Raw genomic sequence first — 144,179 nt, 5'->3', positions numbered from 1 at the left:
CAGCACAACAGCACTGAAGGTTGCCGAGAGAGAGACTTGGGTCCACTCGTCCCACTGCAAGAAGGTCGCTGACCCGGAGAAAATTCGTGAGAATGAGAAAGGGGAAAAAAACCTCATATCACTAGAGAATCTGTTCCAGGAAGGCTGAAAGTCAGGACTGTTGAACAGCACCTGAGCGAGGTGAAAAGCAAAATCAAGGACAGTTGTCTTAAAAAAAATTCTCTCTTCAAACACCCCCCTTCATTTTTTTCCATCCCCTCCCTTTTTCCCTACTGAAATGGATCCACATCAAGAGACTGTATTCTGGATTTTTCTTGTGACTGTTTTTGATCAGGACAATTTGTTTTTGTGAGGGCCCCCGAGAAGTCAATCAGGGAACTACAGGCCTACAAGAAGGAACTGGTCCAACACAGGATGGTTTTGAATTATGTCACGGCCGTGACAGGTGGGTATTGTGTTACTTTGGCAACTCAATATGGTGTGAAGTGCTACAAGCATATTACGTACAGTGCCGAGGATCCATCGGAGATCATTGATCAAAAGATGGACGAGATCTTGCAGTTGAAGTGGGAATTCAGAAGGAAACACAATCTCACTTTAGCGGCTGTGGGTAATGAATTGACCGGATGGGCCTCATGGTTGAACCCACTCAAATAGTTCTCAGGGATAGGAGAGTGGGCACAAGGTGTGATTGCAAGTGTGGGAAAGTTTCTCCTCTGTATCCTGGGTGTCGTCATAATTATCAGCCTGATATTTCGATGTGTTCGGATTTTGACACGGCAAAAAAGGCATAATAAAATTTTGATGAGTCTAAGGAGCGGGTGCGTTGTAAATGCTGCAGATTTGGTATACGATCCAATGATAGAGACAGTGCTGTGATAGGAATGTAAATGAATTTCATGGCCTGTTTCTTTCACCATCTCTTTGTGTTCTTTCCCTCTACCCAGCGAAACTTCCACCGAAGCCGGACATCAGTGTGCAATGACATAGGTACATGTATGTATGCAACGTTCATCCAAAACAGACATCTTAGGACATAACTCTGTCCCAGCATACTCTATAGGTTGAATGTTGTCCCACACCCAACCAGTGGTCTCTTGACCGCCGAGTGCATATAGAGGATGCCTCGTCCTCCTCCCAGTCTCTTCCCTCATCTTAGTCAATGTCTGATTTGCGAAATAATCATCATTAATTTATGGCAGTTATTGTTTACTGCCAAAGGGTGGACTGTCGAAGTCAAAAATATTACACCTACACTGACCACGTGCAAACACCACACAGAGTTGCCTCTGTGCAGGCGCGTTCTCGCCGTGTGTACGCATACACGCATGCTACATACAAATGGTTCACGAGCCATGCGTATTGGCGCATGGTAAGAGTATATACGGTAGCATACGCATTCGCACAGAAACGCTACAAAGACATATTCAATATTAAATTCACATAGTGCACAATGTACACACAGTCTACACACACCACACCAGCAAGTTACATTTACTTAGGAAATAGAACAACAGAGATATTCAGCTTTACAGAATGTGAGGGGACAGAACTAGGTTAGGACATAGTGTTTGATATCCAGATGTACAGTATTTCAAGGGCTACATTCCAATCACAGTTTGCAGATTATAGCATGCTCCTGCGCATAGATATGCGCAGGAAATACAATATTCAAAACCTACTGTAATTACTGTACTTGTGATATTCGGCGGTAAACCAGTGGCGGACCTCTGCAAGTACACCTGGACCAAGCATCGCCCACCAACTCAAACCAACCTATGACCCTCATGTACTGTAAATGACCTGCCCCTTGACCTATGGAAGAAGAGCTTACAGTTCTTACTTTGTATTGTGTTTTAGACCATTGTATAGAAGAAGGGCCTCCTGGCCAGCCTCAGTCTATTCTCTGAAGGTCATCTTGCTAAGACTGACTGAGGACCGGATCCGGGAGGCGCTGGCGAACAAACGTATGTACTATTGGTTGTAGGTCTTCTCCGTGATATTGTTGTATTTTATGTGTATACCTTTTGAGTAAATATATTGTTGCTGCGTTGGACCACAACATAACATATACTACTGGTGTCGCATTCCATAATTGTTTGGGCATAGAGGAGTATTCAGCCACACGTGTCACTGTATCGCGCGCATAACGTGTCGGCGTGTAAACGCAATGTGCATACACATTGCAGGGGTTATTGTTTGCATTCAGCGGCCGCAGCAGCCCGAACCATAATATTTTAAGGTATTGCATTACCCTGAAAGTTAAACAAACTTAACAGACCACATTTGTGGCCAAAGTCAGTGTGACTCAGAAGAGACTGAATCATAATCCAGCGCAATTGCCGGTGAGGTAAAACAGAGATTTTCTGCCAGAGCATTAGAGAGAGGTTCTTCTCAATTATTTCATGTTAGGGACTCACTCAAATGAATGGCTCCAATTAGTCAACCTTAAATTTGATTTATTATTGATGTTCCACATTTTTTAATTATTTATTTGAAAGATGCGCATTTGTTGTACATGGATCTTCTTTTCCTAAGGGCTGTGTAGGGTTATCGCAAGACCTCATGGTGTTAGAAGAACAGAGTTTCAGTGATCTTGCATTGCATCAGCTTTCCATTGCACTGCAGCACTAGATGGGCCAGGAGCAGGGCCGGTTCAGGGGCGCTCTGCGCCCCGGGCAGGAAATGGGGCGTGGCCTAATACAGGGGGCGTGGTCAATTACGCCCCCTGTACATTAAAAGCGCCGCTTGAATGCTGAGCGGTGCGCGATGACGTCATTGCGCACCGCACAGCAAAAGGTCCTCTCCACGAAGGGAAACTAGACGCTATGCGTCTAGTTCCCTTCGTAGACAGGACCTTTGCTGTGCGGTGCGCGATGACGTCATCGCGCACCGCTCAGCAAAGTTACTCTCCAGGAAGGGAAACTAGACGCATAGCGTCTAGTTCCCTTCAGGAGGCGGACGGGGACGGGGATGGGGACGGCAGCGGGCAGCGGAGGCGGACGGGGACACAGCGGGCAGCAGTGGCGGATCTTGCCACGGTGCGGCGCCCTCTGGATGGCGCCAGCGCCCTCCAGAAGGCGGCGCCCCGGGCAAAAGTCCTGCTTGCCCGTGGCAAGATCCGCCACTGGCCAGGAGCTCCTGTGAGGCACAAGCAGTTACTGAATAAGGCCCAGTATGGAGTCTCATGGTGGCTTACAGCCACAAAGATGTCTGGCTTGCCAGGCTGAGGCATGCTGTGGGCATAGAGGTTAGCATTACTTCCTCCCACATTCCTAATTATAGTAGTATGACATGATTTTCGACTGTAGAGTGGTAAGATACACTAGGGCAGTGGCTCAATAACAAAAAATTCACTGCACCGTCCTGCTTAGTACTTTACCGAATCCACCCGAACTAAACTTACCCCATCCAGGGCTGCTGTGGGGGCTCAGGAGGGGCTGCTAAAACATCTAAGGGGCTGCTTTTTAAAAAAATGAAATATGAAAAAAATAAACAAGACACACAGGTATGCTCACATGCATGTAACTGGGACATGTTTCAAAAGGAAAGGGGAGAAGGGAATGGTTAGTTGCACAGGAAAATTGGAAGATACCCCAAATTGAAATATAGTATCAATTATTAATAATGTCTGTAGGGGGTGCTACCACAGATCATGTCACGGTTGAGGATAAGGAAGAAAAAGAAAGGAAAGGGATCTGTCTTCGGTGCACAAATTTTAAAATGTAACTTTTAATTAGTTGCTTAAAATATGACACGCTTGAACTTTAACGTGTTTGGCTGATCAATATGATGTTATAATCAGATCCCGGCAACCTACATATATTTTATGAGCGGCTCGTACTACCTGACTATGGAGTATTATCATAATAGAATATGACTACAGCTTTGCCGGTACTAGCACGCCCAGATTAATGTCTGCAGGTAATCTGCATATACTATATGAGTGGTCCCCATTACCCGATCACGGAGCTACCATATTAGAATTTGTTTATAGGACTGCCGGCACTAGCACTCACAGGCAACCTGCACATATTGTAGGAGTGGTTACCACTATTTGAGTACGGAGCTATCATATTAGAATTTGATTAAAGGTTGACGGGTACTAGTATGCCCAGAATGATACATATAGGCAATATATGAGAGGAGAATGGATAATGAAGTGTAATGCCATCCGATTCCTCCTTTCTGTCTTCTGGTTCAGTCACAGTACATGTCCAAATAGAATAATTTGAACCAACCATACGATCCTGAGGTGTTATGAATAACTGAAATGGGGCAGTTCATGTACACCCCTATTCTGCACTAATTGATTATAAAGTGAATATTCTTAAACTCAGGATTAGGGACAATAGTGCCAGTACATTTGGGCATAAGACCACGTTAGCCTGACTAGCCGATAAACGACCTCCCAAAATTTGACCATAGCAGACACAACTGGTTTATGAATAGGATCTAGTAAATGCCATTCCACTCATGTCAACATTCATAACAAAGCGGTTGTGTATAGCACACACCTACAGAGATTCATACCATCCGGCTGTGCAGATAGTGATTTAGTCTAGATAAGGTATACAGTCCTAGTTCATTTTAACGACTCTTTGACCAGGTATAATAAACAATATATTATTATCGGTTGAAATCTAAATCCTCTATATCCCTTGTGTCTCGCACACTTTTTGAAAGGGAAATATTGTGTCACTGTATTATCTTAAACCTTGCATGAATTAATAAAACACAATATATATTCAGATCTATCGTTTTCTTCTCTTTTTCCCCTGTCACGGGCATAAGATCTAATACATCAGTAACAGAGACACAGGACACGAGAAGTGATAGCTGGATAAAAATCACATTAAAAATTCATATCTGAGTTTGCGAACATGAGACACTAGAGACTTACCCCCTTTATTAATTAGAGACCTGACACGATAAGTGAGAGGTGAATTAACAACATATACTATATTGAATACTGGGGAGATACAAAGATCTAGCCACATACTGTAGTATATGTGGATAACAATACAGCAACATATTCGCAACAATATATGTGAGATATATTCTAAGGTATTAGACTAACACCTGACACTAGAGGTGAGAGGTGGACCGACGATATATCTGCTCTTGCTTGGCACCTGACATTATAAGTGAGAGGTGTGACATCTGACAGTGTGTTTAAGAAAGACACCACATCACTACATTATTGAGAGGGGAACTATATAAGAAGTATTTGAACACTGATTGTGCAAGGCACTGTGAAATTCCATATCTTCAGACTGATATAGGATGAGATATTTATCTGAGCAACACAGCTCATCCTAGCTGACTAGCATATTGTGAGACACAAGGAACACTGGGGGTAATTCCAAGTTGATCGCAGCAGGATTTTTTATAGCAATTGGGCAAAACCATGTGCACTGCAGGGGAGGCAGATATAACATGTGCAGAGAGAGATAGATTTGGGTGGGGTGTGTTCAAACTGAAATCTAAATTGCAGTGTAAAAATAAAGCAGCCAGTATTTACCTTGCATAGAAACAAAATAACCCACCCAAATCTAACTCTTTCTGCAAATGTTATATCTGCCTCCCCTGCAGTGCACATGGTTTTGCCCAACTGCTAAAAAATTTCCTGCTGCGATCAACTTGGAATTACCCCCACTGTATCATTATCAAATATCACAACATCTCATTTGTATCAAAACCCCAAGAAGTCTGGGCATCCTGCCAAAGGCATCCAGAGAAACATCAAAGTAACATCTCCGACACGATTGTGCTAATGTGCAACAAAAATTATAAATAAACACAGGACAGCAGTGATTGATTTATATATTAAAACAGTGATTTAATAGGACAGACATAAAACAGACGCTCAGTTTTTAAACAAATTTTGGTTTATGTGATTTTTTCTTTTCTTTTGTTTTTGATTCACAAGTGTTGTCTTATTTTCACATATGTGTTATTTGTGTGTTTTGTAATATTTTGCATATCAGTTGATCAGCCAAACACGTTAAAGTTCAAGCGTGTCATATTTTAAGCAACTAATTAAAAGTTACATTTTAAACCTTTGTGCACCGTGTAACTGGGACACACAGGTATGCTTACATGCGTGTAACTGGGAGCTGTGAAAAACAAAAATAAGGCATCTGCCACAAAATATGTAAATAGAAATGCAATAAAAAAAATAGAAAAAAGAAACCCACGAGATTTTTACAAAATAAGTCTCCAGACTCCGTGGAGGGGAAAATATCCAATCTTGATCCTGTGATATACATCGGTTTATTTGCATCCCAGCATTAAATCTGAGATTATCTCAATCCCTGAACATGGAGAAGGGGGTACAAATTCGGAGGCTTTGGCCCCAAGTTTTTCAGTTTGTCCAGTAATGTGGTAATTAATAATTATATATTTGCTTGGTTGAACTCCTTTCCATTCCACACCAAGAAAGGAGTGGAGGTGAAAGCCTGCGTGTTGTTCCTGATTGCGTGTGTCTCTCTCATTTTTAATCACCTTCTTGACACTGTCCTCTTCCTCTTGCCTATTCTCATAATGTGAAAAGTCATCAAAGAAGAAGATGGTATATTTGAAGCAGCGGCAGAGCCAGAACTTTGTGGGCCCCATAGCAACATTTTGAAGGGGCTACTGTTCCAATGCTTATAGAGACACATATCCACAGCAATTGTTCACTTTAAACCTCATATTAGTGCCCTAGTTCATTTTATGAAATATAGTAGTGCCCTAGTTTATTGTAAGGTCACCAGTACACATTATCCAACATGGTCACCCCAATTCACATTATGACATGCAGTGTGCCCAGTTCATATTATGCCACATTACACCATCCCCAGTTCATATTATGCCACACTATAGTGCCTCCAATTCATAGTGTGCCAAATGACAGATTCCCAGTTCAGATTATGAAACATTATAATGCCCTCTAATTCATTTTATACCACATTACAATGTGCATGTAAAGGAATATAACTAGATATAATGAAGGCCCCAAGGCAAAGATTTGTAAGGGCCCCTGCATATCATCCAAAGTGGGCCCCTCTCAGCTCTGGGTCCCATAGCAGCTGCACTCCCTGCACCTATGGTAGCTTCGCCCTTGATTTGTAGCTAGCTGTGATTCAAAGAACTTGACAAGCTTTTTCCAGGGGGACCACCTGTCGCTGAAATGATGGGTTTATTAAACTGTGCATGTCCTGTTTAAACAATATAAGGGTGGGTGGGAGGGCCGAAGACCATTCCATCTTTCACCTTTATTTTTTATTTGCATTATGTGCAAAGGCTCTTTGGGGCCTAGTTTTTAAAACTGCCATCCTATCTGACACTGCAGTGCCACTCCTAGATGGGCCAGGTGTTTGTGCTGCCCACTTGCGTCGCTTAGCATAGTCATCCAGCTACCTTGGTGCAACCTTTTGGCCTAAAAACAATATTGTGAGGTGTGAGGTGTTCAGAATAGACTGGAAATGAGTGGAAATAAATGTTATTGAGGTTAATAATATCACAGGATCAAAATTACACCCAAATTATGTGATTTTAGCTGTTCTTAATTTTTTTTAAAAATCATCCAGATCCAAAACCAAATCCCGAAAGGGTGGTTTTGGCAAAACCAATCCAGATCCAAAACACAAGCAGAAATCCAGATCCAAAACCAAAACACAAAACCCGAAAAGTGTCCGCCGCACATCTCTAATTTTTCCACCCATTTTCTTCCAGTGTGATCTTCCTCCCACCTGATATTTTTACAAATATTCTTTTCAGTGATGGATTTTCATCAATTGTAAATGAAAGTGTAATCTCCATAATTTCCCATATGATATATCACATTTTGGGACAAAGTAATGTTCACTCCTGGTCTGGATAACACTCACTTCCTTTCCGAGAGATTTCAAGGCTTGGCAGCTATCAGATGTCCAACTTGGGAGGTAAACTGGTTTCATATGCAGAGCTAAAGTCAAAATTTTATCTTAGTAATGCAAATTTCTATATGTACCACCAAATACACCATTATATAAAACATTGAGAGCCACCATGCCTTCTTCCTCTGAGAAAGAAGATTTGTTATCCCTGCTGACATATTTGATATGTATTGTGTGTATAGAACTCATTTATTGTTTGCCTCGGTTACAACTGACGAGATACTGTATTGAGATGTGTATTATCATCTTGTCGAGGATCATACCTGCTATGGATTCCCCTAAACCACTTCTGAAATACTATGACCCTTTAATGTGAATCCTCCAATCAGCAATGTTGCAAGAAGTACATTGTAAAGTGATAAACACGGCTTACTTATCTCAAAGTCAAAGGTATCACATGATCAATGAAGAGTCAGGTGTATGTCTCCAATGTTAATCCTTTAGAGTCACCTTCTTCCATAATTTTTGGGAGTGGGGAAAAATGTGAAAGTTCTAGGATAAACTTCTTTCCTGCTTTAACAATATTTTCTTCCTGCATCTAACTATAGAACCTCTTGCATTGTTATGCTCCAATTTCAATAACTGGGACTTTGATTTGCGTAAGAATGAGATAGTTCCAATTCTCACTATCATAGTGGCAAAAAAAAAGAGTGATTCTGTTGGGGGCTGGATTAAGGCTAGTGGGGGCCCCGGGCAACAAAAGTGTGGGGGCCCCCTCCAATTAAATTCTCTGCACCCTGGTGATGTCTTTACTATGACACTTAGCAGAGTAGGAGAGAAAGTGAGGGAGAAAAGAGGTGTCAGGGAGAGAGAGAGAGAGAGAGAGAGAGAGAGAGGAGTAAGGGAGACAGAGAGGGAGAAGGAACAAGAGAGAGAGGGGGTCAGGGAGAGAGAAAGGGTGTAAGAGAAAGAGAGGGAATGAGAGAAAGAGAGGATGTCAGGGAGAGCGAGAAAGGGGGAGAGAGAGGGCAAGATGGTGTCAGGAAGAGAAAGAGACAGAGAGATATAAGACAGCGGGAGAGAGAAAGAGGGTGTTGGTGAAGGAGAGAAAGACAGAGATACAGAGAGGGGGAGCAAAAGAGAGAAGGACAGAGAGAGGGTGTCAGGGAGTAAGAGAGGGGAGCAAGGGAAAGAGGGTATTAGGGAGGGAGACAGAGCAAGAGGGGGTAACAAGAGAGAGAGATAGGGAGAGAGAAAGAGTGTCAGGGAGTGAGAGAGATAGGGGAGTAAGAGAGAGAGAGAGAGAGGAAGAGAATGGGTGTCAAGGAGAGAGTAATACAGCAGGAGAAACACTGCCTGTTGGGCAGCAGTAGAATCAGGTCACTGAAGCGGGTGGGCACTTCATGGCTTTAAAAACCACCCCCTTCCTCATACATAGAAACATAGAAACATAGAAACATAGAATTTGTCGGCAGATAAGAACCACTTGGCCCATCTAGTCTGCCCCTTTTTTTTTTATTATTTTTATCTCTAACCTTATTTGATCCTTATTTCTTTGTAAGGATATCCTTATGTCTAACCCATGCATGTTTAAATTGCTCTACTGTCTTAGCCTCTACCACCTCTGATGGGAGGCTATTCCACTTGTCCACTACCCTTTCTGTGAAATAATTTTTCCGCAAATTTCCCCTGAATCTCCCCCCCTCCAGTCTCAGTGCATGTCCTCGTGTCCTATTGCTTCTCTTCATTTGGAGAATGTTTCCCTCCTGGACTTTGTTAAAACCCTTCATATATTTGAAAGTTTCTATCATGTCTCCCCTTTCCCTTCTCTGCTCCAAACTATACATATTGAGATTTCTTAGTCTTTCTGGGTATGTTTTGTGATGTAGGCCATGCACCATTTTAGTTGCCCTCCTTTGTACAGTTTCTAATGTATTAATATCCTTTTGAAGATATGGCCTCCAGAACTGAATACAGTATTCTAGATGAGGCCGTACCAATGACCTATACAGTGGCATTATTACTTCTTTCTTTCTGCTGCTGATTCCTCTCCCAATGCAGCCAAGCATCTGACTAGCCTTCCTCATTGCCTTGTTACATTGCTTACCTGCTTTTAAGTCATCTGAAATAGTGACTCCTAGAGCCCTTTCACATGCACAAATTGCAGCATTAAGTCTGCGAGGCGGCGGGACTCACTATAGAGATGGAAAAGCTGTCTCCATCACACAGATAAGAGTAATACTGCTGTGCTGCCGGGACTCGGAGCTGGCCAGGAAACATATAGGGGGGCCCGACCGGGGTAGTGTTTGCCGGAGTGTGGGGGTCCCCAATTGTGTGGGGGCCCCTGGATGACTGCCCCATCTGCCCCGCCTATAATTCGGCTCTGATTCTGTTTAATTGGACTGTTCGCACTCCACAGTTTCTTAGTACTGTCAAATGTATCCTTTTACAGATTTTATACTTTGATCATGAATCTACACTCCCAGACTTTAAATGGGGTATGCTCTGCTTTTGTGTATGGTGGGGACTTTAGAATTGCACGATTAGATGACTCAACTCAAGCCATATCATTAAACTATTTGAGTCTACTTCTTGGACTCTGTTTTGGCAATTAAATGCTTCCACGACTTGAGGCGGGCAAGTTTTTTAAACCTTTTATAGGCCCTACACACTTGGCAATATTCTGAAAGATATGAACGATCTCATTCATAAATGAACGAGAACTCGTTCATATCTTTCAGTGTGGAGACTTAAGCGATGAACGATGCGCGGCCCCGCGCTCGTTCATCGCTGGTCCCCCATCGGCTGTACATGCAGGCCAATATGGACGATCTCGTCCATATTTGCCTGCACTTCAATGCAGCCGGGTGACGGGGGGAGTGAAGAAACTTCACTCCCCCCGTCACTGCCCCCCCGCCGCCAGGTTGCTCGTCGGCCGTATCGGCCGTCGGGCACCTCGGCGGCACATCGGCAAGTGAGTAGGGCCCCTTAGACACTCCAACAGATTTAGAACTCTTTACCATGGTATATTATTCTAAGACACTGTCTTAAGTATTTTTATACTTTGCCAATGTAACTTGCTATTGAACACTCCCGCTGTATCCCTTTATTCCCTCCTTCCCTTTCTGCTTCTTAATGTCTGATGTGTGTCTTTACCCCTTTTGACATTCTATTTTATTTTATTCTAAATTGTACTCAGTTTGTTTCTGTTTCATATGTGCTGTACATGTTTTTTTTATGTGTAAGTTGCTATCTGCTTTTAAATTATTTATATATACAGGGATATATAGGTGCCAGCTGGTCCTTAATGCCCCACATGCTGGAACTTGTGGTTCTCCAAGTACTGACATACATGCCTTGTAGTCCTCCTGTAAAAGACAACATTAATTCTACTTTTCACACAAAAAGAAAAATTACTCTAAATATCCTTTAGTACTGTACATTTAGGGGATAATAAAATAAAGTGAAAAGGGTGTGTACCACTTAAGTTGTAAAGAAGAATAGCTTTCTTCTCACCACCATTACATTATATCTTCCCACATTTAAATTAGAGGGTCAACATTGTTTTACTAGCCCCTACTTTATTGATAGTAGAGATGTGTGGTTCATAGTCCCATCTCGGAAATTCCTGCCCCACTCAGATCTCAAATAAAAGCATGTTCCCAGTGTCGTATCTCATGTGTTTTGGATTTCCCCAGGGTCTAATCTGGAGTGTTTTAGATTCTATATAAGTCCCTTACTTGTGATTGTATGTGCCATTTTGCACTGGACAGCGGAGGGAGAGGGTATGGAATGGGGCTGGAACCTTAAAGAAAGTGTTATTTTGTTTTTACTTTAAAACACATTTAGCAGTATTTACGAGCACACCATCAGAGCACCATTATGGTGCTATTACAGTAAGAGGAGTAGGAAGACTGTTAAACATACAGTATCATACACTGTATCTTCATATAAATTTTATTAACTCAATGTTATTGTTCAAATGTATAATAACAATTATCATAACGTAAAATCACATACAGTATATTACAGCAAAAAGTATTGTGCCACTTTATTATTACAGGTTGAGTATCCCGTATCCAAAATGCTTGGGACGAGAGATATTTTGGATATCAGATTTTTCCGTATTTTGGAACAAGTGCATACCATAGTGAGATATCATGGTGATGGGACCTAAATCTAAGCACAGAATGCATTTATGTTACATATACACCTTATACACACAGCCTGAAGGTCATTTAATACAATATTTTTAATAATTTTGTGTATTAAACAAAGTTTCTATACATTGAGCCATCAAAAAACAAAGGTTTCACTATTTCACTCTCACTCAAAAAAGTCCGTATTTCGGAATATTCCGTATTTCGGAATATTTGTATATGGGATACTCAACCTGTACTAACACTATAATCCAGTGATTTTCAACCTTTTTTTACTCGCGGCACACCAAACAATATTTTAAAATTCCCAAGGCACACCATCAGTTCACCACAGGGAGAAAAAAAACACACCTTGGCCATCACAGTAAAAAAAAAAAAAATCCACACATACATTGGCCTACACAGAAAAAACAATCACATTGCTCTCCACATAAATCATGTTGCTCGCTACATAGGCCCTCATTCCGAGTTGTTTGCTCGCAAGCTGCTTTAAGCAGATTTGCACACGCTAAGCCGCCGCCTACTGGGAGTGAATCTTAGCTTCTCAAAATTGCGAACGAAAGATTAGCAGAATTGCGTCTACACACCTCTTAGCAGTTTCTGAGTAGCTCGAGACTTACTCGGCATCTGCGATCAGTTCAGTGCCTGTCGTTCCTGGTTTGACGTCACAAACACACCCAGCGTTCGCCCAGACACTCCTCTGTTTCTCCAGCCACTCCCGCATTTTTCCCAGAAACGGTAGCGTTTTTTCGCACACACCCATAAAACGGCCAGTTTCCGCCCAGAAACACCCACTTCCTGTCAATCACATTACGATCACCAGAACGAAGAAAAAACATCGTAATGCCGTGAGTAAAATACCTAACTGCATAGCAAATTTACTTGGCGCAGTCGCACTGCGGACATTGCGCATGCGCATTAGCGACTAATCGCTCCATTGCGAAAGAAAAATAACGAACGAACAACTCGGAATGACCACCATAAATCCTATTGCTCCCCATATAAATCAATCACATTGCTCCCACATTAATCCTATTGCTCCCCACATGAATTATTCACATTGTTCCACCCATAAATCCATAAATCCTTATTCTCCCCTCATAAATCATATTGAAATCCTATTGTTCCCCAGAGGAGAAATAAAATAACAAATGTTAGCCCCTACTGGTCAGCTGTCCTCCTCCCTGTTCCTCAGTGGCGGGGGTTGTTCATAGTGGAGTGCTGCGAATACTGAGCAGCGGGAGGTCAGGCAGGTGTGGATGTGGGTGGGCAAGGAAAGCTGTGTATGCAGGCGGGAACTGAAAGATGTGTATGCAGGCGGGTGGGCTGGCTGGGTGGTGATACGCGGCGGCCGTGACCTATGATATCACACCGCCGCGTCTTCAAGGCATAGGTCATGGCCAGAGCATGACTGATCCTCTAAGAAGAGCCTGGGCCAACAGTTCACTCTGAAGGTGCAGGAAGCTGCTCTGGATCTGCAGCACACCTTGCAACTGGTCGCTGCACATTAGTGTGCCATGGCACACTGGTTAAAAAAGCCTGCTATAATCAGTGCTGTTGGTGCATTCATGTATACAGGGATACCCACAGAAGAATTTTATTAAATACTGTATTGCTGAACCACAATATTGGTGCTATGGTAAAGAAGATCAGAATGTTTCCGGTATGCTTCCAGCAATCGTACTTTGTCAACATAATTAACAATCCTCATAATGACTGGTCAGGGGCCTATCTTTTGCAGCTTTTCTATCAGGGCCAATACGGTGGATCCGTTCCACCAGCATGCATTCTGAAGCAGATACACAGCTTAAGTCATGAGGCAGCCGTTGAGTAGCCGATTGCATGAGATCTTGAGGTTTTACAGATTCTGGGAAATCAATGATTCTTACATTATTTCTCTTATTTCTGTTTTCAAGATCTTCTAGAATGTCTTGAACAGAGGTCAAGGCCTTTACATTTTCAGCGGTCGTCTTCTGTATCAGAAATACATTGTTCAGCTTCTGAAAGGCATTGTTCATGGAGATTAAGCTGAGTGAGGGCTGAGTCCAAATAATTCTTCAAAGGTGCTAGCTTCTGATCCAGCAACGAAGATAATATATCTGCAATCTCAGCAGTTGTGAAAGACTGAGAATATCCAAGGCTGGGAGGGCAGAAGACTGGCTTCAGGAGCTATTACCCTACCCTGATGTAAGAGAAGAAGGGCCCTCGGCTTAAGAAGCATCACGGCCTCGTTCCTCAACAGTCAGGTTACTCCTGTGGCCTCGAGGTGGTTATGCCTCAAACTTATCCACAGGAGAACAATGTACTCCAAAATATAAGATGAAAAATACAGATACAGTGGCTAATTCAGGTTGGATCGCAAATGGGCGCATGAACAGCGCCCATCCTACGCATGCACCCACTCTTTCTGCAGGGGGCTACAGAAAATGTGATTGCCTATGCTTTTCAATCAGGCAGAGGCAGTTGCGGGGTGGGGGGAAGCAATTCTCTGTTTCCAGGTTGGAGATGGATCATTGCGGGGGCGAAACCAGCCAAACGGGAGATGGTGCGGCGCGAATGGGGGCATGGTGGGGGCGTGATTTCAGCGTCTGCATGATGTCACAAGCAGCTGCAGCTAAGCTGCACCGGCAGGAGGCATCCCTAATTGCTACGTTAAAGCAGAAATTGCTATTGCATTGCAATTTCTGCTTCAACGTAGCAATTAGGGATGCCTCTTGCCGGTGCAGCTTAGCTGCAGCTGCTTGTGACATCATTGTAATCACAAATTCTGCTCTTCAAAGGGGGGAGGCTGTGATCAGCATGCTGGGTGGCCTTGCCCAGCGATGGGCAGCCCCCAGCATGCTTGCAAAAGGATTGCAAATTCTGCTAATTAGCAGAATTTGCAATCCTTACTGAATTAGGCCCACTGTGTGAAAAATAGAAAATGTAAAGGCTCCAGTAGGCCAGTAGATGGTACATCATAAAAGGCAGCTGTAAATCTGTGTAAAATAAAAGGCAATGTCCATTACACTGTTAGAGCCATATCTGGATAATAGAAATGTAGACATCCAAAATAGCCCCGCAGCAGGCGTTTGTGTCCAACAATGTAAGTTCTAGAAATGGGGAGCAACCAGACACACGTATTAAAAAGGAAAGGGTAAACCTGCAGCTTTACCTCTAATGTCCCCTGCTTGAAAATTAGGGGCTCCCACCACGGAGCAGCCAGTGGCAGCAGCCTTTAATACACAATGGGGGTCACCGCCAGCAGGTAAGGTCCACTCCAGAGCAGGACTGTATTAAGATGGCGTGGCAGCCTGCTGCTATAACACGGCATGTTTCCAGCCCCCAGCAGTGGTAAAAATTACTGGCCGAGTGGTGGTAGTAGGGTGTGTCCCCGTGGCACCTGGAGCGGGTCAGTGAGCTCTGGACAGGTAGTGGGCAGTGCCCACGGCTGCATTTTGGATGTCTCCAATGGCAGCGCAGCCCAAGCGAGAGCCCGGCTTGTAGAGGGAGGGAAGGCCTCTGTGCAGTAGCAGCTGAAGCACGGTCACCAGCCCAGGTGACGAATACCTTCCAGTGGAAGCAATGTGAAAGGGTGACAGGGTACAGGAAATGGGCACCCACAGGCTAAAGAAGGGGGAAGAAAACTATATTATTGCTGATGCCAGGCAGGAGCTCTCTAGGGACATGTCCATCTACCTGGCTTGTTTGGTCACGCCCCCAGGTATTTTAATGTTCAACTTTTAATATTGCAACTTCTTTATGCTCTTAGCCTAAAGAACTGTACTTTTATTTCAAATTAACCATGTACCACAAATTGATTTTCTTCATTGCATGCCATAGTTTTTTTTTTTTCAAAAACAATAACATCCTTCAGTCTTCCTGCAACTCATCCCTCTGTACATATTGCCACCTCAATTATCCACTCCCCTCTCATCATCACTTCTGCGCTTTTTACTTATCTTTCTACTTTGACGAAAAAAAATCCACAACCGGTCACCATAAAAACATTCACAAACCTCCTACTACTGTATTTATTTCTCTCTCTCTCCTGCTTCTGTTAGCTACTGACATTTCACTGAATCCACAGGGACGTGCGGTGAGCTAAATGGCTCAGAAGGCACTGGCTAGTTCCAGAGCCAGATTTACACACACTGTATGAGCCCAAGGGTTCATGTGGACATTATACAAAGTTGCAGCAGTATATACATGTGAGCATTATATATAGGTGCAGTGGTATATACATGTGGGCATTATACACAGGTGCAGCAGTATTTGCTGCCGGAAATTTGCTGAGTTTTGGTCAGAGATGTGCAGAAAAGATAGGCCTGTCATAGACTTTTTACTCCAGAGTTTTGACTATAAAAATTATTAGAATAATACAAAGAAGATATTTATAATACATTCTTTGTATTTTTCATATACCTTATATTGCCAAAACTCTGGCACATACTGGAGCATGACAGGAAAGGATCTCCCTCACCTCACTGCATGTCACTGCGAATCCAGGACCCAGCCACTTCCCGCACTCAGATTCACCTGATTCGTAGCAATATAGAAATCCTGCCAACCACATAAAGATCACATGTCTCCCTGCCCCCTTAAAATCACTAAAATGTGCCTTATGGAATGCATGGTCTTTTTGTAACTAATGAACGTCCATACATGACCTCTTCATATCTAACAACTTCAATCTGCTTGCTAGAACAGAAAAACATGACTCACACATCATACATGGCCTCTCCTGCAGCACTATTACATGGTGGGCACCATTTCACACACACCTCCAGGCCTGGTAACAGTACAGGCGGTGTGGTTGGATTATTACTTTCTCAATCTGTCACATACACAGTTCTACCACAGGTTCCATCACTCACATTGACATAATTTGAAGTACATTCCACCAGGATTTACACTCCTTTCTCTCTGTGTGTTACAGCTATCTATCGCCCACTTGGGCTACACAAACAATTTCTGGAAGATTTTTCTTTATGGCTCCCTCCCTTCCTATCCTCTGACATCTCCACCATCATCATGGGTGATTTCAATATTGCTGTTAATTGTCCGAAATCTGCTGCTCATGTCTCTCTCTAACCTCCTCTCTCGGCCTCTCCCAATTGACTGACTCCTCTACTCATCAGGAGGGCCTCTGCCTTGATTTAGTATTCACCAGACTATGCTCAGTTTCTGAATTTACTAACACTACTTTACCTCTCTCAGATCACAACCTTATCATCTGCATGCTCTCCACCATTTCTTCAAACTCAGAGTCATTGAAGACTTCCAATTCTCCTCAAACCCACAGAAATATTAATGCAATTAATTTTTAAGAACTGTCCACCTCTCTGCAACAACTGCTCTCACCTATTTCTGCATTTACTTCTCCTAAGACAGCTATATCACACCTGAGCCAGACTCAAGAAATAGCCCTTGACGAAGTGGCTCCAGCTACCCATCACACTCCACGTAGGCCTAGATGTCAACCATGGCACTCTAAATTAATGAGACACCTACAAAAACTCTCACAGAAAGCGGAACATCAGCGGCGTAAATCACGTTTTTCAAGCGACTTCCTCACATATTAGACTGTCTACCACTCTTATCGTAATGCCCTGTACACTGCCAAACAAACATATTTCCAAACTCTCATGTCTGCTCAGGCCTCTAACCCCAAGCAACATTTTAATACATTTAAATCATTTCTGAACCCTCCCTCGCCCAACCCACCAGCCACTATCAAGGCACAAGATCTTACTTCCTACTTCAAGGACAAGAATGATTAGATCCGAGATGAAATGGTATGCTCTTCCTTAGCCAGTGACCTGCTCAATTATCTACCAGAACCCCCACAAATGAAGACAAAGTGTCAACACTCTACTACCTCTCCTCTTGAGCCTATAACCTCATAAGTAAGTATATCTTTTTCTCCTGTGCATATCACAACCTTAATTAACATCTGTAATTTCTCTCTCTAATGGTACAGTAGATTTCCTTCACTGTTCAAGCATGCAGTGATTACTCCCATTCTGAAAAAAAACACAATTCTGACCCTAACCCTAACTCTCTCTCAAACTCTCTTTCAAGCTACCATCATATCTCTCAGCTTTCATGCCTCTGTACGCTTCTTGAGAGACTTGTCTACACTTACCTCACGCACTTTCTTAATTCACACAAATTATTGGACCCATTTCAGTCAGACTTTCGTTCCCAACACTGCACAGAGACAGCACTGACTAAATTATTGAATGATGTAGTCACTGCATAGTCTAAAGGCCATTAATAACTTATTCTTCTAGATATCTCTGCTGCTTTTAACATTATTGACCACTCTCTTTTCATACAAACACTACAATCCCTTGGTCTTTAAGACACAGCGCCCTTTCTTGGTTCCTATCCTACATATCGCTCCTTCAGTGGCAGCTTTTCTAAATCCACCTCCTCTTCACTACCTCTTTCAGTTGGATTACCGCAAGGCTCAGTCTTAGGTCCTCTGCTTTTCTCAATCTATACCTCATCTCTTGGTAAACTAATCAGCTCTTTTGTATTTCAGTATCATCTGTACGCAGATCATACTCAAATATACCTATCCTCCCCTGCTTTGTCTCTATATGTATTGGGCCGGGTCACTGAATGCCTCTCTGTTGTTTCATTTTGGATAAAATCTCACCACCTCAAACTTAATATTTCCAAAACAGAGTTAATTATATTTCCACTGGCCAATAGTAGTTACCAATCTGATTTCTCCATCACTGTTGAGAATTTGACTAACAATCCTACCCCACAAGCTCGCTGTCTAGGGATCCCGGCCTAAAATTGGCCAGGATTCAATCCCAGGATTGGAGCCTCCAATCCTAGGGATTCGGGATTGGCCAGCAGCCTATTTTTGGATATGTCGGGCAGCGCTGAGCGTCTTCAGGATGCTCAGATGCTGCCCGGCTCCTTCTGCTCACCTCCCTCGGCTCCGGCAGTGAGATTTGGCAGCTGCCCAGTGTGACCTCTGAGTTTACGTCACACTGCGCAGCTGCAGGACCTCACCGCTGCACTGCCCGCCCAGACGCAGGAAGGCTTTCGGAAGTGTCCCACCCACCCGGTGAGATTATTGTGCTTTATCTGACCTGGGCAGGGCGGGGGAGGGAGTGGGCCACCTAAAATGCAGCCAATCCCGGGTATCCTGGGAATCCTGGGATTGAACATTTTTCAATCCCGATTCCCTGGATTGAAAAAAAGGCCCGGGATAGGCCACCCTACTCTGAACTGTCCTTTGTTCCCCACATTCAATCTGTCCCAAAATCATGTTATATGCATCTAAAAACCACATCCAAAATACGACCATACCTTACAGAAGACACTGCAAAAACTCTTGTTATTGCAATGGTCTTCTTACTGGTCTTACCAAAAAGAGATTCTCACCACTACAATCCATTCTGAATGCAGCTGTGAAACCAATTATTCGTATTGGCATGATATACAGGCCACCAGGTCAGGAAGAGGAACTGGCCAAGAACTTATTGCAGGACATAACTAAAATGGCATTAAAAGGAGAGGTAATAATCATGGGAGACTTTACTCTTCCTGATGTAAACCGGGAGGTGACTGTTGCTAGTTCCACTAGAAGTAGGGACATTTTAAATTCCCTTCAGGGAGCATCCGTCCACCAATTGGTGAGGGAGCCCACTCGGTAAGACACAATATTAGACCTAATACTTACAATTGGGGACAGGATATCGGACGTAAAATTGGGTGAAAACCTGGGATCCAGTGATCATCAAGCAGTATGGTTCAGCATAAAGTCAGAGACTGACTCATCCCATACAAAAATAAAGGTGTTGGATTTTACGAAGGCTGATTTTGTAGGGATGAAAAAAAAAGTGCAAGCGATTCTTTGGCAGAGTGGAGGAACTTAGAAGCATTGCAGGAGAGGTGGGAAACATTAAATAAGTGCAATATTAAAGGCAACAGACCTTTGTATCAAAAGTGTTAGGAAAAACACAAGGAAAACAAAGCCAGTGTGGTTTGCAAAAGAAGTAGCAAATATTGTGAAAGCAAAAAAAGATGGCTTTTAGGAAATATAAGCAGACACAAAATAATGACGACAAAGAGATATACTGTATCTTGTTAGACAGAAGGAGACTAAGAAGGTAATCAGATGTGCAAAAGCACAAGCTGAGGAGAAATTGGCCCAGTCAGTGGGAAAAGGAAGCAAAACTTTTTTTTAGGTATATAAGAGACTGGAGAAAAACAAAAGTCGGAATAATAAAACTAAAGACAGAGACTGGGAGTCTTGTTGAGGGAGACAATGTAATAGCAGATCATCTTAATAATTATTTTTGCTCAGTATTCACTACTGAAAGAGAGGGGAAGGGGCCACAGTTAAGTTGCAGGGATATTCAGGAAAATGAAACAAGTGTATTTACAGGGGAGAAGGTCCTAACAGAACTCTCAAAGCTGAACGTGGACAAATCTATGGGGCCAGATGGGATACATCCAAGGAAGCTAAAATAACTTAAAGAGGTACTGGTGGCACCATTGACATAATTATTCAACCAGTAATTAGCTACAGGAGTAATTCCAGGGGACTGGAAAAGAGATAATGTAGTCCCACTGCGCAAAAGTGGAAGCAAGGAAGAGACAAACACCTACAGACCAGTGAGTCTTACATCAGTAGTAGGGAAATTGATGGAAATACTTTTAAAAGAAAGAGTTGTAGACTATCTCAAATCCATCAATTTACAGGATCCCAAACAGCATGAATTCACTGGGGGGAGATCATGCCAACAAATCTTATTGACTTTTTTGACTGTGTGACTAAAGTGATGGATAAAGGTGGAGTTGTGGATATAGCTTATCTAGACTTTATGAAGGCTTTTGGCACTGTTTCACATTGCAGACTGCTAAATAAACTTGAAATCTTGGGATTGGATACTAGGATTATTAAATGGATAAGATCTTGGTCGCAGGATCGAAAACAGAGAGTTGTGGTAAATGGAGTGCATTCACAGGAGGGAAATGTTATCAGTGAAGTACCCCAGAGATCTGTACTTGGACCAGTGCTTTTTAATATCTTTATTGGTGACAAGGCAAATGGCATTAAAGGGAAAGTATGCCTTTTTGCAAATGACACAAAGGTATGTAACAGGGTAGACACACCAGGTGGGATAAATCAAATGATTGAGGATCTGGGTAGACTAGAGGAATGGTCAATAGTGTGGCAATTACAGTTTAATGCCAAAAAACGCAAAATCATGCACTTGGGTCTCAAAAATCCAAAGGCTAAATATAGTATTAATAGCACTATACTGGAAACTGCTGAGGAAGAAAGGGATCTAAGAGTCACTATTTCAGGTGACTTAAAGGCAGGAAAGCAATGTAACAAGGCAATGAGGAAGGCTAGTCAGATGCTTGGCTGCATTGGGAGAGGAATCAGCAGCAGAAAGAAAGAAGTTATAATGCCACTGTATAGGTCATTGGTACGACCTCATCTAGAATACTGTGTTCAATTCTGGAGGCCATATCTTCAAAAGGATATTAATACATTAGAGACTGCACAAGAAGGGCAACTAAAATGGTGCATGGCCTACATCACAAAACATACCCAGAAAGACTAAAAATCTCAATATGTATATGTATGTTTGGAGCAGAGAAGGGAAAGGGGGGACATGATAGAAACTTTCAAATATATCAAGGGTTTTAACAAATTCCAGGAGGGAAACATTCTCCAAATGAAGAAAAGCAATAGGACACGAGGACATGCACTGAGACTGGAGTGGGGAAAATTTGCAGAAAAATTACTTCACAGAAAGGGTAGTGGACAAGTAGATTAGCCTCCCATCAGAGGTAGTAGAGGCTAAGACAGTAGATAAATTTAAACATGCATGGGATAGACATAAGGATATAATTACAAAGAAATAAGGATCAAATAAAGTTTGAGATAAAAATATGGTAAAAAAAAAGGGGCAGACTAGATGGGCCAAGTGGTTCTTATCTGCTGTCAAATTCTACGTTTCTATGTTTATGAATAAATAAATAGTGCCTTTCCTAATATTTTCCAAGATCCCATTTTTGCATTATGCTAGAGATTGCTGTATGCTAGATTGCAGAGTTCATTCTAAATATTCTGATTAGCAGTGGTTGGTACAGGATGCAGTTATGTGACCGGCTGTTGGGACTCCGCCAGTTACTATACCGATGCTGGAATCCCGAGCGCTGGACGGCCCGACAGTCGGCATGCCGACTAACAGGGACTATTCCCACTCATGGGTATCCACGACACCCATAGAGTGGGAATAGAACCTGTGGCGTGCCACCAAGCACGAGGGGTCTTCATTGGGTTCCCCCATCCCCACCGGCATTCTGGAGACCGGGATCCTGGGGTCGGCATGGTGACTTTCGGGATCCAATACGCCGGTCTCCCAATACCAACCCCTTGGTTACTATAATGTGCATCGGCATTGTATTTTCTCTTTCTATGTCTCAGCGTGATAGCAACTCTCATTATATTTATAATTAGGGTGTGCAGTCCAAGATCTCCCCCATAAACATAATACATACTGGGTCCCTGGCCTGTGTGATACAGTGTGTACCGTCTGTCTACTAAAAAAGAATTCTTATTATTGAAGTTGACCAACTGTTCCTGCTTTTTAAAATATATAGAAGAGTTTGTTGTTGAGTTATTCTCATTTGAGAGTAAATAATAATTAGCAGTTATGGAGCAGTGAAGTTCTGTGGCTGCTGATGTCATAGCACTTCTTTCCCCTTGACCAGCTTCAGTAGATGATGAAGAAGGTGTACATACAGATACTAAACAGAGCTACTTCAGTGATTGACTATCTGGGACATTATTTCTTTACGCAGGCTTATTATAATCATACCGTATATGCTGGGACTATGTTTTCCAACTACCTAAATATCAGCAGGGTATTTATCTGATCATAGAAAAAAATATTTATACAGCACTATCATGTATATTTTAGACTGTTTTCTCATTGTTTATTTTTTTTTTAAATTTAGGTGCTCTAAGAACCACTTTGTATACAGGGCAAAAGAAAGGCACTCACTACGTCAATAAAATAAATGTCACTTTTTAATTACAAACCACTAATGTTCAAGAATATTGAGTTATAGACGTTTTGGTCCTTGTGTGGGATCTTTGTCACTGTTTACATCCCACCAGTGGCGGTTCTAGGGGTGGGAAAGTAGGGCGGTTTCCCCGTGGTGCTGAAGTTTGAGGATGCTGCCAAAATCACCCTGCTGGCACCATCTGATTTGATGGTGCCAGCCCGCCGCTAACAGCCTCTACTATTGGATGGCACACTGCCACCTAAGGCAGTTCCTACATCTGCACGCCAGCTGGAAATGACATGTTGGGTACCGCTGCGACCGGAAGTACCCAGGCCATCCATGTGAGAAACAGATGGGAGCCATGGACTCACTACCTCTACTGCACCTGAAGGAAAACAGACAGAGTGGAACACCTCCATCACACTAGGGAGGACAGAAGAACAAATAGGGTCAGCTAGGGATAGTTCAACCACTCAGCAATCTGTGTGTGCTAGTGTGCCCCTGGTCCTGGTGCAATCTGTGTATGTGTATAAGTAGCTCGACTGTGTTGTCACAGGTATAAGCAGCCCTACTGTGGTGTAATGTGTATAAGTGGCTCTACTGTGGTGTAACGTGTATTAGAGATGAGCGGGTTCGGTTTCTCTGAATCCGAACCCGCCAGAACTTCATGTTTTTTTTCACGGGTCCGAGCGACTCGGATCTTCCCGCCTTGCTCGGTTAACCCGAGCGCGCCCGAACGTCATCATGACGCTGTCGGATTCTCGCGAGGCTCGGATTCTATCGCGAGACTCGGATTCTATATAAGGAGCCGCGCGTCGCCGCCATTTTCACACGTGCATTGAGATTGATAGGGAGAGGACGTGGCTGGCGTCCTCTCCGTTTAGAATAGATTAGAGAGACACTTGATTTACTAATTTTGGGGAGCATTAGGAGTACTCAGTACAGTGCAGAGTTTTGCTGATAGTGACCAGTGACCACCAGTTTTATTTATAATCCGTTCTCTGCCTGAAAAAAGCGATACACAGCACACAGTGACTCAGTCACATACCATATCTGTGTGCACTGCTCAGGCTCAGGCCAGTGTGCTGCATCATCTATTATCTATATATAATATTATATATATCTGTCTGACTGCTCAGCTCACACAGCTTATAATTGTGGGGGAGACTGGGGAGCACTACTGCAGTGCCAGTTATAGGTTATAGCAGGAGCCAGGAGTACATAATATATTATATAGTGAGTGACCACCAGACACACAGTGCAGTTTATTTAATATATCCGTTCTCTGCCTGAAAAAAGCGATACACACAGTGACTCAGTCAGTCACATACCATATCTGTGTGCACTGCTCAGGCTCAGGCCAGTGTGCTGCATCATCTATATATATTATATATCTGTCTGACTGCTCAGCTCACACAGCTTATAATTGTGGGGGAGACTGGGGAGCACTACTGCAGTGCCAGTTATAGGTTATAGCAGGAGCCAGGAGTACATAATATTATATTAAAATTAAACAGTGCACACTTTTGCTGCAGGAGTGCCACTGCCAGTGTGACTAGTGACCAGTGACCTGACCACCAGTATATATAATATTAGTAGTATACTATCTCTTTATCAACCAGTCTATATATTAGCAGCAGACACAGTACAGTGCGGTAGTTCACGGCTGTGGCTACCTCTGTGTCGGCACTCGGCAGCCCGTCCATAATTGTATATACCACCTAACCGTGGTTTTTTTTTCTTTCTTTATACATACATACTAGTTACGAGTATACTATCTCTTTATCAACCAGTCTATATTAGCAGCAGACACAGTACAGTGCGGTAGTTCACGGCTGTGGCTACCTCTGTGTCGGCACTCGGCAGCCCGTCCATAATTGTATATACCACCTAACCGTGGTTTTTTTTTCTTTCTTTATACATACATACTAGTTACGAGTATACTATCTCTTTATCAACCAGTCTATATATTAGCAGCAGACACAGTACAGTGCGGTAGTTCACGGCTGTGGCTACCTCTGTGTCGGCACTCGGCAGCCCGTCCATAATTGTATATACCACCTAACCGTGGTTTTTTTTTCTTTCTTTATACATACATACTAGTTACGAGTATACTATCTCTTTATCAACCAGTCTATATTAGCAGCAGACACAGTACAGTGCGGTAGTTCACGGCTGTGGCTACCTCTGTGTCGGCACTCGGCAGCCCGTCCATAATTGTATATACCACCTAACCGTGGTTTTTTTTTCTTTCTTTATACATACATACTAGTTACGAGTATACTATCTCTTTATCAACCAGTCTATATTAGCAGCAGACACAGTACAGTGCGGTAGTTCACGGCTGTGGCTACCTCTGTGTCGGCACTCGGCAGCCCGTCCATAATTGTATATACCACCTAACCGTGGTTTTTTTTTCTTTCTTTATACATACATACTAGTTACGAGTATACTATCTCTTTATCAACCAGTCTATATATTAGCAGCAGACACAGTACAGTGCGGTTGTTCACGGCTGTGGCTACCTCTGTGTCGGCACTCGGCAGCCCGTCCATAATTGTATATACCACCTAACCGTGGTTTTTTTTTCTTTCTTTATACATACATACTAGTTACGAGTATACTATCTCTTTATCAACCAGTCTATATTAGCAGCAGACACAGTACAGTGCGGTAGTTCACGGCTGTGGCTACCTCTGTGTCGGCACTCGGCAGCCCGTCCATAATTGTATATACCACCTAACCGTGGTTTTTTTTTTCTTTCTTTATACATACATACTAGTTACGAGTATACTATCTCTTTATCAACCAGTCTATATATTAGCAGCAGACACAGTACAGTGCGGTAGTTCACGGCTGTGGCTACCTCTGTGTCGGCACTCGGCAGCCCGTCCATAATTGTATATACCACCTAACCGTGGTTTTTTTTTCTTTCTTTATACATACATACTAGTTACGAGTATACTATCTCTTTATCAACCAGTCTATATATTAGCAGCAGACACAGTACAGTGCGGTAGTTCACGGCTGTGGCTACCTCTGTGTCGGCACTCGGCAGCCCGTCCATAATTGTATATACCACCTAACCGTGGTTTTTTTTTCTTTCTTTATACATACATACTAGTTACGAGTATACTATCTCTTTATCAACCAGTCTATATATTAGCAGCAGACACAGTACAGTGCGGTAGTTCACGGCTGTGGCTACCTCTGTGTCGGCACTCGGCAGCCCGTCCATAATTGTATATACCACCTAACCGTGGTTTTTTTTTCTTTCTTTATACATACATACTAGTTACGAGTATACTATCTCTTTATCAACCAGTCTATATATTAGCAGCAGACACAGTACAGTGCGGTAGTTCACGGCTGTGGCTACCTCTGTGTCGGCACTCGGCAGCCCGTCCATAATTGTATATACCACCTAACCGTGGTTTTTTTTTCTTTCTTTATACATACATACTAGTTACGAGTATACTATCTCTTTATCAACCAGTCTATATTAGCAGCAGACACAGTACAGTGCGGTAGTTCACGGCTGTGGCTACCTCTGTGTCGGCACTCGGCAGCCCGCCCATAATTGTATATACCACCTAACCGTGGTTTTTTTTTCTTTCTTTATACATACATACTAGTTACGAGTATACTATCTCTTTATCAACCAGTCTATATATTAGCAGCAGACACAGTACAGTGCGGTAGTTCACGGCTGTGGCTACCTCTGTGTCGGCACTCGGCAGCCCGTCCATAATTGTATATACCACCTAACCGTGGTTTTTTTTTCTTTCTTTATACATACATACTAGTTACGAGTATACTATCTCTTTATCAACCAGTCTATATTAGCAGCAGACACAGTACAGTGCGGTAGTTCACGGCTGTGGCTACCTCTGTGTCGGCACTCGGCAGCCCGTCCATAATTGTATATACCACCTAACCGTGGTTTTTTTTTTCTTTCTTTATACATACATACTAGTTACGAGTATACTATCTCTTTATCAACCAGTCTATATATTAGCAGCAGACACAGTACAGTGCGGTAGTTCACGGCTGTGGCTACCTCTGTGTCGGCACTCGGCAGCCCGTCCATAATTGTATATACCACCTAACCGTGGTTTTTTTTTCTTTCTTTATACATACATACTAGTTACGAGTATACTATCTCTTTATCAACCAGTCTATATATTAGCAGCAGACACAGTACAGTGCGGTAGTTCACGGCTGTGGCTACCTCTGTGTCGGCACTCGGCAGCCCGTCCATAATTGTATACTAGTATCCAATCCATCCATCTCCATTGTTTACCTGAGGTGCCTTTTAGTTGTGCCTATTAAAATATGGAGAACAAAAATGTTGAGGTTCCAAAATTAGGGAAAGATCAAGATCCACTTCCACCTCGTGCTGAAGCTGCTGCCACTAGTCATGGCCGAGACGATGAAATGCCAGCAACGTCGTCTGCCAAGGCCGATGCCCAATGTCATAGTACAGAGCATGTCAAATCCAAAACACCAAATATCAGTAAAAAAAGGACTCCAAAACCTAAAATAAAATTGTCGGAGGAGAAGCGTAAACTTGCCAATATGCCATTTACCACACGGAGTGGCAAGGAACGGCTGAGGCCCTGGCCTATGTTCATGGCTAGTGGTTCAGCTTCACATGAGGATGGAAGCACTCAGCCTCTCGCTAGAAAAATGAAAAGACTCAAGCTGGCAAAAGCAGCACAGCAAAGAACTGTGCATTCTTCGAAATCCCAAATCCACAAGGAGAGTCCAATTGTGTCGGTTGCGATGCCTGACCTTCCCAACACTGGACGTGAAGAGCATGCGCCTTCCACCATTTGCACGCCCCCTGCAAGTGCTGGAAGGAGCACCCGCAGTCCAGTTCCTGATAGTCAGATTGAAGATGTCAGTGTTGAAGTACACCAGGATGAGGAGGATATGGGTGTTGCTGGCGCTGGGGAGGAAATTGACCAGGAGGATTCTGATGGTGAGGTGGTTTGTTTAAGTCAGGCACCCGGGGAGACACCTGTTGTCCGTGGGAGGAATATGGCCGTTGACATGCCAGGTGAAAATACCAAAAAAATCAGCTCTTCGGTGTGGAGGTATTTCACCAGAAATGCGGACAACAGGTGTCAAGCCGTGTGTTCCCTTTGTCAAGCTGTAATAAGTAGGGGTAAGGACGTTAACCACCTCGGAACATCCTCCCTTATACGTCACCTGCAGCGCATTCATAATAAGTCAGTGACAAGTTCAAAAACTTTGGGTGACAGCGGAAGCAGTCCACTGACCAGTAAATCCCTTCCTCTTGTAACCAAGCTCACGCAAACCACCCCACCAACTCCCTCAGTGTCAATTTCCTCCTTCCCCAGGAATGCCAATAGTCCTGCAGGCCATGTCACTGGCAATTCTGACGAGTCCTCTCCTGCCTGGGATTCCTCCGATGCATCCTTGCGTGTAACGCCTACTGCTGCTGGCGCTGCTGTTGTTGCCGCTGGGAGTCGATGGTCATCCCAGAGGGGAAGTCGTAAGCCCACTTGTACTACTTCCAGTAAGCAATTGACTGTTCAACAGTCCTTTGCAAGGAAGATGAAATATCACAGCAGTCATCCTACTGCAAAGCGGATAACTGAGTCCTTGACAACTATGTTGGTGTTAGACGTGCGTCCGGTATCCGCCGTTAGTTCACAGGGAACTAGACAATTTATTGAGGCAGTGTGCCCCCGTTACCAAATACCATCTAGGTTCCACTTCTCTAGGCAGGCGATACCGAGAATGTACACGGACGTCAGAAAAAGACTCACCAGTGTCCTAAAAAATGCAGTTGTACCCAATGTCCACTTAACCACGGACATGTGGACAAGTGGAGCAGGGCAGGGTCAGGACTATATGACTGTGACAGCCCACTGGGTAGATGTATGGACTCCCGCCGCAAGAACAGCAGCGGCGGCACCAGTAGCAGCATCTCGCAAACGCCAACTCTTTCCTAGGCAGGCTACGCTTTGTATCACCGCTTTCCAGAATACGCACACAGCTGAAAACCTCTTACGGCAACTGAGGAAGATCATCGCGGAATGGCTTACCCCAATTGGACTCTCCTGTGGATTTGTGGCATCGGACAACGCCAGCAATATTGTGTGTGCATTAAATATGGGCAAATTCCAGCACGTCCCATGTTTTGCACATACCTTGAATTTGGTGGTGCAGAATTTTTTAAAAAACGACAGGGGCGTGCAAGAGATGCTGTCGGTGGCCAGAAGAATTGCGGGACACTTTCGGCGTACAGGCACCACGTACAGAAGACTGGAGCACCACCAAAAACTACTGAACCTGCCCTGCCATCATCTGAAGCAAGAAGTGGTAACGAGGTGGAATTCAACCATCTATATGCTTCAGAGGTTGGAGGAGCAGCAAAAGGCCATTCAAGCCTATACAATTGAGCACGATATAGTAGGTGGAATGCACCTGTCTCAGGCGCAGTGGAGAATGATTTCAACGTTGTGCAAGGTTCTGATGCCCTTTGAACTTGCCACACGTGAAGTCAGTTCAGACACTGCCAGCCTGAGTCAGGTCATTCCCCTCATCAGGCTTTTGCAGAAGAAGCTGGAGGCATTGAAGAAGGAGCTAAAAGGGAGCGATTCCGCTAGGCATGTGGGACTTGTGGATGCAGCCCTTAATTCGCTTAACAAGGATTCACGGGTGGTCAATCTGTTGAAATCAGAGCACTACATTTTGGCCACCGTGCTCGATCCTAGATTTAAAGCCTACCTTGGATCTCTCTTTCCGGCAGACACAGGTCTGCTGGGGTTGAAAGACCTGCTGGTGACAAAATTGTCAAGTCAAGCGGAACGCGACCTGTCAACATCTCCTCCTTCACATTCTCCCGCAACTGGGGGTGCGAGGAAAAGGCTCAGAATTCCGAGCCCACCCGCTGGCGGTGATGCAGGGCAGTCTGGAGCGACTGCTGATGCTGACATCTGGTCCGGACTGAAGGACCTGACAACGATTACGGACATGTCGTCTACTGTCACTGCATATGATTCTCTCAACATTGATAGAATGGTGGAGGATTATATGAGTGACCGCATCCAAGTAGGCACGTCACACAGTCCGTACTTATACTGGCAGGAAAAAGAGGCAATTTGGAGGCCCTTGCACAAACTGGCTTTATTCTACCTAAGTTGCCCTCCCACAAGTGTGTACTCCGAAAGAGTGTTTAGTGCCGCCGCTCACCTTGTCAGCAATCGGCGTACGAGGTTACATCCATAAAATGTGGAGAAGATGATGTTCATTAAAATGAATTATAATCAATTCCTCCGCGGAGACATTGACCAGCAGCAATTGCCTCCACAAAGTACACAGGGAGCTGAGATGGTGGATTCCAGTGGGGACGAATTGATAATCTGTGAGGAGGGGGATGTACACGGTGATATATCGGAGGGTGAAGATGAGGTGGACATCTTGCCTCTGTAGAGCCAGTTTGTGCAAGGAGAGATTAATTGCTTCTTTTTTGGGGGGGGTCCAAACCAACCCGTCATATCAGTCACAGTCGTGTGGCAGACCCTGTCACTGAAATGATGGGTTGGTTAAAGTGTGCATGTCCTGTTTTGTTTATACAACATAAGGGTGGGTGGGAGGGCCCAAGGACAATTCCATCTTGCACCTCTTTTTTCTTTTCTTTTTCTTTGCATCATGTGCTGATTGGGGAGGGTTTTTTGGAAGGGACATCCTGCGTGACACTGCAGTGCCACTCCTAGATGGGCCCGGTGTTTGTGTCGGCCACTAGGGTCGCTAATCTTACTCACACAGTCAGCTACCTCATTGCGCCTCTTTTTTTCTTTGCGTCATGTGCTGTTTGGGGAGGGTTTTTTGGAAGGGACATCCTGCGTGACACTGCAGTGCCACTCCTAGATGGGCCCGGTGTTTGTGTCGGCCACTAGGGTCGCTAATCTTACTCACACAGCTACCTCATTGCGCCTCTTTTTTTCTTTGCGTCATGTGCTGTTTGGGGAGGGTTTTTTGGAAGGGACATCCTGCGTGACACTGCAGTGCCACTCCTAGATGGGCCCGGTGTTTGTGTCGGCCACTAGGGTCGCTAATCTTACTCACACAGCTACCTCATTGCGCCTCTTTTTTTCTTTGCGTCATGTGCTGTTTGGGGAGGGTTTTTTGGAAGGGCCATCCTGCGTGACACTGCAGTGCCACTCCTAGATGGGCCCGGTGTTTGTGTCGGCCACTAGGGTCGCTAATCTTACTCACACAGCTACCTCATTGCGCCTCTTTTTTTCTTTGCGTCATGTGCTGTTTGGGGATGGTTTTTTGGAAGGGACATCCTGCGTGACACTGCAGTGCCACTCCTAGATGGGCCCGGTGTTTGTGTCGGCCACTAGGGTCGCTTATCTTACTCACACAGCGACCTCGGTGCAAATTTTAGGACTAAAAATAATATTGTGAGGTGTGAGGTATTCAGAATAGACTGAAAATGAGTGTAAATTATGGTTTTTGAGGTTAATAATACTTTGGGATCAAAATGACCCCCAAATTCTATGATTTAAGCTGTTTTTTAGTGTTTTTTGAAAAAAACACCCGAATTCAAAACACACCCGAATCCGACAAAAAAAATTCGGTGAGGTTTTGCCAAAACGCGTTCGAACCCAAAACACGGCCGCGGAACCGAACCCAAAACCAAAACACAAAACCCGAAAAATTTCAGGCGCTCATCTCTAACGTGTATACAGAGCTGCGGATGGGGGGCAGGTACTATTTACCCAGACTCAGGCCTGATGGAGGGGGCCCGGCAGGGTCTCAAGTCAAACCACCCCCCTTCTTACCTGGCAACAGCAGTGGCAGCTCTTCTCCAGCCCAGCATACGCTGCTGCGTGCTGCCCTGCTCTGTGGCCAGACAGTTGCCAAAAGTACTATTATTTATTTTTTCTAAGTGTGCAGGGCCTCGCGATTCCTGTTAGAACACCAGCTGAAAAGTACCTGGGCTCGGCCTGGCTCTTTGCTGCCCTGCGTGTATAATAATATTGGGAGAGGCGGGGGTGTGTGGTGGTGGTGGTGGCAGGAGGGGGCACAAAAAGAATATTTTGCACTCAGCCCCCCGAGGTCTACAAATGGTACTGCATCCCACGCTGTGTCTACTTGGTCATACAGTATATAGTACCTATGTACTCACATCCCATAAAGGGCAATTCCTGGGGTGTTTCCTTATGAACTGTACAGAGGCAATCCAAAAACGTGTATGGAATATCCATGTAGGAAAATACAGGGCACTCACCAGGCTTCAAGCATTCAGGTGTATTCAACATTTAATATATATCTACCAATCAGACAGTAAAGCCATACTGTACTGTATATTTTCTCCTGGATAATTAGATTTTTGTTGGTGCTGTTGTAAAGGGGGGTACTCACAGAGCGATCGCGCCTTAAAATCTAAGCAATCTGACTAGATTGCTTCGATTTTAAGCAGTGATCTCTCTGTGTGTACCCCTCACAGCGATAGCGATGCGCAGCCCCGCGCATCGCTAACGCTGGTGCTAGATTGGCCTGGGCTGTGACATCAAGCCCCGCCCCTGATTGGGAAAATGCCGCAATTTGTGGGTCCGCGGGAAGGGTGCGGGGCTAAAATGAAACAATCTGCATAATTTGAACCCCTTCCCCTCCCCACGGATCTGCGAATAAGGGAGAGTATGTTTCCATCCTGCTCGCATCACTAGGGTGCAAGCAGGATGCGGGAGATCTGCCTACTCTTCCGGGGGAGCAGGGGGCTACCCCAAACTATGGGAGCCTCCCGCAGCTTCCGGGAGAGTAGGCAAGTATGTGTTGTAAGCTTGACTGCATCTTGATAAAAGGTCTGCCAGGACTGAAACGTCAACACTGACTTTGGTGGCTGATTGGTATATATACAGTATATAGTAAATGCTGAATACTCCTGAATGTCTGAAACCTGGTGAGTGCCCTTTAATCTCCTACATGGTCAGTATATACAATGGGCATTAATTAGATTTATATGCAATTTTCATTTCTTTATACAATAAATGCAATTGATTCTTATTTATATTAACATGGTTTATTTTTTTCCTGTTGCTTTTTATCTACACAGCACACATTATATTTATACTGATTATGCACAGATCTTTAAATCACACTAAAACATATGAAGTGTCTATATTCTGCATCTCTCTCTGTTCTTATAAATTCCCACTGTTTTATTGTACTTGAAAGGAAACTTTATGTTTCCTAAGGCTGACGATTTCTCCCGAAACACCCGATCCAAATTGCATAGATAGACTGTACTCTTAGGGGGTATTCAGCTTTTGTCGGAAACTGGCGTCTTGTCGGAAAGATGGTAGTTTCCGACAGGTTTAGGTCGGAAGGGGTTCCGACCAATTCAATACTGGCAGTTTTTTTCTGACAAGTCGGAAATTCCCAACTTGTCGGAAAACACGTGGATTATCAGAAGATAGGTTTATATCATGTTCTAGCAGCGAGGTATAGCACAGATCTCGTGAGGTTTTGGGGCATTAGTAGCACCCAATCTAGGGGTGAGGTCCAGCTGCGCTCCAGGAGGAGCCTGGAAGGTGAAGTTCTGCAGCAGCGACGTGAAGAACAGAAACAGCTCCATTTTAGCCAGATTTTCCCCAGCACAGCTTCTTTTCCCTGCGACAAACAAAATAGGAAACATTAATACAACATACAGTAAATGCTAGAGGGGATTTTTCCTCATTACGTTTATAAAACAGTTTTCTTCATTTTCTACAATTCTGTTTCTAACCAACAGAAAGGGCTATTTCACACTAGCCGGTTTTCCCCCAGATGGCAAAAAGCCGCCCCTTTTTTTGTCCGTGGTAATTTTCTGAAGGGGTTCACTTATTAATCACTTAACTAATGATTTAAACCTTCAAAAACATTCAGTACATTGTTTAAAAGTAATAATAATTCAATATAGTTTAAAAAGTATTTTTTTTAATATTTAAATATTATATTATGCACATCTGCAGAATGGATCTCCTCGTCACAAATTGGGGGACACAGTGGGGCGGTGCAGTCACATGTGATCTGACCATGCCAGATAAGTGGTTAAAGAGAAAAGGACACTTTGGGGTATATTTACCAAAGGTCGATTACTATCAATTTTAAACAGATCGTCATCAATCTAAATCGATGTTGAATTTCCAAGGCTAAAAGATACATTTAAAAATGTATATTTAAGATAAAAATTGATATAGCAATTCTAACATTTAAAAATTAATAATAAAAAATGATCTGTTAGTAAATGTGTTCTTTAGCCCTGGAAACACAACACTGATTAATATAAATTTTCATTAATTCGGAAAAAAAATAAAAATAAATATTAATAATTTAAAAAGGATAGATAGATAAAAATTGTAAATATACCTCTGTTTCAAGCATGCTTTTGAAAAAAAATATTGTTGACAGTATGCAGTGTTCCAATATTATTCATGCTACATTAAATTTTAAATTATAAGAACATTCAAAATACATACAAAAATGTCTATAATATATTTGTACAAATTAACCGTTGTTACTAAATGTTGATATCAGTCAGTTAATCTAATTTTTTTTTTTTATAATTGGTTTTGTGACTCTCTCTAGCAGAGGTGTGGCTCAGTTATGCTCCTCAGGTATCAGTACATTTTTTCATATGTTAAACTATTGGCATTGTAAGGTTATAGCTGTCACAAAACGGAGGTTTACAGTGCTTCCCAGTCACATTTGACCTAAATGCGGCGCAGTCCAAAGCGCTGTCTGACATTCGCTGGTCCATCCATTCACAGCATCCATTTCAGGATAGTTAGGCTTCTGCTCCTTCCTGGCCTGCTAGGCCTCAGTCCACTCTGAAGCCTAGCCTGGAGTACTGCATGTTACTTCCTGATCAGCTGACTCTGCACAGAACTCTCCAACCAGGTAGAGTTTCCCTGACATGTGATCCCCTAGACATGTGATCCCTCTATCACCAGATAGCAAGGGGTATATATTCCAACTCCAAGCACTGGGAAGCTGTCAGTGCTTTGTTGTCCACTAGCATGTAGAGAGCTGCTGCAATCTCCTGCTTAAAGAGACAGTGCATTACTAACTTCAGCACTTCCTGACTCCTATCTCCAGTATATCTGCAAACCTGCACCGCTGGTTATCTCATCTCCAGTATATCTGCAAACCTGCACTGCTGGTCATCTTATCTCCAGTAAATCTACTAACCTGAACTGCTGGTTCAATCCCAGCTTCCAGCCATCCTGTCCTGCTGGTTCAATCCCATCTTCCAGCTATCCAGCTTCCAGTTCACCGCTGCGCAAGGTAGCGCTCCATAGTATCCGGAAAACCTGCCACTGCTGTCTATAACATTGCAGTACTCATTGTGCAGTACCAGCGCATCACCGCTACTGGGTAATCAGCACTGCTGACACTGCACTGCATGGCATACGGAATCCCCATTGCACTACTTCAGCTTCCCAGCATCTGAAAACCCATTTTGCTGACATCCTCGGCTTCGTTTACAAGTATTGCTTATGTCATCAGCTTCTACTACAAGTATTGCCGACATCCTCGGCTTCGTCTATAAATACTGCTGACATCCTCAGCTTTGTCTACAAGCATTGCTGACGTCCTCGGCTTCGTGTACAATTATTGCTGACAACCTCAGCTTCATCTACAAGCATTGCCAACGTCCTTGGCTTCGTGTACAAGTATTGCTGACATCCTCAGCTTCGTCTTCAAGTATTGCTGATATCCTCAGCTTCGTCTACAAGTACTGCCGACATCCTCAGCTTCGTCTACAAGTACTGCCGACATCCTCAGCTTCGTCTACAATTATTTCGGATGCCCTCAGCTACCTACACATACATTATATTATTTGAACCTGCCAATTCCCCATCAGGAATTGGTGAGCAGCCCGTGGCATGCCACTTTTTGGAACATAGACACGGGATGGCAACCTTTAAGCACAGTATTATAGATCATGTCCCAGCATCACATAGAGCTGGGAATAGGGGCAAACAGCTCTTAGAGCTGGAAATCCATGTGGATCCATAGGTTAAATACATGGAGACCAGGGGGGTTAAATGAAAGCCTTGGATTGATTAACTTTTTGTGAATTGTGTGTCAGCTGGTAGCTATGCCAGTGTAAGGCTAGCGTAATTCCTGGTAGGTTGGATTGTAATTCCAACAGTTTATGAACCGGCAATATATTAAGATGAGGCCAGCATAAGATGTGTCTAAGATAGTGTTTGGCTTTTTCAAATAATATAATGTATGCGTCGAGGTTATTAGTTAACTAAGGTGGAGTTTATGATTTCCTGTTATGGACGTCTTAGGCTGTCTTGATTTTATCATGTCTTTATATGTTGTTTTAATAAAAAATGTATAGGTTGTTAATGTGCAGATGTGTTCAGGGGCGTCTAGCTGCCACTATACACAAACTTAGTTCTCTGTTTTCAGGGATCGTCTGAATCATGTTTAATAAGATATTCACATATTCACTATAACCCTTTTTTTTTGCTGTATTATAGTATATATATATATGTTTATTAATAATAGATTAAGGTCCAGACTGGACTTGATGCACTGAAATGGTTGCGCGATCGCCCCTGATAACCCTGTGTGTATATGTTTGTATCCAGGGTCATCATGGTAACGCAGCCGGCTGGGCGCCGTGACGTCACTTCCGCATCACATAATGCGCTGTGGACGTAGGGATGAGAGTGCGGAAGACGCGGCCGTGGCTGACACTGGCGGGGAAACCGGAGGGGGTAAGTACACTGCTATAAATGTTTGTTTTTGAGACTGTATACTTGTCCTGAAGACGGGGAGGTGGTCCCCGAAACGTTGTCCATATTGATTACACTGCTTATTTGATTCACAAGCCTCTTTCTTTACCTGTACAAATACAAGGGTTTTGCCCTGAGGAGGGCACCGGAGAAAGATACATCCTGATGGGGATGCCTGGAGTGCCGGAGTTTTGATATATATATATATATATATATAAAAAATGTTTTTGCTAATTAAGTTTTCATCAGAGTCTATCAAATATTTTTTAACCCAATTGTCACTAGCTTACACTTTATGTTTTCTTAAAATCAGGGGTACAGCAATGGGTACTGACTTTTCCACAAATTATATTACGATTTACAGTTTTTAACACTTTTTTTAAATATTATATAGAGACATTTTTATTATTCCTAATTGTGTGGATACTAAAGTGGAAGACTTTTAAGGTAATTATTAAAATACAAAATCAAAATACCCTTTTTGATTTTACTACTGGAAGGTAGCAAGACTGATAGAATTATCACTATTAACCATTTCAAACCTATGTATGCCAACCGTGTTCTGCAGCATGTTCAATGTCAACATTACAACCATCTCGGCATTCTAATATTGACATAATGAATGCCACCAAATACAGGTTGAGTATCCCATATCCAAATATTCCGAAATACGGAATATTCCGAAATAATGACTTTTTTGAGTGAGACTGAGATAGTGAAATCTTTGTTTTTTGATGGCTGAATGTACACAAACTTTGTTTAATACTCAAAGTTATTAAACCTATTGTATTAAATGACCTACAGGCTGTGTGCATAAGGTGTATATGAAACATAAATGAATTGTGTGAATGTAGACACACTTTGCTTAATGCACAAAGTTATAAAAAATATTGGCTAAAATTACCTTCAGGCTGTGTGTATAAGGTGTATATGTAACATAAATGCATTCTGTGCTTAGATTTAGGTCCCATCACCATGCTATCTCATTATGGTATGCAATTATTCCAAAATACAGAAAAATCCCATATCCAAAATTCCTCTGGTCCCAAGCATTTTGGATAAGGGATACTCAACCTGTATACTGAACCTGCTAGAGATTGACATCTCTGTTCACAGTGTGGAATGTGTAAAGTCAAAGGGAGAGATTCTAAAAGGTTTTCTAGAACACTAGAAAAAACAACAACATAAGAGTAGAAGCTTAATAAACTCTAACACCATCTTTGTAACTAATGAAATTCTTAGAAGAATTTCTTGGCTAATCATCTTAATCATTCTCAGTCAAGTTTTGGAACTCATAAAGTAGCCCATTGTATCCCAAGAAAACAGATCATCACTTTGGTAATGCCAACGGTTTGAATTTGTGAAACCAGAATATTTTGTCCTCAATTGAAAATGTATCTTGCAGTTTCCTTAACATTCTTTTAGGACTTATTGATCTACAAGTAAGTATTTGGATAAAATAATTTTTGGTTCAGATATAATTCGGGTACACAAAGCCATGTGAACCTGACTAGTTCTGGATTCTTGAGGAGCTCCTCAAATGTAAGGTTCGTGGATCAGTTTGTTCAGAATTCAAACCAGACCAGTCAACATTTGCCCTAGACATTAGTTGGCTTGTGATACTTTCACATCTAGGCTCGCTCCCTGTTGATAAATAATAGTAGCCAGGCTTGTATGGGTTTCATCTACAGCACCCCCATATTCTGAAAGCATGTTGCTCTTTCTGGTACCTCCAGGTCTGGGACTTGTACACCTGGAGGCAGAGGTATTTATTGGCAATTGATTTGGAATAACGGTGGCCAATTTATTCCGCTGTATGGTGTGGGTGGGGTAGAACTGGGAACACTTAAGACAAAATTACAGTGGGAAAATGTGGAAAATGTTACTGACGAATGTGAAATGTCACAGTATTCTATGGTTCGGCACTCTGCAGTGGTCACAATAGGACTATTAAGTTACATTTTCTACTGGAAGCACTTCCACCTTGGCCTTCACACCAGAATCTGCTAAACATGAGAATAGCTGTGCACTGCATATGTATTCGGCAGGTAGCTAAATGTGCACATCCTTAGAAACAGTGACAATATCGTTATATATTGTACTAAAATTAACTTCTTTTAGTGTCTAAAAATAGATTTTAGAGAGAAAATAAATGTACTGTAAATGCAAAATGTAGGGGTTGCTAATCAATAAGGCTTATTATATCAAGTATCAGATTAATGTCTGCAACCTGATTCCCATTCTTTGAATTTAGGACTACTAAGGGCCATCAATATTGTAAATATAAGGTCTCCTATTCAAAATATTATGGTGTGTAATTGCGCCATCAATGTCTGCCCTTCATGCTAGTGCTCATTTTGTAGCCTCTATGGAGTACATTACGAGTTTACAAAATAACTCTATGACTAACTTCCAGATCCCCTTGGTACCTTTTTTCACTCTTCCCCCCTCCCTGGATTCTGCTAATAATCTCTTGTACCCTTTCCCTTTTGTTTTAGAGTTTTTTATTCTGCTGTTGCTAATATTATCTACCCGGTTGTTCCCCTCTTTTTATGTTATCAGGGGTTCTCTGACTGGGCAACTGACTGTTTGTAATTATTTTTATTGTCTATGGGTGTTACGATTCTAGTATTCTGGTCTGGGGTGATCTTATATGAAGGGACCTGAATACCAGAACGAAATGCTGGGAAAGGGGAAAGGAATGGGAATAGCCCCTGGCGCCCTATCTTCGTTGTCTCGCCCGTGCTGTCAGTACACTCTTGCGAGACTATGGTTTCTTGAGCCCATGGCAGCCGCGTTTGAAGGGCGGATTACGTCTGCCCAACTCCGATGCCCCCTCAGGTCTTAATGAGAGACAAAGAGTGAACCGAGACAGGGAGATAACAAGGGGCCCTCTAACTAAACAACAAGGCCAGGGGCTACTAACAAACCTAAAACTAAAGTATGCGCGGATTACCTCCAGGGAAAAGGACAACCAAAATACTCCACTTGTCCACTCTCCTACACGGCACCGCCGAGTACCGGAGAGGTCTGTGGAAGCGGATACCTCCGCAAATGCTCCAAAACCAGCAAACAATATGAAGCGGCCTAGGCCGCAGCACGCGGCAGAGCCGCCACTCACGAAACCAAGCGAGATCCTCTAAAGACTGTCACAGGTAAATGAGGACCAGGAGAACTCCTTGGGATGAGATGACAAACACCCAGACTCAGGAACTCAGAAGACTGGAATGACCGGACACAGCAGACCAGGAACAGACATTCACCAAACATGAGCAGCATGCAGGAAGCTATCACCGGCGTCTGTGTGAGGCACTGAGAAGGCATTTAGCAGGGAATTCTCCAATCAGAGTCCAGAGCCTGATTACAATGAATGTCGTGCAGCTGCCCTGCTGCATGACCAGAAAACATGTGTGCACAGTTAATTGATCAACCCTGCAACGGGGAACGCGATCCGCCCGTGGCGTCCCCGTTGCTAGGGTCCCGGCGGCTCGGCGCGCCCGACGTCCTAGCGTTGCTAGGGAGCCGGTAGCTCAGCGCGCTCTGCGTCCCTAGTTGATAGGCGCCGGGCCGGGAGGAAGTCCCGGACCGCGGCGCCTAACAATGGGGGTAATTCAGACCTGATTGCTCACTAACTATTTTTTGCTGCGCTGCGATCAGATAGTCGCCGCCTATAAGGGAGTGTATGTTTGCTTTGCAAGTGTGTGATCGCATGTGCAGCCGAATGGTACAAAAAGAGTTTGTGCAGTTTCTGAGTAGCTCAGGACTTACTCAGCCGCTGCGATCACTTCAGCCTGTTCAGTACCGGAATTGACGTCAGACACCCGTTCTGCAAACACTTGGACACGCCTGCATTTTTCCAACCACTCTGAGTAAATGGTCAGTTGACACCCACTAACGCCTTCTTCCTGTCAATCTCCTTGCGATCGGCTGTGCGAATGGATATTTCGTTAAATCCATCGCACAGCAACAATCCGCTTTGTACCTGTACGAAGCGCGTGTGCATTGCGGTGCATGTTCAGTTCTGACCTGATTGCAGCGCAGCGAAAAAACCTAGCATGCGATCAGGTCTGAATTAGGACCTATGTTCTCTGTACTTTGTATTTTTATATTTTCAACCTTTGTATGGTGCTCTGTCAATATGTATTGTATACTAATTTGACTTTAATAATAAAATAAAAATCATTGTTTTAAAACAACCTTTGCCACTGTTGATAGACCAGTCCAGTAACATTACAGGTGGCCCAGTCCATTATTTCAATTATAGTCAACAAAATCTGAGGGCTGTACGGATGGTGTAATGGTTAGTATTACTGCCTCATAGCACCCAGGTTCTGCATTCGATTCCCACCACGGCCTTGTGTGGAGATTATACAGTATATTCTCCCCGTACTTGCATGAGTTTCCTCTGGGAACTCCGATTTCCTCCCACAATTCAAAAATACACAGGTAGGTAAATTGGCTGCAGACAAAAATTAGCCCTAGTGTGTTAGTGTGTGCGTGTACATGGGCGGACATGACGGGCCAAGTGGTTCTTATCTGCACTGAAATTCAATGTTTTAACTATTATTACCCATTGAGAACGGTATGAACGCTTCATTCTTCTTGAAATGTCCTTCTGAGGTAAGAAAATGTTCTGGGTAAAACTCTTCTGGTTTCTCAAAGTAGGCGGTATCATGCAGTGCAGAAGTCAGTATTGGCATCACAGTGGTCCCCTGGGGGGAAAACAGACATTTACAAGTTCTCCATTGGTTAACAGATAATCAAAGTTAAAAACCAAGAACATTTTATACAAAGCCCATATTTGGGCACATCCATCTGTTTAACCGGAGCTTGCAAGACAAGGTTTTAATCATACTGTATATGTGTCTTACCAAAATAGACAGATCAAGCCTTTGACTGACCCTAGCAGTGTTCACATCTGATGATCACATACTGTACATGTGACCAGAAGGTTTTTATAACCAGATTGATGAAAAACTACATCGGGATGTAGTTATCATCCCGGATCGGGATCCTGCCGTTCAGCATACCGACGCCGGGATCCAGACCGCCAGAATGCCAGCAGGGGCCCATGGGCTATCCTCACTCGTGGGTGTCCACGACACCCATAAATCGTGAATAGAACCTTCGGCGAGTGCAGTGAGCCACCAACGAGCCCGCAGGGGGCTTCATTGCGCTCACCCCGTTGCCGGCATTGGTATGCTGACCGCCAGGATTTCAGCCAAAGGTCACACATCTCCAACTCCATTTAACATGTAACCCACCTGAAACCCTACGATATGCTTTGACAAATATGGAACTCACCTTTGGAATGAAATAGCCTCTGAATGTGATGTCCTGGGTAGTTGCATGTGGTAGATTATTGGGTACAATGTCACCAAACCTCTGAATTTCATGGATGACGGCATCGGTGTACGGCATTTGCTTCCTGTGCTCTGTCTGTGGCTGAGCTGATCCGATCACTCTCTCTATTTCATTCTGCAATTTTTCTGTCAACAACGAGATAATATTATGAGTTGCTCTCTCATATTTGTAGCCTAGTTCAGCAACGAGTCTTGCATGTTTGGAGAAGTGGAATAAGGGGGGCGGGGAGGGGGAGGGGTTGGGCAAGCATATTCCTTGTTTCTTAATTTAGAATAAAGTAAACCTTTATTCAGAAGCGTCAAATCAACATAAGTGCACACTGCATAAATATAAAAAAAATCATATGGATAACATCTAAAACATGTTACATTAATACAATAAATCATTATAATATGAACTGCTACACTATACACGTCTCTTTAGTGACTTGTATATCACAACAGGAGCACATACACCATATATGTTTCTCACTTTGGATTTCTGGATATTTCATCATCAGCAGGAGGCCCCATCGCAGAGTGGTGGAGGTGGTCTCCATCCCTGCACCAAACAGATTGGCGACCACTGCCGTCAGGTTGTCGTTGTGGTAATACAGAGTGGATTCTGACTTCCCCTGTGCGATATGAAAAGAATATCATACATATTTGTTTACTAGTATAATACATTTACTGTACATAACACACATACATTCACATTTATGCAACAAGTGGGAGCAGCCAGTGTTAATTTTATCAAAGAAAATTTGACTAGAAGTATTTGTCGACTACAGTTTATTTCAGGACTAGAATCAGACTACACACTGGTCGACATGACTGCACAATATGAACGATCTCGTTCATTAATAAACGAGATAAAGTTCATATTGTGCAGTGTGGAGGCTCCAGCGATGAACGATGCGCGGCCCCGCGCTCGTTCATCGCTGGTCCCCCGTCGGCTGTACATGCAGGCCAATATGGACGATCTCGTCCATATTTGCCTGGACTTCAATGCAGCCGGGTGACGGCGAGAATGAAGAAACTTCACTCCCCCCGTCACTGCCCCCCGCCGCCGGGTCACCCGTCGGCAGTGTCTGCCGCTGGGCGACTTGGCGGCGGATCAGCCAATGTGTAGGGCCTATCACATGAAAACAGATATCCACTGTGACTAAGACTAAAACTAAATTTAAAATCTTTGTAAAAATTAGTACTGCAAGTAGGGTTTTACATTTTTAAAGAACAATTATGTGTTCTAGATATTTGCAGAAAATACGTATGACCTGCTGTGAAGGAAACTGGATTGTGTATTGCATTGGTTTGTTCTAACAAACTTAAGGCATTTGTTTGTATATGATATATGGGGTATCCGGACTCATGGTCAACAACACTTAGGAGGTCGACACCACTTAGGTCAACACCAACTGGTCGACACACCTTTGGTCAACACCTGAAATATGTCGACATGGACAAAATATCGACATGAATAAGGACGACATGGAAAATGTTGACAAGAGTTTTTCAAATTTTTTTAACTTTTTCATACTTTACGATCCACGTGGACTACAATTGGGAACGGTAACCTATGCTGAGCGCAGTGGTAGCGGTGCGAGGCACCTTGCCCGAAGTGTGGCGAGCAAAGCAAGGGGACACGGTGCACTAATTGGCGGTCCCGGTCACATTATGGAGAAGACAACACCCAAAAAAACATAAAAAAACTCATGTCGACCTTTTTTCCATGTTGACCCTGTTCATGTTGACCTTTGTCCATGTCGACCTATTTCAGGCATCGACCCAAGGCGTCGACCAATTGGTGTCAACCTAATTGGTGTCGACCCTGAGTCCCAGACCCGATATATGGGAGTACTACGGTAAGTCAGACTCCGTATGGAACACATTCTCAGCCTACTGAGCTTAGATCACTAAAGACATAGTTAATGATATGCAAACTTCTCAAGGGAACATAATAGAAATGTTCTTCAGCAAAAACCATTACAACACCATTAAACTGTTTGCAAAATTTATGACTAAAACATTGACTAAAAATTATATTAAAATAAAAAATTAGATCCATTGACTAAATTGAAGCAAAAGACTAAAATGTGACTTTACACCAACTGAGTTCAACAACATAAGCGACTACGACTAAAACTAAATTGAAAATCCTTCTTAAAATTAACACTAGGAGCAACCATTTTATTTAACAATAAAATAGCACCTACAATATATGTACATTTTTTATGACATATTGTAGCCAGCCACTTGTGTACCTCATATACTAGTAGCAATTAAACATGGGGAGATATCTATAAAGCCTAGGAGAGAAACAAAGTGAAGAGAGATCAAGTACCAACCAATCAGCTTCACTTTATCTTTCTCCAAGACTTGATAAATCTCCACCATAGATTTCAGTTACTTCATTACAGGACAGTATCTTTGGATTACAAGTTAAATTGTGGAAAATGAACTACAGTACAGTATGTGACTGCTTTGGGATATATTAATAGTTGGACGTAAATATTTCTCAGGTGGATCCAGGACCGATTCTAGAGTGTTCGGCACCCTCCTGCAAACTATAAATCTGCACAATAGTACCCCCATTACAAATTACACCACACATTAGCACAACCTTATTCAAATTGCACCACATAGTAGAGCCCCTTATTCACGTTACGCTATACAGTAGAGCCCCTTATACACATTATACCACACAGTGATGCCCCTTATACACAATGCCCACAGTAGTAGTGCCCCATATACACATAATGCCCACAGTAGTAGTGCTGCTTATACAAAAAATGCACACAGTAGTAATGCCCCTAACACATAATGCCCACAGTGGTAGTGCCCCTTACACATAATGCCACAGTAGTAGCACCCATTGTACTCACAATGCCCACAAAAGAAGCACCTCTTACACATAATGTTCCCGTAGTAGTGCCACTTATACACATAATGCCCACAGTAGTAGTAGTGCCCCTACACATAATGCCCGCAGTAGTAGTGACCCTTATACATATAATGTCCACAGTAGTCCTACTTACACATTATGCCACACAGACACAGCATGTTCAGATCCAGAAGAAAATGACAGGGTGGGCACCATGATATGAGAAGTGGGAGGTTAGTGGTACCAGTTACCAGAAAATGGGCAAGGTCTCACTACAAGGGGAGTGGCAGAGGGACTTACACAGGGTGACAGTGGCAGATATACACAGGGTGGCAGGGGGATATACACAAGGTGACATACACAGGATGACAGTGGCACATATACACAGGGTGACAGTGGGACATACACAAGGGGCAGTAATCACAAAACAATAAGTAGATGCACAGAACCATTTTTTTATATTAAAACATAATTTTCCAGTTATATAGATTTCTTATCAGCTTGTTTCTAGTTTACAAATTTAGTTTCAGGTTGAATTTGTTTGTGAACTGCCCATTTGCAAGCAGAGGAAGCAAGAGCAGAATACGTTATGTTCATGTGGTTCATTGCAACATTTTTGGGAGTGTTTCCAGATGCTGTCTGAGTCTGTGCTCTTCCTGTGACATGGGGCTTCACTGTGCATGAGCTGGCTCTCATGCATGCTCACTGGGCATGTGGAAGACCAAGGCAGCATGAGCAAGATGATTGGCTGCTGGAAAGCAAGGGGAAAGGCAGCCAATCACACTCCTCGCAGATGCAGCTGTCAGCACCATTTATCCAATCCCAAGAGAGGTATGCATACCATATGCTCAGAGTCTAATTGAGTGGCAGCTCTGACAGGGCTGCCGGGGACCATCCATTCCTCTGCCTGCCTGCTTCCCAAGAGTCGCTGCGGGCGGCCCTGGAACGGGGAGATAAGAGACTGGAGAGTAGAGCCGCAGTTCACACTCCTGGCACCGCTGCCTGTCATACATTGTGACAGGTGTAGCAGCACCACACGTCAGCAGCAGGGTAGCAGAGCAGAGAGAGTGCCTCTACAGGCCACCGCCTCCCAAAGTCATACCTTTGCTGAGCTGGTTGTGCCGGCACTGGGTGGAACAGTACACGCCCTCCTCAGTGCCTCGCATATACTGTAGCTGTTGCTTTCACAAGCCCCTTTAAATGCTTTTTATTAAGAAGGCAAGCAGGATTATTACCCAAAATCATGCCCTGTAATAACTACACAAAACGGGCACTCACCTCCCAAACACAAGACCTGGCACTTATGTGGCAGAGAGACAGGACTGCTGAGTGTGCAGTAACCTGGATGCATCTAATATCAGAAGCATTTGTACAGCAAATAAAATTACTGTATCACGTGTCTGAGGTACATTAGCAATTACATTAGTATATTCATACATGACATTTGTGTAGTATTACAGCATTGTGAAATAGACAATATTTAGGCATGAAAAAGGCTGTATTGTTATTTGAGTGATAGATCCTCTATAAGAAACCTTTAGAAAACGTACATTTGGTGACTTCAATGGAGGCACTAACATTTACATACATGTACACTTATATTAATGCTAGATGAAAGGATGTAAGTTACTGTATACCTCCAGCTGCTTAGCCAGGAACACATCAATCAGATTCCTCTGGTCATTCACATCCAGTTCTTCCTTCTGTTTAGTAAATGTCACTCTTACAAAGTCCAGAATCTTTCTAGTGTTCTCAAACATTGTCCTGTGAACACCCGGCAGCCTGTCCATCACAGCTGGGAAACTGTTATACAGCTTTAAAAGAAGAAATGTAGTTTTACACAACTCTGAAAGTTACATTGAAGCTTTAAATAATACTTACACCATAGAAACAGTCTAACATTGTGATCTATGTTATTAAAGCACAAAGAAATATCAGTTGGAATAAATAAGAATTTTGCTATCATCATGTGACACTATAAATTCCACTTTCAACAACAACGCTATATGCTGCTGCATATGTTAATTTGCTAATCAAGCTTCAAGAATGGGGGGTTATCTTTTCCACTCATGGCTGCAGGAAGACAGTCTTCCTGCAGCCTAGGCTCAGGTGGATCAGGGAAGCTCTGTCACTCCCGTGGTTCGGAGACAACTGTCCACCAACCTGGGCTGTCTGCACTGCAGCAGCCCTGCCTCCCCCTACTCTCCCCCACACCGTCCCAGCCAGCAGTGAGTCATGGGCGACTGATATTCCTGCATGACTGTGATGTCCTGCAAGAAGAAGAAGTGTAACTACAATATGTTTTACAGAGTTAAAAAAGTTGGTTGTAAAAAAAAAAAGTTTGATGAATGTACATTTGTTTATAAATCACTGTAAACCTTTTTTTTTAACTATATAAAACACAGTTTTTTCCCCAAAGTGTCCCCAAAATTGTTGATTTTTTAAAACGATCAAATGATGTAAATAATAGCTATTTAATGCATATTCAGTATCATTTTATTAATACATCTGATCATTAAAAAAGAAAAAAAAAATCTACCACCATACTATGGTGCTGGTGGGTTTACATTTCACCCACACACTCCGGCCAACTCCTTGATTCTGTCGCAGGCCTTCCCTAGATGCACAGCTTATATGGACATGCACCAGAGCCTTTTGTTGAATGCATCTGCATCACCCATCATCCCCGCATGCAGCTGTTCCCATTTGCTCTTGTCCTCTCTACTAGTTTCCAAATCATGGCACTGTCCTGCTTAAACCTATAGTTTGTCCCACATCCTATTTTACTACTTTCACCTCTATTCTTCCTGCAGGTCACCTTCCCACTCTCCCGACCACTTAGCAAGCAATGTTAGTGCAAAACACAAGTGACACGTGCCCTGTCCTCCCACTTGTTATGTTAGTCCATGCGCTCCACGTACCACCTCATGTTACCTCCCCCTTCTCCCATGCTGCTCATTCTTTGTTCATCATCCTAGTCATCACTTTCCAAGGAGGGTCCCACACCATCGTCCTGGTCCATGAGCAAGGCTTCCAGTTAGAGCTTTAGCTCCCAATCCAAAAATTCTATTTCCTCTTACTCTAGGTAACACCCTATTTCCTAACCACTCCTTTTCAGTCAGTTGCGCTCACCCTTACTGTCCCTTTTCCAGCTCCTCCTAACTCCTCCAGGCAGCACAGAGGTCTATTGTTCAGTTCATATCTCTGGCTGTTGCCACAACTTCTTACATAGCAGTGTCTGGCAGCTAAGCTGTTTCCCTTTCTTCTCCTTCTCATGTGGTTAATGTTTTGGTGTTTGACTACTGTAATAAGAGGTTCTATGACAGATAGTTCAGAGGTGCTGTATGCCCTAATATTCAAGTTCTTTATAAATCTGTGGATGCTGGTCTTCATCACCCAGTTATGGAGGCATTATCTGGTCCTTTCTGGTGCAGGCCATTACCGATCACTGCTCCATGTTTCTTATGGTGTTGCTCTGACTGTGGCAAATTGTTTTGCATCAAATGCAAGCTCATATATTATTTTTGGATGCACCATGTTCCCAACAAAGACTATGGCTTTGTTGGCATATTTTTGCACTTTTGGTGGCCCCATTAAAAGTGCTTGGAAACACAGCTGTCCCAGTTGACTTAGCTTGCCCTTCTCATGTTTGACAGATTATCAGGCTAGCATAGAAGGATTCACTTGGAAAGGTTTGGCCCCTGTAAACATTATGGTCTTTTTCAACTGCATAGCAGAATTAGAAGTCCTGTGCCACTACTATGTCAATGACACACAAATCTCTCTCTACGTCCTTGTCTTCTCTCCAACCATCTTCTGTTGTACAGTATCTCTGTCTTACCCTTGCTTTCCCAATGGTTTATCAAACTGAATATGTCTAAAAATAAACCATAGTATTCCCCTCAATCTAGACCCCTTAACTTCACTACTCTCACAATCTGTTGACAGCACCACACTCACTTTTGTCCCTCAAGTCAACTGCCTGGCTTATAACCTCAATTCCTCCCTGTCCTTCATTCCCCACATTCAGTACTTTAATTATGCCACATCCACCTTTGTAATATTTCTAGAATCATTTGCTTCCTTATGATTAACACCACCAAAACTTTCATTCAAACATACAATCTTCAATCCTCTGGTTCTTCATTCCCTCATCTTTTCTCATTCAATCTATCATGAACACTGCTCATTTTACAGTCACAGGCAAATCGATTACCATCAGACATGTGGTTACCTGTACTACCACCCACATTGTATATTTAATCACCTGTCCCTGCAAGTTACAATATGTGGGCAAGACGGTATGTAGTGCCCGCGAACGACTAGCCATGCATAGATCGGCAGTTAAACATGCTATTACCGGCAACTCTTCGGACCAACCGGCAGCGAAACACTATGCGGAGTTGAAACATTCTCTCCACGATTTGAATTTTCAAATTATTGACCACATCTCCAAGTCTTTAAGAGGGGGCGACCGTGGGGGTCAACTCCTACGCATGGAGGTGAGATGGATTTATTCCATGGACACCATTCAGCCTAACGGCCTCAATGACAAAATTCAATGGAATGTTTTTCAGTAACATCTATATTGTGTACTAATTTATTTGGTTTTTTTTCCAGTGGGACTTGTTACTGATGTTACACAGTACATACATTTTTTTCTACGTAGCTATGTTTCTGGTTACTAAAAAACAAACATAAAATACAGACAGCGCTAACAGACTAAATTATTAAATTAATATTTATTTATTTATTAAAAACTCCTTTACACCTCAAACCACACCTATATAAACTTGTAATATATTACTACTGGCTCACTGCAACAAATATGCAACACTTTATCACTTCAACTCCTGGCTCTGGTGCTTGAGTAAACCTTTTTTAGCAAGCCTGGGCCCTCATTCCGAGTTGATCGCTCGCAAGGCGAATTTAGCAGAGTTGCTCACGCTAAGCCGCCGCCTACTGGGAGTGTATCTTAGCTTCTTAAAATTGCGACCGATGTATTCGCAATATTGCGATTACAAACTACTTAGCAGTTTCGGAGTAGCTTCAGACTTACTCGGCATCTGCGATCAGTTCAGTGCTTGTCGTTCCTGGTTTGACGTCACAAACACACCCAGCGTTCGCCCAGACACTCCCCCGTTTCTCCGGCCACTCCTGCGTTTTTTCCGGAAACGGTAGCGTTTTCATCCACACGCCCCTAAAACGCCGTGTTTCCGCCCAGTAACACCCATTTCCTGTCAATCACACTACGATCGCCGGAGCGAAGAAAAAGCCGTGAGTAAAAATACTATCTTCATTGTAAAAATACTTGGCGCAGTCGCAGTGCGAATATTGCGCATGCGTACTAAGCGGAATTTCACTGCGATGCGATGAAAAATACCGAGCGATCAACTCGGAATGAGGGCCCTTATCTGGAGATCTAAGATGAATTACCCAGTAATGAGTCAGGTTGTGCTCCGTAGTAGGCAGTAGTTAGAGATAGTTAGGATCCTTATTCGGGACTTACGGTAATTGCTTTGAAGCTTTGCATGCTAACCTACTAATAAAGTTCAAAAACAGAGGAATTTTGTACAGGTTGAGTATCCCATATCCAAATATTCCGAAATACGGAATATTCCGAAATACGGAATTTTTTGAGTGAGAGTGAGATAGTAAAACCTTTGTTTTCTGATGGCTCAGTGTACACAAACTTTGTTTAATGCACAAAGTTATTAAAAATATTGTATTAAATGACCTTCAGACTGTGTGTATAAGGTGTATCTGAAACATAAATGAATTGTGTGAATGTAGACACACTTTGTTTAATGCACAAAGTTATTAAAAATATTGGCTAAAATTACCTTCAGGCTGTGTGTATAAGGTGTATATGTAACATAAATGCATTCTGTGCATATCATTATGGTATACAATTATTCCAAAATACGGAAAAATCCGATATCCGATATCCAAAATACTTCTGGTCCCAAGCATTTTGGATAAGGGATACTCAACCTGTATTAACATCAGCTGCATGGAAATATTGAACGTTTATTTACTCTCAGATCAAAGAGATCTCATAGTATCAGCTTTTTATTGTTACTAATTCTCATCTTTAACTTTAATGACAATATAGCAATATTTGTTATTCATGGTATTTAAGATATAAGGTGAAATGGGATCCGGTCTGAAGATCGACACTGTCTAGGGCGACAATGTTTAGGTCGACCACTATAGGTCGACAGTCACTAGGTCGACATGGATGGAAGGTCGACAGGGTTTCTAGGTCGACATGTGCTAGGTCGACAGGTCTAAAGGTCGACATGAGTTTAAAAAAAATATATATTTTTGGAACGGTAATCTGTGCCGAGCGAGGCGGTAGCGGAGCGAAGGCACCATGCCCGAAGCATGGCGAGCGAAGCGAGCCATGCGAGGGGACGCGGTGAACTAATTTGGGATCCCGGTCACTCTACGAAGAAAACAACACACACAAAAAATCCTCATGTTGACCTTTAGACCTGTCGACCTAGCACATGTCGACCTAGAAACCCTGTCGACCTTCCATCCATGTCGACCTAGTGACTGTCAGCCTATAGTGGTCGACCTAAACATTGTCGACCTAGATACTGTCGATTTGATGAACCACACCCGGTGAAATTGTCTTAGGCCCTCATTCCGAGTTGTTCGCTCGCTAGCTGCTTTTAGCAGCATTGCACACGCTAGGCCGCCACCCTCTGGGAGTGTATCTGAGCTTAGCAGAATAGCGAACAAAAGATTAGCAGAACTGCTACTAAATAATTCCTTGCAGTTTCTGAGTAGCTCCAGACCTACACCTAGATTGAGATCACATCAGTCCGTTTAGTTCCTGGTTTGATGTCACAAACATGCCCTGCGTTTGGCCAGCCACTCCCCCATTTCTCCAACCACTCCGGCGTTTTTACGTGGAACGCCTGCGTTTTTCAGCACACTCCCTGAAAACGGCCAGTTTCCGCCCAGAAACACCCACTTCCTGTCAATCACACTACGATCACTCGAGCGATGAAAAAACGTTGCTCGAGCTTGTGTAAATCTACTAAGTTTTGTGTTAAATAACTAAGCGCACGCGCGCTGCGTACCATGCGCAATGCGCAATTAGCAACAAATCGCAGTATAGTGAAAATCATCAACGAGCGAACAATTCTGAATGACCACCTTAATGCTGTGTTAATGAGATGTGTCAATCTATTCAAGGCCAGTGATAAAGTGCTGCATATTTGTTGCAGTGAGCCAGTAGTAATATATTACAAGTTTATATTAGAGATGAGCGCCTGAAATTTTTCGGGTTTTGTGTTTTGGTTTTGGGTTCGGTTCCGCGGCCGTGTTTTGGGTTCGAACGCGTTTTGGCAAAACCTCACCGAATTATTTTTGTCGGATTCGGGTGTGTTTTGGATTCGGGTGTTTTTTTCCAAAAACACTAAAAAACAGCTTAAATCATAGAATTTGGGGGTCATTTTGATCCCAAAGTATTATTAACCTCAAAAACCATAATTTACACTCATTTTCAGTCTATTCTGAATACCTCACACCTCACAATATTATTTTTAGTCCTAAAATTTGCACCGAGGTCGCTGTGTGAGTAAGATAAGCGACCCTAGTGGCCGACACAAACACCGGGCCCATCTAGGAGTGGCACTGCAGTGTCACGCAGGATGTCCCTTCCAAAAAACCCTCCCCAAACAGCACATGACGCAAAGAAAAAAAGAGGCGCAATGAGGTAGCTGTGTGAGTAAGATTAGCGACCCTAGTGGCCGACACAAACACCGGGCCCATCTAGGAGTGGCACTGCAGTGTCACGCAGGATGGCCCTTCCAAAAAACCCTCCCCAAACAGCACATGACGCAAAGAAAAAAAGAGGCGCAATGAGGTAGCTGACTGTGTGAGTAAGATTAGCGACCCTAGTGGCCGACACAAACACCGGGCCCATCTAGGAGTGGCACTGCAGTGTCACGCAGGATGTCCCTTCCAAAAAACCTGAACCACTAGCCATGAACATAGGCCAGGGCCTCAGCCGTTCCTTGCCACTCCGTGTGGTAAATGGCATATTGGCAAGTTTACGCTTCCCCTCCGACAATTTTATTTTAGGTTTTGGAGTCCTTTTTTTTCTGATATTTGGTGTTTTGGATTTGACATGCTCTGTACTATGACATTGGGCATCGGCCTTGGCAGACGACGTTGCTGGCATTTCATCGTCTCGGCCATGACTAGTGGCAGCAGCTTCAGCACGAGGTGGAAGTGGATCTTGATCTTTCCCTAATTTTGGAACCTCAACTTTTTTGTTCTCCATATTTTATAGGCAGAACTAAAAGGCACCTCAGGTAAACAATGGAGATGGATGGATTGGATACTAGTATACAATTATGGACGGACTGCCACGGTTAGGTGGTATAAAAAAACCACGGTTAGGTGGTATATATTGTAATACAATTATGGATGGACGGACTGCCTGCCGAGTGCCGACACAGAGGTAGCCACAGCCGTGAACTACCGCACTGTACACTGGTTGATAAAGAGATAGTAGTATACTCGTAACAACTAGTATGACTGACTATGACGGTATAAAGAATGAAAAAAAAACCACGGTTAGGTGGTATATATTGTAATACAATTATGGATGGACGGACTGCCTGCCGAGTTCCGACACAGAGGTAGCCACAGCCGTGAACTACCGCACTGTACACTGGTTGATAAAGAGATAGTAGTATACTCGTAACAACTAGTATGACTGACTATGACGGTATAAAGAATGAAAAAAAAACCACGGTTAGGTGGTATATATTATAATACAATTATGGATGGACGGACTGCCTGCCGAGTGCCGACACAGAGGTAGCCACAGCCGTGAACTACCGCACTGTACACTGGTTGATAAAGAGATAGTAGTATACTCGTAACAACTAGTATGACTGACTATGACGGTATAAAGAATGAAAAAAAAACCACGGTTAGGTGGTATATATTATAATACAATTATGGATGGACGGACTGCCTGCCGACTGCCGACACAGAGGTAGCCACAGCCGTGAACTACCGCACTGTACACTGGTTGATAAAGAGATAGTAGTATACTCGTAACAACTAGTATGACACTATGACGGTATAAAGAATGAAAAAAAAACCACGGTTAGGTGGTATATATTATAATACAATTATGGATGGACGGACTGCCTGCCGACTGCCGACACAGAGGTAGCCACAGCCGTGAACTACCGCACTGTACACTGGTTGATAAAGAGATAGTAGTATACTCGTAACAACTAGTATGACACTATGACGGTATAAAGAATGAAAAAAAAACCACGGTTAGGTGGTATATATTATAATAATACAATTATGGATGGACGGACTGCCTGCCGACTGCCGACACAGAGGTAGCCACAGCCGTGAACTACCGCACTGTACACTGGTTGATAAAGAGATAGTAGTATACTCGTAACAACTAGTATGACTATGACGACGGTATAAAGAAAGAAAAAAAAATACCACGGTTAGGTGGTATATAATTATACAATTATGGATGGACGGACTGCCTGCCGAGTGCCGACTGCCGACACAGAGGTAGCCACAGCCGTGAACTACCGCACTGTACTGTGTCTGCTGCTAATATAGACTGGTTGATAAAGAGATAGTATACAACAATATACTACTATACTGGTGGTCAGGCACTGGTCACCACTAGTCACACTGGCAGTGGCACTCCTGCAGCAAAAGTGTGCACTGTTTAATTTTAAATTAATATAATATTATGTACTCCTGGCTCCTGCTATAACAACCTGCAGTGCTCCCCAGTCTCCCCCACAATTATTATAAGCTTTTATACATTGATGTGCAGCACACTGGGCTGAGCTGAGTGCACACAGACTGAGTCACACTGTGTGACTGCTGTGTATCGTTTTTTTCAGGCAGAGAACGGATATAGCAGAGAACGGATATATTAAATAAAAGTTAACTTAACAACAACTGCACTGGTCACTGTGGTAAACTCTGTCTGCACAATCTCTCTCTCTCTCTCTCTCTTCTAATCTATTCTAATGGAGAGGACGCCAGCCACGTCCTCTCCCTATCAATCTCAATGCACGTGTGAAAATGGCGGCGACGCGCGGCTCCTTATATAGAATCCGAGTCTCGCGAGAATCCGACAGCGTCATGATGACGTTCGGGCGCGCTCGGGTTAACCGAGCAAGGCGGGAAGATCCGAGTCGCTCGGACCCGTGAAAAAAAACATGAAGTTCTGGCGGGTTCGGATTCAGAGAAACCGAACCCGCTCATCTCTAGTTTATATAGGTGTGGTTTGAGGTATAAAGGAGTTTTTAATAAATAAATATTAATTTAATAAGTTAGTCTGTGAGCGCTGTCTGTATTTTATGTTTGTTTTTTGGTGTATATATTGAAGTCCCTTTTTATCACAGTGAGCTGCATACAGAGGATTAAATCTAAGAATTAAAATCAATCTAAACCAGTGGTTCTCAAACTCGGTCCTCAGGACCCCACACAGTGCATGTTTTGCAGGTAACCCAGTAAGTGCACAGGTGTATTAATTACTCACTGACACATTTTAAAAGGTCCACAGATGGAGCTAATTATGTTACTTGTGATTCTGTTAGAAGACCTGCAAAACATGCACCGTGTGGGGTCCTGAGGACCGAGTTTGAGAACCTGTGATCTAAACTGAGCTATTTAATTAGTGCCAGGGGGTACATTTGTCGTACTTTTTTTTTTTTCTGGTTACTAGTTTATACATCCGTCCAGTCAGCATATGTCGTTTGAGGCTATATATATTGAGGGTAATGTGGGATATATGGATCTTAGATTGTCATCTGTTTATTTATGCAGCAGTGTTTTTATAACTATTCCTGTATTCCATGTTACCTCTAGTGATTATGTGCCCTTTGGGCTCTTTTTCTTGTCCCTAGATCTTGTCCCAAGCTAGTATTTTTAAGTGTGTTTCCTTATTTGGATGGCATGTCCTATGGATATGTTCATTTTATTTTATTTTTAACATTTGTTATTTGCACAGCACTGCACTTTGATGTTTGTTTACACAGCGGTGTCCTACGTCTATCTGACGCCTGGTTACCAGGAAGCGCTTTATACTGACGCTCCCAGAGGGCACCGAAGCATAGTGAAATAGAGTGAGTGCCGGTTCTAGTTCCCTTTTATATATATATATATATATATATATACACACAGTGTGGAAGTTTGGCACTCCTCTTATAGGGTTAATGTTAATTGCTCCGGTGCCCTGTCATTTGAAATAATCTATAGACAGTGTTCAACTGGCACTCGGGAGACTTGAAGAAAAGGCTGACACAGTTGCTTATGTCAACGTTTCATAGCTCTTTTATCAAGACAATTGATGGGGCAGCATGCCCCGAAACGTTGATGTTTTACACTAGACTGCGCGCACTAAAGTTCTTTTGATTCTAAACCTTGGAGGTGCCGCCTCGCTTTCTTTTCCTATATACAGGGGGTTGCTATACCCCTGGAGGGCACCCAAGTCAAGTTACCGTTGTTTTTTTTTACCTACCCTGTGGAGTGCCGGATTTGTTCTACTATACATATATATATCCTGACGAAAATGGCGCATTAAAGAGGGCATTGAAACGTTGCATCTTTACATCAACCTGGTATTGTAATCATTGGAGTGCTGCACCACTTGTCCTGCTTATATATATATATATATATATATATATACACACACACACACACACACACACACACACACACACACACACACACACACACACACACACACACAGCCGGCCCTAGGCATAGGCAAACTAGGCAACTGCCTAGGGCATTTTGCATGCCTATGGGCACAAGTAGCTTCTGCTGATTAAAATGATATGCGGCATGCCTATAGTCTGTGTGTAGCATTTTGTATGTAGATACAGCCACAGTCGCACACAGTATATAGGCATGCCACATATCATTTTAATCATAGATGCATGTGCATCCTAGCCACATAGTAATGCAAACAAGATGCATTTTCATCAAAAATAGGCACCTGCTGTTAGCAGAGTTGCCAGTTGACTCACACCAGGCATCTCATGCTGCATGGTGCACTGAGGCAAGATTTATGAGGACACATCTGTATCCAAGCAGAGGCAGAGGTCACAGTGTTAGTGACAGTGCTGTGTGCATGTGAGTGGGTTGGTTGTGTAATAGTGTTTGGCATATTTGTAAGGGGCAATAAGTGTGTCGTGTATAAATGCATTAATAATGTGCGGCATATGTGTAAGGGCCATTTGTATAAGGGCATTAATAATGTGTGGCATATGTGTAAGGGACATTATGTGTATAAGGGAATTAATAAAGGTTGGCATAATGTGTAAGGCGCATTATGCTTATAAGGACATTAATAATGTGTGTCATATATGTAAGGGGCATTACTGTGTCGTATTATGTGTACAAATGCATTACTAATGTGTGGCATTATGTGTATCAGATGCTCTACTGTGTGGCATAACATATAGAAACTGCACTACTGTGTGTTCTAGTGTGAATAAAGAGCAATATGGTGTGGTGTAATGTGCATAAGGAGCAATACAGTGTGATGTAATGTGAATAAGGGGCCCTACTGTGAGGAGTAACATATATAAGGTGAAGTGGTACTATTGTGTGATGTAACATGAATTAGGGACACTATCACATGATAAATTGTCAATAAAGTTGCACGACTGCGTGGCATAATTTGAACTGGGGGCACTATTGTGTGGCCATGTCCCTTGCCAGCAAAAACACACTCCTTTTTGGGCTGTGCGCCAGATGTGCGCAATGTTCCTGTTTAAAATATAGGGGGTGGTAACACCAAAATAAGGACTGCTATGGGTGAGGGATGATGGTGCTGGGAAAGGGGTGCAGGGTCAGAGGTGGAACTAGCGGTGGTGCTAGTGGGCACCAGCAAAAATCTCGCCTAGGGCATTATTTCGGTTAGGGCCGGCTCTGTATATATAAGCAAGGAAGAGGAACAAGCACCTAAAGTGTAGTATTTTTTACAAGGGTGCACAATCAACACACCTAATAAAGATTCTGCATACCGGATTGTTATTTATATCAAGCCCATCAAGTCACCACCTTGTGTTCTTCATGCAGTACCGAGATCTGGCGTTCAGAGTACTTGCTTTATACGGTTGATTGGGCCATATGGGATTCCACTTCCTTCAAAGAGCTGAAGCCTCAGTGGCTGTTTTTTTCCGAGAAACAAACCCAGTACTGTAATATCAACTTAGTTTGCAAGTCTCCAAACTCATCATTGCTCTGTGCTGACTGAGGGTATAAAAGTACTGGGTTTGATTCTCAGAAAAAAACAATCACTTAAATTAAATCTTTATAAGACAAATGGTTTGCAGTTACTCAACCAGCTATCCTGAAATAACTGCCCAGTTTTAAGTTTTTCAGTTTATCTCAAGTTAAAAATTACAGTAGAACAACAATTTTGATATATTAAGGGTATTTGGTAGAATGTGGAGATATTATATTAAATAGGCTTTGAATGGAGGGATTATTTGTCACACGAAAGTAGAAAAAAAATAAAGAACTGTAAAAAAAATAATTCCTTGAAACAGCAATTGGACAATAACTTACCCGGGCCATAGGACTTCCCAGGAGTCTGATATTTTCATTAACTGATCTCATGAGCTCCAGTAGGGTTGGATCATCATATTCAAATCTACGGCTGAGTAGTATGGACACAATTATATTGGCTACAGCAGCATTCATGATGGTCAAATTATTAAAGGGCTTTCCTAGAAATGGAAAAAGAGAAATGTTTTTTATTTTTAATGTGTGCGGACCCTCATGTTTTTGTTTTTTGTTTTGGCAAAACCACCTTCAAGTTTTTTGGCTTGGATTTGGTTTTGGATTTCTTGAAAACTGATAATAAGAGCTAAAATCATCAATTTAATTTCCAGTTAATTTCGACCAGCTCACAATACTGTTCACCAATATTGGCCAACAGTTGCAGCCAGCTAGGTTACTAAATGAAGTGGAAGAGCAGTGGCACAAACACACAGCAGTTACTTTAAAAGCATATAGCATATCTATAAAACATTGCGGTACAGCAGTGGCAGGCATAAAAGCTGTTTATTAAATTATATGACCCCATAGAATGTTATCGTTAATCAAGAACTACAGTAGATCAGAGGCCCAAGGACAGTAAAATAAAATATAAAAAAAGAAGGCAGAGTATGAAGTGGAAGGCACATAAAGCATTGACTGATTATATGATCAAAAAAGGAAAAATAAAAAATATGGAAGAAAGTATTAAAAAACAAGCATTCGAACATGAGATTTGATTGATATTATTTATTAAAACATTAAAATAGAAATACTGTATGTGGAATTATTAAAAACAAGAATCCTAAATGTGAGGTTTCTTATGCATTTTTGATTAATGAAAATTAATTGATTAATATGTATTCAAATATGCTCCCAAAATCCAGCCTATAATGAAATAAAAGTGGTACATGACGGAACTGTCCTTGGGCCCTCCCACCCGCCTGTATTTTGTACTGTATATTAAAATGGACATACATAATTTAACAAAGCAAGCACTTCATTGACATTAACTGCCACATTTGTGGCTAAAGTGCTAGGTTTGTTTGGGCCCCTACAGAAGATTACATCTTTGTCGACTGTATTAAACCCATTGCCGTTTACCCAACTAACAGTGTTGTTATTCATCATCACATTCGGAACATGTTAGACTCATCATCATCCTCCTCTCATCTTAATATTAATGTAATTACAAAATATTAGCTCATCCCCACTGGAATCTACTGTTACAGAAGAAGTTTCTGTTTGTTGAAATTGGAGGCACGGGTCTTCCTCATAGAAATTGTAACATATCCCCCCTTTCTCTATCTCATGCTCTGATAAGTACACTTGGATGGCTTGTTGATGTTCCTCCAGTCGCACCTTTCCACATAGCTGCATTTAGGTGGATAGTCGGTACCATCGCGTTTCATAGGCAAAGAATAACTTTGTTTAACTTCCCGGTACGGGTGAGGAATTTCTGTTCTGATACAATGGAACAGAGATGGAATTTGGTAGCAGGGACACATGACCACAACTAATGGTCTAAAACCAGATGCATTGATAGCAGATATTGGACACAGATCTAATGCTATCATAGCCATTATGGCTTCAGTAATCCACTGTAGAACAGAATGATGGCTGTCATACTTGCAAATGTTTGTTTCACAGTCAAGCACTGTTTGAAACTACTATTCATCTTGGTCGTCTAGTGCGGAAGGATTATTTTTTGGGAATCCTGGATAAGGGAGGAATTTTTGGTCTTTCTTTATCCTTTGCAAATAAAATACAACAGGACTATCACTGATCAATAATGAGGAGATTAAAGAGGGTGTTGGTGGTGGAGATTGCATGTGCTGGTCAAAACTGATGGTAGCTTATGCTGGACTGCTTGAATTATTTTATAGGATTCTTCAGATCTTGATTAATAATTTGCATGAATTGAAGTAACAAGGATGAGAAAAATATTCCACATGAAAGAGGTGGATTTTTTTGGTCCTTTGCCCATGCATATGAATGTCCTTTTTCTTGTCACTGGCAGGAACAGCTGACTTACTTTGACAAAAACAACATCCTCCTCCTGAATTTGATCAACTTCTTTATCATCATCATCATTAGCATCAGATGCACAAATTTTCCCCTCATCCTGTTGCACTTCCACAGTAGCATCCTCAATTTCCCTGTCTGACTCTAAACCATCACCATCCTTTGTTTTACTACCACTCATCATCACAATTGTAGAGGGTTCAAAAATGGTGGAAGGAGGCATCTCTAGGGTTACAGGGTCTGAATCAGATAGGTCAGACTCATACATAGCTCCGGTGGACACCCTTAGGCTCTCCTCAGGGAATTGTGAAGTTTGTGAACATGCAGTTTGTTCTTCAGCCTTAGTGTTCTTCTTTTGTAGAACAACATGAAAATGTTGACATGAACATAATGTTGACACTGACCATGTCGATATGTATCATGTAGTCAGTAATGAAATGTCAACATGTTAGAATGTCAACATAATTTTTCTGGTGGCCCAATGAGGACTTACCTTCTGACAGCAGCAGCAGCTCCAGTAGCTTCCCGGCAGTCACGTGACTGCCAATTCTGGATCAGACCTCCAATCCTCCAACATTCTGGCAAGTTTTTCTCTGCTATCCCAATCTTCTAACCCTCCCCCTAGTGCACCCCTGCAGCTTAACCCTAAACACACTCTGCAGCCTGACATTAATTTCGACATTCTGACAATGTCAATATTTCACCTGTCAATATTCGGACAATTGACAAAGGTTATGACCAGAGCTTACTAAATAAGGGACTGCGCGCACCTCAGGCGTGCACCACAAAATAAAGGGAGTGGTCTCAAAAAGAAAGGGACATGGTAACACAATAGTATCCCTAATTCACATTATGCCACACAGAAGCACAATCTTATTCACATTACACCACATAGAAGTGACCGTTATGCAATACCCACAGTGGTAGTGTCCCTTATGCAGAGCCCATAGTGGTAGTGCCCCTTATGCAGTGCCCCTTAAGCAAAGCCCATGGTAGTGGTGCCCCTTATGCAGTGCCCCCTATGCCCTCAGGAGTGACTGCCCTTATGCAGTGCCCCCAGTAGTAATGCCTCCTGTAGTAATGCCCCCAATAGTAGTGCCCCCAGTGGTAATGCCCCCCATTGTATTGCCCCCATTAGTAGTACCCCTAATAATGCCCCCTGTAGTAATGCCCCCAGTTTTAATGCCCCTTTGGTAATTTCCCTGTAGTTGTGCCTCTAGTAATGCCCTGTGTAGTATTGCCACTAGTAGTAGTGCCCCCAATGTTAATGCCCCACTTGATAATGCCCACTGTAGTAGTGCCCCATTTGGTAATGCAGCCTATAGTAATGCCCCTAGTAATTCTCACAGCAGTAGTGTCCCTAGTATTAAAGCCCCTTTGATAGTGACCCCTGTAGTAATACCCCTTGCACACATACACACACACATAAAAAAAACAACCCAAAACACAATACTTACCTTAAGCCCCGCTCCTGCATCTGACCGCTGCTGTCCGTCTGGCCACCCACTCCTCAGAACTATGGGAGAGATGCCATGACGCATGACATCTCTCCCATAGCGCACACTGTGAGACTCGAGAGCCAGAAGCCAGAGCTCAGGAGTCAGCTCCTGCCTCTGGCTGCCGCTGTTGGGAAGGACAAAATCTCAGCTGGCGCGTGGCATCTCCCTGCACGCCGGGTTGACAAACCAGGGTTAGGTGGGCCGGAGGAGGCAGAACTGGTTCTGTCTCCAAATAGAAATGACGGAACACACTTTAACCCCTTGTTATGATTGAATTAATAGGCTGCAGTTTAACTAATATTTGTTAATCCAACATAATAGCGCCCTTCTCTGTGAAATAGATATGGTACATAAACACACAGCAAGTGATACTATTAATTTTATATTAAATTATTCAAATCCTACTTGTCATTGATGTCAAATTGGGAGGAGGGGTGGTATTCATGTGACCGGCGGTCAGTCGTACTACACCCGGGAGGAGTATATAAACATATGGCAAAAAATTTGTGTGTGTAACATAACTAAAATTCTATAGTAATCTCTAGCCTCTGTCCCTGTGGATATTGCATAGTAACAACTCACCTCCATAGGATTTAAATATCTTGGTTAAACATTCAGCCTCCTCAGTAATCTTGATTTCTATGCCATTCTTCCCCATCCCGAAATCTCGTAATGTTGAAAGCGCAAATCGTCTCATCACTTTCCAGCTCTCACCTTTAGCAGAGACAATACCTGAACAGAGAGGATACATGTCAGTGTGCGGATTTATAGTACAGTACTCATTCGTTCTGCAAATAAAATAATTCTGGTAAGATGTGAGCTTCACCAAGAATACAAATTACTGCATACCTCGGAGAACAATAAATACTTACCCCCTATTCCAGATCCTCCGGGAGACTCCCAAATTAGGGGGAGCGCCTCGACCACCTTGGGGCCCCCAGTGCTTACTGGATAAAGTGGGCGAGGCGGGATGTATTGAAAATGTCGGCGGTCGGAATCGCGGCATTCAGGAGACCGATGCCGGAATCCAGACACCAAAATTTTACCGGCGGAATCCTGACACCCCCCGTTATCCCCATTCGGTTGGTGGGTCCTTGCCAACAACCGAGTAGGAATAGAACCTGTGGCAAGCAAAGCTCACCAATGGGCCCAAAGCATGGCGAGCGCAGTGAGCCCGTGAAGGGACTCACTGCCAGTATACCGGCATGCAGGATGCTACGGTCGGTATACTGACAGCCAGCATCCCATTTGCCGGTATATCATACCGCACCTGGGCGAGGCAATGGATCATGATGAGGTGATTTGCTATAAACTACATAATCATGGCCCTAGCCACTTAATGCAGGGAATTGTGGCAAACTCATGGGGTGGGGCTTTCATGGTGCAATTCATGGCACCCATCCCCCATCTCACGTAGCTGACACGTCCTATCCAGAAACATCCCAGACTCACAAAGTATAGTACAGTATGGTGTCAGTTCTCCATCAGTCCATCACCCACTCTCGGCCAAAACCACCTTCTCATAGCCCAGGTTTTATATAGCTGAAACTTTCCATGTACATTGGTGAGAGTAAGACTCTAGTATTATGCTCATTTCAGTATCTATATTAGCTAAATTATATTTCTTCATACGTATGTACCCAAAATGTGATCAGATCTCTTTGAACGTACTAGTAAGAAACAAAGGACCTGCTTCAAAGCTGTACATGTCTGCAATTGTGGTCTCTTTCTGTGGTCATAAATAAATGCCCATTCCATCAGCATGTACACAACTAGGTCAGGTCAAGCTTCTCTACATGCAATTGCCCATGTACACACAACTCAGTTGAAAGTGTTAAATACAGCTGAGATCTGTACCACTATGAATTGCCCGTAATTGTCCAAAGTATGCAGACGACAACACATACTGTTCACAGGTTGCGCAAGGCTCTGCACCTGCAAATGTGGACATTTACAATCATAATGTTGACATCACAATGTACTATTTGAATTGTCAACATGCAAAATGAGAAAAATAGGATTTTTATTACCTACCAGTAAATCCTTTTCTCATAGTCCATAAGGCTGCAGACACATAGGCCTGTTGGATAGTAAGCCGAATCCAACGAGCAATGGACTGCTTTGCAGCAGGACAACCCTTTTTATGTGCATCATAGAGCACGAACAAGGAATCCGTCTTTCTGATCCGAGCTGTTCTCTTGACATAGATCTTTAAGGCTCGCACCGCATCCAATGCCTCCGGAGGAGCAGAAGCGTCAGTACTGGACGGAATCACAAGAGGCTTATTCAAGAGACAACCTTCGTCAGGAACTGATGTCTAGTCCGGAGATCCGCTCTGTCCTTGTAAAAGATCAAATATGGAATTTTACATGATAAGGCCCCCAATTCCAAGACACGTCGAGCAGAAGCCAGGGCCAGTAACATCACCGTCTTCCACGTGAGGTACTTGTCTTCTGCTGTCATCAGAGGTTCAAACCAGGAGGACTGTAGAAATTCTAACACCACATTCAGATCCCAGGGTGCCGTAGGCGGCATAAAAGGAGGTTGTATGTGGAGTATCTTTCCAAGAAGGTCTGAACTTCTGGCAACACTGCCAATTTCTTCTGGAAGAAAATGGAGAGGGCTGAAATCTGAACGTAAGCCTTTATATCACCAGCCTGTAGGAAACGTGAGAAACGTGCCCAAGTGAAAATCAGCAGGCGGATACATGCATTTCTCGCATCAAGAGACATATCTCCTCCAGATATGATAGTGTTTTGACATCACAGGTTTACTGGCCTGAACCATGGTAGCAATAACCCCTTTTGGAATGGCCCTTGTGAGTTAGGATGTTCCGCTTAACCTCCATGCCGTCAAATGAAGTCGCCGTATGTCCAGGTAGACAAACAGTCCTTGTTGAAGAAGATCGCTTCTTAATGGTTGATGCCAAGGGTCTTCGACAAACGTTCCTAGAAGATCCACGTACCACGCCCTCTGAGGCCAATCTGGGGCAATCAGAATTGCCTGGACTCTTTGACTTTGATTCCTGATTCGCTTTAGCACCTTTGGGAGCAATGGAATCGGAGGAAACAGGTAGACCAGCCGGTAAGGCCAAGGCAACACCAGTGCATCTACTGCCCTCGCCCCAGGGTCCCTGGTTTGTGAGCAATACCAGTGAAGCTTCTTGTTGAGATGAGAAGCCATCATGTCTAGCTGTGGGCAGCCCCACCGGTGAATGATCTGCTGGAACACCTGCTGGTGGAGACCCCACTCCCCTGGGTGTAGATCGTGACAGCCCTGCTTTTTGTCCCTCCTTGCCGAATGATGTACGCCACTGCTTGGCGTTGTCCGACTGTATTTGGATCGTGTGATCCTTGAGCAGAGGCGAGGCCTGAAACAGAGCATTGTAGATCGGCCAAAGTTCCAGAATGTTGATCGGAAGGAGGCTTTCATGGGCTGACCACCTGCCCTGGAACTGCGCCCCTTGGGTGACAGCTCCTCAACCTCGTAGACTCGCATCCATCGTGAGCAGGGTCCAATCCTGAATCCCGAAACTCCGGCCCTCCAGTAGATTGGAGGACTGCAGCCACCACAGGAGGGAAATCCTGGCCCGAGCCAACAGCCGAATCATCCGTTGCATCTGAAGATGTGATCCGGACCATTTGCTCAGGAGATCTAGCTGAAAAGTTCTGCCATGGAACCTCCCATATTGGATTGCCTCGTATGAGGTGAACATCTTTCAACAATCTTATGCAAAGATGGATGGACACTTGGGTAGGTCGGAGCACCATGCGGACCATCTACTGAAGTGTTCTTGCCTTGTTCTGGGCCACAGTATCCAACAATATCCCCAGGAACAGGAGCCGCTGAGTTGGCTCCAGTTGGGACTTCTGTAAGTTGAGGATCCACCCATGGTGTAACAGAAGTTAGATAATGTGGTTGATGTGGAGCAACAAAAGCTCCCTTGATCTTGCTTTGATCAGAAGATCGTCCAGGTAAGGGACAACATTGACCCCCTGGACTCGGAGTTGGAACATAATCTCCGCCATCACCGTTGTGAACACCCTCGGGGCTGTGGACAGGCCGAAGGGCAGTGCCTGGAATTAAAAATGCTCGTCCAGCAGGGCAAACCACAGGTACGCCTGATGAGGGCAGTACGGATTGTGTAATGGTTAGCATTACTGCCTCACAGCATTGAGGTTGTGGGTTCGAATCCCACCATGGCGCAAACTGTGCGGAGTTTGTATATTCTCCCCGTGCTTGCATGGGTTTCCTCTGGGTACTCCGGTTTCCTCCCACATTCCCAACAAAATTAACCCTAGTGTGTGTGTGTGTGTGTGTGTGTGTGTGTGTGTGTGATTGTAAGCTCCACTGGGAGCAGGGACTGATGTGAATGGTCAAATATTCTCTGTAAAGCGCTGCAGAATATGTGTGCACTAAATAAATAACTGGTAATATATAATAATAATAATAATAATAATAATAATAATAATAATAAATGAGATGGCCGAAATCACAATATGGAGGTAGGTGTCCTTGATATCCAAGGAGACCATGAATTCCTGTTCCTCCAGGCCCACAATCACAGCTCATAGGGATTCCATCTTGAACTTGAACACCTTCAAATAAGGATTCAGGGATTTTAGATTTAAAATGGGTCTTACCGAACAATCCGGTTTCGGTACCACAAATAGGTTTGAGTAAAACCCCTTGCCGCGTCGATGTTATTGGTACTGGTACAACAACATGAGACTGAACCAACTTTTGGATGGCCTGTTGCAGGATAACTTGCATATCCTCCAAAGCTGGCAAGCTTGATTTGAAAAATCGTTGGGGAGGAGTACAGTCGAAATCCAGCTTGTAGCCTTGAGAAACAAGATTTATGACCCAGGTATCCTGGCAGGAGGTCTCCCAGATGCGGCTGAAGTGACACAGTCGAGCTCCCACCTCGAGATCCCCTCAGGTTGGGTGGGCACCGTCATGCTGAGGCCTTAGCGGAAGCAGAACCGGTGGTGCTTGCAGGCTTTCTAGACTTACCTCTGGTGCCTATAGTCGCATTGGAGGCACCTCTGGCTTTAGATCAAAATCTGTGAGAAAAAAAAGACTGGACAGATGGCCCTGGGTAGAAACGTCTCGCCGGCGGGGCAACTGAGGGGAGAAGCGTGTATTTCCCAGCCGTAACTTTGGAAATCCAGGTATCCAAATCAACCCCAAATAGCTATTCCCCAGAAAAAGGGAGGGAATCCACACTTTGTTTGCATTCTGTGTCTGCAATCCACTGACGCAGCCATAAGGCCAAGCGTGCCGAAACTGCCATGGCAGAAATCTTAGCATTTATGTTCCCCATCTCCTTGAGCAAATCACAGAGGACACGTGTAGTGTCCTGAATGTGTTTTAGGAGGGTTACAATAGTAACCAAGGGCATATCCCCCGAGAGGACCCCTGAATTTGAGTGGCCCAGGAATGAATGGCATGGGTCATCCAGCAACCCGCAATGACCAGCCTTTGTGATATACCCGCTGCTGTGTATGTCGACTTTAGTGTAGTCTCTATCTTTCTATCCCCAGGGGGTTCCTCCCAAACTTTTCTACCTTCAGGAGCAAATGGGAGAGTGCGCAAAAACTTTTTGGACACTTGGAACATTTGGTCTGGATTTTTCTAGGCCTCCTTGAATAGGACATCTAACTCTGCAGAGTCAGGGAAAGTGATATTAGGCTTGTTATGTACAAAGAAAAACGACTAGTGTGATGCAGCGTCCTCTAGAGGGAGCTTTAACACGTCCCGTAGAGCCAGAATTAAGGGTTCAATACCCTGAGCAGAATCAAGATCTCCACTAACGGGATCCAGGTCATCCCCATCCTCCTGTATATCATCATTTGTATCAGATAGTAGACCAGGTAACCCAAGCTTCCGTGGACCTGCATCAGAGTGGGGGGGGGCTGTGCATCTGCCCTAGCAGCTAAATCTGCAACAGCTTGTTGTAGTAGCAGAGTTTTCTGCACATTAGCAGTGAGCTGGGATGACATACAGATGTATCCTCATACACCGTTGCTCATAGCGCACTATTTAGGGTCCTGAATCGCGAGTTGTAATAACGTTATGGCGTGCGTTGTGTCCCACGTGATGTAATACACATTTTCACCGCTAGGTGGCGAATGCTCCATGTTAAGCACGGTGTCGCACGTTCACTAAGAGTAGAACACATCATATATTTACCTGGAGAGCCTGCTCATATCGTGGTCAGCAGTGGGATAATAGTTACAGTGTCCGCTTGCAATGCGTACATCCCGTGTTCGAATCCTGTTGAGACCAGAAATTATTTTTTTTGTGAATTTATTTAATGTCATTTTTACGGTGCGTGTCTCCTGTATTTATTTGGGTATTTTTTTCCAGTAGAACTACAGGTATCAGCGGGCCTGTTTTTCTCCCGCATGCTGGTACTTGTGGTTCTCCAAGTACCAGCTTGCTGGGACTTGTAGTACTACTGGAAAAAACAATATTCTTTCAATTTTCTGAAGGCTATCAGCCCCCCATCCGCAGCCTTTGGATGGGGGGGACAGCCTCGGGCTTCACCCCTGGCCCTTGGGTGGCTGGGGGGGGACCCCTTGATTGAAGGGGTCCCCACTCCACCAGGGTACCCCGGCCAGGGGTGACTAGTTGGATATTTAATGCCACGGCCGCAGGGCACTGTATAAAAGTGACCCCCGGCTGTGGCATTATCTGTCCAGCTAATGGAGCCCGATGCTGGTGTAAAAATACGGAGGACCCCTACTCTTTTTGTCCCCCGTATTTTTTGCACCAGCACCAGGCACAGAGCCCGGTGCTGGTTTTAAAAATACGGGGGATCCCCTGTCAGTTTTTCCCCCGGATTTTTAGAACCAGGACCGGCTCGAAGAGCCCGAGGCTGGTTATGCTTTGGAGCGGGGACCCCACACATTTTTTTTTCTGACTTTTCCCAAAAAAATGTTTTATTCTGGTCCCGCTAGGATTCGAATACCGTCAGCCAATCAGCAGGTAGCGCTACGAAGGGTCCGTTGGCTATTTGAGGTTTTCGCCATAGAGTTTAGGAAAAATGACATCTGGTGGACAGAAAGTAGAATGCATGTTACAATTATAACGTGACGTCACATTTACAACGCATCTAATAACGGGAGTTATAGCGCAAGGAGCAGGCGCGAGTTGCATGGCGCCCGCCATGCGGTACGCAGCAACGTTATATCAGGACATATCTGTATCTGACATCATAGTTTTAAGAGACCCTAACCAGTGGGGCTCTGGATCCTCTCCCCCAAGCCCTTCACTGGTTTGTGAAGAATGACTGCATTGCTCACAGGAAACAGAGTCAGTAGATAATTGAGAGAATCTGGTGTGGCATACACTGCACAATTTGTGTTTACCCATGTTTCACAGTAAGCACAACAACATACACATACACACAGACACTGAGATTGCAAGCTTGCCCTACTGTATGTGAGAGCAGTGCTGGATCCAGGGGGGGGGGGGGGGGGGGCACTCGGGCCCATGCCCCCCCTGTCATTTGTGGCTTCCCCCCCCGTCCCCCCCGCGGCGTTGGCGCCGCACAGGGAGATGACAGGCGCCCGCTGAGATTGTGTTACCAGCGGGCACCCGTCTCCCTGCACAGCGGTAGCCGGAGGCAGCGACTTCCGGCGCTGTCACTGCTCCGTGCGCTATGGGAGAGACGTCAGTCATGACGTCTCTCTCATAGTACTGAGGAGAGGACGCCAGCCAGAAGGAGGACTGCAGCGGCGTGGGAACGGGGCTCGGTAAGTATTATGTTTTTTTCTTCCTTAATGCAGCGGGGGCATCTCCTGGGGGAAACTATGGGGGGACATTACTACTGGGGGGGCACCAACAAGGGGCATTACTACTGGGGGGGGCATCAACAAGGGGCATTACTACTGAGGGGGGGCATTACTACTGGGGGCATTATAACTGGGGGCATCACTACTGGGGGGGCAGCTACTGGGGGCATTATTACTGGGGGGGGCAGCTACTAGGGGCATTATTACTGGGGGGCACCTACAGGGGGCATTACTCCTTGGGGGCTAAACTACAGGGGCATTACTACTTGGGGCATTACTACTTGGGGGCTAAACTACAGGGGGAGCCAAACTACTGGGGGCATAACTACAGGGGCCAAACTATTGGGGGCATTACTACTGGAGGCTAAACTATAAGGGGGGCATAACTACAGGCAACATTACTACTGGGGGCAATACGGGCATTGCATAAGGGACACCGCTACAATGGGGTCTATATAAGGGGCACTACCAGTACAGTGGACATTGCATAATGAGGGCTACAACTGTGGGCATTGTATAAGAAGCGCCACCTCACATGCACCGAAGCCGCACGCAAATGTACTTGCCCCTTCCATGGTGCCCCTGTAAGGATGTGCCCTGTGGGCACATCCATGTTGCTGTCCCTAGCTGGGGGCAGCGCTGGGGCAGCTTGTCTGTCCCCAGCACGGAGTGTGCGGCGGCGGGTGCCTGGTGCAGGGATCGGATGTTTCCCTGCACCAGGCTGTCGGCGGCGGAGAGCGGCGCGGCGGCGCTTTAAACTTGGCGCCGCTGGGGCCGCCAATGAGAAGCGCCGCCAGCGGCTTTTTGAATCGGCGCCTCCAGCGAGCCAATCGCGGCTCGCGGGGCGCCGGTCAATCAGGAACAGGCGCGGCGAGCCAATCGGCGCTCGCCGCGTCATAGGCCCCGCCCCCGGCGTCTGACGTCAGACGCCGGGCGGGAGCCTGAAGAAAAGGCCGCGCCGAAGAGCGGCAGAAGAGTCGTGCGGGAGCAGCGGAGGAGGTCGTCTGCGCGCCGGAGCGCAGAATAGAGTCCGGCGCCAAGAAGAAGACGACGGCCGTGGGAAGAGGAGCTCCGGTGGCCGCTGAAGAGGCCGGAAGACGTCGGGCTCCGGGAAGATGTCCAGCGGCGGCTGGACGCGGCGAGGAGACGGCGGCGCCGCTGGCCAGGACGGGCCAGCGGCAGAAGAGTTCCTCCAGGCCGAGAAGCGCTACAGTGGTGGGAAGCAATTGAGCTGTGCAGTTCCCCACTGCAGCCTTCTCCACCGCAGGTAGGCCCTTCTAAGGTGCCCCCCCCCTCTCTCCTCCCTAGACCACCGGGTGTTCGGGCATTAGGCCTGTGGGCATTCAGTCGGGCCCTCTCGGCCCGTGGGCACATAGTCGGGCCCTTCTGGCCCGTGGCCAAGTAGGTACAGATAAAGTGACCCTGGGCATTAGGCCCAGGTCACCCAACGGGCACAAGTTAGGCGGGCACTAGGCCCGGGGCACAATCCAGGCACTAGGCCTGTGGGCGTTAGAGGGCATTAGGCCCAAGTGTATTTTTGGCCATTAGGGAATATTAAGGTGACCCTGGGCACAAGGCCCAGGTCACCCAACGGCAACAAGTTAGGCGGGCGCTAGGCCCGTGGGCGAAGTCAGGCCTCCGGCCTGTGTGCAGTTAGGGGGCGCTAGGCCCGGCGAATCAGTGTTTCCCCGAGGTGAGTACAGGTGGCCCTGGGCGCTAGGCCCAGGCCACCCTGAGGTATTTAGGTGGGTAGGCCGTGCGGCGTCCACCCCCTTCCAGCGGCAGGTAGGGATTAAAAAGGGACAGCACCATTTTATGTTGTAACTCCGATAGTGTGATATATGTTGTTACCGTGCAGGGCAAAGTGTATGTGTTGTGTAAGTTGTGCATAGTTGTGTCGCACCACCCACACGAGCTAGTTTGAGGGCTCTATTTATGTAGCTAGTGTAGCGGACGCACACTAGGGTAGTTCTTGGCCCTGCACGGCTGTTTCTCTTTGCCTCCTTACAGGGACCTGTAAGTGGAGAAGATCGGAGTGCAAGACTTGTGACGGTGAGTAGCATCCGTGTACGTTTGTCCCTTGTCTGTCCCCGAGTGCCGGAGTCAGGATTGCTCACGGACGTGAGAATCCCTTTCATCACACTACGTGCGAGAGCGCGAGTGTGTGAAAGCTGGGAGGCTGAGGCTTTGTGCCGGTGATGACCATTCACCCAACCGGTGAAGGTCGCGGTCACCCCTGGGGTATCCCCTCTTCCAGTGGAAGAAGGGTCGATACCCTTTAATGTAAACCATTCTCTCCTCAATTCGGTCGTCGGTCAGCTCCGAGAGGGAATCGCCGTGTCCGGATCCGAGTGAAGATTTCCAGGTCCGTTGAGGGTTCCGGTACCTGAAGGTGAGAGAGAGCGGCGCCTGGTGAGTACCGAGTCTACACCTGCACGGCAGCAGGCACCACCACACGCACCGCATCCCCCGCCACCTCTCACACCCCCCCTATCATTTTCTTCTGGATCCGCCCCTGTGTGAGAGACACCAGCACACCCTGAGCTGTACAGCCCCAGTGAGGCTGCCAGCTCACTATATTACAGTAAACACTAACAAATTCTGTCCTAAATAGGATCCAGATAGTGTACACAAGCGGTTCTCCCCCTTTGCTACACCCTGTACCAGATATCCAGCGTGGCTGATGAATCAGGAAGTGCTGTGTGTGCTGTCTGTGCTGCAGTAAACAGAGGAAGGTGCCAAAACGCCTCAGGTCCCACTCTGATGTAGCTCCGCCCCCTCAAATGGCGCCGGAGTTACACTAATAGATTATACTGGCAAAGTCTTCTTTTAGCTCAAAACATCACAAGTGCTAGTCAAGAGTTTTGTGCTAGTTCCACATGGGGGATCATATGTCACACCCATGGTCAGCCGCACTTTGAACCGTGGGACCCCCGGTGTGTACTCACCACCGATGTCACCTTCAGGCAGCGTTAGGGGTGTGCAGCATGCTGTGGCTGTGACAGCCAAGGAGCAGCGCCTCGCTGAACAACAACCCCTCTGTGGTCCTGCAGCGGGGAAGCGGCTCTGCACCTCTTAAGGCCGGTGACCGTGCCCCCCCCCCCCCCCCCCCCTAACTCCCACCATGCAGGTATATGCTGTTGCTCAAACAGCATACAGAAAATAATAATAGTTTAAAAGAAGTTGAAGAAAACTCTCCGGAGATGTGCATCCTCTCTTGAGGGCATTTATTCTAAACTGCCTGTGGGAGGGGGCACAGAGGGGAGAAGCCAGCACGCCCAGTTAAGAAAATGTAAAATGCACTGGCTCCTTTGAACCCCGTCTATACCCCATCGTACTAGATTCCCCCAATATACCTTATGGATGCTAAATAAATTCCCAGAATGCTGACAGTCAGGAATAGGCTGCAGAAAGGAAGGGTTAGGTAGTAGGGGAAAGGTTAGGGTTAGGCTGAGCATGGGAAGGGTTAAAATTAGGGACTAGGGGGAGGGTAGGAGTTAAGCTGTGGAAAGGAAGGGTTAGGAATAGGCTGCAGAAGGGAAGGGTTGGGTTTAGGTACTAGGAAGGAGTGAGAATGCTAGAGGGGAGGGTTAGGCACTAGCGGGAGGGTATGGCTGCAGGAGGGGAGGTTAGGGGAAGGCTGCAGATTAAGGTTAGGAGTTAGGGTTAGAATCTAGCAATACTCACCACTTACTGCTGCAGAATGTGCTGGAAGTCACCGTTATCTGACCCGGAAGACACTTCTAGAGCCGACAGACCCTTCAAACATTTGCTCTCATTCCGAGTTGATCGCTCGCTAGCAGTTTTTATCAGCCGTGCAAACGCATAGTCGCCGCCCACTGGGGAGTGTATTTTAGCATAGCAGGAGTGCGAACTCCTGTGCAGCAGTGCGGCTGCAAACACATTTTGTGCAGAACAAGACCAGCCCTGTAGTTACTTACTCTGTGCGATGATTGCTGCGACGAATAACACGGTAATGACGTCAGATACCTGGCCAGCAGACGTCCGGCCATGCCTGCGTTTTTCCAAACACTCCCAGAAAACGGTCAGTTGATACCTAGCAACTCCCACTTCCTGTCAATCTCCTTGCGTCCGCCAGTGCGACTGAAAGTGTCGCTAGAACCTGTGCAAAACCATGATGCTCGTTGTACCCATATGCCGCGCGTGCGCATTGCGGTGCATACGCATGTGCAGTTTTGTAATTTTTTTAACTGATTGCTACTCAGCGAACAACGGCAGCTAGCGATCAACTCGGAATGAGGGCCATTGTACGTTACCGTTTGACCACCAGGAACATTTTGCCAAAAATCTAATCATGTCGACATGCCATTAGTGTTGACATGACGAATGTTGACAAAATACATGAAACAAGGATAGGGCTGGTGCAATTACGCAGTGATAATGGCAGCGGCTGCCATTGCAGACAGATGTATAGGGCCAGTGCGTCTGCACAAATGCATCCCACTTTGACTACGTGCATCCGCATCTGTTTTCATGTATGTCGTTTGCTTGCTGCGGTGTCCAAATTGCATACAACTCTGAATCAGCCACAAGGGGGGTCATTCCGAGTTGTTCGCTCGTTGACGATTTTCGCAACGGAGTAATTGAGGCAAAAATGCGCATGAGCATGCTTCGCAGTATTTTAGCACAAAACTTAGTAGATTTACTCACGTCCGAACGAAGATTTTTCATCGTTGAAGTGATCGGAGTGTGATTGACAAGAAGTGGTGTTTCTGGGCGGAAACTGTCCGTTTTCTGGGAGTGTGCGGAAAAACGCAGGCGTTTAAGGGAAAAACATGGGAGTGTCTGGAGAAACGTGGGGAGTAGCTGGGCGAAAACGCTGGGTGTGTGTGTGACGTCAAACCAGGAACGAAACTGACTGAACTGATCGCTATTTGTGAGTAAGTGTGGAGCTACTCAGAAACTGCTAAGAAATTTCTATTCGCAATTCTGCTAATCTTTCGTTCGCAATTCTGCTATGCTAAGATACACTCCCAGAGGGCGGCGGCCTAGCGTGTGCAATGCTGCTAAAAGCAGCTAGCGAGCGAACAACTCGGAATCACCCCCAATGTCTCTGAAATAACCTGCAGATGCGGGACACAGATCATCCTGAGCTTTCCCCATCTGCCTAATTTGTTTTTCATTTTAAGAAACTAAAAAAAATTACCGTTATTCTTCATTGTTTTAGCAATGATGGGGACGTGAGGTCTGTCAGATAATTCCTCAGCATGGTTTATTAGAGCATCCTTAATGGCATCATAACCCCATAGGATGACCGTCTTTGTCATGCCGAAGTGGACGCTGAATACTGGGCCATATGTCTTAGCCATCTGTAAATATAGCAAACAGCTGACGTTATTTGGGCTATATGCAGCGATATATTATGGCAGTAATGGTGAGATACAGTTGGAACCCATAGCTTGGAGATTACCAGGCACAGAAGCAGAAATTTTTATTCAATACAAGGTAATCTCAATAAAGGTGTTCCTATAGTAACAGGAGAATCTTAAAATATAGTTGACAACATTTTAATGCAATTTCCAGGGACAGTTTTCTAAAGGGAAGGTGTACCTAAACCCAACATGCCGAGCAGAGCTGTTACTAGACATTTTGGTGCCCTATGCCAGAAAGAATTGGTGCCCAGTCTCCCCAATATTTAAAAAGGAGATTAAATATTATTTCTGTGGATTCTACAGGGAATAACATCGGGGTGTAGAGTAGGATCTTGATCCGAGGCACCAACAGGCTAAAAGCTTTGACTGTTCCCAAGAAGCATAGCGCCGCCTCCTATATAACCCAGCCTCCGTGCACAGGAGCTCAGTTTTGTTAACCTGTCCAATGCAGTAGCAGGTAAAAGAGACGACAACAGTTAGCAGCCACAAACACCACATTCTCACAACAGGAGAATGTATCAGCGGCTAATGCCATACCAACTCAAAGAAGCTAAATGCGTCAGGGTGGGCGCCCTGTGGAATCCAGTATACCTCGCAGAAAGAGATTTAACAAAGGTAAGTTCTTACCATAAATCTCATTTTCTGCAGCGGGGTACACTGGCATTCCACAGGGAATAACATCGGAGATGTCCTAAAACAGATCCTTATGGGAGGGTATGCATTGTAGCGGTCACAAGAACCTGGCACCCAAAGGAAGCATCCTGGGAGGCAGAAGTATCGAAAGCATAGAACCTTATGAACGTGTTAACTGAGGACAGCGTAGCTGCCTTGCACAATAGTTCAATGGTCGCACCAGAGCGGGCCGCCCAAGAAGGTCCAACAGACCGAGTAGAATGGGCTTTGATGGTAGCAGGAGCTGGAAGACCAGCCTGTACTTAAGCATGTGCAATCACCATTCTAATCCATCTGGCCAAGGTCTGCTTGTTAGCAGGCCAGCCACGGTTGTGAAAACCAAACAGAACAAAGAGAGAATCAGACTTCCTAACGGAGGCTGTCCTCTTCACACAGATACGGAGAGCCTGTACCACATCCAAAGACCACTCTTTGGAGGACAACTCAGGAGAACTAAAGGCCAGAACCACAATCTCCTGGTTGAGGTGGAAGGAAGACACCACCTTAGGTAGATAACCAGGGCGGTGAATAATCAGATAGGGGGACTTACAGGATAAGGCACCCAAGACTGAGACCCGTCTAGCAGAGGCAATAGCCAGTAGAAACAAGACCTTAAGAGAAAGCCACTTAAGGTCCACAGATGCAAGAGGTTCAAACGGAGACTCTTGCAAGGCCTCCAGAACCACTGACAAATCCCAAGGGCCCACAGGTGGGACATAAGGAGGTTGAATCCGCAAAACACCCTGAGCGAAAGTATGAACATCAGACAGAGCTGCAATTTTTCTCTGAAACCATACCGACAAGGCAGAAATATGAACCTTGAGGGAGGCCAGACGAAGGCCCAAGTCCAGGCCCTGTTGTAGGAAGGCCAAAAGTTTGGCCGTACTAAACTTGTAAATGTCATGATTGTTAGATGCGCACCAAGCAAAGTAAGAATTCCAGACCCTATGGTAAATCCGAGCAGAAGCCGGCTTAAGGGCCTTCAACATAGCTTGAATGACCGCCTCAGAAAATACTTTGGCCCTCAGTACGGAAGCTTCAAGAGCCACGCCATCAAAGCCAGTGGCCAAATGCTGGTAGATACAAGGACCCTGAACGAGGAGGTCTGGTCGTTGTGGAAGTAGAAGGGGACACTCTAGCGAGAGACCCTGCAGATCTGAGAACCAATGCTGTCTGGGCCACGCTGGAGGTATGAGAAGTAGGCTTCGAGCGCCGCCTCGATGATTTATGCATGCCCCCGTGGTGGCGTTGTCCGACTGTACTTGAACAGGCCTGTTCAGTACCAGATGCTGGGCCAGTTTCAGAGCATTGAACACTGCCCGCAACCCCAGAATGTTTATCGGGAGGATAGACTCCACCCTGGTCCACCGACCCTGAAGAGAGTGTTGCCCCACCCCCTCAGACTTGCATCTGTCGTTAGAAGGACACAGTTGGATATCCAGCAGGGACGACCCCTACTCACCCGTTGGTCCTGTAGCCACCAGGTCAGCGACAGACGGACCTCGGGAGACAAGGATATCATGCTCTGAGCAGGGACCAGGGATGATTTCTTCCAGTTGATGAGCTACCTGTGAGCTTGCGGAAACTGGACTGTCAGATCCAGATGACGGAGGAGAACGTCCAGAGAATTTGCCGGGATCAGCAAGTCGTCCAGATACGGCAATATCCTGATGCCCCGATGGTGGAGTGAAGCTGTCATAACCACCATGACCTTGGTGAAAATTCGCGGAGCCATGGTCAGACCAAACGGTAAGGCCCAGAATTGGCAATGGAGATTGCCAATAGCAAACCACAGGTATTGCTGATGTAACATGGAAATACGGATATGCAGGTAAGCATCCTGTATATCCAAGGATACCATATAGACCCTGGTTCCAAAACCAGGACAATAGAGCGAAGGGTCTCCATACGAAACTTGGAGACCTTCACAGATTTGTTCAAAGATTTGAGGTTGAGAATGGGCCAGGAGGAACCATTCGGTTTGGGGACTAGGAACAGCGTTGAACTGTACTCCCTGTCCCTCTGAACCAGAGGCACCGGCAATACCACTCCCGTGTCCTGGAGGGATCGTACCACTAAACATAAAGTAGTTGCCCTTGCCTGATCCGAAGGGATGACCGCCAGGCAACAGCGAGGAGGGGGACGTGTCTTGAAGCAAATAGCGTATCTGCGAGTGATGACTTCCCGCACCCAAGCATCTGTAGTGGTTTCCAGCCATATCTGGGTAAACTGTAGAAGTCTGGTCTCCCACCCTGGGATCCCCCAGGAGGAGGCACGCCCCATCATGCTGCAGGCTTGTCAGATTTTGAAGCGGGCTGACTGGCAGCCAAAGCACGTTTAGGCTTTGGGCTTGGAGGTTTTGGAAGTGCGAGACTGTTTCGGGTACGCCTGACCCTTTGCTTTACCTGGAAGTCGAAAGGAATGAAAGGAAGTACTCTTAGCCTTCAGTGCTGAAGGAGTAGTACTAGGAAGACGTGCAGTTTTAGCAGATGATAAATCAGCAACAATATTGTTGAAATCCTCACCAAAGAGGATGTCTCCTTTGAACCGGAGCACCTCCAGGGTTGTTTTAGAGTCCAAGTCCACTGACCAGGAACGCAACCAGAGAATATGGCGAGCCAAAATGGATGTCATAGCAGCCCTGGTCAGCAGAACACCTGCACCTGAAGCTGCATCTTTAATGTAATGAGATGCCGTGACAATATAAGAGAGACATTGGTGGTCATTCCGAGTTGTTCGCTCGTTATTTTTCTTTCGCAACAGAGCGATTAGTCGCTAATGCGCATGCGCAATGTCCGCAGTGCGACTGCGCCAAGTAAATTTGCTATGAAGTTAGGTATTTTACTCACGGATTTTTCATCGTTCTGGTGATCGTAATGTGATTGACAGGAAGTGGGTGTTTCTGGGCGGAAACTGTCCATTTTATGGGTGTGTGTGAAAAAACGCTACAGTTTCTGGGAAAAACGCGGGAGTGGCTGGAGAAACGGAGGAGTGTCGGGGACGAATGCTGGGTTTGTTTGTGACGTCAAACCAGGAACTAAACGGACTGAACTGATCGCAGATGCCGAGTAAGTCTGGAGCTACTCAGAAACTGCTAAGAGGTGTCTAATCGCATTTTTAAGAATTGTTCGTTCGCAATTTTGATAAGCTAAGATACACTCCCAGTAGGCGGTGGCTTAGCGTGTGCAATGCTGCTAAAAGCAGCTTGCGAGCGAACAACTCGGAATGAGGGCCATTGTCTGGAATGTTCAGGAAAATTGGACGAAAACTCAGCCTCCATTTCCTGAGCCCACGCCTCGATAGCTTCTGTGGTCCAAGTAGCAGCAATGGTGGGCCTATGTGCAGCCCCTGCAAGGGTATAGATAGCTTTCAAGCAACCTTCCACATGCTTATCCGTCGGCTCCTTGAGAGAAGTGATGGTAGTGACAGGCAGAGCAGATGACACCACTAGCCGATCGATTTGCGAGTCCACCGGCGGTGGCGTTTCCCAATTTTTGCTCAACTCTGCCACAAGGGGATAGCGGGCTAGCATCTTCTTGTGTGGGGTTAATTTCTGTCCTGGATTCTCCCAGGATTCCTGACGTATGTCAACCAAATAGTCAGAATGAGGTAAAACCAATTTAGTAAACTTCTGACGTTTAAATCTATACGGTTTCTTAGATGTAGTAGCAGGCTCAGGATCATCAGCAATCTGAAGAATGAGCCTGATAGCCTCTAAGAGATCAGGAACATCCACCTGTGAAACAAACTCCCACTCAGAAACATCATGATCAGAATCTGTGAGGTCAGTATACATTCCATCTTCCTCGGAAGAGGTATCCGGAACAGGCGTGGATTGAGAGGAATTAACAGCCCGCTTAGAGGACACCTTAGGTTTAGTCTTAGGCGGACGAGGGTCAGGAATATGTTTACCCAATGAGTTATTGAAGTTCTGTAACTGAGTAGACAGAGCATCTGACCATGGCAGATTAACTGCAGGGACCATATAAGGCTGATAAGGCACAGGAGGTCCCATAGGGGGCGCAAGTCTAGTTACCAGCGTAGTCAGTAAATTAGAAAAATCTGACCAGGACAGGCCCTGATGTGCCCCTGTTGCTACAAACTGACTGTGGAGTACAGAACCCCCAAAACCTGAACCCTCCGCAGCCATGCTTTCCTCTAATGCACCCGAGACATCATAACGGCGCACAACGTAATCTGTCCCAGACCCATTGCCCCCTGTAGCTGACATAATATGAAAGCTTAAACTACGGGTGACACAGTACAAAATCAGGAGATAGGATACCTAACACAAAACCCCCCGTGCAGTGTAACAGCACAAACGGAGGATTTCTGAGGTAAAATGTGACTGAAAAACACAGAGAAAAATACCAAATACGTATAACCTGTGAAATACCTATATTATCTAATAACCCTGACGCACTTAGTCCCCTCAAGTTACAGAATATAGGGATAGCCGTAGGAGTGAGATACACGAAGTAGAGATCATCAGCAGCTATATGTACACGCAGTCACATGTACAATGCAGAAATTATGACAAACAATAAAACTGCACTGGACTAGCAATACTAAGTAACTGCAGAGTAAGGCTATGTATATAAACAGAAATATTAATGCACAGTAAAAACTGGATGTATATCACAGGGCACTTGTACTAATTAACCCTGAAGTATGCACTTGTTCCTAAGTATTCTACATGTCGTTTAGACAGTGTTAGTTAAGTGTCCTGTAAATGCACAGCACTGATGTTGCAGGCGGCTTTACAGAGGAGGCATCGCTCAGCAGTCCCAGAATCAGCACAGCTGTGTGTAATGGCGCCCAAACGCTGACAGGGAGTGATGATGACAAGGAGCTGCAGCTCCAGGGCGGCAACATTTACTCTAAACGGCGACCAGGGGCTTGGGGATGGGTGACAGGTCAGAGCCTTATCCCCTTGCTGGACTTCACCACCAGGTACTGCGGGCCTTAATAAACTGGATTATGATGTAACCCGACCTTTTACCATTGCTCTGGTGGTCTAGTGGGGTACCTGTACCAACACAGTGTCCATGCCAGCGCACGCGTCCCGCCTCCTAATGGCCGCGCCGGATCGCGATTTTCAGCAAGTCCCGCCTGGGGGACCCTCTTACCTCCTCCCTGAGTGCAGCCACGCGATCCTGGAGAACTTCGGCCAGTGTGTGTGCCCTGGGTGAAGGACTGGAACCTCCGCTGTAAGCACCTGGCAACCAGGGAACGCGGGACTATACAGCGCCACTGGGGGAGGTGATGGAGCTTGAAGTCTTCTATCTTCTTTAAAATAGCTCTTCCTATGGCTGCTGGAGCAGCCCTGCCTGGTAGCTGCCTGCACTGCAGCACCAACTTACAAACTATGCTCCTGTGCATGGAGGCGGGGTTATATAGCAGGCGGCGCTATGCATCTTGGGAACAGTCAAAGCTTTTAGCCTGTTAGTGCCTCGGATCAAGATCCTACTCCACACCCTGATGTTATTCCCTGTGGAATACCAGTGTACCACGCTGCAGAAATAGGGGAAGTGCGTGTCAAAAATATAGGAGTATGGCTTCATGGGGAAAGGGGAATAGTACCATTCACATTACACAGTAGTGTCTTTTATTCATGTTACACCGTACAGTAGTATCCATTAGTCACATTACACCACATAGTAGTATCCCTTATACACGCTACACCACAGCAGAGCCCCTTATACACATTATGCCAGGTAGAACACCTACACCTCAATTCCTCTTCCTCCTCATTATTCCTGTCCCCCCTCGACCCACTGGGTGTGGTGGTGTTGGGTGGGGAAGCGGTTTTCCAACACAACACTAACCCGTCCTCCTCTCTCGGCCTGTTCATCTACTCAAACATTCCTCCCTCCTGCCCACCAGCTCCTCCTCTTCTCAGATCCTCTGTACTCCTCCACTGGCAGCAGCACATGGGGGACAGATGCTGCCTGCAATAACGTCTACAAAGGACCATGCTACAGCTGCCCAGCACATAGAGTACCAAGGCGTCCAATCGGGGTGGATATGGATGGTGCATCCACCGGGCAAATGCACTGTGTGCAAAGCGCAGTCTGCACCACCTTAGTTATGGCCCTGATGTCAAGAGCTGTGTATGGGGACATTAGAGCACTACAATCCCCAGTGTAACATATACATTTGACATTATGATTGGTCATTTTACTGTATTGTAATTACTTCCACTTAGCAGTAGTGAAATTCCCATTGGTCCTGTGAGGCACAAGCCTAGGGGCATCACTTTTTATGGGGGAGGGGACGGCACTTGGATGATTGTAGCAGTACTCTCATTGCAAAACTTCCCAGTAACTGCAAGATATTTTTACTGTATTGTACGACACATCATCTTACGTGGAGCGTGGACGGGTAGGACATGCTCAGACTGTCCCTGTAAGCTGTCCTACATAGCAAACATGTACAGTATACATTATACAGTACCGTATATAAAAATAGGTCCTGGCTCATGGCTTATTTTACTATTATAGAATATTTAACTGCCAGTTGTCAACTGAGGGTTTAAAATCAAACCATGAAAATTATAAAATTGGGAGGTGATTATTGGTAATACTAAGGAATAAGATAAATTACTGAGAAGTGCACACACATTAATATATAATAAGAACCTCAGACTGTAAGGAATACCTTTTTCTCCCAGGTATCAGAACAGCTGGGATCCTAACCAGTACTCTTGCAGCTGGGATCCTAACCAGTACTCTTGCAGCTAGGATCCTAACCAGTACTCTTGCAGCTGGGATCCTAACCAGTACTCTTGCAGCTGGGTTCCTAACCAGTACACTTACAGCTGGGTTCCTAACCAGTACTCTTACAGCTGGAATCCTAACCAGTACTCTTACAGCTGGGATCCTAACCAGTACTCTTACAGCTGGGATCCTAACCAGTACTCTTGCAGCTGGGATCCTAACCAGTACTCTTGAAGCTGGGATCCTAACCAGTACTCTAACTGGGAACCCCCAACCCTGTCCCAGAGGAGGAACAGGAAGGGAGCATCTTGCAGATTTCTCTGCAGTACCTCTCCAGGTAGAAGAAGGTGGCACTGTGATGTCTGAGAAGAAACCAGGCCACTCTCTCAGCCTTGCACACTGGGCAGCAGCACCAGTCACACACCCCTGATTCCAACCCGTGCCGACTGTCGAAGTCAAAAATATTACATACAAAAAACATACAACCTTCACACTGATGAGTCACTGTGCGTGCGAATACATGCAGCGTGCACAGCAATACATGGTAGCATACGCATTCACAGACAAGCCACAAAGATATATTCAACACATATGTCATACAACACATAAATTAAACATGTCAAGCACCATACATTATAGTGTATTAAATTATATAATAGAGTATAAAACCAGATATATATGTATTATTGGAACGGAAAAAGATAAACATATCATGCTTGGTGTCAAAATAATCAGGGGAATTAGTGTGTTGGTTTGATAGCTGTGGGTAGGTTGTTGCTCATTGCAACAATTAGTTATGATTGAATGTATGAATATGAAGCCACAATTCAAATGAGAACAAAGACATCATGTGGGCAGGAAGCCAGTGGCTAACCCCTACAATGTCATCTTCAAGGCTGGACGTTGCTTGCATATTACTGACCAATAACACATCATGAATGAGAAAGTTCCCTCCCCTGGACCAATAACAGAAGACTCAGTCCCAGATATGTACTCCCCCAAAATACACAGGATATAGGCATTTCCACTCACCCAAGAAGCTCTGTTTGCTGTTTTTCTGTTGCTGTGTTAGTTGCTATTTTTTGCTGAGAGAGAGAGACAGAGAGAGAGATGGAGCGGAGTGTGTATTGAGGGAAATGATAATGTATGCTGGCTGTGGCTGTAATGGATTCTTTTGTAACTATCTGCTTCTTGTGTAATTGTAACCATGTAACCATATATATATATATTTGTGAAAAATATATATAAGACCTATCTCGCGCTGATACTATGTGGAGCTGCACCTTAGGGAAAATACCCCCTGTTAGATGGGGTATAATGGTTATGAACAAAAAAAGAGAGTGTTTCCCCAGGGAGCTAGTGATTTTACTCGGTATGTCAACAAATTTATCACATATAATAAAATAGTCATAAAGAATAGACTTATTTATTTTTAAATAAAACACAGTAAGATATGAGCTGTATCACATTAAATCCAAAAAGACAATCAGTGTTCCATACATATAATGATGTTGGTAACAATTCAATTCACTCATATGTAAGTATACAATTGATCTTCCTTGAAGAAATGACAAAATCGCTGTCTTAAGACAGCGATTTTGTCATTTCTTCAAGGAAGATCAATTGTATACTTACATACTGTATGAGTGAATTGAATTGTTACCAACATCATTATATGTATGGAACACTGATTGTCTTTTTGGATTTAATGTGATACAGCTCATATCTTACTGTGTTTTATTTAAAAATAAATAAGTCTATTCTTTATGACTATTTTATTATATGTGATAAATTTGTTGACATACCGAGTAAAATCACTAGCTCCCTGGGGAAACACTCTCTTTTTTATATATATATATATATATATATATATATGGAAAGGGTGTAGACCTAATAATGCGCTTTGTGAAAGCTCCAAACCTAAATGACGTACTCCCTGTTAGATAGAGTACAGAAAAGGGATACCGATACAAAATGTCAAAAGGGAGCTAAAATTGTTGTGTACATACAATATCCTTCCAGATTATGACCGCAAAGTGATAAAAACAATAGATTTTATTCACATATTCACTAAGTACATTATACTTTTAGTGAACAGAGATTATCACATAAAAATCCAATGGTAAATATAATAAAAATGCAGTTTACAATGTTGTTGAAGACATGATGTAGACAGTATATCCCATCAAGTAGTATATTATATAGGATGTCTGATGTTTTCACAAGAAACCATACCCGACGCGTTTCGTCCCAAGGACTTCATCAGGGGTTCATGTCAATCAAAGTAGGGGCCAAAAACCGATTTTTACGGTATAATTAGTCCCACAAACAATTTCAAAAAGGATTTAAAATCAAATGATCACGCTGAATGTATCAGTATTCACCATGGGTCCAGCCCTCATAAGAGTGCAAACTGTAAGATTATGCTGTTGTGGTCCCTATTTGTTATAACCACATTTACAATGTTCCAGCTTTGAATAGTGGCAGGTTCTTATGAGGGCTGGACCCATGGTGAATACTGATACATTCAGCGTGATCATTTGATTTTAAATCCTTTTTGAAATTGTTTGTGGGACTAATTATACCGTAAAAAATGGTTTTTGGCCCCTACTTTGATTGACATGAACCCCTGATGAAGTCCTTGGGACGAAACGCGTCGGGTATGGTTTCTTGTGAAAACATCAGACATCCTATATAATATACTACTTGATGGGATATACTGTCTACATCATGTCTTCAACAACATTGTAAACTGCATTTTTATTATATTTACCATTGGATTTTTATGTGATAATCTCTGTTCACTAAAAGTATAATGTACTTAGTGAATATGTGAATAAAATCTATTGTTTTTATCACTTTGCGGTCATAATCTGGAAGGATATTGTATGTACACAACAATTTTAGCTCCCTTTTGACATTTTGTATCGATATATATATATATATATACTGTACATGTGATATTTTGCATACATAGCCTTTTGATATCAAATATATACATCTCTGAGCGTTGGAACTCATACAATGTGTACGAGTGCTTGTTTTCTCTTAAGGGATGTAGTTTTTTGCGACGTACAGCGCACTTTTATCGTATATGGTAATAAGATGTGCCTTGCGTCCGTAGCACATATATAAACGCTGGCATTTTAAATATTTATTAGAAATTATCTGAACTTCTCAGTTGGGGGCTCGCAGACGGGATATCACGTACTTAATGATGCGCTGTACAGATGCAGCTGTGGTCTACCAGCTAACGATGGACGCATCTAGATGCTGCTGAACCATATGCCATTTGTTTTTTGTGTTATCAGTAAGGCGCTGATATGAAATTCAAGGGACAATATATTTCTCACAATATTGGAAATGCTACAGCGTATTTTTATTATTGCAAATCAAAGTTCAAATAAGTCATATTGTGTTTGATTCAGATTGGATTGTTTATCTGTTAAGTAAATTTAAAGAGCATTTATAGGTTGGTGCATAGGTATGATATAGCTGTGTTAGCAGGCTGAGGCCTATTCGCACACTGCTAACGCAGGCCTAAAGTAACAAACCTCCAGTGCTTGTATAATTTGTAATTTATTTGTGACAAAAGAGCTAGCTGCATGGTGTGTCCACCATTTTGTCCATGCATATGGCTGGGAATAAGGGGGGGGGGAGCAGTGGCCATTTTAGGAAGGTCACTCTATCCACCTAGCTAACAGCTGACTTTCAGTGTAATTAAAACAATCAGTTTCCTTTGTCACAAATAATATATATGTACAAATTCAACACCATTTAAAAGCTACCAATGAATTTAACTAACCCATGCCATAGTCAATTACAAATAGTTTCAATTGGGCCTAGTGAGAGTTAATAGTGAGATGAATACTTGAAGTAAGAATTACACACAGATATAAAGGTTTTTTTTCTCCAGGATTTAGTTAACTCTCTGTTTGCTACAAGATAGGCATTGAAATGTTAATTAACCTGTTCAACCACTGGTACAAGCAGGCAAACATCTTTTGATATGCACATGAGGCTCTGAAGAGGAACTGCACTCATTCAGTATGTGTGGTGTATGTGTGTATATATATATATATATATATATATGTATATATATATATATATAATATGGGTATTTATATCAGCGTATGTTCTGCAAGATAGCTATCCAATCTGAATCATATCATTTAAATTATAGTCAATAGTCATTATAGATCTGCATAGAATCGGATACATTTATTTGTTATACATTTGGTGTAGTTCTTTAAGTGGGAAATTGTAAAAACACAAAACGCAGTTCCGGCCTAAAATTTTAGGTAGCACTCAAAGGAGGATTACCCATGTGGGCGACTTCCAGCGGGTGTGAGGAACAAAGGTGTATTGTGTAGTGAGCAGTAGAATTTTGCTTACATTGATTGTGATAAGTGTGGAATATTTAGGTGCGAACGCACAGTGTACACATAGTACGGTAGAAAAAGTACATGAGGTAAGCATACGGGAACGTGCACGTGGCGCGATTACACACACGGTTGCGTGCTTACACAAGGTTGCGTGAAGTATCGTGCGCACGTTTTTACCACACAATAGTAATACATTTAAACGGTGGGATAAAAGATTTGTAGTTATACAATTAACAAGTAACTCATTTTAAAAGCAGATTTTAAAAGCAGATTCCTATAATATTTTGTTTAAAGTGTACTACATCTGGGACAAGCTATCACTCAAAGGGAGTGGTACTTTTCTGTAAATAAAACATTGAGTATTAGTGTGGGTTGAAAGTAATTGTGAATGCATTGAACTCCATGACCAATTCGGGTTCCCGTAGAAGACACTGAGTTAGCAGAGGCTTGGTGGTGTGAAGGCTAGTGACCTTATGTTATAGAGAAATACGCAAGTAGGTGAGGAAACTTGCGGAGGAGCATTATAGATTGTGAAATACTGATTTAAGGTTTTTGGTGTTACGCTCCGGATGTGGAGCGCAGCTAGTAGAATTAGACTCCTGTGATCGTAGGGCATCTAGATAACAAGTATCTATAAACTGTGCGATTAGACCGCATGTACACGTGTGTGATACGTGGCGCAACGCGATACCATTTGTGTAATTCTGCGCAATTGCATCATCATACGTGCCTTGTAGAGCATACGCAGATGTGATTTGTTTAAGGAAGAAGAAACTTCGCACAGGGAGTTTCTTGGTGGACATTCACTGGATAGGGTGATCAAGAAGTTGTTTCTCATCCAACAAAATTCCAGTGGATAGAAACCCAAAAGTAAAGGACATTTTTGCTGACTCTCTCTCGGGAAAACATTCCAACAGGCTTTCAACCTCCACTGGAAAAGGTGTGGTATTAATTCTGTTAATACTTCAATAATTCCAGTGCTGATGGGTCTGGTAGGAGCCTAGTCTGGTTACGCAGGGGTCATCATTGGAGTGAGTCATGGTACTGGCCAGCGGAGGCAGGAGTGGGTGCAAAGAGCTCAAAGGGAATTTTCACTGTCGTCTCGTGTGGGCCATTTGGTGTGCTGTGAAAAAAGCCCACAATGGGAACCAAATGGACATGCGAGAGGCGTTCGGCAGCCAGGGTTCAGGCTGGAGAGCAGAGGGTCCGCTCTGTTTATAAGGTGTGGGAAGTATGGTCCACACGCAGAGGTTTTTGTGATGAATGGGTGCGAATGACAGTGGATGATAGGGCTTCATTTCCTAGAGTTGGTGGTTTTGATCCTGAGTTATTGCAGGTAGTATGTTTAACCAAAGTCATATAAGACAAGAACAAAAACATAATAACTGTTTGAACTTGTAGCAACAATAAATAAGTAGAAAAAAGAGAAAGCAAGTACACCTTCATATTTGGATGTGGAAGCAGTTACAGCCAGCATAAAAATTACAGAAAATAATCAAAATAAACATATGAAAAATATGAATGTAACCTATATATGTACTAATGAATGTCAAAGTTTTATTTAGGAGGAGGTGGTGACCCAACTCTGGTCTCAGCCATTTCTCATGCACTCAGAGGATTATCTAACCGGTAAAAGAGGATCTGTGGCCTGCAGGGGAAGTGGCTGAGACCAGTGGAACTGGTAAGTATGGAGTCATTCAAGTACATATATAGTAAAACCCAAAAAATTAAGTAAAAAAATCACGAAAGTAACATCATAAATGGAGAATATCCCCCGCACATTAGAATTTCCCAGTAGGAAAGCGGACAGAGATGGGGAAACTCCCGGGTATATCTTTTATTTACCACATAAGAAGTACTCATTTCTAGGAATGCCCTTGTCTAGAAAAGCTCGGAAATGTTTGTTGGACCATGTACAGACTCTTAATATGGGATGAGAAGGATTGAATGAATACTTTGCATGGTTTAGAAGCTTGTTTTTTTTTTGCAGTTCTAGAAAATTCTCCGCCAGGACAAGACCACTGGTAAACACTAATTTGGCAAATGGGAGGAACAAGAGAAGTCCAACATTACCCTTTGACAAAATCTGCTGAAGTTACGATTGGGCCTCTATGATGCTAAACCCTTTTCTTTTTTTTCCTATCAGCAGTAGCCCCTGACTAACTTAATCGACAGAGATTTTGTTAAATGAAATGCATATATTGTACTCCCGCTCAGGAAGTTCAAGGTATGTTAGATACCCCTCAAAGACTAATGTTGTATTCCACTGTTCTAGATTCATGTCCATCACAGGTAGAGGAAATTATCTCATAGATACCGGGTTCCCTATGAACTTAGGATGGACAGGACACTAGATTGATGGCTAAGGTAGTCCCAGTAGTGACACAGCAAGCACAAGCTTTAAGGGGAGTAGACCAAGTATTTAAAAATAAATTCCCCATAGTGCCCAATCCAGTTGCCATTTTAATAAAATCCTCTCTACCTCTACAAACTTATCTGTCACCAACCTCTATTCTGTTTTTCTTCACAGTTTCTTCATTTTGCGTTCACAAAGGGGGTACAATACATGGACCCGACTCTCCCAAGGTTTCGAGTGACAGCCTGAGTATTGTCTCCCAAGCCCTGCATTACTGTTTACAGTCCTATCAGCCTGAGAATGGGTCGGTGCTGACACAATATGTTGATGACTTGTTGTTGTGCGCTGATTCATTTCAGTCTTCGCTGGCAGATGCGAATCAGTTTCTGTTTTGTCTCTTCCAGACAGGACACAAGGTCTCAAGGGATAAACTGCAGTTATGTAGGACAAGGGTCAAATACCTGGGACGTAGTATTGGTACATGATTTGACAGTTCATACACCACATGCCGTATTGGTCCTTCAAAGTTCTGCCCAAACCCGGTATGTCTCATCAGCACGATGGCACCAGAATATTACTGCAGTGTGCCTTGTCATGCACAAAGGGTCGAGGATGAGAATACTGGTGAAGGGAAATTTTGTATAGACACTGATATGCATGATGGTATGGAATATCTAAATCAGACCTTACTATGGGGTCGATTCTATTCGGCAACTAATGAATAGCGCCGGGAATTAGCTCCCGACGCTATTCAATTCAGCAACTAATTACCTGCAATTGTCGGGAATTCTTCTCTCATCCCCGGGGGATGAGAAGAGAAACCCGACAAAAGTGCTGCCTTGCGGCCGGCGCGAGGCTGATTCTGTCGGGAATCAGCCTCGCGCCGGGGAGTTAAGTCGGAGAATGCCCGTTCTCCCGACAATTCAACCTGTTTTGTCGGCAAGAACGGGCCATCGCCGACGTAACTAGTTGCTGAATTGAATAGCGTCGGGAGCTAATTCCCGGCGCTATTCATTAGTTGCCGAATAGAATCGACCCCTATGAGACCAGACATAAGTGACAGCCCAATGAAGACCTGATATTTTCTTCTTCTTTTTCTCCTCTAGAGATGTTTTTTTTCTTTTCTTTTTTTTGGAGTGATGCTCATGGTACTCTACATTGCAAACACACTACAATTAAATTGAGATACAAATTTGTGTTCCCTACAGGAAAAGGAGTTCTGGAAGGCAAAGGGGTATAGTCAGGAGTCCACAGGACTCTGGAGAGATGGACAAGGTAAGCCAGTGGCCCCCAGGACGTATCTCCCAAGCCTAGCTGAGGCGGCACATGGTCTGACTCACCTAGGGTAAGGAAGGTATGTGCAAATTGGTAAGAGCTTACTGGCGTACACCAGGGTTCCCTTCTCAGGCAAGCAGGAAAGCAATGACCTGTCTTACTTGCATGAGGAAGAACATTTGGTAAGGTAGCACCAACAGAGCCATCCCATACTCCTCCTGCAGACTGACTTTTTCAGGTAATACAAATCGACTTTGTACAGTTAACACCCTGTAGAAATGTGAAAAATGTATTGGTGTGCACTGACGTTTTCTTAAACTGGGTAGAGGCATTTCCTGCCGCCACATATACTGCTGTGTTTACCGCAAAGAAAATCGTGCCGAAATTTGTGTGTAGATATGGTATCCTTAGGAGTAGGAGCAGTGATAGCTTGAAATTGGACTATTGTGGTCATAGACACTGCAACAAGTGTTACGTAGCATCGGAACCACTTCCAGATCCCCACTTAACGAATCACCCTCTTTGAAATTTTTGTCTTGGTTTTTTGTTTTTTTGGATTTGGAAGACAACCTCATGTCATGATTGATCCGCACCATGATTGGAAATACACCAATGAGGTGACAGTACAGTACCTTATTGAGATGAGCCAGCATTTGAGAACTTGACAAAAGAACTTGAAACTGTTGATTCCTGATATGCCAACTACTAACTGTCTTGATTGTGAACCAAGAGACTGTGTGATTGTTCATACGCTCAGGTTGCCTAATAGACAGGTGGAAAGGACGTACCAAGTTTTGTTGACAGCACGATCCCAGTGAAAGTAGCCGAGAGAGAGACTTGTGTCCACAATTCCCATCGCAGGAAAGTTGGTAGTCTGGAAGGAACTCATAAATGGAGTGAGATCGCAGAAGTATCACCCGAGAGTCTGTTCCGTGAAAACTGAGAGGCGGCTCTGTTGAACACTACCTGAGCGTACTAAAGGATTACAGAAAGACCAGTCGTTGTAATGGATTTGCTACAGGCAAGATTTGTTTTGTTCTATCTTTCTTTTTCCAGTTGACAAACATTTTTTTTTCAGGACATTCTATTTTTGTGAGGTTTTCATGAGGAGTCGAGTGTGGGACTGGAACTGGTTCTGGAGAAAGGAGTGATGTCTTTATAGGATCCCAGGATCAGCCTATCACTTTGTTTAAAGCCAGAGAAAAATCAAAGGGCTAGTAGTTACGGAGTTCGGAGGTAACATGATAGGCTATTGTCTGAGGAATACTGTATTTTGTAGTTATTGGGACCCTATAATTGAAGATGAGTGCATACAGGGATGTCAGTCTAGCAATAAGGCAGCATTTGACAGACATCCCTTGAGTTATTACCACTCACTAGTGGGTAAGGTCTTAAACCAAACGGAATGTTGGATGTGCTCACAGGTACCTCTAAGACAAAATAATGCAGGACTAGTGCAATATTCTTTAGAGTTAGCTGAGGTACTTGAGTTACACGGAGGGGGGGGGACCGGTGGACAAGGAAAATAATATAACTAGACCCCCTAGTCTTATGATCCACCAGTACCATAGATAAATCCCTGATATTTTTAAATCTCACCAATTTCAGGAAATTGGGAGGTAATCAGGAACAATCAGACAATGGCTATTCACACATAGCAGATAAGGAGCTCATTAATATATGTGGAAGAAAAGTTTATGAGTGGCTCTCCCCGAACTCCGAAGGTTTATGTTATCTAGGAAGGACACTACCTGAAATAATAACCCTTGTTCAATGATGAAACAGACCTAGCATACGTTCCAGAAATGGAAACAATGTTCAGAGAGTGATAGGAAAATAAACCATGAAAATTTTATATGTCTCTTTCACGATTTGTTTGTGTTTTCTCCCTCTACCCAGAAAAACCTCTATCGAATCTGAACATCAGTCTACAAAGATGTAGGTACATGTATGTGTGCAACGTTCGTTCAAGTCAGCCATCATAGGCCATAGCACTGTCCCAGCATACTCTATAGGTTGAATGTCGTCCCACACCCAACCAGTGGTCCCGCAACCACCGAGTGCATATAGAAGATGTCCCGTCCTCCTCCCTGTCTTCCCCAAATATAGTCAATGTCTGATTTTCGAAATGAATACATACGTGTGTCTAGGTCACTGATTATTGTTTGAAATGTTTTTTTCATAACGATGTTTAGTGTGACAGTTATGACAGTTATTGTCTACTGTCAAATGGTGGACTGTCAAAGTCAAAAATACTAGATACAGAAAACATACAAACTCCACACTGATGAGTCACTGTGCATGTGAATACATGCATTGTGCACAGCGATATATGGTAGCATGCACATTCACAGACAAGCCACAAAGATATATTCAACACATATTTCATACAACACATAAATTAAACATGTCAAGCACCAGACATTATAATGTATTCAATTATATAATAGAGCAGTGGTGGCCAACAACTGGCTCTTGAGCTGCATGTGGCTCTTTCTTCATTCAAATGTGGCTCCCAACAATAAAAATCATGTAACCACAACAGATACAGAAACCGCTGCACTCCAACCAGACACGCAACAGCACTATAGGGACTGAAAACTGAAGGAGCCAGATACTAGAGGTGAGACACCCACCAACAAACAGAGTTGGTGGTTAGGCTGTAGTGATACATGAGAGTGGGCTAGAGTGACACATGGCAGAGCTGGCTGGAGAGACACAGGAGGGTCCTGGTAGGAGTGATGTGGGAGGGTGCAGGAAGTAGTGACACATGGGAGAGCTGGCTGGAGTGACATAGGAGGGTGGTAGCAATAGTGACACATGGGAGAGCTGGCTGGAGTGACACAGGAGGGTCCTGGCAGGAGTGGTGTGGGAGGGTGCTGGAAATAATGACATGGGAGAGCTGGCTGGAGTGACAGGAGGGTGTTGGCTGGAGTGACACATGGGAAAGCTGACTGGAGTGACACAGGGGGGTGCTGGCAGAAGTGACTCATGGGAAGCTGGCTGGAGTGACATAAGAGCGTTCTAGAATGAGTGACACATGGAAGAGCTGGCTGGAGTGACAGCAGGGTCCTGGATGTAATGACACATGGGAGAGCTGATTGGAGCGACTTTGGAGGGTGGTAGCAACAGTGACACATGGGAGAGCTGGCTGGAGTGACACAGCAGGGTTCTGGCTGTAATGACACATGGGAGAGCTGGCTGGAGTGACATAGGAGGGTTGTAGCAAGAGTGACACATGGGAGAGCTGGCTGGAGTGACACAGCAGGGTCCTGGAAGTAATGACACATGGGAGAGCTGGCTGGAGTGACAGCAGGGTGTTGGCTGGAGTGACACATGGGAAAGCTGACTGGAGTGACACAGGGGGGTGCTGGCAGAAGTGACTCATGGGAAGCTGGCTGGAGTGACATAGGTGCGTTCTAGAATGAGTAACACATGGGAGAGCTGGCTGGAGTGACAGCAGGGTGTTGGCTGGAGTGACACAAGGGGGAGCTGAAGTTTATTATATGAATCTGGCTTTTTATAATTATTTTATGTGAAAGTGGCTTTTTTAATGGATATGGCTTTAAAAAATAAATTTTATGCCGTTCTGGCTTTTTCAATATGTTTTATACCAGGGGCATGGTATAGCAAGCAAGCAGAAGGCCACATTCCATTTTTGCAAGCGTGCCGTCAGCTCGATGTCGGCTCTTTGACGTACCTAATAAGGTTAATTGGCTCTTTGTCACTGACTGGTGACCACCCCTGTAATAAAGTATAAAACCAGATATATATGTATTATTGGAACGGAACAAGATAAACATGTCATGCTTGGTGTCAAAATAATCAGGGGAGTGAGTGTGTTGGTTTGATAGCTGTGGGTAGGTTGTAGCTCATTGCAACTATTAGTTATGATTGAATGTATGAATATGAAGCCACAATTCAAATGAGAACAAAGACAGCACGTGGGCAGGAAACCAGTGGCCAACCCCTATGATGTCATCTTCAAGGCTGGACGTTGCTTGCATATGAACTGACCAATAACACATCATGAATGAGATAGTTCCCTCCCCTGGTCCAATAACAGAAGACTCAGTCCCAGACATGTACTCTCCCAAAATACACAGGATATAGGCATTTCCACTCACCCAAGAAGCTCTGCTTGCTGTTTATCTGTTGCTGTGTTAGTTGCTGTTTTTTGCTGAGAGAGAGAGAGAGAGAGATCGAGCGGAGTGTGCATTGAGGGAAATGGTAATGTATGCTGGCTGTGGCTGTAATAGGTTCTTTTGTAACAATCTGCTTCCTGTGTAATTGTAACCATGTACATACTGTACATGAGATATTTTGTATACATATACTTTTAATATCAAATATATACATCTCTGAGCGTTGGCACTCATACAATGTGTGCGAACGCTTGTTTTCTCTAAAGGGATGTAGTGTTTGCGAAGTACAGCGCACATTTATCGTATATGGTAATAAGATGTGCCTTGCGTCTGCAGCACATATATTAATGCTGGCATTTTAAATATGTATAAGAAATAATCTGAACTTCTCACCACAGTAAGCTATAAAGAAATACAAGTTCTGGAACCATTACTTGTCCGGGTATCATGCCTTAGCCACTAGGGATGAAGAGTGTAACATTACCCTATGGAATTAAACTAATCTGATTGCAGAAAGGAGACATTACAATAACGCAGAAAGCAAACTCATGGGGGTATATTTACTAAAATGTGTGTTTGTTTCGATTTGATGGGAGTTTAATCTCTATTTTTATCGGACGTATTTTACTGCAACTTTTTGAACTCATTTTCGGGCATTTACAAAGCTGCCGAGTTTTTCTCACCGATGTCGATGTCCTTCGTATTGTCAGGCAGTATTTTTGGGAAGTGATTAGTAAAACACTGCCGGACATCACACAACGAAACCCAGCCGGATCAGTGAGATCCGTGCAGGGCTTCATTGTGTACATTATTTAAAGTGAGAAAGTAACTAAAATAAATTGCGTGGGGTCCCCCTCCTATGTATAACCGGCCTCGGGCTCTTTGACCCGGTCCTGGTTGTAAAAATACAGGGGGAAAAATGCGTAGGGTCCCCTCATATTTTTTTTTTTTTTAAAGATTTATTTATTCAGGTTTTGTAATAAACAAGTAAAATCGTAAATTTTAAATTTTACAAGTCAGAAAGATTAACAGACTTATCTTGCAGTAGATTGTATAACATATCAATCACAAGGCTAATAAAGTTATTCTTAACCTTGAACAATCTGACTCTGTATTATTACTAATAATGGTAGTTTAAAGAAAAGATAAAGAGATAGAGTAGTAGGAACACACACAAGAGGAAAGTAAAATACGGGGAGGAGTCATATAATAGCAGCGTTAGCAAGTAATAATATATCAAAGATCAGCCTATAAATCTACTCAAAAAATCCACATAAAGCAAAGGTATATATTAGGCATTACAAGTATTGATTTGAATCGAGCATTCTATGTACATAAGTTATATGTCTCCTTTTTACAATCTATCATTTTTAAAACTTGAGATTTATAATAGGGATCTAAAATATTGATAAAGTAATTCCATTTTACACAAAATTTGTAGAGACCAAAGAAAGGGTAAGTGGTCAAAAATGTTTTCCAATCGTAGTGCATTAGTTGTAAAAGCTTTTGTTTAACCTCCGTAATGGTAGGAGCCGAATTTTTGACCCATCGGATTAATATACATTTCTTAGCAAGAGTGAGTATAACACTTAACAAAGGGCAAGTCTTCGGTTTTATATTCCAATTCTTAAAGTTCAAACATAAGCATGCTAACGGATCTAGGTATGCATTCATGTCAAACATTTGGTTGATAAATACTAAGAGTTTATTCCAGAAAAATTTTACTTTTCTGCACTCCCACATGCAATGTAAAAAGGATGCTGAGGAGATTCCACATTTAATACAATTTCCTTTATCATTAGGGATCATATACTTGCGCTGTAACGGAGCAATATATGCCCTGTGGATCGTTCTCAGGTGCACCTCTTGAAGGTAGGATGATCCCAAAAATTTAAGGGATCTTAAGCAGGGGTCAGTAATTTCAGTAATCACCGTCAGGGTCGGAATATCTTTTTTCCATTTCAAAAGCAAGTTTTCCCATTGAACTGTGGGGGAGCATTTTAGCAAAATAACATACAAAGACTGCACTTTATAAGGTTTTGAGCAAGTAAACTTTAGTAAAGAATCAATATCATTGGGATGTGATTTTGAAGGTGTTTTTAAATCACTGATCATTTTAGGGATAGTAGGATGACTGGTAGAATACACATAATGACGCACTTGGAAATACATGAACATGTGATGTTTAGGAATATCAAATTTATGTCTTAGTTCTGAAAACGAATAAATAGAGCCTCCAGGGTCAAATATTTTGCTAAATGAGTCTAGCCCTTTCAATTTCCATTGTAAGAAGGCTGAGTTCTGTAATGACGGCTGAAAAGCTGGGTTTCCCCAGAAGGGGATAAATTGCGAAAAATAAGGATTTCTGTGGAGCATTTTGTTAACAGATTTCCAAGCTAAGAAAGTATCTTTAAATAAAATGTGGTCTTTAAACTTAGATGGTATTTGGGAAGGGTGTAGATGGATTAGGGCAGCTGGAGAATATGGGGAAAAAATAGCATGTTCTAACTCAAGGTCAGTATAAAGTGATGTATTGTGAAACCAATCTATTATATACCGGAAGTGCACTGCTAAAGAATAAGACTTTAAATCTGGGAAACTAAAGCCTCCGTCAGTTTTTGTCGATTTCAATTTCAATTTAGCAATCCTTGGGCGTTTACCACGCCATATGAATTTTAAAAACAGAGCTTCAAGTTTGAGTATGTCAGAACGTGTAAGAGAAATCGGGAGCATCTGTATGAAATAAAATATTTTGGGGAACAATATACTCTTGATTACTTCTATTCTACCTAATAATGATAACGGGAGATCTTTCCATGCTTCGAGTTTCAGGAGTAAGTTACTCATTGCTTGAGAGAAGTTTATTTTATATAAGTTGTTCAAATTAGAGCAAATATTGATACCTAGGTATTTAAAATGGGTTTTAGAAATTTTAAAAGGAGGAATGTCCGGGTTTAAAAAAATGGCCGTTGAGGTATTACCTAACAATAAAATTTCCGATTTTGTGATATTAATCTTATAACCTGCAACTTTTCCGAATGAAGAGATTAAATGTAGGAGAGATGGTAAAGACTGTTCTGGGTAAGTTAAAAATAAAAGTGTATCATCAGCAAATAAAGCTATTTTTAGTGTTTCTGTTCCTAATTTGATTCCTTGAATACCGTTAGATTGACGCACCGCCACTGCCAGTGGTTCGATCGATAAATCAAAAAGGAGAGGGGAAAGGGGGCATCCTTGCCTCGTTCCTCGTTGTAATAGGAAGGGGGGGGACATTACTCCGTTACAAAACACATACGATGAAGGGGAAGAGTACAATGTTTTTATAATTGAAATAAAAGAATCTGGGAAGCCAAAATTTTTCAATGTTTGGAATAAGTGAGGCCACAGTAAAAGGTCAAAGGCCTTTTCTGCGTCTAAAGTGAGAATCAAACTATGGGATGAGTTTAGGGATGAATGATTGTTTTCCTGTTGTATGACTGAGAGAACTCTTCGTATATTCACCACTGAGTGTCTTCCGGTTATAAAGCCTGTTTGATCTTTATGGATCAGTAGAGGTAAAATATCTTTAAGTCTTTGTGCTAAAATAGATGTAAAAATTTTAAAATCAACGTTGAGCAAAGAAATCGGTCTATACGAACCCGGCAGAGTCCTCCCAGTCATAATATGATTAAATACAGCTTGTAGTGTAGAACACAATTGTGTGGCCATTTGTTTATAAAATTCATTTGAATACCCGTCTGGGCCAGGGGCTTTACATGATTTAAGTCTTTTAATGGTATCAAAAATTTCAGTAGTCGAAATAGGCAATGTTAAAGAAGAGGCAAGGGCTGAAGGAACTTGGGGTAAAAGTAAATTGTCCCAGAATTGTTGAGGGTATGTTTCAATCGAATTAGGCAAAATGGGGGGGGAATCATTTAAAATTTGTTTAGGGGGGGAATATAAGTCTGCATAGAAATCTCTCATAACTTTGGAGATATGAGCATTGGAAGATGTGAAAGAGCCATCAGCTAATTTTAGGGGATGAATAGTCATAGGTTTTCTAGATCCTTTTAATAACGTGGTAAGAAGTTTTCCTGATTTGTTTCCGAAGCGATGAAACTTATAACTGATCGTAAAGTAATATTTCTCACCAGAAGAGTGTAAAAGTTCATTAAAATTAGTTTTAGCTAATAGATAGGAATTCTTGGTTTGTGCTGTAGGATTTATTTTGTACGCTTGATAAGCCTGTGATAGATTTTGTTGACTTTCTAAATATAGGGAGTTGCGTTTTCTTTTAACATAAGATTCATAGGAAATTATCTCACCCCTTAAAACAGATTTCGCCGTAAGCCAAAAAAGAAAGGGATTTTCCGCTTCATGTATTGCATTATTCTTTTTATATGTTTCCCATACAGATGAAATTTTATTTTTAAAGCCCTCTGAATTACCCAAATATGAGGGAAATTTCCAGGAAGGATGACCCGTTTGCTCCTTCTTGTAGCCCAACTCTATCCACACTAAGCCATGGTCCGAAATAGAAATCATCTCTATCACTGCCTGTCGTATATGCGGAAAAAGTACTGAGGCGATTAGTATGTAATCAATCCGAGACCAAGTATTATGGGCCATTGATAAACATGTGAATTCCTTCTCAGTTGGATTCACAGCTCTCCATGTGTCAATAAGGTTAAGTCTTTTAGCCATCCAGGGGACACCCATTTTAGGTAATGGTCTAGAGGTCTTACTAAAATGGGACTTATCTAAGTATAGGGATGATATAAGGTTTAAATCTCCACATACAATTAGAGAGGATAAATCGCATTTGTATAGCAACGTCATAAGAGAAACAAAAAATGATTTCTTATATATGTTGGGTGCATAAACATTGCAAATAAAATATTTCTTATTTTCTAATTGAGCTTCTATGAGAACATATCTGCCTTCAGGGTCAGCTGTAATAGATAACACTTCAATTGCTAAAGATTTTTTTGCAAGAATTATTACCCCGCACGACTTTGAATTAAGAGAGGCCGCTCCCAAAACTACCCAATTAAGCATCTGTCATTTTTTTGTTTCATGTAATACCAAGTGCGTCTCCTGTAGACAGGCTATATCAATAGACTGCTTAGAAAGGTACATCAGTATTTTACGTCTTTTTGCCGGAGTATTAATTCCTCCAACATTTAAAGTGCCTATTTTGATAGTAGACATAATTTGTTATACGTGTGTACTTTGCTTAAGACTGATAAGAAAACAACAAAAAAGCTGCTAATAACTCTAAAAGCATTAGGTAAGGAAGGAGGAGGGAAGGAAAAAACAAAAGGAAGATAGACAAAGACATATGGGAGGACAGACAAGACAGAAGAAAAAGAAATCATTGACAGATTAAACAGCGTTTCAACATATGCTGATGCTAGCATCAGGATAACTTCTTTGAAGATATTTGGACTTCAGGTAAACATTGGTAAACTTTAACGTTAAATATATAAATCACCGGCAAGGCGACTCGCCCGTTCCCAGCATTTATAAGTATGAAGTAAAACATAGCATCACAAGCCTAATTTCAAATGACAGAATAACCAAACGTATAAATACGTATTGTATCAAGAAGATCAGTCAACTCCGGATTTATCCGCGACATCCATATTGGAAACAGAAAGTTCTTTAAAGTATGCTGCCGCATCCTGTGGATTGGTGAAATCCTTGAAAGAAGACCCTTGGAATACTCTCAAACGTGCCGGGTATATCAGCGCAAATTTATATTTCTGCTGTATTAATAGGGTACAGATGGGTGAAAATGACTTGCGCAGACGAGAAAGTTCCACGGAGTAGTCTTGGAATATACGAAGTGTAGCTCCCTCCCATTTAAGACCTTCCATTTTACGATAAGCTCTCCATATAGCTGTTTTATGCAGAAAGTTCATGGTCTTAAAGATCACTACACGAGGTTTATTTTTTGAGGCCCGTGAAAGATCTCCCATTCTGTGCACTCTCTCTATCACTAAATCAGTGCATTCCGCCTCAATATGCAGAAGCTTTGGCAAAGTAATACGCACAAAATTCTCCAGCCCTGAGCCTGTTAGTGATTCCGGCAAGCCCACTATACGAAGGTTGCATCTCCGTGTACGATTTTCTATATTATCAATTTTTTCTAATAAACGCCTATTGTCCCTTTCCAGAGATACAACAGCCTTCTGTAATCCTGAGACATCATCTATTGTGGTACCTAAACGGGTCTCCGTGTCCGTAACTCTGCTTGTAAGCAGCTGGATCTGCGCTGTAATTTCACTTACTGCTTTCTGCAGCAAAGGCGCCATTGTATCCTGTATTGCAGCTACTATTTCTGTGTATGTTGGAGAGGCCCCTATATTATCATCATTACGCACCTTGGATTCTCCCATGGCCGTGAGGATCGCCTTCTTTGCTGCTGGCTTCTCTGGGCTGGAGTCCGTGGAGGCAGGGGTGTTTTGCTCAACACGTCGCTTCTCCTGTCTTGGAGGGAGCGCCGGCGGCTGTAATTTTGGTGGCGCCAGCGGGCCCAGGAACTTATCCATAATCGCGGGGACAGGTACCGAAAGGTCTCCTGGACTTACTGTTGTCAGCGGGGATTATGGGTTGAGGCTGTGTGCTGGTAAATCGCTCGGTATTGCTGGCGGGACGGAGGAGCGCACGAGAGCTGCTGCTCACTCCTTCATGCCGGAACCGGAAGTCCACATCCCGGGTCCCCTCATATTTATACAACCAACACCAGGCTCTGAGTCTGGTCCTGGTTAAAAAAATATGGGGGACAAAAGATGTAGGGGTCCCCCGTATTTTTTAAACCAGCACCGGGCTCCACTAGCCAGAGAGATAATGCCACAGCCAGGGGACACTTTTATATAGGTCCCTGCGGCCGTGGCATTACTGCTCCAACTAGTCACCCCTGGCCGGGGTTCCCTGGAGGAGTGGGGACCCCTTAAATCAAGGGGTCCCCCCCTCCAGGCACCCAAGGGCTAGGGGTGAAGCCCGAGGCTGTCCCCCCCATCCCTGGGCAGTGGATGGGGGGCTGATAGCCTTTGTGTACCAAAAGTACCAGCATGCGGGGAAATAACGGGCCCGCTGGTACCTGTAGTTCTACAAAAAAAAAACACAGGACACACACCATGAAAGTACAATTTTAATCAGACACACTTACACTCTCACATACTTACCTATATCCAACTCTGAGAATCACGTCCACTTATCCATGTAGAATCCACGGGGTACCTGTAAAAATAAAATTATACTTATAACCAATCCAGTGAAGTTATGTCCCCTTCTTTCACAAAGTAATTCAGGGACTTGAATAAAATAAAAATCCGAAAACCCGATCCACGCACCTAAAAGGGTTTCATGTTAGAACCCTTTACCCGAATGCCGGGACCCCCCGTGACTTCTGTCACAGAAGGTCCCGCCAGCCAATCAGGGAGTGCCACGTCATGGTGCTCTCCTGATTGACTGTGCGCTCCTAGCCTGTGAATCAGGAGAAGTCACTCTTGTGGGAGACCCCAATTCACTTTGCGGTTTACTGCAGACTGCAAAGCTCCCATCATTGGGTAGAATGGAGCTGCGCTAAGCTCCATTCCATGCCAGTGCACTCCTCCTGAATAATAGGCTAGGAGCGCACAGCCAATCAGGAGAGCACCATGACGTGGCGCTCCCTAATTGGCTGGCGGGACCTACAGTGACAGAAGTTGCAGGGGTCCCGGCATTCGGGGAATGGGGTTCCATGTGTAAACATGGAACCCCTTTAGGTGCGTGTATCGGGTTTTCGGATTTTTATTTTATTCAAGTCCCTGGATTATTACATGAAAGAAGAGGACAGATCTTCACTGGATTGGTTGTAAGTATAATTTTATTTTTACAGGTACCCCGTGGATTCTACATGGACAAGTGGATGTGATTCTCGGCGTGAGATGTAGGTAAGCATGTGAGTGTGTAGTGTTTCTGATTAAAACTTTACTTTCACAATGTGTTTTTTGGGGGGTTTTGTTGTTGTTGTAGAACTACAGGTACCAGCAGGCCCGTTATTTCCCTGCATGCTGGTACTTGTGGTTCTTCAAGTACCAGCTTGCTGGGACTTTTAGTTCTACGACAAAAAAACAATATTCTTTTTTTTTTACACAAAGGCTATCAGCCCCCATCCACTGCCCAGGGATGGAGGGGACAGCCTTGGACATCACCCCAGGCCCTTGGGTGCCTGGAGGAAAAGACCCCTTGATTTAAGGGGTCCCCACTCCCCCAGGGAAGCCCTGGCCAGGGGTGACTAGTTGGGGGGGTAATGCCACGGCCGCAGGGACCTATATAAAAGTGCCCCCCGGCTGTGGCATTATCTCTCTGGTTAGTGGAGCCCGGTGCTGGTTTAAAAAATACGGGGGAACCCCTACATCTTTTGTCCCCCGTATTTTTTGAACCAGGACTGGACGCAGAGTCTGGTGCTGGTTGTATAAATATGGGGGGACCCTATGCATTTTTCCCCTGTATTTTTAAAACCAGGACCGGGTCAAAGAGCCAGAGGCTGGTTATGCTTAGGAGGGGGGACCCCACGCAATTTTTTAAAAACATTTTTAAGGCAAACAGACCCTTTCCCACAGATAAGCATGCACAGATCTCACTGATCCGTGCATGACTGTCCAAACACGCCAGGCAAAAGCAGGTCTATTTTTAAGCTGCTTTTTTTTACAAATTCTATGCTTTCCCGGCAGTGTTTGGCTATTGCCGGCAGTGATTGAGAATACAAATTCTTAGTAAATTACTGAGTTGTATCAAATAACAGCCATGTTTGATCATTGGTCTATTGATTTGTATTTGTGTGTTCAGCCGTGTCTCTCAATACGAATAGCCCTAACACTGCCGAGATTTGTGTTTAGTAAATTCCCGAGATGACACTTAGAAAAAAAAAAAACTCTGACAAAATCTGGACTTTAGTAAATATACCCCATGGTTTTTTATTTACCTTCAGATAATGACAAATAACAGAACTAAGGGGGTCATTCCGAGTTGATCGCACGTAGCAACTTTTTACTGCTCGTGCGATCAACTAGACGCCACCTATGGGAGAGTGTATTTTGCATAGCAGGGCTGCGATCGCTTGTGCAGTCCTGCTATGCAAATTTTTTTTTTGTGTGAAACAAGATCAGGGTCAGACTTACTTACCCTGTGCGATGGATCCAGCGACCAAGGTCCCGGAATTTACGTCAGACATCCACTCTACAAACGCCTGGACACGCCTGCATTCGCCTCACCACGCATGGAAAACGGGCAGTCGGAATGCCTCCCGCCTGTCAGTCTTCTTGAGATCGCTGCTGCGATCACTTTTTCCACTGGCAGCGACCATCGCCGAACAACTCCGCGCGTGCGCAATGCGGCTGCCGCGCATGCACAGTTCTGACTCATTCGCATCACTGCGACAAACTGTAGCGAGCGAACGGGTCAGAATGACCCCCTATGTGCACAGGACCATTCTACATTTGCAGTCTCCTACATAACTGGCCCCTGGCCATTAGAGGTCCAGGAGGAATGGTATCAGGATCCCTGCACTTGGGATGCCGCTGACAGAATACCAACAGTGGCATCCCAACATGCAGAATCCCGACACCTGCTAGGTAACTATTGTAACCCTCCCCCTGCCCCCCCCCCTTTCTACCCGCAGCCGAACCCTAACCCTCCCTATTGTGCCTGAACCTAACCTTCTCCTTCCCCGCAGCCTAAGCCTAACCTTGTCTGGCATACTTACGATCGGTATACCAACAGTCAGGAATCCAGGATCGGCATTGTGATCCATGTCAGGATCCCGGTGTCGGTATTCTGACTGCCGGCATCCCAAATGCCGGTACGATGACCAGATCCCATCCAGTATAGTAAATATAAGCAAATGGCCTCCCATTTTTCCTATTGTAAAGAATGTGGGGAAATTAATGTACTCCCCTTGATTTTTTTCTCATTTAAATAGCCAAATTATTCAAAATAAAAAATATATTTCTGCTGCGGGGTACACTGGGCTCCACAAGGATAGACAAAGGGGGGGTGTAGAGTGGGATCTTGATCCGAGGCACCAACAGGCTGGAAAGCTTTGACTGTTCCCAAAATGCATAGCGCCGCCTCCTCTATAACCCCGCCTCCCTGCACAGGAGCTCAGTTTTGTAGTTGGTGCCGCAGATAGCAGACACATAATAGAGGGGCTGCTCTGGGCAGCCCTGAGAAGAGCTTTTTAGAAGAAAAGTGAAGACTTCAAGGGCAGCAGCAGTGTGTATATGTCTTTTGACATTCACTGCTGCAGCTCCATCTCTCCCCAGCGGCGCTGTACACTCCCGAGCCCTGGTTGCCGGGTACGAACAGCAGGAGGCTCCGGTTTTCTTCCATGGTCAGGCACACACGACGGGGGCTCTCCGGGATCGCGTGGCCGCGCTTCAGGAGGTGGTGATACTTTATCGTGATCTGGCGTGGTCAGTAAGAGGCAGGCCATGTGCGCTGGCGGTGGACACTGTGGCAGTACAGGCGATCCCACTAGATCACCAGGGCATGGGTGCAGGTCAGGTTTTACCTTAAAACCATTTTAACAGTAGCCCACCGTACCCGGTGGTTTTGCCAGGAGGGGGATAAGGCTTAGACCTGGAGCCACTCCCCTAGCCGCAGGGCGCCAGTTCCCGCAAATGTTCACGCCCTGGAGCTGCATATCTGTCTTTTCCTCACTCCCTGTCAGTGTCTGGGCGCCATTTCTCTCAGCTACACTGTTCCTGGGACTGCTTGGGCAAATCCTCCTGTGTAAAGCCGCCCGGTTGTCAGTGATGTGCCTTTACATGACACTTAAGTATTCTACCTGCCTATTAGACAGTGTTAGTTAAGAAAGAGTGCATTTAGTCACGGGTTTATAGTACAATTACCCTGTAATATACATCTAGTTCTTACTGTGCAGTGTTATATCTATTGACTACATAGCTATACAAGCTGGTCCAGTGCAGTATTATTGTTAGTAATAACCTCTGCATTGTACAGACTGTGACTTTCTGTGTGTGCATTTGATAGCTGAGTGGTTTCCATTTTGTGTCTCCCACTCAACTTGCTATCCCTATATTCTATAACCTGAGGGGGCTTGGTGTGTCAGGTTTTATATTTATGTAGGATTTCACAAGACATACTTTAATACGTATTTTTCTCTGTGAATTTAGTCACCATATCTCTCCTATATCTCTGCTTGTGCTGACTACACTGCGCAGGAGTTTGGGTAAGAGGTATTGTGCTGCTGCCAATTGTACTGTGTTACCTAATACTGCAAGTTATATCATGTCTGCTTCTGAAGGTAATGCTTCTGGGGAAGAACACACTGCTGGTGTTGCTGAAGCCACAGATCTATATGGAGAGAATATAGCAGCTGTGGGCTCTGGTTCTAGGGGCTCCTTGCCCCCCAGTGGGACTGTGGCAACGGAGGTCCATAATGACCCACCGTGGGCTGCTTTCTCCACACTTCTGCATACGCTAGTTAATAAATTAACACCCCCTATGGGACCCCCTGTGCCGGTACAACCGTATGTGGTACCTGCAGCTAACCCGCCGTGGGCGGACAATTTATCTGCTTAATTGTAGACGTTGAACCAGTCCCTGACTACTAAATAGTCTGACCCTCGCTCGCCTAAGACCAAGAGCTTCTGTAAGCAAGCTCTTATCTCCTCACAATCCACTGCTGTCACTGACACCTCGTCTGATGAAGATGGTACTTACACTGACCCCACAGATTCTGACACAGATAATGCTGATGCGGAGGGTAGTTCACATGTGGATGTTCCTGACTTTTTGAGGCAATTAAGTTGATTTTACAGATTACGGATGATCCCGAGCCATCTGTCCCTCCTAAGAAACCAGATAGGTTCAAGCGTCAGAAGGTGGTTAAACAAGTTTTACCTCACTCTGACCATCTAGGGGATATACGTCAGGAATCCTGGGAAAACCTGGGAAAGAAGTTTGTGCCTCAAAAGAAGATGCTGACTCGAAATCTCCTCGCACCAGAGCTGTCTAAAAATTGGGAAACGCCTCCTACAGTAGACTCGCATGTGGCTAGGTAGGTGGTTTCCTCAGCTCTACCTGTCACTACCGTCACGTCTCTAAAAGAGCCTGCGGATAAACGTGTGGAGGGTTGTCTGAAAGCGTTTTACACCCTCACGGGTGCTGCACAAAGGCCCACTATTGCAGCGACGGGCTGCAGAGACTATTGAAGCATAGGCCTTGGAGTTAGAAGCTGAAATCTCTTCTGACCATGCTAGACAATGCTTGTCTTATATTGTCACAGCTTCTCGCTATATTAAAGAGGCGGCTTCTGATGCCGGTATCCTAGCAGCCAAGGCCTCTACTACATCAGTCCTGGATCGCCGGCTTCTGTGGCTGAGATCCTGGTCTGCGGATCTGGAGTCTAGAAAAACCCTGGAGGTACTTCCTTTCAAGGGAGATATTCTGTTTGGGGAGGACTTAAATAAGATTGTGGCTGACTTGGCTACTGCCAAAACTGCCTGTCTGCCAAGTACCGCTCCTCCTGTGTCAAAGGCTAAAGGTACGTCCTTTCGCCCCTTTTGTCCTTCAGGTAAAGAAAAAGGTCAGGCATGCAACAAGCAGATCCGCACTTCCAAACCTGGTAAGCCAAAGCCCAAAAGAGCATGGGCAGCGCGTCAGCCAGCTTCCAAGACCGATAAGCCTGCTGCATGACGGGGCGGGCCGGCTTCTAGGGTATACCCGGGAATGGTTGAAGACCACTTCAGATGCCTGGGTACGGGAAGTCGTCACTCGAGGTTACGCCATAGCCTTCAAAAGCCGACCCCTTCATTGATTTTGCCAAACAGACGTCCCATTGGACCAGACAATGGCAAACACTCTACATTCGATGGTACAGACCCTCCCGGATACAGGAGTCGTAGTACAGGTGACTCTTGCATAGAGGGGTCGGGGGTACTATTCCCCGCTGTTTCCGTATGGAAAACCTTTGCTCTATAGTTCTGGCCTTGGAACCTGGGGACTACATGGTCTCCCTGAACATACAGGATGCTTACCTGCATATTCCTATAGCAGCGTCACATCAGCAATACCTGAAGTTTCGGGCATTACCTTTTGGTTTAACTATGGCTCGTGAGTCTTCACCAAAGTTATGGCGGTGCTGACGGTGGTACTCCGCCGTCAAGGGGTCAGGATACTGCCGTATCTGGACGACTTGTTAATCCTGGCAAATTCCCCAGAACTTCTCCTACGTCATCTAGATATGACTGTCTGGTTTCTACAAGCCCACGGGTGGCTCATCAACTTGAAGAAATCCTCCCTGGTTCCTGCTCAGAGCGGAGTGCACCTGGGAGCGCTATTGGACACTCACAACCAGAGGTTGTTCTTGTCTCAGGAGAAAGCCCTGAAGCTTCAGGACAGGATTCGTTGCTTCCTTTCTCGTCCGCAAGTGTCGATACATTCGGCAATGCAGGTGCTGGGCCTCATGGATTCAGCATTCGACATGGTGGAGTATGCTCAATTCCATTCTCGCCCCCTCCAGAGGCTGATTCTAGCCAAGTGGGACGGCCTGCCTCACCAGATCAGGTCTCACATGATCTCATTGATTCCGGAGGTCCGTCTGTCGCTGCTCTGGTGGCTCCAGGACCGACAATTACGCAGGGGCCGTCCCTTCTGGATATCCAACTTGGTCCTGTTGACGATAGATGCCAGTCTAAGAGGTTGGGGCGCGGTGCTGGAGCAACACTCCCTTCAGGGTCAGTGGACCAGGGATGAATCCCTCCTCTCGATCAACATTCTGGAATTGCGTTGAACCTGGCCCAGCATTTAATTCAGAACCATCCTGTTCAAGTACAGTCAGACAACGCCACCAGAGTGGCTTATATAAATCATCAAGGCGGCACTCAAAGCCGTTTGGCAATGAAGGAAGTCTCACGGATTCTACATTGGGTGGAACGCCATCTACCGGCCATATCGGCAATATTCATTCGCGGACTTTCTCAGTCGTCAGGACGTACATGCCGGCGAGTGGGGCCTCCATCCAGAAGTGTTTCAATTACTACTGGAAAAGTGGGACCTTCCAGACGTAGATCTGATGGCGTCTCGACACAATCACAAGGTTCCGGTCTTCGGATCCTCAAGCAGCATTCGTGGATGCGCTGGCGGTGCTGTGGAGGTTTCGGCTGCCATACGTGTTCCCTCCGGTGTCACTTCTGCCCAGGGTAATTCGGTAATTCAAGCAAGAAAGAGGAATTCTGCTTCTCATAGCTCCAGCATGACCCAGACGGCACTGGTTCTCAGACCTGCAGGGCCTATCGTCAGAGCGTCCAATTCTACTTCCACAATGCCCAGACCTCCTCGTTCAGGGCCCCTGTGTCAACCAGGAACTAGCCCGGCTGTCTTTGACGGCGTGGCTCTTGAAGCTTCCGTCTTAAGGGCTAAAGGGTTTTCTGAGGCGGTCATTCAAACTATGTTGAGGGCCCGAAAACCAACTTCGGCTCGGATTTACTATAGGGTCTGGCATTCTTACTTTGTTTGGTGCGCATCTAACGATTATGACGCTTCCAAGTTTAGTATAGCCAAGTTGTTGGCTTTTCTTAAGCAGGGCCTGGACTAAGGCCTGCGTCTGGCCTCCCTCAAGGTTTAAATATTGTTATGCACACCAGTGCCAGCAGGAAAGTACTGGTGTCAGAACTGTTATGCACTCCAGTGTCTGCAGGAATGTACTGGTGTTTGAACTGTTATGCAAAACAGATGGACTCACAGACAAACTGGGGGATATGACATAACGTACACAGAAGGTGATAGGGTAACAAAATACACACAAAGTGAACAGAGAAGCCCAGAGGCTAAGGAACTGGGTATCTCCCTTGTATTAGAACTGCTAAGATGGAAAAAGCAAGATGTTGTGTTTTAATACGTAGAGAACCCGAAATGCTGTTGCTAAGGGCAACAGCAAAACCCTAAAGGGTTACCAACGGGTGTGGCAGTAAACTCCTTGGTCAGAGATGGAATGATAGACACAAGGAGAATCTCCACAATCCTAATTCTCACTTGCAGTGCACAGGTTTTAGCTTACTGCCACTAAACTGACCCCTGACACCTAGCACAGTGAGACAGGATTAGACAGGCAAGTCTTAGAATACAGCCGCAAACTTGCTAAGTTCACAGAGTAGTAACAGAACCCCAGCAAGCTAAACGACTGACTCCAGTCTTACTGCTAGGTCTGGATTGGCAGAGTTTAATACCAAATTCCCAGGCCTATTTGCAGTAAGCAACAAACAAATACAAAGCTACACAGTACTGGCTAACTTTCATGAACTGACTAACCAACAAAGATTCAGCAGCATCTGCTTACCCTGAAAAGAGGCCTTATAAAGCAGGTGCTGTCCACGCCCCACTCAGACCTCACAGACTGTGAGCACAAAAACCAGCACCGGATCCCCTGCCGTGCACAGAGCCTATAACCACTGCACAGCAAAAGACCCGAACCGGAGTATCAGCTGCGCTCAGGTTACTCCACTAGCACTTGTCTCCCGGTTGCCATGACGACGTGGCAGCACAGGGCAGGAGACCCTAACAGTACCCCCCCTCTGACGAGGGGTCAAAGAACCCCTACCACCGGGTTTATCGGGGAACTGCGAGAAGAAAGAGCGTATCAGTCTGGGGGCATGAAGATCACAACTGCGCACCCACGACCGCTCCTCCGGGCCATACCCCTTCCAGTGCACCAAAAATGACAGCCGACCCCGAACCACCTTGGAGTCAAGAATCCTTTCAACAACAAACTCCCTCTGGCCACGTATCAGAAGAGGGGAAGGTCTTCCACTGGAAGAAGGATTACTAATCGCCCGTTTTAAAAGGGAACAATGAAATGTTTTATTGATACACAAAGAACGGGGCAGATCTAACTGAAATGCCACCGGATTGATAACCCTGGTGATCTTATAAGGGCCGATGAACCGGGGCCCTAACTTATGAGATGGCTGTCTCAACTTCAAATTCTTGGTAGACAACCAGACGAAGTCTCCTAATTTGAAGCTGCAGGGTCTTTTCCGCTTATCAAAAACCCTTTTGGTCACTAATGACACAGACACAAGGGCTTTCTTCACTTTCCGCCAAATACCTCTAAGGACCGAAACCAGAGAGGAACCACCAGGCGTGGAGTCCAGGGGGTCAAAAGAATTGGCCTTAGGATGATGCCCATACACACAAAGGAAGGGAGAGATCCCTGTAGCAGAGTGAGCCGCGTTGTTATAGGCAAACTCCGCCATGGACAGATGAGCAACCCAGTCAGTCTGACACTTGGAGACATAACACCTGAGGAACTGCTCCAAGGACTGGTTCACCCTTTCAGTCTGCCCATTAGACTGCGGATGGTAACCTGATGACAAGCTGACAGAAATCTGGAGATCGGAACAAAATGCCCTCCAGAATTTGGCCACAAACTGGGATCCGCGGTCAGAGACCACATCAAGTGGCAACCCGTGGAGACGCACAACATGCAGCATAAATAATTCAGACAGGCGTCTGGCTGATGGCAGCCCAACCAGTGGAACGAAGTGCGCCATCTTCGAAAACCTGTCAACGACAACCCAGATGGCTGTCATCCCCGAGGATTTGGGCAAGTCCACCACAAAATCCATTGAAATGTGGGTCCATGGCTTAGATGGGATAGAGAGTGGATGTAATGGGCCAACAGGAACCCCTCTAGGAGTCTTATTTCGGGCACAGATGTCACATGCCCGAACCCACTGATCCACATCCTTAGCCACCGAGGGCCACCACACCGCCCTAGATAGCAACTCCCGAGTTCTGGCAATACCCGGGTGACCTGCCGACTTCTTGGCATGGAATTCCAGGAACACTCGCTGTCTTAACCTAGGAGGCACAAACAAAAGACCTACCGGAAGGTCTGGAGGAGCCTGCTCCTGTGCTCTAAGGACTAATGATAAGAGGTCCTGGGTAATGCCCACTTTAATACATGATGGGGAAACAATGGGCAACGGCTCCTCGGTGGTCTCCTGGATTGGAGCAAAACTCCGCGAGAGCGCATCAGCCTTGATGTTTTTTGACCCAGGGCGATATGTTATCAAAAAATGAAAGCGAGCAAAAAACAAAGCCCATCGTGCCTGCCTGGCATTGAGACGCTTCGCTGACTCTAAATATGCCAGATTCTTATGGTCAGTGAGAATTGAGACCACAAACTTAGCCCCCTCAAGCCAGTGTCTCCACTCCTCGAGTGCATCCTTAATAGCCAACAATTCCCGGTTACCCACGTCATAATTCATCTCGGCAGGCGAAAATTTACGGGAAAAGTAAGCACAGGGATGAAGGCGATTATCAGACACTCCCATCTGAGAAAGCACTGCCCCAATACCCATCTCAGAGGCATCCACCTCCACCACAAAAGGACGCTCTGGATCTGGGTGTCGCAGCACCTTGGCCGAAACAAATGCCCTTTTGAGACGGGCAAAAGCCGCTTTAGCCTCACAAGACCAGTGAGCAACATCCGCCCCTTTCTTAGTGAGTGCCACCAAGGGCGCCACTATAGACGAAAATCCAGCGATAAATCGTCTATAAAAATTCGCAAAGCCCAGGAAACGCTGAAGCGCCTTCAAACTAGTGGGCTGCACCCAATCCAGGACTGCCTGTACCTTGGAACCCTCCATTTGGAAACCTTCTGGGGAGATAATATATCCTAGAAATGCGATTTGCTGAACTTCAAATTCGCACTTCTCCAGCTTCGCCCCAAGCCGGTGGTCTCTGAGTTTCTGGAGGACTAAGCGTACATGCTTCCGATGTTCCTCCAGGGAATGGGAGAAGATTAGGATGTCATCTAAGTATACAACTAAGAATCTATCCAAATATTCCCTGAGCACATCATTCATGAAATCCTGGAAGACTGCCGGGGCATTACAGAGCCCAAAAGGCATCACCAAATATTCATAATGCCCTGAGTGGGTATTAAAGGCAGTCTTCCATTCATCCCCCTCTCTTATTCGGATTAGATTGTACGCACCGCGTAGGTCAATCTTAGAAAAAATGGTGGCAGTACGAAGCTGGTCAAACAAGACCGAAATGAGAGGCAGTGGGTATGAGTTTTTAATCGTGATACGGTTCAATTCCCTGAAGTCGATGCAGGGTCGCAACGAACCGTCCTTTTTACCCACGAAGAAGAACCCCGACCCAACTGGAGACTGTGAAGGTCTGATAAATCCCTTAGCCAAGTTCTCCTGAATGTACTCTGCCATAGCCTGAGTCTCAGGACGTGACAGGGAGTACAACCTGCTCTTGGGTAGCTTAGCATTTGGCAACAAATCAATGGCACAGTCATAGGGGCGATGGGGAGGTAGTACCTCTGCAACTTTTTTGGAGAACACGTCCGCAAAATCTGCATAACACCCTGGCAATCCTGGCAAACTTAGCTGCGAGAGCCTGACTGGAAGGCTCAAGCAACTCCTGAAACAATCAGTACCCCAACTAAGAATCTCCCCAGAGACCCAGTCAAATTGAGGATTGTGGGCCCTTAACCAGGGTAACCCCAACACCAATGGGGCAAAAGTACAGACAGTCACATAAAAGGACAATTTTTCAGAGTGTGTGGCTCCAATAAACAAAGAAATCTGGCTAGTGCAAGAGGTAATTTTACCTTGGGATAATGGTTCCCCGTTTAACCCACAAATCTCAATTTCCGATGCCAAGGGTACTAAGGGAACAGAGTGTTTCAGGGCGAATTGGCGGTCCATAAAAACCCCGTCGGCCCCACTGTCCACAAAGGCCTCAGTCTTGACAGTTTGACCGAGGATCTTCAAGGTCACCGGAATGATAAAAGTCTTCTTGGGAAATTCTGACTTCTGGCCTGACAGGATATTTCCCATCACCCTCAGGCCCTGAAGTTTTCCGGCTTTTCTGGGCATGATACTACCACATGACCTTTATTCCCACAGTACAAACACAACCCCTGCTGTCTCCTCCGCGTCTTCTCACGCGAGGAGAGGCGGGTAGCCCCAATCTGCATAGGCTCCTCAGAAAATTCCTCAGAGTCTGAGGTTCCCTTGGGAAGGAAGGAAATCTCAGTCTCCCTTTCAAGCCTACGCTCTCTCAGCCGTCTATCCACCCGGATGGATAACTGCATGAGCTGATCCAAGCTATCAGGCAAGGGATATTGTACCAGTTGGTCCTTTATCTGGTTAGAAAGACCTCTTCGGTACTGGTGTCTCAGGGCTGGGTCATTCCACTGGGTATCATGGGCCAACCTCCGAAACTCCGTACAGTAAACCTCAACTGGCCTTCGCCCTTGCTTAAGGATCGAAATCTGAGCCTCGGCTGAGGCCGTCTTGTCAGGGTCATCATACAACATGCCCAGTGCCGTAAAAAAAGCATCAACACTTTTAAGCGATGGACAGTCAGGCTGCAACCCATATGCCCAGACCTGTGGGTCTCCTTGTAGCAAGGAAATCACTATGCCCACCCGCTGAATCTCCGACCCAGAAGACTGAGGCCTAAGCCGGAAGTATAGCTTGCAGCTCTCCTTGAAACAAAAGAACTGCGAGCGATCTCCAGAAAAACGATCCGGGAGATTTACTTTCGGCTCCTTAACCCCTGCAGGTGCTGTTGCTGCGGGAGCTCCGCCAGCAGCCTGGGAGGTGTGCATTTTAATGGACAAATCATTAAATTGTCGAGTCAGGACCTGCACCTGATCGACCACCTGTTGCAACGTATTTTGAGGGGTATGCTCCATATTCCCACAAAATTTCAACAGGAGTATTAGGCTGCTGAATATGTTATGCACACCAGTGCCAGCAGGAAAGTACTGGTGTCAGAACTGTTATGCACTCCAGTGTCTGCAGGAATGTACTGGTGTTTGAACTGTTATGCAAAACAGATGGACTCACAGACAAACTGGGGGATATGACATAACGTACACAGAAGGTGATAGGGTAACAAAATACACACAAAGTGAACAGAGAAGCCCAGAGGCTAAGGAACTGGGTATCTCCCTTGTATTAGAACTGCTAAGATGGAAAAAGCAAGATGTTGTGTTTTAATACGTAGAGAACCCGAAATGCTGTTGCTAAGGGCAACAGCAAAACCCTAAAGGGTTACCAACGGGTGTGGCAGTAAACTCCTTGGTCAGAGATGGAATGATAGACACAAGGAGAATCTCCACAATCCTAATTCTCACTTGCAGTGCACAGGTTTTAGCTTACTGCCACTAAACTGACCCCTGACACCTAGCACAGTGAGACAGGATTAGACAGGCAAGTCTTAGAATACAGCCGCAAACTTGCTAAGTTCACAGAGTAGTAACAGAACCCCAGCAAGCTAAACGACTGACTCCAGTCTTACTGCTAGGTCTGGATTGGCAGAGTTTAATACCAAATTCCCAGGCCTATTTGCAGTAAGCAACAAACAAATACAAAGCTACACAGTACTGGCTAACTTTCATGAACTGACTAACCAACAAAGATTCAGCAGCATCTGCTTACCCTGAAAAGAGGCCTTATAAAGCAGGTGCTGTCCACGCCCCACTCAGACCTCACAGACTGTGAGCACAAAAACCAGCACCGGATCCCCTGCCGTGCACAGAGCCTATAACCACTGCACAGCAAAAGACCCGAACCGGAGTATCAGCTGCGCTCAGGTTACTCCACTAGCACTTGTCTCCCGGTTGCCATGACGACGTGGCAGCACAGGGCAGGAGACCCTAACAAATATCTGCCTTGTCGGTGTGGTTTCAGAGAAAAATTGCCACCGTACCTGATGTGCATACCTTTACTCAGGGTGTGTTGCGTATCCAACCTCCCTATGTCCCGCCTGTGGCTCCGTGGGACTTGACGGTGGTTTTGGAGGCGTTACAAGAGTCTCCGTTTGAACCTATTGGATCAGATGATCTTAAGTGGCTTTCCCTTAAGGTGGTGTTTCTTCTGGCTATTGCTTCAGCTAGAAGAGTGTCGGATTTGGGTGCCCTGTCCTGTAGTTCCCCATATCTGATATTTCACCGTGACCGGGCGGTTCTTAGGACTTGTCCCGGATATTTACCTAAGGTGGTTTCTTCGTTCCACCTTAACCAGGAGATTGTGGTTCCGGCACTTGTTTCTCCTGATCTGTCTCCCAAAGAGCGGTCTTTGTATGTGGTACGGGCTCTCCGTAGCTATGTGAAGAGAACTGCTTTGATTAGAAAATCTGATTCTCTCTTTGTGCTGTCTGGATTTCACAAACGGGGCTGGCCTGCTCACAAGCAGACTTTGGCCAGATGGATTAGAATGGTAATTGCACATGCTTATGTGAGGGCTGGTCTATCAGCTCCTGCTCACATTACGGCCCATTCTACTCTGTTGGACCTTCTTGGGCGGCCCGCCGTGGTGCGACCCTTGAACAATTGTGCATGGCGGCTACGTGGTCCTCAGTGAACACGTTCATAAGGTTCTATACCTTCGATACTGCAGCTTCCCAGGACGCTTCCTTTGGACGCAGGGTTCTTTGCCCCCTACAGTGCGTCCCCTCCCATAAGGAACTGCTTTAGGACACCCCCTATGTCTATCCTTGTGGAGCCCAGTGTACCCCGCAGCAGAAAACGAGTTTTATGGTAAGAACTTACCTTTGTTAAAACTCTTTCTGCGAGGTACACTGGGCTCCATAAGGCGCACACCCTGACGCACTTAGCTTCTTTGGGTTGGTATGGCATTAGCCGCTGACACTTCTCCTGTCGTGAGAGTGTTGTGTATGTGGCTACTAACCGTTGTCGTCTCTATTCCTGCTACTGCATTGGGCTGGTTAACTAAAAACGGAGCTCCTGTGCAGGGAGGTGGGGTTATAGAGGAGGCGGCGCTATGCATTCTGGGAACAGTCAAAGCTTTTTCAGCCTGTTGGTGCCTCGGATCAAGATCCTACTCTACACCCCCCTATGTCTATCCGTGTGGAGCCCAGTGTACCTCACAGAAAGCGTTTTAACAAAGGTAAGTTCTTACCATAAAACTCATTTTATTTTTGATTGTAGGCATATAGAATATTGTGACAGCAGATGTGTTGTATTACCTCTGCAAATGTCTTCTGAGGCTTTGCCATGTCAATCATGTGTATATTCCCAATGATCGGCAAAGGCGTTGGTCCCGGGGGGAAATTCTTGTACTTGTGTTGTTTCTGATTGTTAAAAACATAGACCAAGTATAGGATGACCACAGTGAACAGCAGAATTGTGACAGAGTCCATGGCGAACGGAGTCTACTGTAAAAGAAAGATAAAACATTGGTAGTTTGTTAGAAATGTAAATGTCTATATAAAGTATAAGCAGTACACAAATATCGATCTTCTGTCCTCCTTCAGGTCTTACCACACAGGACAATGGTGGTCATTCCGAGTTGTTCACTCGCTACCTGCTTTTAGCAGTATTGCACACGCTAGGCCGCTGCCCTCTGGGAGTGTATCTTAGTTTAGCAGAATAGCGAACGAAAGATTAGCAGAATTGCTACTAAATAATTCCTTGCAGTTTCTGAGTAGCTCCAGACCTACTTCTAGATTGCGATCACCTTAGTCTGTTTAGTTCCTGGTTTGACGTCACAAATATGCCCTGCGTTCGGCCAGCCACTCCCCCGTTTCTCCAGCCACTCCTACGTTTTTACCTGGCACGCCTGCGTTTTTTAGCACACTCCCTGAAAACGGCCAGTTTCTGCCCAGAAACACCCACTTCCTGTCAATCATACTACGATCACTCGAGCTATGAAAAAACGACGCTCGAGCTTGTGTAAATCAACAAAGTTTTGTGTGAAAGTACTTAGCACATGCGCCATGTGTACCATGCGCATGCGCATTTTTGAACATTTTTTCACTTGATCGCAAAAATCGGCAACGAGCGATCAACTCGGAATGAGCACCATAGAGAAGAAGCTGGAAGATTGTGGATGGACCATAATGCAAGTAATATTTGTGTACAGGGTTAGAGTCCAATGGGCTTTACATGCAGTCAGTAGCGGATCTTGCCACGGGCAAGCAGGACTTTTGCCCGGGGCGCCGCACCATGGCAAGATCCATTACTGCTGTGCCCTCCGCTGCCCGCTGTGTCCCGCAGCCGCAGCGTCCCGCTGTGAAGGCCGTCCCGCTGTGAAGGGAACTAGACACTATGCGTCTAGTTTCCCTTCGTGGAGAGGACCTTTACTGTGCAGTGCGCAATGACGTCATCGCGCACCGGACAGCATTTCAGCGGCGCTACTACTGTACAGGGGGCATCACTGACCACGCCCCCTGTATGAAGCCATGCCCCTACTACCCGCCCGGGGCGCAAAAAGGCGTAGAACCGGCCCTGCATGCAGTAACATCACTGGGGGGGGGGGAGGTCGTGGGGGGGTTCTTTTGTGTGGGCTGCACATGGGTGTCATCCTCTGAGGGTTGCCACCAAAATGCCGGCTCCTCCCAAATGACAGAGTCGGGAGCTGCACTGTAAAATCATAATATCATGTAACAGTAACATGAAGTATCCTATGAATGCGGAGTTTGTCTGGTATACGGGTTGATTTTGTATAAATGTTTCTCTTACGTCCTAGAGGATGCTGGGTTTCATATTAGAACCATGGGGTATAGACGGGACCACCAGGAGCCATTGGCACTCTAAGAGTTTAATAGTGTGGGCTGGCTCCTCCCTCTATGCCACTCCTACCAGACTCAGTTTAGAAAATGTGCCCAGAGGAGCCGGTCACAGCTAGTGGAGCTCTACAGAGATTTCTTAGTAAAAGTTTAATTTAGAGTTTTTTATTTTACTGGGAGGCTGCTGGCAACAGCCTCCCTGCATCGATGAACTGAGGGGGGGAGCAGTGTCCACCCTGCAGGGTCTGTGCCACTGTCTCTGCTGACACTGAGCTCCAGAGGGGCTTGATCGCTCCCCACCGCAGGGGAACGCTCACCCCGGCAGCATGCCGCCACCCCCTTGTAGAGCTGAAGATGTGACGAGTGAGTCATCGGCTCCCTAACAAGCAGAGAGCCAATGTGAAGATGGCGGCTACAGGGTAGGAACACAATACTAAGTGCGCTCCGGGGGCTCAGCGGTACTTGGTGAGGCGCTGTTAGGGGCGCCCTGAGCCGGCGCCTTAACCCTACACTGACCAGTCAGCCTGTCGGGGTCCTTGGATCTCAGCCAGCACAAATTCCTCAGGCCAGTATAATCTACAGAAGAGCAGGAAGACAGCGCCATTAAGGGGGCGGAGCTTCTCCTCAGAGCGGACCCAGCAGCAATCAGCGCCATTTTCCTGCCTGCAGACACACTGCCAGTGGAAGATCAGTCTCTCCAGAGCAACTCCAGTTATCTGTACGGTACCAGGGGGTTGTAGAAGGGAGGGGAGGCTGTATATAGACTGTGTCACCATTAAGGGACACAGCGCTGGTAAGGGTCTCCCTATACCTATATAGCGCTGTGTGTGGGTTGGCTCTAATCCCTGTGTCTCTCTGCCATTCTTGGGGGGGGGGGAATCTGTCTACCCTTTACCCCACGTATGTGGGGTGTGCGGGGTATGCAAGCAAACATGTCTAGAGACTCTGTCTCATATGCTGCAGAGGATATATCTTCTCAGGAAGATCCCATCCCATGTAATCAGGATTGCACTGTTGTAGCGCAGATCCTGGCTAGGGAACTAGAGTGCTTAGCCTCTCTTAGGAGGACTATTTCTCAGATTTCTGAAAGGGTTGCTAGGACTGAAACTGCAACTCAGGTATTACAGACCTCGATGGCTGTATGGCCCGATACTGCTCCCTCGGGGCCCCCTGCGGTGCATTCTCATAAACTACACACATTACGCAGGATGACACGGATACCGATTCTGACACTGCAGACGGTGATGGGGATGTGTCGAGGGGGACGGCATCACTTGTCAAGGGGGTGCAGTTGATGATTGAGGCCATGCGGGATGTGTTGCATATTGCTGACACATTCCCTGAGCAGGTTGAGGAGGCTTTTTTCACGGATAGTAAGAAAGCCCCGATCACCTTCCCTGCCTCTAAGGAATTAAATGCTATATTTGAAAAAATCCTGGAAAACCTGGAGAAAAAATTCCAGATCCCTAAAGGGTTCTGGTTGCTTTTCCCTTCCCGAAGGAAGGTAGGAAAACATGGGATACCCCACCTATAGTTGACGCATCTGTCTCCAGACTATCAAAGCAGGTGGTCTTACTTGTCCTAGGATCCACCGCGTTGAAAGACCCGGCAGATCGGAAGGTTGATGCTACGCTCAAATCCATTTACATGGGTACAGGGGTGATCTTGTAGCCCACTATTGCCTGTGCATAGATTTCAAAAGCAATAGCAAAGTGGTCAATCACTCTGCAGGAGGACTTGACTACTATGGATAAAGGTGACGTTGATTTGTTTTTACATAACATACAGGATTCTGCAGGCTTCCTGGTAGAAACTATGAAGGATCTGGGTTACATGGCTGCGGGGATCTTCGCCATGTCTGTCTCGGCTCGCTGGGGTCTCTGGCTGCACCAATGGTCTGCCAACGTCGAGAACCTACCCTATACAGGTCAGGATCTTTTTGGGGATATGCTGGATGCGTGTATTGCCACGGCTACCGCAGTTAAGTCTCCTTTTCTTCCCTCAGCTGCACTGGTTACGAAGCAACCGTTTACTCCCAACACATCACAGTCCTTTCGGCCCGCTAGGACTAGAAAGGACAAACTTGCTCACATCTTGTTTAGAGGTAGTCAAGCCAAATCCAAGAAACCAGCACCTGCAGGTTCCCAGGACCAGAAGCCAGCTTCTGGTGCCTCAAAATCCGTAGCATGACGGCAGACCGCTCAGCCTGGAGTTCGGTCAGGTGGGAGCGAGACTCCGACATTTCAGCCACGTCTGGATGTCGTCTGGCCTTGATCCCTGGTACTGGATATTGTGTCCCTGGGGTACAGGCTGGAGTTTCAAACTCTTCCACCTCACCGATTCTTCAAGTCAGGCTTGCCGGCTTTGCCGGCAGACAGGGAAATCCTTCTGGACGCCATAAAAAAATTGTTAATGTCAGAAGTCGGTCATTGTTCCAGTTCCGCCTCATCAGCTGAACAAAGGTTCCTATTCTAAGCTTTTTGTGGTACCGAAAACGGATGGTTCGGTCAGGCCAATCCTGAACTTGAAGTCGCTGAACCCTTATCTAAAGGAGTTCAAGTTCAAAATGGGGTCTCTAAAAGCGGTGATCTCAGGTCTGGTGGAGGGTGAGTTCCTGGTGTCCCTGGATATCAAGGATGCGTACCTCCACATTCCGATTTGGTCGCCGCATCAGGCTTATCTCAGGTTTACACTGTTAGACGATCACTATCAGTTTCAAGCACTGCCACTCGGTCTCTCCACAGCACCGAGGGTCTTCACCAAGGTGATGGCAGCGATGATGGTTCTCCTCCGCAATCAGGGGGTGAACATAATTCCATATCTGGAAGATCTGCTGATCAAGGCATCGTCCAGGGAGAAGTTATTATGGTCCATTGCTCTCACAACGCATCTGCTCAAGGAGGCTGTCTTTCCTGGGGATGATCCTTGACACGGAGGTGCAGAGGGTGTTTCTCCCGGTAGAGAAAGCGTTGGTGATACAAGCAATGGTCCTGGATGTCTTGAAGCCTATCTGAGTATCGGTTCATCAGTGCATCCGCCTTCTGGGGAAAATGGTTGCCTCCTACGAGGCTCTGCAGTACGGACGATTTCATGTTTGGTCCTTTCAACTGGATCTACTGGACCAGTGGTCAGGATTTTAACTACACATGCACTCCTCTGGTGGCTGCAACTGCCTCACCTTCTGGAGGGCCGAAGGTTCGGGGTTCAGGACTGGATCCTTCTAACCACGAATGGTTGGAGAGCAGTCATTCAAGGGGAAACCTTCCAAGGAAGGTTGGTCAAGTCAGGAATCCCTTCTTCCAATAAACATCCTGACGCTAAGAGCCGTGTACAACGGCCTTCTTCTAGCAGCACACCTTCTATAGGATCGGGCTGTTCAGGTGCAGTCGGACAACATGACTACAGTGGCCTACACAAACCGACAAGTAGGAACGAAGAGCAGGGCTGCAATGTCAGAGGTGACAAAAATCCTCCTCTGGGCAGAAAGACATGCAGTGGCGATGTCGGCAATCTTCAATTCTCTTTCATGCAGATTTATTTTGCCTGTGGTAGCACCCCCTAAATGGTTACGAATAACGCAGATGTGTTTTGAATAATATAAATTGGGGTCTTTCTCATAATAAGAATTAAACCTGTGCGACCAGTACTACAGTTACTCATTCTGGGAGTGGACAACTGGAAAGCAGACTTCCTCAGCAGACACGATCTCCATCCAGGAGAATGGGGCCTCCACCCGGAGGTGTTCGAGGTGGTAACCGGTTGGTGGGGAGTTCCTCACATAGACATGAAGGCCTCCCGCCTCAACAAGAAGCTGCGGAGGTACTGTTCCAGGTAGAGAGACCCGCAAGCAGTGGCAGTGGATGCACTGGTAACACCGTGGGTGTTCCCGCCAGTGTATGTGTTCCCTCCACTTCATTTCATTCCAAGAGTTCTACAGCTTGTAAGAAGAACAAAGGTTCTGGTAATCCTCATTGCTCCGAACTGGCCAAGGAGGGCTTGGTACGCGGATCTGCTGGATCTATTGCTGGAAGATCCAAGGCCTTTGCCTCTTCGGGAAGATCTTCTAATACAGGGCCATTCGCTTATCAGGACTTACTACGGTTACATTTGATGGCATGGAGGTTGAGCGCCAGCTCTTAACACATCCAGCCTCCCTTTGTGGCGCCGACAGCACCCTGGGATTTGGACGTTGTGTTGCATTTACTGCAATCGGATTGATTTGAGCCTCTACAGGAGGTTGAGGTCAAATTTCACATGTGGAAGGATGTCACTTTGTTGGCCTTAGCTTCTGCGCGACGTGTGTCGGAATTGGGGGCTTTGTCCTATAAAAGTCCCTATTTGGTCTTTCATGAAGAAAGGGTGGAACTCAGGACACATCAACAGTTCCTTCCTAAGGTTGTGTCTGCTTTTCATATCAACCAACCTATTGTTGTGCCAGTGGCTACTGACTCCTTAATTGTTTTAAAGGCGTTGGATGTTATGAGGGCTTTGAAGATCTATGTGAAGAGGACTGCTCGTCACAGAAAATCGGACTATCTGTCCTGTATGATCCCAAGAAAATTGGGTGTCCTGCTTCTAAGCAGATGATTTCTCGCTGGATCAGGTTCACCATCCAGTATGCATATTCTACGGCAGGATTGCCGTGTCCAAAATCTGTTAAGGCCCACTCTACTCGTAAAGGGAGTTTTTCCTAGGCGGCTGCCCGGGGGGTGTCTCGGCTTTGCAACTTTGCCGAGCGGCCACTTGATCTGGGTTGAACACATTTGCTAAGTTTTACAAGTTCGATACTTTGGCCTCTGATGACCTCAAGTTTGGTCATGCAGTTCTGCAGGAGCCTGCGCGCTCTCCTGTCTGTTCTGGGTGCTTTGGTAAATCCCCATGGTACTAATATGGACCCCAGCATCCTCTAGGATATAAGAGAAAATAGGATTTTATATACCTACCGGTAAATCTTTTTCTCGTAGTCCGTAGAGGATGCTGTGCACCCGCCCTGCGCTTCTTTATCCTGCAGTGATTATTTAGTTCAGTACTGCCTGGTTCTAGGCAAGTTCTGCACATTTTACTGTTTCAGCTGTTGCTGAGTTTTCCGGCCTGTTGCTGGATTTGCCTTGTTGTGTGAGCTGGTATGAATCTCGTCACTATCTGTGTATTTCCTTCTCTCGAAGTATGTTGTCTCCTCAGGCACAGTTTCTAGACTGAGTCTGGTAGGAGGGGCATAGAGGGAGGAGCCAGCCCACACTATTAAACTCTTAAAGTGCCAATGGCTCCTGGTGGACCCGTCTATACCCCATGGTACTAATATGGACACCAGCATCCTCTACGGATTACGAGAAAAGGATTTCAAACAAAACATACTGTAGTTGATGCAACAACAGCAACAGACCATCCTCTCCTATGAACGGCCTCAGCACTATGCAGCTGGGCTAGTTCAAAAGAGTCAGAGAGTAATGAAAATCAAACACAGATGGAGCTGCGCTCATCCGATGCGGCTCCATCGCAAACGTGCACTCCCTGCGCGGCTAGGCGAACCGGCACCTATCTGCGCTACAGGAGTGCACAGAGACGCTCCCATTGCAGTGAATGGGGAATGTGCGCGTCTCACACGCAGACGCTGCGATAGGTGGGCGCGCTGCGGTGCAGGCGGAGCCACGATTAGCATGGCTTCATCTGTAGAATATATGAGTGAGGCCTTCAACAGAAAACGTTTCTAAAAAGAGATCTTTTCACCTCTAAGAAATTAGAAAAATGTATTACCAAACAATTTCCAATGAGCAATGATAAAAGGGTATGGAAAAGTCATCCAACAATAAATATTATTTACAGACATAGGGATAGTGTTTCTTGCTTAAAGAACAATCATTTGAAAACAACTTGAATTTGTGAAATTATCTCCTTAGGAGCAAGTGGGGTCATTCCGAGTTGATCGCTCGCTAGCTGTTTTTTGCAGTCCTGCAAACGCTATGCCGCCGCCAGGGCCGGATTAAGGCTTCAGGGGGCCCGGGGTTCTTTAGACAAGGAGGGCCCCAGGACTAAATATAGGCCCTCATTCCGAGTTGTTCGCTCGGTATTTTTCATCGCATCGCAATGAAAATCCGCTTAGTACGCATGCGCAATGTTCGCACTGCGACTGCGCCAAGTAACTTTGCTATGAAGAAAGTAATTTTACTCACGGCTTTTTCATCGCTCCGGCGATCGTAGTGTGATTGACAGGAAATGGGTGTTACTGGGCGGAAGCACGGCGTTTTATGGGCGTGTGGCTGAAAACGCTACCGTTTCCGGAAAAGACGCAGGAGTGGCTGGAGAAACGGTGGGAGTGCCTGGGCGAACGCTGGGTGTGTTTGTGACGTCAACCAGGAACGACAAGCACTGAACTGATCGCACAGGCAGAGTAAGTCTGAAGCTACTCTAAAACTGCTACGAGGTTTGTGATCGCAATATTGCGAATACATCGGTCGCACTTTTAAGAAGCTAAGATACACTCCCAGTAGGCGTAGGCTTAGCGTGTGTAACTCTGCTACATTCGCCTTGCGAGCGAACAACTCGGAATGAGGGCCATAGTGTATATAGGAAGGGGATGTACCTTACATGTGTGTGCGCGTATATATATATATATATATATATGTATATATATATATAGGATAGATAAAAGTATAAGAAGACAGCTGCTAGAGGCAGTAACAACATATTGCACATATTATTCAACAGAAAATTAGCGTATGTATACACTGTAGAAAAACAATATGATATTGTATATATATATATATATATATATGATTCTGTAGTGTACAGAAGCCAAGGGCGATCCGGCACCGGATTTTTTTAGGTAAAGATGATAGTAGAATTAGGAAAGAGAGACCAAAATTGGACAGTATGTTACCCTTAACAAATAAGGGAGAAAAAAGCGGCAAAATTAGCCCTTTTTGGTAAAAGGTATATAAAAATATATACGTATATGTGTTATGCTGTCCTAGTTGGTGGTGCACCCAGAGCCAGAAAGTATGCAAACTTTGAAAAATGGGAAGAGAAAAGAAGGCTCTTGTGTGGGCGCACTCTTATGTAAGAAGTAGATTAGATATCACACACACTACATACCTACAAATAAACAGCATATCTACAAAAACACACACACACAGCACTAACCAATGTAAGAGAAGAGAAGGAGATTCTGACTGAGTTAGTTTACGCACAGGAGCTGCTGCACATGCTGCACATGCTCAGCAGCTCCTTCCACTGTGACTCATGTGTCCAGTACAGAGCTCTGCTGATCAGAGCTCTTTGTGAGGAGAGTTCTCAGCAGCTCGTTAGTGCCTGTGGGTGGTCCCGCCGAGTGCAGAGTCGGAGATAAGGCTGTCTCCGTCTCTGAAACAGTTTGCTGAACTTCATAAAAAAAAAAAAAATGATGCAAAACTGCCAGTGCTTCACGGCAGACACGGGGGGCCCTTAAATTTGGGGGGCCCAGGGTAATGTGTCCCCTGTGCTCCCCCCTTAATCCGGCTCTGGCCGCCGCCCACTGGGAGTGTATCTTAGCTTAGCAGAAGTGTGAACGAAAGGATCGCACAGCGGCTAGAAAATTATTTTGCGCAGTTTCACAGTAGCTTCAGACCTACTCAGTGCTTGCAATAACTTCAGACTGTTCAGTTCCTGTTTTGACGTCACGAACACGCCCTGCGTTCACCCCGCCACGCCTGCGTGTTTCCAAACACTCCCTGAAAACGGTCAGTTGACACCCAGAAATGCCCACTTCATGTCAATCCTTCTGCGGCCAGCAGTGTGACTGAAAAGCTTCGCTAGACCTTGTGTGAAACTACATCGGCCGTTGTGAAAGTACGTTGCACGTGCGCATTGCGCCGCATACGCATGCGCAGAAGTGCCTTTTTTTTCATCATCGCTGCGCAGCAAACATTTTCAGCTAGCGATCAACTCGGAATGACCCCCAATGTTGGAATAAGTGTGTGTGAGTTTGCGGTGTGTGTGTGTGGGTGGGTTACACCTTAAGGAGGTATATACATTTTTTTTTAATTCTCTAGTCAGATAATTTCAGTATTAATCAGTAAGAATATATTACTAGAATATAGCAACCATGCAGAAAAAGAAGATCATAAAAATTCTATGATGACATAGTAACATATTGTACAGATATCACTTGTAATATAGCAATAATAATAAAAATAGCAGATACTTTTAAAACATTAAGGGGTACATTTACTAAGCAGTGATAAGAGCGGAGAAGTGAGCCAGTAGAGAAGTGCCTGTGGCAACCAATCAGCACTGAAGTATCATCTATAATTTGCATACTATTAAATGATACAGAGCTGCTGATTCGTTGATGGGGAAATTTCTCCACTTGCTCACTTCTCTGCTCTTATCACTGCTTAGTAAATGTACCCCTAAAACTTAAATGCTCAAGCTTATGTACTAACGGGGCGATTTAAGTGTTTTCCACTGCGGCTACCACTAGGGGGTGCAAAACGGAGCAATTCAATTATTACTGTCTAGACACCTGTTAGCCATGAGAGAGACACTTCTTTTTGTAGCCTCCTGATGTGTGTTTAAGGCCGTGGTTTGGACGCGCCCATACTAATGAGCGCCCGAATGGCACAGCAATTCAATTGCTCCATCGGGCACCTACAGTATTTGAATAGACGCCAAGCAGGGTATGCACAAATAACTTAATGGCCCCCTAAAAGTTGCTCAGGCAATGGGGGCCATTCCGACTTGATCGCTCGTTGACGATTTTCGCAACGGAGCTATTAAGGCAAAAATGCGCATGCGCATGATACGCAGTGCGCATGCGCTAAGTATTTTGGCAAAAAATTTAGTAGATTTACTCACGCCCGAACGAAGAATTTTCATCGTTGAAGTGATCTGAGTGTGAGTGACAGGAAGTGGGTGTTTCTGGGCGGAAACTGGCCGTTTTCTGGGAGTGTGCGGAAAAACGCAGGCGTGCCAGGTGAAAACGCAGGAGTGGCTGGAGAAACGGGAGAGTGGCTGGCCGAACGCAGGGCGTGTTTGTGACGTCAAACCAGGAACTAAACAGACTGAGGTGATCGCAGTCTAGGTTTGGAGCTACTCAGAAACTGCAGGGAATTATTTAGTAGCAGTTCTGCTAATCTTTCGTTCGCTATTCAGCTAAGCTAAGATACACTCCCAGAGGGCGGCGGCCTAGGAGTGCACTGCTGCTAAAAGCAGCTAGCGAGCGAACAACTCGGAATGAAGGCCAATGGGTGTTACCCATACTTGCCTACTCTCCCGGAATGGCCGGGAGGCTCCCGAAAATTGGGTGTCCCTCCCGGCCGCACGGAAGAGCAGGCAAGTCTCCCGGAATCGGGGGTTCCCCTGCCCATCCGCCCACTTTGTGTGTAAAGTGGGCGGTCCGGGCAGTTGATGACGCGATTCTTGCAGAATCGCGTCATCATAGCCACACCCCCTGCAGTGTAATGCAGGAGATCGCGGCATTACAGAGCGGGGGGCGTGGCTTAAAGTGGCATCAGCGAGACCCCGCCCTTGCTCTGCCCCCGTCCCGCCCTTGCTCCGCCCCCGCCCTGCCTCCGGACCACCTCCTCACCACATCCAGCCCTCCCCTGCCCCCGTGCTGTGCCGACCTGGCTGCTCTCTCCCGCAGAGGGATGCGCATTACAGATACAGCCTGCCCTGCTGCACTGAAGTTCCTCCGTCTCCAGAATAACATTGGTAATTCTCTCCCTCTCAACCCCCCCCCCCCACCCCCCAGCGGCGACGGGGAGGGCGGGGGGCACTATCGGCAACCACTGGTGTAAGCTCGGGTGGGGGGTGGCCACTGAGCTTTGCTCTACCCACTGCCCAATCATTCAGTGACAGAGGCTTGCTCTCATATCTGAAAGCACACCCCTTGTCAAAGCTTCTAGAGGTGCCGCTTTCAGGGCTTTTTTTAATGGGCTTTTACTGCCAGATACCTGGCTCCGCCCCTTGCTTCCGGCCCTTTCACATAGACAGTGGGAGGCACCGAGAGCGGTGCCTCCGATTCACGTGTAGAACTGGTTTATTACTTAGTAAAGATGATTCAAATAATACAAAGGCTAAAATACACACTTATGACACATAATATGTGTCATAAATATCTTCTTTGTATTATTTTAATCATTTATGACAGGGGAGGCACTGCCTCCTACCTCACCTGACTGCACGTCCCTGGTTAAACCTCAGCTGGAGCACAGGCTTGCAATTGTCTCTTTCTTGGTGCTGCCTTGTCCGGGGTTCCGGTATTCTGTCATTTGAGGCTGAGAGTTCCTAATTCATGTTACACCTGTTCTACAGACTTTGTCAGGGATGTACACAGTTTCAACCTTCTTTCCTTTTAACTGGTGTTGTAATTAGATCTATGAGACATTCTGCCAGTGTCAGACTGGGGCGTGAAAGGCCTACCGGGGGAATGCAGTGATAGGGGTCCATGCTTGGGGGCTTGGCAGACCATTAGAGAGTGCACGGTCTGGGCCCCATGATAAATATATACAGTAAATACCGCTAGTGCATGCATCATAATGTACCAGATTAATACCAGCAATGCACAGTAGAAAATACACCATAGTCCTGTGCAGTATAATGTAACTAGAAATGAGCGGGTTTGGTTCCCTGAGAACAGAACACTACCGGACTTCACTACCCGAGCCCGAATCCGAGTCAGGCTCGGGTTTTCCCACCTGACTCGGAAACCAAAATGAGGCAAAAAGTAATCATCCCGCTGTCGGATTCTCGCAGGGTTTGGATTCCATATAAACAGCTCCGCGTCGCCGCCATTTTCACTCCGGCATTGGAGAGTGTAGAGAGAGGATGTGTCTCCGTACTCAGTGTCCTGCATCAGTTCAGTGGTAGTGTCTTGTGCTGCATCAGTCCAGTCACAGTGGTTGTGGTTTTGTCTTCTGCTGCCATATGTCCAGTGCTGCTGTATAAGTCCAGTGCAGTGGTGCTGTGTTGTGCTGCATCAGTTCAGTCACAGTGGTGGTGTCCTCTGCTGCCATATGTCCAGTGCTGCTATATAAGTCCAGTCCATTGAAGTGGTGCTCTGTTATCCTGCATCAGTCCAGTGGTGGTGTCCCTGTGCTGCCGTATATGTCCAGTGGTACTGCCGTATATATCCAGCGATACTGCTGTATATGTCCAGCGATACTGCTGTATAAGTCCAGCGATACTGCCATATAATTCCAGTGGTACTGGCGTATAATTCCAGCGGTACTGGTGTATAATTTCAGCGGTACTGGCATATAATTCCAGTCCAGTGGTACTGCCGTATATGTCCAGTGGTACTGCCGTATTAATCCAGTGATACTGCCGTATAATTCCAGTGGTCATGCCGTATAAATCCAGTGGTACTGGTGTATATGTCCAGTGCTACTGCCATATAATTCCAGTGGTACTGCTGTATAATTCCAGTGATACTGCCCTATACTTCCAGTTTTCATGCCGTATAAATTCAGTGGTACTGGCGTATAAATCCAGTCCAGTGATACTGCCGTTTATGTCTAGTGGTTCTGCCGTATAATTCCAGTGATACTGCCATATAATTCCAGTGATACTTCCCTATAATTACAGTGGCACTGGCGTATAATTACAGTGGTACTGGCGTATAAATCCAGTCCATTGATACTGCTGTATATGTCCAGTGGTACTGCCATATAATTCCAGTGATACTGCTGTATATGTGCAGTGGTCATGCCATATAAAGCCAGTGGTACTGGTGTATAAATCAAGTCCAGTGGTACTGCCGTATAAATCCAGCGATACTGCCGTATAAATCCAGTGATACTGCTGTATAATTCCAGCGGTACTGGCGTATAATTCCAGTCCAGTGGTACTGCCGTATATGTCCAGTGGTACTGCCGTATAAATTCAGTGATACTGCCGTATAATTTCAGTGATACTTCCCTATAATTACAGTGGCACTGGCATATAATTACAGGGGTACTGGTGTATAAATCCAGTCCATTGATACTGCCGTATATGTCCAGTGGTACTGCCATATAATTCCAGTGATACTGCTGTATATGTCCAGTGGTCATGCCATTTAAATCCAGTGGTACTGGTGTATAAATCAAGTCCAGTGGTACTGCCGTATAAATCCAGCGATACTGCTGTATAGATCCAGTGATACTGCCGTATAATTCCAGCGATACTGGCATATAATTCCAGTCCAGTGGTACTGCCGTATATGTCCAGTGATACTGCCGTATAAATCCAGTGATTCTGCCGTATAATTCCAGTGGTCATGCCGTATAAATCCAGTTGTACCGGTGTATATGTCCAGTGGTACTGCCATATAATTTCAGTGATACTGCTGTATAATTCCAGTGATACTGCAGTATAATTCCAATGATACTGCCCTATAATTACAGTGGCACTAGCGTATAACTACAGTGGTACTGGCGTATAAATCCAGTCCACTGATACTGCCATATATGTCCAGTGGTACTGCCATATAATTCCAGTAATACTGCTGTATATGTCCAGTGATCATGCCATATAAATCCAGTGGTACTGGTGTGTAAATCAAGTCCAGTGGTACTGCCGTATAAATTCAGTGGTACTGTCGTATAAATCCAGTGGTACTGCTGTATATGTCCAGTGGTACTGCATATAATTTAAGTGTTACTGCCGTATATGTCCAGTGATACTGTTGTATATGTCCAGTGGTACTGCCGTAGAAATCCAGTCCAGTGATACTGCTGTATAATTCCAGTGGTACTGGTGTATAAATCCAGTGATACTGCCGTATAATTCCAATGGTACTGGCGTATAAATCCAGTCCAGTGGTACTGCCGTATAAATCCAGTAGTACTGCTGTATAATTCCAGTGATACTGACTTATAATTTCAGTGATCCTGCCGTATAATTCCAGTGGAACTGGCGTATAATTCCAGTGGTACTGCCGTATAAATCCAGTCCAGTGGTGTTGCCATATAAGTTCAGTGGTGCTGTCCTGTGCTGTATATTGGCCCTCATTCCGAGTTGATCGGTCGCAATGCGAATGTAGCAGAGTTACACACGCTAAGCCGCCGCCTACTGGGAGTGTATCTTAGCATCTTAAAAGTGCGACCGATGTAATCGCAATATTGCGATCACAAACTACTTAGCAGTTTCTGAGTAGCTTCAGACTTACTCTGCCTGTGCGATCAGTTCAGTGCTTGTCGTTCCTGGTTGACGTCACAAACACACCCAGCGTTCGCCCAGGCACTCCCACCGTTTCTGCGGCCACTCCTGCGTTTTTTCCGGAAACGGTAGCGTTTTCAGCCACACGCCCCTAAAACGCCGTGCTTCCGCCCAGTAACACCCATTTCCTGTCAATCACATTACGATCGCCGGAGCGATGAAAAAGCCGTGAGTAAAATTACTTTCTTCATAGTAAAGTTACTTGGCGCAGTCGCAGTGCGAACATTGCGCATGCGTACTAAGCGGATTTTCACTGCAATGCGATGAAAAAGAACGAGCGAACAACTCGGAATGAGGGCCATTATTTACTCCAAATAAAAGGGGTTATTAATATTTAATCAAAATCATTTTCACAGGGTTTGCCCTGTGTGGTGTAGGGGTATACTCTCCTGTCCCGCATATTGTTATATAACTCCAGAAAAATTAATGGAGATCAAAACTTTGGAGGATAAAATAGGGAAAGATAAGAGCCACTTCCTTCTAGTGCTGAAGCTGCTGCCACTAGTCATGACATAGACGATGAAATGCCATCAACGTCCTCTGCCAAGGCCGATGCACAATGTCACAGTAGAGGGCATGTAAAATCCAAAAAGCCAAAGTTCAGTAAAAAGACCCAAAGAAATGTAATGGTCTGGGAAGAAACGTAAACCTGCCAATATACCGTTTACGACATGGAGTAGCAAGGAACGGCTAAGATCCTGGCCTATGTTCATGACTAGTGGATAAGTTTCACATGATGATGGAAGCCCTCATCCTCCTGCTAGAAAAATGATAAGTTAAGAACTGTGCGTTATAAGATGGTATCACAAATCCCCAAGGAGAGTCCAAGTGTGTTGGCAGTTGCGAAGCCTGACCTTTCCAACACTGGAAGAGGTGGCTCCTTCCACCATTTGTACGCCCTCTGCAAGTGCTGGAAGGAGCACCCACAGTCCAGTTCCTGATAGTCAAATTGAAGATGTCACTTTTGAAGTACACCAGGATGAGGATATGGGTGTTGCTGGCGCTGATGAGGAAGTTGACGATGAGGATTCTGATGGTGATGTGGTTTGTTTAAATCAGGCACCGGGGGAGACACCTGTTGTCTGCGCGATGAATAAGCCCATTGTGATGCCTGGGCAAAATACCAAAAAAGCTACATCTTCGGTGTGGAATTATTTCTCAGCAAATCTGGAGAACAGGTGTCAAGCCATGTGTTGCACCTGTCAATCTGTAATAAGTAGGGGTAAGGACGTTAACCACCTAGGAACATCTTCCCTTATACGTCACCTGCAGCGCATTCATCGGAAGTTAGTGTCAAGTTGTGAAACTTTGGGTAAGAGCATAAGCAGTCCACTAACACCTAAATCCCTTATTCCTCTTATACCCAAGCTCCTGCAAGCCACACCACGAACTCCCTCAAAATCAACTTCCTGGATGAGCCCACCTTTCTAGTAGAAAGGGCCTTCACCGATTTCGGTAACGGCAATCCAGCCGTGGAATGAGCATGCTGAATCGTGTTACAGATCCAGCGTGCAATGGTCTGCTTGGAAGCAGGACACCCAACCTTGTTGGGAGCATACAGGACAAACTCTGTTTTCCTAATCTGAGCCGTTCTGGCGACATAAATCTTCAAAGCTCTGACCACATCCAGAGATTTTGACTCAGCGAATGCGTCAGTAGCCACAGGCACCACAATAGGTTGGTTCATGTGGAAAGAGGAAACCAACTTCGGTAGAAATTGTACTGGATCAGTACAGGCAGATCTCGAAGAAGATGTTCCACTTGTAGAAGGCCGTTGTAAATGGCCCCTCACTCCAGAAAATTTATGTGGAGACAAGTTTCCTGACTTGACCATCTTCCTTGGAAGTTTTCTCCCATTGTGACTGCCCCCCAGCCTCGGAGGCTTGCATCCGTGGTCACTAGGATCCAGTCCTGTATCCCGAACCTGCGCCCCTCTAGGAGGTGAGAGCTGTGCAGCCACCACAGGAGTGATACCCTGGTCTTGAAAGACAGGATTATCCTCCGGTGCATGTGTAGGTGGGACCCGGACCACTTTTCCAACAGGTCCCACTGGAACACTCTGGCATGGAACCTGCCAAACTGAATGGCCTCATAGGCCGCAACCATCTTACCCACGCAGACGCAATGACAGGTCTGAATAGCGTACCTGTGATCGCATAAATTGACTTTAACGTAGTTTCTTGTTTACGATCCGCACGATCCTTAAGGGCCGCCGTGTCAGGTGATGGGAGAGCCACCTTTATAGATAAACGTGACAGGACCTTGTCCACAGAGGGGGGTGACTCCCACTTTTCCCTATCCGGATAAGCTACCGTAATTCTTTTGGGAATCTGAAATTTTCTGTCAGGACCTTCCCAGACTTTTTCAAATAGCGTGTTCAGTTCATGAGAGGGAGGAAACGTCACCTCAGGTTTCCTTTCCTTATACATACAGACCCTTTTATCAGGGACAGCCGGGTCCTCAGTGATATGTAATACTTCTTTAACCGCCACAATCATGTACTGAATGCTCTTTGCCAATTTTGGATCTAATCTGGAATCGCTATAGTCGACACTGGAATCAGAGTCCGTGTCGGTATCAGTGCCTGCGAACTGGGTCAACGTACGTTTTTGTGACCCTCAGGGAACCTGACTTTGCAATAACATATCTTCCACAGAATTCTTCCATGCTTGGGTCTGAGACTCAGACTTATCTAGCCTCTTACTAATAAAAGCCACATTAGCATTCAAGGCATTCAACACATTTACCCAATCAGGCGTCGGCGGTGCCGACAGGGTCACCCCCGCAGCCGTTTATGTCCCTAATACAGCCTCCTCCTGGGAAGAGCCTTCAGGCTCAGACATGTCGACACACGTGCACCAAACACCCACAGACACACCCGGCATATAGGGGACAGACCCACAGTAAAGTCTGACATAGAGACACAGAGGAGATTTGCCAGCTCACAACCCAGCACTAAATCAACGGGTTTGAAATCACCAAGAAATTGCCTCAGACCCATAGCGCTTTTACTATCACATACATTGCATCAATTTACATTCCTCCCCCCCGTTTTGTGCCCCTGGTACTTGTCAGTGTGAGGAGGACCAGCGTCTCTCCAGCATGCGGAGAGGAAATGGCGCCGTGAGCAGTGAGGAAGAAGCCCCGACCCCTTAATGGCGCACTTCTGTCTTGCTTTTTCTGATATTTATATTGCCGGGGGTTAGGACAGTGCCGTGGCACTAATGTCCTCTCTTGCCAGTGGAATAAAGAGGATGTTTTTTAGCTGCCCAGCCCCCCCCCCCTCCCCCCCCCCCCCCCCCCGCGCCCTGCACCCTGTAGTGCTGTGTGTGGGAGCTTGGCGTGCAGCGTCTGCCTGCTGCATTGTACCTCAGAAAATGCCATCACTGAAGAAGAAGTCTTCTTTTCTTTTGTTACTCACCTGACTTCTGGCTCTGTAAGGGGGTGACGGCTGCGGGAGTGAGCATCTAGGCGTACCCAGCGATCAGCACCCACAGGAGCTAATGGTGTACTGTGGCCAGAAGCAGAGCCCTTGAACTCACTGGAAGTGGGTCATACTTCTCTCCCCTAAGTCCCACGAAGCAGGGAGACTGTTGCCAGCAGCCTCCCTGAAAATAAAAAAACCTAACAAAAGTATTTTTCAGAGAAACTCAGTAGAGCTCCCTGTAGTGCGTCCAGTCTCACTGGGCACAATTCTAAAACTGTAGTCTGGAGGAGGGGCATAGAGGGAGGAGCCAGTTCACACCCTTTCAAAGTCTTAAAGTGCCCATGTCTCCTGCAGATCCCGTCTATACCCCATGGTTCTATGGTGACCCCAGCATCCTCTAGGACGTATGAGAAAATATATTGAATGAAAACAAATGTCTGCAGTAATTATTCTCATCTATTTCTCATATTAATATGAGGTGCTGAAATAGAGTCAGTCAATAAAGGTTAATTATATGTTGACATTGTTATGAAATATTATAAACCTTGATGATTGACTGACTCTATATAAGCACCTTATATTAAGATGATAAACAGTAACAATGTAATAATACCTATAATTACTTAGAATAATAGTGGGGTGGGACTGGAAATACACGTGATCTGTGTGGAGTTTATATGTTTTTTGCTTTTGTCATGTGAAATTTTAAAATTATTAAACAGAACTGCACTATATTTGCTTATTCCATCCATTTTGGGTACATTTAAATGAGCCTAATAAGAAGTATACTGTGAGATATGACATCTGCTGTATCCGAAGTGGCCTATTTATAAACAACCTACATATGCAGTAGTGATGGATCTCTCCCACTAATATATAAACTGTTTCATACACATTATAGGACCAGTACTATACAGGAACTTGAAGACAGTTGTAACGAATACTCATTTGTGAGGCTCAGGGCCGGCCCTAGGCATAGGCAAGCTAGGCAAATGCATAGGGCATTTGGTATGCTTAGGGGCACCAGCAGAATCTGCTGATTAAAATGATATGCCGCATGCCTATATTCTGTGGAAATCACTGTAATATAGCATTTCGTATGCAGATACAGCCACAGTCTCGCACAGAATATAGGCATGCTGCATATCATTTTAATCAGCAAAGCTGCTTGTGCATCCTAGCCACATAGTAATGCAAATAAGATGCATTTTCATAAACAAAAGGCCCCCAACGTTAGCAGAGCTGCCAGCTGACTCATGCCAAACATGTCCTGCAGAACTAGCGGCGGTGCTAGGGGGCACCAGCCAAAATCTTGCCTAGGGCATCATATTGGTTAGGGCTGGCTCTGGTGAGGCTACTGTGGGGCCACCTTGTAGATGGTTAATTATATGGTGCGAACAATTCCAAGTTGATACCTCATAGAATGTGTACAGTGTTATTTATGAGAAACTAACCAAAAAGAGGACAAATTAGCAGACACATGTTTTTTTTTCATAGTATTTTTATACATACTTTCTGTACTTTTACACACGTTTCTATAGTTTTAGTATTTCACTGATAGGACCTGATATGTCATTTTTAATATTATGAAATACAAGGTATGTTTTAAAACCTATTACACCTATTACAGACAAGAGGCATTTGATATGCTGGGCACCGGGATGCCCAAGAGCCGGCAAAACATAGTAGACCCATTACAGACACCCTTTATTGTATTGTACACATGGGAGACTCAACCTGTAATACCCTGCCTAGGGAATTTAGCAGTAAGATCTCTTACTGGTTGTCTGGCCCCTCTGTAACAGGCTGACTGGCAGGATGGTTCCTCTGGTTGGCTGGCAGGACGGTCCCTCTTCAATACGCTGGTCCCTGTGGCTGGCTGGCAGGATAGTCCCTCTGGCTGGTCTCTGGGTGCAGGAATGCAGTGTGCTCTCACTGTGCAGCAAACTCAAGTGGAACACAGGACAGAAAAATAGAACACACAGTTCCTTTATGCTTCCTCTACCTGTGTACAGTGTATACAGAACAGGTTCCACCCTTCCAACACTATACTGTTTCTATTAGCCCACAGTCCTGTCATGTAACTGTAGCCATGCCCCCAGCACACAGCCACTTCCTGGACCTCCTGTTATCAGCACTGTTTAGATGCCCGGGTGTAGAAAGCAGTCTCAATCAGCAAACTATGTTGATTTACTGCCCTGCAGGCCAAAGGGGTGAGTGGGGAGGAAGGGAACCTGCTGTGAGATGCTGCGTCTGGGAGCTCAGCTCTGCGCCACTGACTATAGCTGACAGCCAGCTGAGCCAGGAAGGGAGGAGGGAGCAGGACTTCACAAACAGTTTGTCTGCCTGTTGGGAGTTTGCTAGGGGGTCGCCTCTGTTTCCAGGGGTGTTTTAAGAGAGGGGGAGGCCCGGGTGCAGCCTCCTCCGTTCGGGGCCCCTCCTCTCTGCCGGCAGTGCTGAGAGTCTGAGCGCTAGAGCGCTTAGACTCTACTGCGCATGCGCAGATCTCTGGGAAAATGGTGCAGCTGCCATTTTCCCTGAGATTTCTTTACTGCGCATGCACAGAACTCAGTGAAAATGGGCGCTGGGCCATTTTCACTGAGTTTTAACACCGGCGTGGACATCGCCGCGGGACTCCGGAGGGGTGAGTATTCAGAATATGGGTGCAGCGTGTACGGTGGAGGCCCCCTCGGGACTCAGGGGCCCGTGTGCACCACACACACTGCATCCATTATAGAAACGCCAGTGCCCCTTTCTGTCCATGCCTGCACCCATATAATGAGTTAAATGAAGTCAGATGTGTCTTAGGGGTACATTTACTTATCAGTGATAAGAGCGGAGAAGTGAGCCAGTGGAGAAGTTGCCCATGGTAACCAATCAGCACTGAAGTAACATCTATAATTTGCATACTATAAAATGGGATCAGTACTAAATCCCGCTGGACGGGTTCCCGGCGGTCAAAATCCCGACGCCGGAATCCCGACCACACAATCCCGACAGGGGTGGCGAGCGGAGCGCAGCCCCTTGCGGGCTCACTTCACTCGCCACGCTGCGGGCACGGTGCCTCGCTATGCCCGGCACACTATTATATTCTCCCTCTATGGGTCTCATGGACACCCACGGAGGGAGAATATGTCGGGATTGTGGCGGTCGGGATTTCGGCCGCAGGGATCCAGTCCAGCGGGATCTTGACCGCCTCCCCTATAAAATGATACAGAGCTGCTGATTGGTTGATGGGGAAATTTCTCCACTGGCTCACTTCTCCGCTCTTATCACTGCTTAGTAAATGTTCTCCTAATACTTGATTATTCGCTTTGTATCATTATATGTATAATTTAAAAAATCTAAACATATTTAAAAGTGTATATAAATATCAAATAAACAGTCATATTTATCTTGAGACAATAATCATAGAATGTAATCTCTAAAAATATTGAGGGCAAAGGTTTTGTTCTAATGATATCAAATTCAGGGCCGATTCTACACCTTGTGGCACCCAGTGCTAAAGCTTCCACTGGCGCCCCCCCCATGTCAAAAAATAGGGGTGTGGCTTCATAGGGGGAGAGGAGGGGCGTGGCCACAGTTATGCCCCCAGTAGTTGTGCCCCCAGATTTGCCCCAAGTATTTGTGCTTCCCAGTTGATGTGCCCCCCATAGATTTGCCCCCTGTAGCTGTGCTTACAGTAGAGTTGCCCCTAGTAAATTTGCCCGAGTAGTTGTGCCCCCGTCACTTTGCCCCCCAGTAGTTGTGCCCCCTGTCGCTGTGCTCCCAGTAGTTGTGCCCCCTGTTGCTTTGCCCCCAGTAGTTATGCCCCCTGTTGCTGTGCCCCCAGTAGTTGTGCCCCCTATCGCTGTTCCCCCAGTAGTTGTGCCCCCTGTTGCTTTGCCCCAGTAGTTGTGCCCCCTGTTGCTGTGCCCCCAGTAGTTGTGCCCCCTGTTGCTGTGCCCCCAGTAGTTGTGCCCCCTGTTGCTGTGCCCCTTTGTAGCAGCTTACAAACAAACACAAAAATAAAAAAAATAATACTTACCACTGCCCCGCTCTTGCTGCTGCTGCTCCCTCTGGCCTCCGCGGCTCCTCTCTATGGGATTGACGTCATGACATCTCTCACATAGCAGCGCCGCACAGACACTAGAGGTCAATGACCTCTAATGTCTGTCACTGGAGCCGGCTGCAGCAGACGCCCACACAGCCCACGGCATCTGCTGCAGCTGGGGAGTGGGGTGCGGGTAGGCGGCGGGGCCTGCAGGGTGACTGCAGCTGCGCCCCCAGGCCACAGCGCCCCGGGTGCAGGCACTACTTGCCCGCACCAAGAACCGCTGCTGATCAAATTTAATTGCAGGCTCCCTTTCTCTATCTCTCTATTCTTCTTTAACAGACATACATGTGAATATAAAGATGAATATCTAAAAAGTGGGCATATACAAACATAAAGTCACAGTAACTATAACATTTTAAAATGGTGAAATACGAAATCTTGCAAAAAACACCCCAACAGAGCACAGGCTATAAAGTATAGAAGGGCAGATGAAACAAAGCTCATATATATGTCCCTGGATATAAAGGTAAACATATTTAAACATATATTCAAAATATACAGAAGATGCAGGTGTAGGACCCCTTATACCCCAGTACCACTGGAATTATACAGCAGGATCACTGGACTTATACGGCAGGATCACTGGACTTAAACGGCAGTACCGCTGGACATATTCGGCAGTATCAATGGACATATACAGCAGGATCACTGGACATATATACGGCAGGATCACTGGACTGCATTTATATGCCAGTACCACTGAAATTATATGCCAGTACCACTGGAATTATACGGCAGAATCACTGGATTTATACGGCAGTGCCGCTGGACATATACGGCAGTACCGCTGGACATATACGGCAGTATCACTTGACATATATGGCCAGGGCCGGCTCCAGGCATGTTCGAATAGGGTGGTCACGCGGGGCGCCACCCTTAATGGGTGTCGCACACTGGTGCCCCCATATTAATGCCTGGAGCCAGCCTGCTGCCCGGCCTAAACTGTTCTAGGCGCGCTATGCGTGAGTAAATCTGCTAAATTTTGAGCTAAAATACTTAGCGCACTGCGTACCATGCGCATTTTCGCATTAATCGCTTCGTTGCGAAAATCGGCAACGAACGAACAACTCGGAATGACCCCCATTATATGTATCTGGCACTATACTGGAGACATTATGTGTATCTGGCACTATACTGTAGACATTGTGTGTAAGGAACACTACTGTGGCTGTTATGTGTAAGGCTGCTAATTGTGTGTGTAGAGGGGGTGTGAAAATATATTTATTTATAGTTTGATAATATGAAGTTGTGAGGCCACGGCCACTTTTCCAGAGGCCACACCCACTTTTAGAGAAGTGCGTGCGCCTTCGGCGCGCACATAGGGAGGTGGGGGGCGCTCTTCACAAGACCTGTGTCTCTCATCCACACTCATTACTCGCTCCCACTCACGATTGCAGGCCTTTCATCAGGCTGCACCCACAGTAAGACTCTCCTCTAGTCTCCAAACCTTCAAGCGTTCCCTGAAAACTCACCTCTTTAGGCAAGCATATCAAATTCCAGAACCGCCCACGTAACTTTCATAAACCTTCCTATCAAATTGCATCCACTCTGCACAGTCCACACATATCCCCACAAGTCTTCTCATTCTTCACTTTCCCTTCCTCTCGACCCCGGTTCATCATTGCTGTGTGACATTATCATACAGCCCACCAAGAACCTCTGCAATCTGGTGGACCTATATGCAATAGATAGCACCTATCCTTGTGTATACATGCCTATTTCCCTATAGACTGTAAGCTTGCGAGCAGGGCCTTCCTACCTCTATGACTGTTTGTTATTACCCAGTTTTGTTATATCATTGTTATTTCCAATTGTAAAGTGCAACGGAATTTGCTGCGCTATATAAGAAACTGTTAATAAATAAATAAATGTATTATGGCAGCACGGATCGTGCCACTACAGTATAACACTTCCTGCTTCGTCTCACTACCGAGGTAAAGCAGGAAGGGACATCAACAATTTGTCTTAACATCTTGTCTGCCGAAGCGGAGGAACAAAAGCTCCTCCCCTTCAGCTAAACGCCCCTGAGCACACAGAGCTCAGTGCAGATGCACCGTGTCTCCCTGCCCGGCCGGCTCCACTGTGCATGCGCGGGATCTCACTACTCACACGAGATCCCCAGCGCAGTCCAGATCCGGCACCCGCCACAGCCAGCAACAGCTCTGTCCCTGCAGTGGAGATAGGGCATCGCCACCTGCAGCTGGTGAGATCGCCACACTTTGTCCCCTTATATCGACCTGCTATCTTTTAGATAGAAGCGCCAATATGGACAGGGGCGCATAGTCACTGAGCCAACACTGCAGCTGTCATACATGGGGGAGAAGCGGTATCACTGCACATAACATGCGCTGATACTGCTTCTTCGCCATGGCGACATAATACATTTACCCCCTTATCCTTAGTTGAAGTCGGTAGGAGAAAGTAGAATTGTGAGGGACAAATCTGCATTCAATTAATAAATAGAACCTTGAAGCATCAACAGAGAAATGCAACACAATCAGAGGTTAAAATGTGTGTGTGTGGAGGGGGGACGACGAGGTGGAACGCAGTTGCACCACCTGTAATTGTAGGTGGAACTAGTTCCACCTCCTCCATGGCATTGCACAATAATACCATAACGTGTATATGTGGTGCGATTCTAGTGCACTCTTGTGCTGCTCAGTCCAGTGTAGTCAGTGTATTGTGCTGCATCAGTCCAGCCACAGTGGTGGTGTCCTCTGCTGCTATATGTCCCCAGTGCTGCTGTATAAGTCCCTTGCATTTTTGTTGTGTTGTCTTGCATCAGACCAGGGGTAGTGTCTTGTGCAGCATCAGTCCAGTGACCAGTCACAGTGGTGGTGTCCTCTGCTGCCATATATCCAGTGTAGCTGTATACTGTAAGTCCCTTTCAGTGGTGCTATGTTGTCCTGCATTAGACCAGGGGAAGTGTCTTGTTTAGCATCAGTCCAGTGACCAGTCACAGTGGTGGTGTTCTCTGCTGCCATATATCCAGTGTTACTGCCGTATAATTCCCGTGATTCTGGCATATAATTCCCGTGATATTGCCGTATAATTCCCGTGATACTGCCGTATAATTCCTGTGACATTCCCATATAATTGGCGTGATATTGGCGTATAATTCCTCTGATACTGGTGTATAATTCCTGTGATATTGCTGTATAATTCTCAGAATACTGATGTATAATTCCAGTTATCCTGCCTAATTCCTTATAAATCCATATAATTCCGTATAAATCCAGTCCAGTGGTGCTGCCATATAAATTCAGTGGTACTGTCCTGTGCTGTATGTTATTTACTCCAAATAAAGGGGTTTTTAATATTTAATACAAATAATTTTTACAGGGGTTGCCCTGTGAGGTGTAGGGGTACGCTCTCTTGTGCCGCATATTGTGTTATATAACTCCAGAAAAATAATAGAGAACAAAAATTTGGAGGATAAAATTGGGAAAGATCAAGAACCACTTCCTCCTAGTGCTGAAGCTGCTGTCACTAGCCATGACATAGACGATGAAATGCCATCAACGTCATCTGCCAAAGCTGATGCCCATTGTGATAGGAGAGGGCATGTAAAATCCCAAAAGCCAAATTTCAGTAAAAAGACCCCAAAAAAGAAATTTAAATCGTCTGAGGAGAAACGTAAACTTGCTAATATGCCATTTACGACACTGAGTGGCAAGGAACGGTTGAGGCCCTGGCCTATGTTCATGAATACTGGTTCAGCTTCACATGACGATGAAAGCCCTCATAACTGAGGCCTTGACACTTATGTTGGTGTTAGACGTGCGTCCGGTATCCGCCATTAATGCAGTGGGATTTAGACAATTGATGGAGGTATTGTGTCCCCGGAACCAAATCCCATCTAGATTCAACTTCACTAGGCAGGCGATACCGAGATTTTGCCAATTAATTCCAATGATTTGGACGTATAATTATTAATTACAGTGATCTTGCCAATTAATTCCAGTGATTTGGACGTATAATTACAGTGGTCTTGACAATTAATTCCAGTGATTTGGAAGTATAATTACAGTGATCTTGCCAATTAATTCCAGTGATTTGGACGTATAATGATTAATTACAGTGATTTTGCCAATTAATTCCAGTGATTTGGATGTATTATTATTAATTACAATGATCTTGCCAATTAATTCCAGTGATTTGGATGTATAATTACAGTGATCTTGACAATTAATTCCAGTGATTTGGACGTATAATTCCAGTGATTTTGCCAATTAATTCCAGTGATTTGGACGTATAATTATTAATCTTGCCAATTAATTCCAGTGATTTGGACGTATAATTCCAGTGATTTTGCCAATTAATTCCAGAGATTTGGACGTATAATTATTAATTACAGTGATTTTGCCAATTAATTCCAGTGATTTGAATGTATAATTACAGTGATTTTGCCAATTAATTCCAGTGATTTGGACATATAATTATTAATTACAGTGATCTTGCCAATTAATTCCAGTGATTTGGATGTATAATTCCAGTGATCTTGACAATTAATTCCAGTGATTTGGACGTATGATTACAGTGATCTTGCCTATTAATTCCAGTGATTTGGATGTATAATTATTAATTACAGGAGTGCAGGAGTGCCAGCAGTGTCAGCAATGCAGAGGTGCAGGCAGTGTGGGAGTACCGAAGGTGCCCTCAGTGCAGGAGTGCCGGCAGTGTTCTCAGTGCAGGGGTACCGGCAGTGTCGGCAATGCAGGAATGCTGGAGGTGTCCCCAGTACAGGAGTGCTCATAGTGTGCTCAGTGCAGGGGTGCCGGCAGTGTCAGCAGTGCGGGAGTGCTGGAGTTTTCCTCAGTGCAGCAGTGCCAGCAGTGTTAGCAGTGCGGGAGGTGTCCTCAGTGCAGGAGTGCTCACAGTGTTGGCAGTGCAGGGGTGCAGGCAGTGTGGGGGTGTCAGCATGTGCGGCCGGCGTTATTAGCACTGTGGGAGCCTCCATCTTGGCCATTGTAGCCTATGAGGACATGCTGATTGGCTGAGAGCCGTGACAG

At 45.1% G+C, this 144,179-nt stretch overlaps 1 protein-coding gene across 1 annotated transcript; it reads right to left on the bottom strand.

The window, feature by feature from the left end:
- Positions 1-33,111: 33,111 nt before the first annotated feature.
- On the bottom strand, positions 33,112-137,482 carry LOC134908916 (cytochrome P450 2C5-like). The gene is made up of 10 exons (XM_063915155.1): positions 136,852-137,482; positions 116,924-117,112; positions 75,132-75,294; positions 62,745-62,894; positions 58,669-58,829; positions 46,704-46,880; positions 42,676-42,817; positions 42,145-42,329; positions 41,411-41,552; positions 33,112-33,715 (listed from the first exon to the last, which is right to left on the bottom strand). The coding sequence occupies exons 2-10, from the start codon at positions 117,095-117,097 to the stop codon at positions 33,537-33,539; spliced, it is 1,473 nt and encodes a 490-aa protein (XP_063771225.1). The 5' UTR covers positions 117,098-117,112; positions 136,852-137,482; the 3' UTR covers positions 33,112-33,536.
- Between the last annotated feature and the right edge of the window lie 6,697 nt (positions 137,483-144,179).

This window comes from Pseudophryne corroboree, chromosome 4 (assembly GCF_028390025.1).
Source record: "Pseudophryne corroboree isolate aPseCor3 chromosome 4, aPseCor3.hap2, whole genome shotgun sequence".
Taxonomy (NCBI): Eukaryota; Metazoa; Chordata; class Amphibia; order Anura; family Myobatrachidae; genus Pseudophryne; species Pseudophryne corroboree.
This window is presented reverse-complemented; position numbering and strand designations above follow the sequence as displayed.

Coding starts and splice junctions, on each gene's coding strand:
- LOC134908916 (XM_063915155.1), bottom strand. CDS start 117,097: ATGGACTCTGTCACAATTCTGCTGTTCACTGTGGTCATCCTATACTTG. Junction 62,895..75,131: donor TAAAACAATGAAGAATAACG/GTAATTTTTTTT, acceptor CTCTCTGTTCAG/GTATTGTCTCTGCTAAAGGT. Junction 46,881..58,668: donor TGGGAAGTCCTATGGCCCGG/GTAAGTTATTGT, acceptor CTTCTTTTAAAG/CTGTATAACAGTTTCCCAGC.